Here is a 114,623-nt window from a genome sequence, read left to right on the forward strand (position 1 = left end):
GAGGCAGCCCAAGACCGTAATTGTCACAGGAGAACGCTGCAGCACGGTGAGCAGCTTCAGCACCAGTGTCAACGAAGGGGACGCTGCTGTCCTTTCCAAGTTGGGGAGAAAGGACCTTATTGCAGCTGGTGAGGCCTATCCATGCCCTTTGCGAAGGTCATTGCCAATCTTTCTGCTTCCAGGTCACGCTTCTGACTTTCCACTTCCTGGTCTCTCCCCGTGTCCCCTCGTCTGGGAGCCCGAACAAAAAGTTGAAGATCAGAGGTGAGTGTCCGGATCCCGTCCCTGCTGGAGCACAAGCTGTGCTTGGGCCTGGCAGCTGTTCAGGCTCCTCTCCCCACCTCCCCTGGGAGGAGGCCGCCCGAGCAGAACAGTTTGTTCCCTTCTTGTGGTCTCTGTGTTGGTCCGTCCTCAGAGCAGGATGGTGAGAGGCTGGCGATGGCAGGGCTGGCTCTACCTCTCTTGCAGTGGTGAGACAGCGGGTCCGCAGGTTACCAAACCAAGCAGCATCTGCTGAGCGGGAAACCACGGTGGAGGAGCACAACCAGGAGCAACACAACCCCGCTGCTGGGCAGCCTCAATTAACCACAGAAAGAGGAGCAGAGTCCACCCAACCCGGATCCCAGGATTTCTCATCCTCTGACCCTTCTGTGGCAGTGGGCTCACAGCTGGGCCGGGACACCCTCAGTAGAAGTGCTCCCAAAGCAACCCTTTGCAGGTAGCTTGGAATGCTGGGAGGCAGGAGTGGGCTGGAACACATTGTCATCCAGCAGCACCCTGCTGATGAGATGCAAACACCAGAGTCTCCTGTGTTTTGAGGTGACATGGGACACCCTGCCAGGCAGGGCCACACACAGCTACGTTAACACACAGTCTATCATAGCAGATTTTTTTAAACTTCCATTGTCCTGTCCCCTTATTCTTGCAGTATTGCCGTATTCCTAGGTGTGAGGCAGGAAGCTAACCCTCAGTAACTCCCTTACAGGGAGTTACTCCTACCATTGTGACTGACTCTGTGTGTCACCGGCTCCTGTTACCTTTTGAGCTGTGCGCACAGCTCCTGGCCAGGCTGGAGAAGGTAATGTTGGAGTCCTTCCCAAGCCATGCGCAGTTTCCCATCCGTGGGGCCTGAGCCCTTCATCTGCCACAGCCCTGGGAGTGAGGTTTCTGGGTCTCAGGTAGAAAGTGTGCCTTAAACCATGCTGCTGAGGAGGCGTGGAGCTACTTGTTCTTCTGAAACCTTTCCTGGCCACAGGACACTACACAAGCCATAAGCTGTTCCTGTGTCTTTCCTAGAGTGCAGCATAGTGGTACCTATTGAACATCTCTCTACATCCTACTTCAGCGTGTTTCGTAGAGTTGTGTAAAATAGTCGGAGAGAACCTTTAAAGGTCATGTAGTCTGCAACGAGCAGATACATCTGTATTAGGATAATAATTACTAATTTCCTTATTAATAACAAGAATAAATACTGACGGTGTGCGACCATTGTCCTCGGTAGTTGTTTTGGTGAGGGGAACCCCGGCGGGGGGGGGGGGAGGCTGGGAGGCGGCCACCCTTTCGCAGCCTGGTGAAGGGGGACGTGAGCTGCCTGTCCTTCCCGTGGCTGCGGCTCTGCAGAGGGGGGGCGGTGAGGCGCTGCACACGCTTGCCGTGCGGTTGCTCTGCCTCTCACTCCCCGCGGCGAGGGTGCAAAAACCCTCTCAAACCTCCTTCGGCGCTCGAGGGGATGGTGCGAGCACCCAGCGCCCGCCGGCGACCAGCGCAGGGCCCGGGCGCTGCGGAAGCCAGCAGCTTCCCCGGTAAGGAAGCACGAGGAGCCGGTGTCTGCCCGCACCGCTGCTTTCGTAACGCGGAGCTGCACAATCGCAGGAAGCCGAGCAAAAGCAGGGTGGTGCAACGGCCCCGTCCCCTTTGCCAGCGGCCGCACAGAGGGCCCTGCCCGCGGGGTGGATGCTGGGGGTTGGTTGGGGTCGCGGGGTCCATCCGTGGGAAGTGCTGGCAGACCCTGAGATCAGGCTGTGGAGCCCATCAGGGTGTTTGTGGGGGGTGGCGGGCGGGGTGGGGGGGGGGGAAGGGGATGTTTGGTAGCAGCCCAGCGAGGTGATGGGGTGCAGGCGGTGCTGTGCTTGCAACCCACCGGAGAGTAAAGGGCGCTTGTGCTGGTGAGGGAGGTACAAAGCTGAGCAGTGTGTGGTGGGGTGTCTCACCCAGGGGCCCTGCCTCAGCACAAGCGGCAGGACGCCAGTGACAGGGTCAGCCCAGAGCTCTGCCCCGGGGAACCACCGGATCTTCTTCCCCAGGAGCTGTGGGTGGTGGCAGGAAGGTCAGGGACTCCATCCTCACTTTCATTTCATCTTTTTTTTTTTCAGTTCAAGGGCAGAGTGTGCAGGGCTACTGATGTCACTTGGTGGAGTCCCTGGCCTGGGGCTGATCAGAATGAAACTGGGTGGTGTTGCCAGCAAAGCAAGGAGCAGTTGCTGGAGAGCGTTTATTTTTCCAGGGGCAATGTGGTCAGTCAGCCCCATACTCCACAGTGGTCTGGCTTGCTTGGCCGAGCATCAGGAGCAGAGGTATCTCTGAGACAGTGGGCAGGGAGCAAGGTGAGCACAGCAGGGTCCAGATCAAAGGCAGCCACGCGCATGCTCCTGCTGCCAGGCGCTGCCTGCAGCAGCCAGGATGGATCCTGGGTGCAGAAAGCTTGTGGCAGAGGCTGGGATATGTCAGAGCCCAGAGCTGGTCCCAGTGCCATGCTGGGGATCTGTCTGTGCTGGGAGGTTTGCAGTCTCACAGCCTGAGATAGCCTGTGCTGACCCAAGGCTGCTGTTTTCATCACTTTCTGTGTTCTTGTGTCACCCCCCACAGCAAGCAGCTCTGAGATGGTGAGAGGCAGGAAGCCCAGCTTGGGCCTCACACCTGAGCTGAAGGGTGGCAACGATAAAAGGATAAAAATGCCGTTGGCCACACAGGCTCGCATCTTGTTTGCATCAGGCAAGGGAAAAAGAGGAGCCTGGCATTTCGGCCACCTTCCTCCTCCTCCTCACCCACCTCATGAACGCTATGCAGGAGTTGCTGAACAAAACCAATCCCTTTTATGTTGGGTGTAGCACGTACTGAGAGTCTTGACAGTGTGAGAGACTCTCTCTCTCTCCCAGGAGAGCCTGAGATCTGTGGCTGGTACCTAGCACCTCCTGCTCACAGCTTTAAAAGAACCAGGTTTTTTCCGTGGGTTTTTTTTTTGTTGTTTGTTTGTTTTCTTGTTTGTAGGTGGGGGTTTTTTTAAGGAATAGGGGATTTTTCGGTGCGGTGGGAATTTCAGTCAGTAGCAGAAATAAGGCATGCCCCCCCCCCTTTCAAGGAAAGCCCAAGATCTGCGTCAGCATCCAGCCTATCTTTATCCGCCAGCACCATCTGCTGGTTATTGGTGGAACTGGACAAACTAGCAAAAAATCTCAGTCCCCGGTTGAAAAAGCTGCCGGAGGTAGATGGAGCCACCACCTTCCCCTAACTCCTGCGACCAGGCGCCTAAGCCCCAGAGCTGCTGACCCCCACCCCTCACCATCCCTCCTTCCCCCCCGCCCCGCTCCCCCTCAAGGGAGCCAGTCGTGTGGGGACTGCTTTGGCAAGGCATCTGGGGCGGAAAGCAATGAGACTGGACTGCCCCAAAAAAATCCCCAGCTGGTGCCAGAGGTGTTCTTCCCTTCACCCCTGTCCTTGGCTGTGGGCCATGGCTTGGCTGGAGCCTCCCCCCCCCCACGTATGTGCTGCTTGGGGGACAAGGCAGCGCCGAGGGGTCTCTCTCTTAGGACAGGCTGTTTGGGAGCTTTCCCCACCCCTGGGGCAGCTGGCAGCCAGCACCCCGGTGCATCCGCCGGGGCTGGGAACAGGAGGCTGCTGGCTCTGCAAAAGCCATTTGCAGCGCCCCCCCCTCCATGCATTCAGGCGCCTGAGAAGCTTCCTCTGCTCTGCTCACACGGGGAAGGCTCAGCCTGGAGCCTGCTTCCCAGCCCTGGGACATGCTGCCCGTGGCGTCCCACCGAGCCTGTGCCACATCCCACCGCCTGCACAAAGCCCATGTGGCACTGCACCCCTGGGGACATTTGGGAGGGACCCTGAGGCTCACATTACCCTCAGCGCAGTGGGGGATTTGCATGCAAAGCGCTGCTGGGGAGGGGATGTGCCAGCTCCCATGGCCAGGGACCCTGCTGCCTCTGGTGAGGCTGCATGAAGACTCCCCGTGAGAGGGTGGCTGTGGGTCAGGACAGACTGGGCAGGTTTGATGCGGGCCAGAAACCAGAGCCAAGTCCTGCACCCCCACAGAAACCCTTTATTTTTGACCTGGTGCCCATCCCCCATGCTGGACTGAACTTTCCTGGAAAAGCCTGGATCTGTGGAGTGAGAGCTGCTGAAATGCTGTGCATCAGCATGGGCAGTCTGGCTGAGGGAAGCATCATCGCCTTCCAGTCCTGGGCGTCCTGGATTTCCCCACTTGCTGTTACTTTATCCGGGTGAAAATGCTGGTCCCAATCCTGCAGGAAAACCCACCTCACTCAGTTCACCCAGCCACGGTCACGTCTGCTATGGTGGAGGGTTCAGAAGGGAAACACGATAGGGTGCCCTGTGCTCCCCCACCACCTCGCTGGGTGCTGAGTGGGATGCTCTGGCCTCCAACACCCCGTAGTGGAGGCTGCACCATGCCAGCTGGGCTCAGACCCTGCCCTGGGATCACCCACCTACCCTCCCTGGAGCACATCCGGGATGCAGGGACTGTCCAGATCACGAGGATACTCCTCAGCCTGCTCCTGCCACCAGTGACAAACCCATGCCACCCTCCCCATCCTGCCATGCCTCATCCCCAGGGATTTGTCCCTTCTTGCAGTGCAGTGTGCCGGGTGGCTTGTCACAGTGGTGGCCAGGGCCTGGCACTCACCGTGTGGCTTTCCAGTCCTCGGTGGGGCTGTCGGCCGCCTCTCGCAGCAGCCACAGGGCATGCAGTGTCTCATCCCCGTCGTCACTCACGTAGCACTGGCCAAGGAAGGCAGTCATCTGAGCTGTCTCTGAGTCTGGAAGGGTCCAACCTGGCATGAATTCGGGTGGCAAGGCACAAAGCCACCCCCCTGGGACCCGCTGGCATCCCTACTGCAGGGTGACAGCCCCTCTCCTGCCTACCTTGGTGCTGCCAGCGCACAGTGAAGGAGAAGGTGGGCTGCTGGACCAGCCCAGCATCCTGCTGGAACCCCTCCAGTGGCGAGGTGCGGATTTCGGGGTCGTTGGCCACTGGCCCCGGCAGGTAAGAACCGGAGAATCTGCCATCCTTGCCGAGGACAGACACGACCATCCGGCAGCCAGTGTTACTCCGCCAGGACCCGGAGAGGACGCACTGCAAGGCCAGCTCTGTGGCTTGGGGTGCCCAGACAGGGAGGCAGGGGGAGCATCCTGCTCCCTCCCCACCATCCCAGCCCTGCCCAGGGGTGGCTGCAGCACTGGGGGTGCCCTGAGTGAAACTGGTGCCACCAGCAAACTCACCTTGGCACAGGTGTCGCAGCCACAGCATGGATTGCCCTCAGCCCTGCTGCTGCTCCAGGCTATTTCCTCCCACCACCCAGGGGACTGAGGGTCTTCCCCGTGCTAAAGCAGAGGGTCCACTGCTTCCCCTTGCTTGGTGGGAAGGGGTTTGTCTGGGGCATGGTTCTGCTTGCCTGTCTCTCGATGGGTTCCCACTGTGAGGAGCACCCTTGCAGGAGTGATCCCTCCCTCCCAGCCTCTCCGCAGCTCCCCCCAGCACTGCACAGCGCTGGTCCCACCAGCGCCAGCATCCCACTGCATCCCTGCCGAGCACCAGAGCCCCCCCAACCCCAACCTTTGGTGCCTAGCAGGATGCCTCCTGTCCCCATACCTTCCTCTCTGCAGGGCTGGCACACACTGCCAGGGCCAGGGTGAGGAACAGGGTGAAAGCGCCGCTCCACATGGCCATGGGGCTGCTAAGTGCCCAGCACTGCTCCCTCCCGGCCCCACACACCGACCCCCTTTATAGGGCTGTAACCAGAGCCCCACGGGCACTGAGGGCGTTGGGCTGTCAGCCACAGGATGGGTGGCAGGGTGGCAGGGTGCCCGGGATGGGACAGGTGAGGCGAGGAGGTCTGCATGACCTGGGCAGCGCCGGAGGAATGTGGGACGGAGCATGACTGGGCAGACAGGCAGGGGTGCAGGCTTTTTTTAAGGTGCTTCTATCCATCTGGAGAACACCAACTACCTTCCATGGGAATCTGCCTCCTGTGCTTGCAGTCTGGACATGGCTGCCTGTTTGAGGACTTGATTGGGGGCTCCCTGCTCTCCTGACACTGCTGTCAGAACAGGGTGTTGCCCAGGGGGTGTCAGGCATCCATCCCTGGCTCAGCACTGCACGGCTGGAAAGGCTCTCCCTGCCTTCTCCTTCAGCTCCAGCAACTTTTCCCCAGCATCGTCAGGATTTCAGCTGTTGATTCTGCTGCTTTTACAGGATTTGGAGGAAGAAGTGGCCACAGAGGGGCACTGGGGGCCGAGGGAGCGGGTTTGCTGAGCACACCCAGCATGCTGACCAGCTTCACATTGACACCTCTTCCTTGTACCGGCTGCTAAGGGCTTTGGATGTACAAAACGGGACAGGCGTGGGGCCACTGCAAGTTAAGGCAGGGTTCAGCTGCATAAACACATGCCGTCCTCAGGGCTGCCGTTTCTGGGGCACAGGATGGTGGCAGGGCTGCAGTGTGCGTGCTGCAGGCTGGTGGAGTCCCACCCTGGGGCTGTATGGCTCGATGCCCACCAATGAGCCCCTGCACACCCTGGGACCCCACTGCTGCTGCTGCTGCTGCTGGTGCTGGTGGTGGAGGTGCTGCTGCTGCTGGTGTTGCTCAGCACTTCCCTTTCTGGCCCAGATGGCCCCCAAGGTTTGTGTGATTTGAAGCCACCACCTCTCTCCTAACACAGCACTTCTTGTCACCTTATACAGTCCCAAACTCTCAGGCTTATCACGAGGTGGGGGGGGAGGGCAGGGGGGTGGGGGCTGAGAAATCCCCCCCAGGGTATCTCTTGCTTTTGCCCTGGATGCCTCGCTCTACCTCGCTCTGCCTGACACGAGCTCCTGTCTTTCCATGCTGTTTGGCAGGGACAAAATGACCTGGCTGAGGTGCCAGGGAGGTGGCAGCCACCACTCCACGTCACGGCAGCATGGACCAGCCTTGCTGGGGCCGGGCCAGGCCTGACAGACTATCCAGCACTGGCATCCCCGGGGCTGGGTTATATTTATAGTGCTTCAGTGAGAGGATTCATCTTCACCAATGGGCCTGCCAAAAACGTTGTGTTGAAATCTCTGACTAATTTTGGCTGGTGTCCATGGTGGCAGACAGAGTGGCCCTGCTGAAATGCAGTGGCAGGGAAGGGTAGAATCACAGAATCACAGAATCGTAGGGGTTGGAAGGGACCTCAAGAGATCATCGGGTCCAACCCCCCTGCCAAAGCAGCTCCCTAGGACGTATCACTCAGATAGGCATCCAGACGGGTCTTGAATATCTCCAGAGGAGACTCCACACACCCCTGGGCAGCCTGTGCCAGGGCTCTGTCACCCTCACTGTGTAAAAGTTCTTCCGCATGTTGGTGTGGAACTTCCTGTGCTCCAGTTTGCAGCCATTGCCCCTTGTCCCTGTCTCCACAGAGCACTGAAAAGGGGCTGGCTGATTCCCCCTGCATCCCCTGCTTCAGATAGTTATAGACTTTAATTAGGTCCCCCCTTAGCCTTCTCAAGACTGAACAGCCCCAGCTCACTCAGCCTTTCCTCATAGGGGAGATGCTTCAGGCCCTTAATCATCTTTGTGGCCCTTCTCTGGACTCTCTCCAGGAGATCCCTGTCCTTTTTATACCAGGGAGCCTAGAACTGGACACAATATTCCAGGTGGGGCCTGATCAGGGCAGAGTAGAGGGGGAGGATCACCTCCTTTTACCTGCTGGCTACACTCCTCCGGATGCTCCTCCCTGGTAGGGTGGGATATGGCGGGATGGGGGCTTTCCCTGTGCACAGTGTCATTCCAGTACTGTGCAGCACTAAGGAAGAACTTTACTGAGACCTCACACCCAGTGATACCTTTACCTTCACCACCCAACCCTGCAGGGAGTCCTGGGGCTGGAAGGGCGCCTGTCAGGGATGGGTACGAAGTCACTGCTAGGAAGGCAGCTGGATTCAGGATGCCACCAGCAAGCAGGCAGGGAGTGACAGTGCAGGGTGGAAGTTTGGGCTAGGATGAGATGGGAAACGAGTCCAGGAAGCTGGGTGGTGGGTGCTGGAGAGGGAATGTTCCATGGGAAGGGCAGTGCTGAGCCCTGGCTTCTGCAGGGCTACCCTACTCATGGGGACAGAAGCTGCCTCAGAGGGAGAGCAACCACAGTTTTGAAAGAGACAACCACAACTCATGTAACTTTGAATTTTATTTTTTTTTAATGTGAAAGGCTGATTTTTCTTCCTTTGGGGGTCCAGGCTGCAGCTGGAGCATGCCATCATGGAGCAGGTGAAGCTTCATCCTCACAGGATGGGGATAAGCTCAGCAGGATATTTTCTTTCTGGGTGCGTTTACGTGTGAAGACGTTTCTGCCCACCCTGCAGGAAGCAGAGTTCCTATGGCTCTACCCACAGGCACCACCCACTCAGGGGTGTCCCCAAATGCCCCCCACCTTGCCCCAGGCAGCTGATGGATGCCTTTGGCCAGAGCAAGCCCCTAGCCAGAAGGCAGTGGCATCTCCTCTGCAAACCCATGCTGGGGTGTTCCCAGAGGTGGTCCCCTTTCCCAGTGCCATACTTGTCCCCAGGGGCCCTCAGGCCTCAGGGGTCCTCGGGAGTGACCCTTCAAATAGGGGGGGGCAATCATCATACCCCAAATCTCCCCACTACCTCGTAGCTTTCCAGTCCTCCTCGAGGGAGCCGACGGCTTCACGCAGCAGCCACGTGGTGATCAGCGTCTCCTTCCCCCCTGTGTCCACGAAGCACTGTCCCGTGAAGGCGGTGGTGGCATCTGGGGACAGCACCCATGCTTGCTGGCTGCTTCCCCTTCCCTGAGGCCCACCCACCCACAGCCGTGCTTCCACCCCGACGGCCATGCGCCCACCCGATCCCCTCTGGGTGGGCCTGTCTTTCCCCAGGGGCTCCTTTGGGCAAGCCCAAGTCTGCAGCACCACATCCCCCATGCACTAACGGGCTCCGGACTCACCACGGGCACCTGGGGCTGCCCAGCTGGGAGAGGTGCAGAGACCCTGGGTGAGGAGAGGCTGCCCCACACAAGCCCGGTGTTGCCTATTAGCCCCACGCCAGGCAGGCACCGCTGCCTCCCTCTGCACCGCCGTATCCCACAGCAGACTTCCCAGCAGAGGGAAAGCCCTGTGTGGCTGCCAGTGGCCCCGCGGTGCCGATTTTGGGTGTCCCAGCACTTACTGGAGAACCTGTCCCAGCGCACGGTGAAGGCGAAGGTGGGCCACCCCCCCTCGCCCGGCTGCTGCTGGGCACCCTTCAGGGGGGAGACACGGGCGCAGCCGCCGGCAAGGGTGACCCGTGTGAGGTATTTCCCCTGGAAGTCCCCGTTGTCCCTCACCACCGAAATCTCCATCAGCGAGTCCTGTTCATTCCTCCAGAGCCCGTCGAGCTGGCACTGAAATGACACAGCCATGGGCCCTCTGCCCCCAGGCATAGCACAGAGGAGGGGAGGGGGGGCTGATTCCTCCCACTGCCCCACAGCTAGATCTGTGAGTCCTGCTGTGGGTGCGACTGCCCCCAGTTTGGGGTAACGCTCCCCTAGGTGCTGCCAGCCACTGAGCAGATGGTTCCAGCCCGGCTGGCTTGTCCCAGCCCAGCAGCGTTCATGGTGCCCCCCGGGCACAGGACCTTTGGGAGGGGATGCTCCATGCAGTGTCCCCAGGCAGAGGCCCCGTGGGAAGGGATGCCCCAAGCAGGCAGCCCTGAGCACAGAGCCTGTGGGAGGGATGCTCTGTGCATGGTGCAAAGCTTCATGGAGAGGGTGGCCAGGAGATGCCCTGTGCAAAGCTCCCTTGCTTGCCCCAGCCTAAAATGGCATTTAAGAGAGGACCTCCCCTCTGCCGTGCTGCACACCAGTGTCTGCCACATCCCCGTCACCACCGGTCCCCGTACCTTCCTCTCTGCAGGGGTGACACATCCTGCCAGGGCCAGGGCGAGGAGCAGAGCGAAAGCCCCGCTCCCCATGGCTCCGGGAATGGGGAGTGCCTGGCACCGCTCCCTGCCGGCCCTGAGCCCCAGCCCCCTTTATAGGGCTGTAACCGGAGCTCTGCAGGCACTGGGCTGGCAGCTGTGGGGTGGGCGGCTGGGTGGCAGGGTGCCCAGGTGAGGTGGGGAGGTCTGCGTGACCTGGGCACGGCCGAAGGAACACAGGGATGAGCACAGCTGTGGAGGGAGGGAGGAAGGGAGAAGAGTTGGGATGGTTTGTGCTGTCCAAGAAGCTCTGCCAGCTCGTTCCTTACTCCGTGACAGAGTTCTTGGTATGGGTACAGCTTGGCACTGCCCCACTGCCATCAGGACACAGCGCTGCAGCAAGCTCAGCCCAGACAGCCCTTCGCTGCTGCACTGAAGGCTGCTGTGGCTGCCCATGGGGGTTCTTCTTCACTGAAGTCCTCTGCCCTTACAACTTTCTGTTGCTGTTTCTAGGCTGATTTTCTCCTGGCTGTGATGGGTTTTCCCTGGGTCTGGGAGTGGGGACTGTCACTGCAGCAGGAGCTCTTGAGCACCTTGGAGTTATTCCAGAGTGCAGAAGGGCTTTCCTGACAGATACGTAGATACCAAAATTCTCTTGCCCCCATTGGGAGGATGCACAATGCTTCCATGCACAGACCCCGTGGGTGGCGATACCCTGTGCGTGGTGCTTTGAGGCTGGGCAGGGTACAGCTCCATGTCAGGGTCCTGCCTGAGCCCTCCCAAAGGGTCCCTGATGGTGCAGCACTGTACCAAGGACAGGGGGGTGGGCAGGGGTCCTTGGCCTGTCTGGCTCTTGCACAGGGGCATGGCACAGCCACCTTGTCCAAAATACCTCTCCAACCAGGTGAATGTGTTGCTTCTGATGCTGGATGGACAGAGCTGACACCTGGCTGTGTCCAGTTCATGGGGGATCTCTGGCCCCTGCCCTCTGTCCTGCTTTGAGCATCCTCTGGAGAAGCATCTGCCCCCGGCTTGAAGGCACTAGGAGGGCCACCCTCCTCTTTCCCGGGCACAGAATGTGCTCCAACCCATGTCCAAATTGCACTTTGTTTTTAATTAGAAAGTTATAGTAGCTGCCTTCAGCTCCATTCCAGGGACTGGCTTCAGAAACCCTCGGGGTCCCAGTACCACCGTCCCTTGCTTGCTGCACAGGTGCCTCCCAGCACCCACCTCCTAGGCTCAGCGCTCTCCCTGGGGTCTCCATGTTGCACCAGTGTGTCTCTGCAGCCAGGTGACAGGAGATGGGACAAGGGGAAATGGCACAAAGCTGTCCCAGGGCAGGGTCAGATTAGATGTCAGGAAAAATTTTTTTACTGAAAGAGTTGTCAGGGTCTGGAACAGGCTGCCCAGGGAGGGGGCTGAGTCACCACCTCTGGGTGTGTTTATAAAAAAGGGTGGACAAGGTACTTAGGGATCTGGTTGGACTTGATGATCTTTAAAGGTCTTTTCCAACCTTGTGATTCTGTGATTCTGTGAAGGAGACAAATCATGCTGGGTGTACAGCCAAAGAGAGGAAGAGCAGGTACAAGGGGCATGACCAGCACTGCGAGCGGGTCTCACAGCTGGCTGGAACCCGGTGACGATGAACGCCCAGAGCCCGTGGGGGAAGCACACCCATCCACAGCCTGCCCCGGGCACAGCATGCCTCCCTGGCACACCTGCCACCCCCAAACCGAGACGCTGGGCGCGTGGCAGCCATGCTGGGTGCCCAGATGCAGGGACTGGCCTGGCAGGCAGCTCTGCCAGCCCATACCCGCTGCGTCTCTCACCGTGGCTGCCCGTGGGGGTTGGCAGGCTGCTCAGCCTGCCATCAGCACTGCTGCCTTGCAGGAGCGCTCGAGGGCTGCTGCACAGCCACCCAGGAGCCCTGCCCCACAGAAGTGTTGGCACGAAGGCAAGAATAAAGTTTGGAGGATCCATGAGTAAGTCTGACCCCACGGATCTGGGGGAAGAGCTGAGTCTCATGGTTCCTCTCGCCACCCTCTTTCCTAACTCTTCTGTCCCTCTAAAGCAGGTAAAAGGCTGGACAGACTAAAGGACACCATAGCAGAGGGCTGACATCAAGGCATTCTGCTCAGAAAGGCTGTAAAGGAGCTGAGAAAGCTGGGGAAATTCCAGGAAGGCACTGGACAGAAAACAGCAGCATTTTTCCAGAGGCAGCAAACGGACCTACGGGAGAAAAACATGAAGAGCAAACCACATGTGAGTCTGCAACAGGGCAGGAGAAAGCACGGATCGGGTGGCAAACTTGCTGAAGCCCTGGATGCTGTCAGCACGCCATTCGTGGCAGGAAAACCAGGTGGGAGACCCTCCAGCCCACTCCTGCTTTTAGGTTAGTCAGATGCCAAGCAGGCTGTCAGCATGAGACACCCAGCTCTTTCTGGAGTTATTTTGGGACTGGACAGGCCATGGACCAAGTTTCATATTCAGGCCTGGTACTGAATTTCCTGGAAATCTTTCTCTTCAGCCTGGAGGGGTGACTCAAGCAGCACCAGCACTGCCCATTATGGTAAGTCACAGAGCCTGATAGGGAAGGAACTGGATTGCTGTATGCCTGCTTTCAGTAAATCATGCAGGATTACAGAGTTGCAGCAGGGTGGTAGGGGTTGGAAGATAGCTGTCTGGTCTCACACCTTGCTAGAGCAGGATCACTGGGAGCAGGTTGCACAGGTTTTGAATCTCTCCAGAGAAGGACACTCCACAGCCTCTCTGGGCAGCCTGCCCCAGAGCTCTGTCACCCTGTCATGTAGAAGTTTTTCCCCATATGCAGCTAGAACATCCTGTGTTCCAGTTTGTGCCCACTGCCCTTCATCCTGTTGCTGGCACCACCGAGAAGAGTCTGGCCCCATCCTCCTGACACCCACCCGTTAGATATCTATAAGCATTAATCAGATCCCCCCTCAGTCTTCTCTTCTCCAGGCTGAACAGCCCCAGGTCCTCAGCCTTTCCTCATGAGAGAGATGCCCCAGTCCCCTCATCATCTCTGTAGCCCTCCCCTGGATTCTCTCCAGCAGTTCCCAGTCTGTCTTGAACTGGGGAGCCCAGAGCTGGACACAGCACTCCAGGTGTGGCCTCAGCAGGGCAGAGCAGAGGGGGAGGACAAGCTCCCTTTACCTGCTGGCCACACTCTTCCTTATGCACCCCAGGTACCATTGTCCTTCTTGGCCAGGAGGACACACTGCTGGCTCATGGAGAACTCATTGTCCACCGGGACTCCCAGGTCCTTCTCCACAGAGCTGCTTCCCAGCAGGACACCCCCTGACCTGTACCAGTGCCTGGGGTTATTCCTCCCTGGGTGCATGACCCCACACTGGCCCTTGTTGGACTTCACTTGGTTCCTCTCTGTCCATCTTTCCAGATTGTCTGGGCCTCCCGGAATGGCAGCACAGCCTGCTGGTGTGTCAGCCACTCCCCCGGTTTGTATCTCCAGCAGGACCACAGTGGGCACACGCTGCCCCCTAGCCCAGGGCACCGATGAGGATGTTGAACAAGACTGGGCCCAGCACTGACCCCCGGGACACCCCGCTCACCACAGGTGCCCAGCTTGACTCTGCCACGCTGAACAAACCCTCTGGGCTCTGCCATTCAGCCAGTTCTCAATCCCCTCCCCGCTCTTTTAGACATGCAAACCACGCTCCATAAGCTTGCCTGTGAGGGTGTCATGGGTGACAGCATCAAAAGCCTTGCTGAAGTCATGGTAGGCAACACCCACTGCTCTCCCCTCATCCAAACAGCTGGTCAGGGCATCACAGAATGCTATCGGACTGGTCAGGCGCGATTTCTCCTTGAGGAATTCATGTTGACCACTCCTGATAATCTTTTCCTCCACATTTAGAGGTGACATGCAAAATGATCTGAATTCTTTCCTCTAGGAAGAGTTTTGGGGCTGGATGTGCTGCAGCTACCAGCACTGTGCTGCTGGTACAGAGCATCCTTTGTCACTAGCCAGGAATATGGATGCAGCCAAGATCCTGCACCTGCCTACCCGAGGCCTGCCTTGGAGCCACGGGGCACCTCCAACCAGCTTTTTGGTGTGCAGAAGGGCCCTTCAGGTTACTTTCCAACGTGTTTACCCTACATCAAGCAGGGGAGAGCCAGTGCTGGCCTGCACTTGGTGTCGTGCGGATGCACCAACCCATTCAAGCTGGAAAAGGGGCATTCTTTTGGCCAGCCTATTCCTAGCGTAACAGCGTGAGAGCTTCACCCCACACCCACCGCAGTGCTTTAGCCCAGCTTCCCCAGGACATATCAACAGGCTGGCTTTAAAGAAGGGGAAAAAATATTTATTAACAGAATCATAGTTTTTGACAATTCCAAATGGGTTTGCATTGATGAGAGGTGTCCCTGTCTTTCTGTTCTGTCTCAGTCTGGAAGTTTCTCCCTCCTCCTTTCAGCTCATACGAATGAAGATATTGCGCCCGGTCCTGTAAGGAAGCAGAAGTCCACTGATGCCCAGCCAGCAGAAGGGCAGGGGTCCCAGCCAGGCCGAGCATCCCATGTCTCACCTGGTGGCTTTCCAGTCACTGGGCATGGAGTCGACCTTCTCCCGCAGCAGCCAGGAGGTCTGCAGGACCTCCTTCCCCTCATCCTCAGCAAAGCACTGCCCCACAAAGACAGCTGTGGAGTCTGGGGAAGCAGTGGCTGTTAGCATCCCAGTGGGACCCAGGGAAATGCCCTGTGGCAGAGATGCTGTCAAAGCAACTCTTGATGCCACCTAGCCGAAGTGGTGTTTCAGGTGTCCTGCTGTGTGCAGACACCATCCAGAGTGGGAAGATACCCATGAAGGACAGTCTGGGGACAGGAGAGAGGACAGAGGGATTGCAGTGGGTGCTGGGACCTGCCTGAGCTCCTCTCCCCATCCATCCACCCCATCTGGGCACAGCTGCCATGGCAGCTACTGACCAGAAAACTTCCAGTTGACGGTGAAGCCAAAGGTGCACTGCCCATCCTCGTCCAAATGCTGGGAGCCAACAAGCGGGGAGGGCTCGATGGGTTTCTGGGCACTCGACACAGCAGTGTGGTACTCGCCAGAGAAGGTGCCATCTTCGTTGACCGCAGACACATTCATCATGGAACCCAGATCGTTCTCCCACCAGCCAGTCAGGTCACACTTCTGGAGGACAAGTGCCTGTGACCCTAGGGGCTGCCTGCACACAGCCCCTACCCCTGCCCCACGGGCTGACGCCCCTGACCACACATCCCCGATGCCCACAGGGTGTTGGCACCCACCTTGACATTCCCTGTGGGTCTTTTCTGCTCATGATCTGGCCTGGTTGCCTTCGCCTCCTTCGTGCTGGCCCTTCCTCCCCTGGAGCTCTCGGGTGACTGGCAGAGGAGCTTGGGGAAGAAAGAAAACACAAGTGCAGCAGGGGATCTCCATCCCCCTCAAGTTTTTAACAGAGGTGATTTATAAAGTCACTGGTCTGTGAGCCATGGCAGGAGTGCTGAGAGCCAGGGTAAGCCAAGCAGAAAGGGAGAGGTGAAGAAGTAAAGCCAAAGGCAGGAGCCTCGGGCAGGTGGGAATCTTAGGGGACCCCCACACCAGCCCTGCTAGATGATCCCAGGACACTGTGTGCGCTGGGGATGTGTGCCATGCTTGTCGGGAGTGGGCAGCCCCCAGTGGTGGGCGGAATCACTGAGCTCCCAGTGGGGTCCTGAGTGGCCAAGAAGGCAGCACAGCCATGCAGCATCCCACCTGCAAGGCTCCAGCTCCTGCTTCAAGCCCTGCCTGTCCTCTCCCACACTGCACCTCCCTGGGCAGGGGCAAGCCACCCCCTGGGGCAGGGTCCCTCAGGTTACCAATTCCCCCTGCATGTCCCCGCAGCAGGGGTCCCCACATCCAAGCCCTCCCTGCACCAGGGAAGGGATCCCCATGCACATCCTTTCTGGGGACATAGACAACCCCGGAGCATCCCCCCCCCCGCGGTGCATGCCCCACACATACCCATCCACCCCTTCTCCTCCGCGCACCCCATCCCCCCAAAGGGCTGCAGCTCCCACATCTTCCGGCCACCCCCCCGCCCCGTGATGGATGCTCCCCCCGGGGGTTTCCCCGGCGCGCTTCCCCGCGGGCGCTCCGAGCGCGTCCCCGCTCCCACCTGGGTCCCTGCCGCGGCCGCAGCCAGCGCTGCCCCGGCGGGCAGGGCGAGAGCCGAGAGGAAGCGGCGGCTCATCGCGCTGCCGGCTACGAACCCCCCACCCCGCCGAGCTGCGGCTGCCGGCGCATTTATAGCCCGTCCCGCCCTGATTTCCCGGAAAGAACCAGGTTACAGAAATGGGTGGGATGGGGACAGAGGTGGTTCGGGGTGGGGACAGGGATGAGGATGGAGATGAGGGATGGGGATGGAAGTGGCGACCGGGGCAAGGACAAGGAAGGGGGTGGGTTCCCGCTGGCACGGCTCAGCCTGGGGCTGGCTGGCTGGCCGGCGTCCCGGGGGCTGAGGGATGACCCTGGGCTGCACCCCTGTCCCGCAGGAGCCCCTGCACCCTAAATCAGCTCCCAGCCACCCTACAGAAGGACAGGGAGTCACAAGTGTGTGTGTGTGCTCTCACAGTATCACAAGGTTGGAAAATAACTTTAAGATCATCAGGTCCAGCCATTCCCATCCCATGCAAAACCATATCTCTAAGTACCTCTTCCACCCTTTTTTAAAATACATCCAGGAGTGGTGACTCAATTTAACATCTAATCTTCATGGCACATCCTAATCTTATCCAACTCTCTAGCCAAATGGTCAGGTCTCTCAGACTTTCTTTCCCATGATGGGAGGTGCTCCATCCCTTTGTGGCCCTTTGAGCCTTGCTTGAGTCTGCCTTGGCACAGGGCCATGTTGCCAAGGGCACAGCTGGGTGTCCATCAGGAGCCGTGTGCCTCTTCTGCATGGGCCACAAAGTGTCAGTGGGAAATCCACTGTGCAGCAGCCTTGCCAAAGGTCTCAGAGGGCTCAGTGCAATGCTGTCAGCTGCTACAGAGAGGATGCCTTTTGTGCTTGGGCAGCTGACCTCCCCTACAGTACAAGAGCCGTAGTGACCAGGGCTCCAGTTCCACTACAGCCAGCCTAAAAGGACCTGGTGCTGGCTTGTTGCTTGGGAAAGCATTACTTCCCATGGAAAGCTTGATCAAATGTCTCCTTTTCTTAATTGGTGCCTCTTTACAACCACTGCAACATTCTCCCTTTAGAAAGAGTTTTATTAACACTTTGAAACAAAATAGTTAAAGAAAAGCAGAGTCAACAAAGGGTGATAGAGGCCAGAAAGGGTCCTCTGGGTGCTCAGGTGGGGACGAGAGTCCCTCCTTCCTGCTTAAGGTAGATGGCATAGAGCAGGTTGCTCAGGACCGTGTCGAGGGGGCTTCTGAGGATGTGCCAGGACCAAGAGTCTCCACCAATTCTTGCCTGTGCTGTGCAGGTCGCTGTGCCTGAGGGCCCTGGGGCCACTTCTGCAGAGCTGCTTTGGCACTGCCCAGCTTTGGAGCACAGTGAGCTGGGGTGTGAAGGCAGCAGCATGGGGACCCAGCAGGGATACAATCACCTCCTCAGACCTACTGGCCACACTCTTTCTGAATCAAGCCAAGATGCCATTGGCCTTACTGGCCACCTGGTCACACTGCTGGCTCATATTCAGCCTGCAGTCACCCAACAACCCCAGGTCCTACTCTTCCTGACAGCTCTCCAGCCAATCTCCCCCAAGCCTGTAGCACTGCAGGGGGTTGTTATGTCCCATGTGCAGCACTCTACACTTGATGGTGTTAAACTTCAATCTGTTGGCCTCAGCCCATCGCTGCAGTCGTTCAGGTCTCTCCAGCGGCTCCAGGAATTTGGCAGGTGCAGGAGGTAAACCTGCCCCATTAGCCATAGGAAAACTCAAAGCATTGCTGGCTGGATATGGGCAGCCCTGACTGCACGTACCAGCAGAGAGCAAAAGCCCTGTGGATGTTGGGGCAGGAGCAGAGCAAGAACAAAAGGACACCCAACAGTGAGGCGATATCAGGCTGGTGTCGGCTGTTGCTGAGGGGGGACCTGAAGGATCAAGGATAGTAGATCAAGAGAGGTCCTTCTCCCCCTCAACACTGCACTGGTGAGGCCACATCTGGAATTGTGTGTCCAGTTCTGGGCCCTGAGTTCAAGAAGAACACAGAACTCCTTGAAAGAGCCCAGCTCAGGGCCACTAAGATGATGAAGGGAGTGGAACACCTTCCTTATGAGGAGAAGCTGAGGGAACTGGGCCTCTTTAGCCTGGAGGAGACTGAGGGGTGACCTTAATAATGTTTATAAATATTTAAAGTATGAGAGTCAGTATGATGAAGTCAGGCTGTTCTCAGTGATGGCAGCAATAGGATAAGGGGCAGCGGGTGCAGCTGGAGCAGTGGAAGTTCCATGTGAACATAAGGAGGAACTTTTTCACAGTGAGGGCTGGGACAGGCTGCCCAGAGAGGCTGTGGAGTCACCTCTGGAGACATTCAAACCCACCTGGATGCATTCCTGTGGGATTTAGTCTGCGCGATCCTGCTCTGGCAGGGGGTTGGACGCGATGATCTTTTAAGGTCCCTTCCAACTCCCATTAAAAAAGAAGGCATCCATCCAATGGAGAGATAAGGGGTGGCTGGGACAGCTGGCAAGCATGGCTTTCTAGGGGGGTGGCAGTGATGTGTGCTGGCTTCTGGTAAAGGAGTTGGTTTTGCTTTCTGTTTCTGCTCCCCTGCTAATGCAGCAGGCTGCTTCCATCATCTCCTGTTGAGGACTGTGATTCTTTAACATGCAGAAGAAAATGTAGCAGGCAGAGAATGTGCTGAAAGGACAGAAATGAAGCTTTACTCCCCAGATCCGTGTTTCCTGATGGCACTGTTTCCTTCCATGGGTCCTGCACATGGGTTGGGACAATCCTCATTATCAACTCAGGATGGGGCATTATGTGACAGAGAGCAGCCCTGTGGAAAAGGACTTGGGGGTGCTGGTGGATGAAAAACTGAGCATGAACCAACAGCACTCACAGCACTTGCAGCCCAGAAGGCCAACCAAATCCTGGGCTGCATCAAAAGAACTGTGGCCAGCAGACTGAGACAGGTGATTCTGCCCCTCTGCTCTGCTCTACTGAGACCCCACCTGGAATACAGTGTCCAGCTTTGGAGCCCTCAGCAAAAGAATAACATGGATCTCTTGTAGCAGGTCCAGAGGAGGCCACAAGGATGGTCATAGGGCTGCACCACCTCTCCTACGAAGACAGGCTGAGAGAGTTGGGCTTGTTCAGCCTGCAGGAGAGAAGGCTCTGGGGAGACTTAGAGCGGCCTTCAAGTACCTGAAGAGGCCTACGGAAAGGCTGGGGAATGTTAGAAATGACAAAGGTCCTAAAAACAGGACTTGAGGCAGACACTCTAGTGAAACAGTAATTTATTAAACATTCTTGCAAGAACGGGTGACCTAACAAAGTAGGCACACCTTTGGTCAGAGTTTGTAGCGCTTTTATAGCATATCCTTATTCAAAAATCATTAGGTTACCTCACACACCTATACATATTCATAACCTGTCCCACTTCATATTAAAATGAGTTCCAAGAAGTTACTTCCATCACCTCCTCCCCACTGCGCCTGCGCACTGCTGTTTGGTGGTGGTCGTTGAGGGTCGTGGGGATGAAGTCGGATGGCTCCTCTTCGTCACCGCAAGTAACCTTCTGTCTTGCGCAGACTCAGTTACCCCTTGACTCTGATCCAAACTACAAGTTTGGTTTCAGCAGGTTTTGTCTATCTTCAAGGACAACGGGGAGCTTGAACTAGTTACAATGAAATGCTTTGCCTGTATTTGTGACCAATTAGAGACAAGCAAGGAATTCATTGAACAGATAAGGAGGAGGGGGGCGGTGCTGGAACTTGTCAAAGAAGTCATTTTCTATCCACAGAGCACATAGTCCTTGAGTGTATATTTTACTTAAAATACGGTGTTAGACTCAAACTTATGTCCCAATTGATGTTTCTTCTTTCTCAGTGAGGCAGAGTCGTTCCAGCGAGGCATTGTTTATGGGAGGTCACCACTGTGGCACTTCATCCTGTTAGCAAGCCTTCCTTAACCCTTTACAAGCATCTTAATGCAGTATTTCAGCAATGTTGAAACGTAAGTCCACAGCTTTCCCACCCCATCACCCATTACTTAGCAAATTAAGCTTTAGATGGGTCTCCAGGCCTAGTCAAAACCAGCTAGAGTCATCTTTTTTGTCATGCGCCATCATCATGGCAGAAATACTGGGTTCACTGGATTTACACATGCGTGAGCTTCCTTTTCTAGTACTTTCTGTGGGGAGGTGGTGAGGGAAAACCGCGCCTGCGCGTTTCCCAAAGCACACAGTTAGGTGAACACGCAGTTGAGCAGCAGAGCCGTACAAAATGGCCGGCGTTAGAGAAGACGAGACCTCAAACCCCCTGCCTGAATCATGGGATGCATCTACAACTCCACGTGACGTGCGGAAAATAGACTCTATAACTCGAAAGTTATAAAGTAGGTATGTTTATTCAGCGCTGGGTGGACGGGGGATCTCTCCACCACAAGCGTGCACCCCTACACAGCAAGCCGTTCGTGTATTTATACAATCTAATAATGAATATTCATTTTACGCCTATACATATTAATTACCTGTACCCGCCTACCCTCGCCTCGTATGCTAATTAGTTTATCATCTTTCGCGCTTGCGCAGATCCTTCAAAAAATGAGGGGCCTGGGTCTCTGGTGGTCCGTGGGATGAAGGCCCCGAGTCTTCCTCACGATGTACTTTTCAACTTTCTTGCCTGGAACGCAAGAATCTTGCCAACCTGCAGTGTTCTTATCTGTTTGGACCAATTTATGTTCCTACAGGGAGACCTACGGATGTATTCCAGCTATCTGTTCCCTCATTAGCAAAGAGATAATTGTCATCTCTGTGATGGATGTTATCCTGTTCCCATTCTGCCTCCTGAAATTTTCCTACAGCTGTTCCCTACAAAATCTACCTCCTTGCAAGCCAGTTCCTGTGGGCCTCCTTATCTGTTTCTTCAAGCTACATAATTACATGACTTAAGTCTTGTGAGCTATTCTTTCTATTTCTATATGCCCCCCCCCACATCACACAAGTGGTAAATTTTCCTTTCTACAGCACTATAGCCAGGCAGCAGGGGCAATGTCCTTGCTATGGCTATAGTGGTATATTGTTCCCTTGCCATTAGACTTTCTGGTTGTCGCCTTCCGAACGAGTGCGATTCTACCCACCAGAACAACCAGACAGGTGGGTATTACTGAGACTAAAAGGTCTCTTCAAGCTCAGATAATTTAGAAAGAATCAAGATTTTCTTTTTCTGTTAATTGTTTTAATTCCAGGCAGACGACCCAGGCTTCTGCTGAAAATGATGTGGACATTTGGGAGCGGCGCTTTAAAATTCAATGTTATCTGTTGTCCGGACTTATTATTATTTTGATTATTTTTCTTATTGTGGCTGGTTTCTATTGTTGTTATAGTTGTGTACACCAATAAAGTTCAGTTTTGTTCAATCAACTGTGAGTTTCTATATATCCTAAATTCTTCTACAGAGAATACAATAACCCTTTTCAATTTGTAAAAGCAACATTTCCTAGCATTTTCCACAATTCCCCCCTTCTTTTCTTTATACTCACTGTTGCCTTTTGCATTTATTTTTTTTTTTTAAATCCTATTTTACATGAAGCTTCTTACCTGGCCAGCATTGCTTCATATTCTTTTTTTTTTTTTCTTGAGATTCTCTATTATCTGCTTCTTGCTCTTCTAGGAGAAGCATATTACAAGGTGATGGTCCCAGGGACATTTTCTTAGTTATTGCAGTTTCTATTAATCTCTGTATTAAACCCCTAACACAAGGGATTATACAACACCCTAATGCCCACTAATATTCCTACTACCACTGTCAGAGAAGTGAATATTGGTATCTGTAGCATTGGCAGTTTTGTTCAAAATTATTTCCAAACCTGCTTGCAAGCGAATTATGCAGTTCAGGTTGTAAATTGGTTCCCATGCCCCTTTTATCAATTCATTAGGATTCCATGTGGCCAGCCTGTAATGCTTTATTCTTTTAGGAGGCCACTCATTTTTTTTTTTTTTTCCCAATTTTGTGTTCCACCTATTTCAATCTCAACAGATCTTTTCTCTCATGCAACACCTTTATTTTCTTTAACAACACCTGACATTGACTTTCTTTGACCCCTTTTAAGCTTCCTTTTACACCTACTCTATACAAACATCGACATACTTTTGCCACCCAAATTAGGGGACGTGTGTAATGTCCATTTGCCAAACTTCTAGTGGGCCTGTGCCACGAGGACTCGCGCCAGGGACAAGGCCGCTAGCAAACTGTCGACAGTCCAGGCATGACTGTACAATCCAGCCACAGTTCCTTAAAAAAATTCCTTATATAATCTCTTATCTAAAATTCACTTTGATAATGCTCGTTTCACTCGGGTAACTACTCCTACCACATACAATTAATCACATACTATGTCTTTTCACTTTGCAAACACTTTTACATCCGCCTGTAACTCCAGCTGCTGAGTTGAGGCTCGTATTTCCTCTAATACCAATTCCTGTTATTTTCCATTTTCTTTGCTATGTAACCAGCCTTGTTCTCTGTTGGCTAAATCCGAGAATGCTGCAAACCAACCCATCAGACAAGCGACATTGCAAGATGTGAGTTGCTACATTTGACTCACCAAAAAAAAAAAGAATGATTCAAAACCTGCAGTAATCTGATTTCTAGCCTTAAATTCGTCAGGAACCTCTCAAGGAACTCCAATTGAGTCTATATATATATATTCTGTCATCAAAGGAGGTTACCAATATGCTCCTTTTGGCCCTGATCTCTTTTTCTCTAGAAGCCTTATCTTCTCAGAATGCCAGTGTGAATGGGATGGCCAATTGTACAATAGCACAAGTGCCTCTCCAGTTGGATGGGAGAATATTCCTCAGAACTTTTCCTCCACAATACCACCACAAGTCAGCTCTCGGAACCTGTAATGGTGAATAGTTCCCACCTTTATCATTTGTCACATTCAACGTTTTCTTATATCCTGAGGACTCCCCTCCAAATTGTGTAGCCACTCCGCCCTGTCGTGAGAGACAAGCCGTGTGGTTTCCAACTACACCTTTGAGAACAGGGGGTGTTTGAATGTCCTTCTTCAGCAAGGCTGGGAACAGCAGCGAAAGTGTTTTATAAGTATCATTTCCCCAGGCTGTTCTCTCCTGGTACAGTGCAATAATGCACTTCATTCCTGTGTGATCATTAGGCCATCCTAGGGGAAAAGGTACAACTTGTGGTTTAGGTCGACCTGAGGCACATGCATGGCAGTCACTCTTGTTTAAACTCTTTACAGTGTATTTTATCCATTCCACTCAGGCATTCATGTCTCCATATCCTGTTTCTACTTCAAATGTCTGTCTTAAATCCTCAATTCTAACTGCTTTCACTATTGTAGAATCATTGACAAGTCTTACTACCTTTGTCTTAGGTTTTTGTGTACTTTTCCACTCTTCATCTTTCTTTGAACTCCTATTTTCAAATTTTTCTACCATTATTCTGAATCTCCCTAATGGATCTTTCCCTGTGACCTCTATCCCTAGTCCATAGGATAGAGTGATAGTACCAATAGCATTACTGATAGTAATTATTATAGTATTACATGCCTTTTCTTGGCAATTGTGGGTAGCGTGTCCTTTAGAGATTGTAATTATCTCTTTTAGGTGTCCCCAATACAAACTTGTTCAATTTACATCTGCTGTCCATCCATTAACCTTAGTAGTTCACCAAACATTGCTCCAAGAGCGGCAAGGACCTATCCCATAAAGTGTCCAACCTTATACTGGTACAGGACACACATACTTTTCTGTACTGCTCAGTGCATTTTGGTTCTCTAGACACCCACAATTCAAAATCTGGCAAGCGTCAAACATGATACTCTGAAGTCTGGTCCCCTCTGGAATGCTGCATTATAAGTTCATTTGATTATTAAGGGGTTTTCTAGCATGAGCCAACACTCCTATTTTCATTATTGTGAAGTATAAGCACCATATTAACATTATTGTGAACATTTTCAACCCTTTTACCCCTCCCCAAACACAATAGGTAAATACTAGTATAATAAAAACTAAACAAAATCTCTACTTCAAAAACAATATTTCAAACAGTCTTTAAATTACTGTTTCTTCAGTTTGATGAGCAGAGGATTCTTGGTGGGCTGTATATACCAACGTTTGTCCTCAGAGGGGTGTTCTACCTGTCCTCTGAGCCAGATGTAATGAGTCCAACCCTTCCCAGGAGTTCTCACGGCAGTTTCTGTTGTCAGTAGAACCTGAAATGGGCCTTCCCATTCAGGCTGCAGCTTGGATTCTTTCCATGACTTGATCAGAACCCATTGTCCAGGTTGGATAGTACGGACTGCAAATCCCAATGGTGGAGTTTGTGCAAGGAGTCCTTTATTCCTGAGAAAGGATAAAGAAGAGGATATCCCCAGTATATAGTTCTTAAGAAAAGTGTTTGGTTTCAAACCTTGGGATTTTTCTTAAGCCTTTTGATATGCCTCCACCCATCTTGTTAGATGGTCAACCAATACCAGGAGATATTTCAACTTCCCGATGGGTGGCAATTCCATGAAATCTACTTGGATACTTTGAAAAGGTTTTCACCATTTCCCCATGTACCAGCTCCTTTCCTTTATTGCTAATTAACCCTCTTTCATCCCATATTTTTCCAAATGTTTGAATGACCCTAAAAGCACACCTTGAATCAGTATAAATCGTCCCTTCTGTCCCATTTAACAATTGTGATGCTTGATTTAAATCACATAATTCACATGTCTGGGCAGACCAATTGTTAAGTAATCTCCCCAAATTATTGACTGATTCTGGTTCCAGAGCCAATCTAAATTTTTACTCATGTCCACAGAGAGACCTGTTATAGCGATCCCTTGAGTAGGGGTATGTGGTAAAGGCAATCAGGTAATCACATGAGAAAAGTTAAGCATACGAGCAAAACCTTGTATCATTTCATAGATCAGACTGTCTGGTTCAGTGTGATTTCTAATCAGAGAACCATCAACATGTTCAAAAGCTCGAGGCTGTATATTCCATATACTAGATTTTTTTTTACAGCGATAGCCATGATGTAGCACTTCTTATTAAAACTTGAGTTACAAACAATCATTCCTATTGAAACAGACAGACAGACAGACAAAACTAAGACCAGAAAACCAAAACTCCCAGTCTGTGCTTCAGGTTTCAGTATTTCTTCAATTTCTTCCAGGTATGGTTCATATTTCAGACTATGAGGTCTCCACCCCATGTCTTCTCAGCTGTCCCTTTTCTTTCTCTTACTGGAGCAGTCCTGTGATTAAAAGAGAAGAGAACTGCACGAACATACATATGCTCGACAGTGAATTGGTTAGAAATCTGGTGTCATTCACCTTTTAGGAGATCATTTTTCTTCAATATTCTTGCCAGTGCACTATGGGCAATGGCAGGGGAGTGTTTGCATCCTTGATGAAGTTGGTTGAAGGTATATTGTACTCCCTCCCAAGTGAACACAGATTGATGTCTACCCTCCTCTCAAAGAGGAATTACCATGTTTAGCTTGCGTTTGGCCGACTGGCTCAGCAGTGTCAGCACCAGCAGCCGAGCGGCACCGTGTCACTGTTTGACTCCCTGCAGGCTGCTGCCACTGTCAGTAGTACCCTCCTGTCTGTTGTGCATACTGACCACACTGGAGCCTTATAGGGTGACTTGGCTCTGGCTGCAGTATCACAGGTTTCCAAATCTTTGATCACCTCTGTGATCCCCTCCTTAGCAGCAGATGGTAAAGGATATTGATTAACATTCCTTATTCTAGAAGGAGGTGACTTTAACAGCTTCCTTAAGTACTGGAACCTCACACAGTGGAGTTCCAAAGATCCACACTATTCCATTAGGTAGTTTCCAGACTTTGCTAGGACATCAAATTCTAGTATATTATTTCAGTACGGACCAATGACAACCTTTATCTTAGATATTGGGCTTTCCCCTGGAAACCAAACACACAGCACTAATTGGTCTGGTTTCAGGGACTCCAGTTACTCCTATTACATTTATTTATTTATTTATTTTCCTGGGTAGCAGTCAGTCCTAACCTTTTGGGTGATAACACTTATCTGAGCTCCCATATCAATTGTGAAATTTACAGGTCTGTGCTTGGGAGCAGCGACTAGCATAACATGTGGGTCAGTGTGCTGGTCAGGTCATTCTAAGGTGGATATTACACGAGTGGGTCAGCCTGAAATTCCACTCCCCCTTTCTTCCCTCCGTGCTCTCTAGTTTAAATCCATCAGGTCCTTCCTCAAGTCTAAGTAAGGACTGACTGACAGGCACAGGAGACTTTCCCCTCCTTTGTTTAGGTGGTATCAAAAAATTCTATAAACTTGCTAACTGGCCGCTCCACCAAATTTGCCAAAGTATGAACAATCTGTGAATTGCCTATTTAGGGCTGGGCGAGGTACACTTCATGCTAATGCCTTTCTCCACAGATCCTTGTGCTGAGGATTGGTTTGTCGAGGGGGGTGTGGATCCTTCTAAAAAAAAAGTGCCTGGCAAACCCAGCGCTGTGAATTTAAACCTTCCGCTAAACATCCCATCTTTGTGCCACCAATAACAATTTCTTGTAATAGTTCTCCCCCATGTTAAAAGAGGCTGTTGCTGCTGGTGGGGGTAGCGAGTGTTACGATCAATTGTTCGCAGAATCTTTTGCTTTGCACATAAATTTTCAAGGCTTCAGGGAGACCCCTAATCAGTGGTTTAAGGTGGACCGGATCTCCCGGAGCGGCAAGGGGAATGCCCTGCCTCCATGGCTCATACATGCTTGAATACACACAGCCTTTTTGCACTGATTCAGCCAGCTCAGATAATTCAGTGGAACCAGCAGTTTTTCACCCAATCCTGTCCCTGGGGTGAGGGACGAGACCAGTGCATCTTAAGAATATACATAACTTATATATATAAATATAACTTATCTATCCCCTCGACCAGGGAAGAGACATGAGTATAGATATTGGCTGCCTTAGGAGCAGCCATCCTATAATTACGCAGTTTACCTACAGACTTCACAGGGACAATACATACTGAGAGGGACACGCCTTAGTATCCAAATTTTCCCTGTTCACTCTCAGGAGGTCACATCGTAGTTACACAGTTTACGTTACGAAACTCAAAGGGCAACATCATACACAAACCACACTGTTCACAAAACAGGCAAAGACCCTTTCCTGCCCCTGATCAGGAGACCCGAAAGCTCTCAAACAGTCCTCCCATACACCACTGATTTTTCACTTTTCAAATCTCCACACACCACTCACTCAAGCTGTCCAGAACAAAAAAAAATTTCATCCCAATCAGACTGATCTTCCTCCCATTCATCACAGCAGAGATTGCTTCCAAATTGCACCACAACCTCCTGCTTACATACAGAACACACAAATAACGGTTTACACACACACACAGAAAAATCCTTTGATCCTTATACAGAGCACCAGAAAACGACTGGTTCAAAACTCATTTCACTTACACAAACAGTTTAAATCTGCCATTCACTTTGTCTCCAGCTGCTCTCCCTCCTTATGGAGACACAGCACTCGTCCCGCAGTCAGACTGCGTCTTGTTCACTGAAAAACTCTCACTCAAACCTCTCCTACAATACACGGTACCGGGCACAAAAACTTATTGCATGCACAAAGCCTAACAATGGTTATGAAAATCCCAATTATAACCATAACCACAACACTGTAAATTTCAATTCCCATGGACTGCAGAATGTTATAAGTGATAGCTATGCCACATTGCTTCTGCTAGCCCAAATAGCAAGAAGCCCAGACCACAAAAAGGGTCTCACGTATGCGCACAAACCTCCTTTACCAGATTCGAATCCACCCGTGGGGCGAGCACCAATGCTCTTTACCTCGCGTAGAACATCTCCTCCCGACTTACAGGTATCCCCAACAAGACATGTCTTTCCATCCTCCCTAAGGGACTGTATGGAGGAAGGTTTCCCAGGGGTTCTCTCCCCAACCCCTATTTTCTTTTAAAGCCGGCTATCCTTACTTCCCATTCGGTCCCTTGGAGACGTTAACAACAAATCTGCCTTTTTATTTGACCTTCTCTGGCCACTTCCCTCACAAAAAGGCAGAACCGCGGGTCCAGGCCCCGCATTCACTTTGTACTTAACTGTGTGTCTCACACACACACACACGTCTCCCCGAATGTCCCGACCACCAAGGTAATACTTTACGTCCGATTTTCTTACCTTGGTCCGTGCACGGAGTTACCTGGTCATTGCAGCGGTGCCTACTATACTCCCCACTGGTTCACTAGGTCTACCTTTAAAATTGATCTCGGGATCAAGTCAGTCCACCGCTGGAACTCCCGTCGACGATATACGAGACCATTGAAATCAATGGGACGCGTCTCCCCGTCCTTCGGCGCCAGGAGCTCCACACGGCGATGATGTTGATCCCGGACGAACCCCCAAATTGTTAGAAATGACAAAGATCCTAAAAACAGGACTTGAGGCAGACACTCTAGTGAAACAGTAATTTATTAAACATTCTTGCAAGAACGGGTGACCTAACAAAGTAGGCACACCTTTGGTCAGAGTTTGTAGCGCTTTTATAGCATATCCTTATTCAAAAATCATTAGGTTACCTCACACACCTATACATATTCATAACCTGTCCCACTTCATATTAAAATGAGTTCCAAGAAGTTACTTCCATCACCTCCTCCCCACTGCGCCTGCGCACTGCTGTTTGGTGGTGGTCGTTGAGGGTCGTGGGGATGAAGTCGGATGGCTCCTCTTCGTCACCGCAAGTAACCTTCTGTCTTGCGCAGACTCAGTTACCCCTTGACTCTGATCCAAACTACAAGTTTGGTTTCAGCAGGTTTTGTCTATCTTCAAGGAAACGGGGAGCTTGAACTAGTTACAATGAAATGCTTTGCCTGTATTTGTGACCAATTAGAGACAAGCAAGGAATTCATTGAACAGATAAGGAGGAGGAGGGGCGGTGCTGGAACTTGTCAAAGAAGTCATTTTCTATCCACAGAGCACATAGTCCTCGAGTGTGTATTTTACTTAAAATACGGTGTTAGACTCAAACTTATGTCCCAATTGATGTTTCTTCTTTATCAGTGAGGCAGAGTCCTTCAAGCGAGGCATTGTTTATGGGAGGTCACCACTGTGGCACTTCATCCTGTTAGCAAGTCTTCCTTAACCCTTTACAAGCATCTTAATGCAGTATTTCAGCAATGTTGAAACATAAGTCCACAGCTTTCCCACCCCATCACCCATTACTTAGCAAATTAAGCTTTAGATGGGTCTCCAGGCCTAGTCAAAACCGGCTGGAGTCATCTTTTTTGTCATGCGCCATCATCATGGCAGAAATACTGGGTTCACTGGATTTACACATGCGTGAGCTTCCTTTTCTAGTACTTTCTGTGGGGAGGTGGTGAGGGAAAACCGCGCCTGCGCGTTTCCCAAAGCACACAGTTAGGTGAACACGCAGTTGAGCAGCAGAGCCGTACAAAATGGCCGGCGTTAGAGAAGACGAGACCTCAAACCCCCTGCCTGAATCCCGGGATGCGTCTACAACTCCACGAGTGGTAAATTTTCCTTGCTACAGCACTATAGCCAGGCAGCAGGGGCAATGTCCTTGCTATGGCTATAGTGGTATATTGTTCCCTTGCCATTAGACTTTCTGGTTGTCGCCTTCCGAATGAGTGCGATTCTACCCACCAGAACAACCAGACAGGTGGGTATTACTGAGACTAAAAGGTCTCTTCAAGCTCAGATAATTTAGAAAGAATCAAGATTTTCTTTTTCTGTTAATTGTTTTAATTCCAGGCAGACGACCCAGGCTTCTGCTGAAAATGATGTGGACATTTGGGAGCGGCGCTTTAAAATTCAATGTTATCTGTTGTCCGGACTTATTATTATTTTGATTATTTTTCTTATTGTGGCTGGTTTCTATTGTTGTTATAGTTGTGTACACCAATAAAGTTCAGTTTTGTTCAATCAACTGTGAGTTTCTATATATCCTAAATTCTTCTACAGAGAATACAATAACCCTTTTCAATTTGTAAAAGCAACATTTCCTAGCATTTTCCACAGGAAGGACTGTCTGTAAGGGCATGGAGAGATATGATGAGGGGCACTGGTTTTAAACTAGAGCAGGGCAGGTTTAGATTAGACATTAGGAAGTTCTTCACTCTGAGGGTTGTGAGACACTGGTACGGTTCCTTAGAGAGGTGGTGGAGGCCCTGAGAAGGTCCCTGATGCATCCAGGTCTGAGAGTGTCATGTTGGAGCCCAGCTCGTTTCTCCACAGGCCTTGCAGGTCACACTGGGCACCAGGAGTTATTCTGGTGACACGAGCAGTGCTCAGCCCTGAACAAAACCTCCCACCCCGTATCTCCCCCAACTCCCCCCTTCCCAACTCCTCCCACATGCATGGGCAGTGGGACACATGCCCCATGTGTTTGGGGATGGCACGGCCCCTCCACATGGCAGCTGGGACCGGTGGCATGGGCACCGGCTGGATCAGCCCCTCAAGCCTCCATGGCAGGGCCGTGCAGAGCTGGGAGTGCTGGGTGCACACAGCATGGCGTGACACAGTGAAAGCCCAGGCAAATGTGAGGAGAGAGGGGGCACACACTGCATTTTGGGGACAGTGACAGCAGAGCCCATGGGATGCTAGACCACAGCTCTGAGCCACAACACAACAGGAGCCAAGAAGAAGTTTGCAGAAAGAATTCAAAACTTTATTGAGAGAAGCAGGTGGTGGGACAGGAGGCGGGGGCAGCGCCCTGGCCAGGACCCCTGTGTTTCACCCTCACTGCTTCTGTGAGCGCAGGCGTTTGAATTCATTGGTGCCGACCCTGCAGGGACACAGAGGGAGGAGATGTAAGGGTAGGAAAAGGACTCGTGCACACGGCAAGTGCACCCTCCCACTCCCCAGCAGCACCCCACTCCCCAGCAGCATTTGCACCTTGGTGGGACCCCTGGGGAACCATGCACAAGTACCCCCACCCTCAGTCACCCCCACACTGGCAGCAGCTCTGCTGGGCACTGAGCACCACAGGGTGCAAGAGCCCTGACCCTCGGGGATGCACAGGGGACTCATGCAGGGCAGGGGCAGGGTGCTCACATGGTGGCTTTCCAGTCATCCTGGATGTCGCCCACAAATGACCGCAGGAGCCACATGGTTTTCAGAACTTCTTCTCCATTGCTGTTCACAAAGCACTGGCCCGTGAAGACGGTGATGGAATCTGGGGATGGGCAGGAGGTGGAGGTGAGTGTGGCCGGGGCTGACAGGTCAGCACCAACCTGTGACCCTACAGCCAGCACCAGCGCAGGGGGACATTAGATCTGTGCTGTCCCTGCCCTTTGGGGACAGCCACAATGGGGGAAGCAGGCACGAGCTGTCAGGGGGCTGCGGGGGAGGCTGGGGGCGGGGGCTGGGGGGGTGGGGCATGTATCACATGGAGGTGAACAGAAAATAGCGGGTTTCAGCCCCCAGTGCATCCTCTGTGCCCTGGGACTGAGAGGTGACACCTGCCTGGGGTCAAGGATGGGGAAGCATCAGAGACACCGCAGGGGATGGTGGGGGAGTGCTGGGGACCAGGGAGCACCAGGGATGATGCAGGGGAAGGCAGGGGGTCATGAGGGATACTGTGGGGAAGGGCAGGAGAGCATCAGGGGCACCACAGGGAGGGCAGGGGAGCTCTGGGGACACTGCTGGGAGGACAGCGGAACTCTGGAGACACTGCAGGGAGCCTGGAAAAGGAGAAGCACCTGAAAAGCTCCAGTTGACGGTGAAACCAAAGGTGGGCTGTCTCTTCTGGTTCGTGCGGTGCTGGGAGCCCTGCAGTGGTGACTTCTTGATCTCGTTGTTGGTGGCAGTCACGGCTGTGTGATAGGAGCCAGAGAATTCGCCATTCCCGTTCACCTCCCCAATGGTCATGTTGGAGCCCAGGTCGTTGGTCCAGCGCCCGGTCAGCACACACTGGAGCAAAGGGGACTCAGAGTTGGTGCCACAGCACAGCCCAGGCGTGGGCAGGGTGGCAGGAGCAGGTACCCCCAGGAGCTGCAGCCCCTCTGCCCTAAGCATCCCAACCCTGCAGTTACCTTTCTTGCAGTGAGGCTGGAAGCCACCGCAGCCAGGCTGAGCACCAGGAGGAAAGTAGCCGCTTGCACCATCTCTGCAGCAGGCAGGCAGCTGGTGTACCCAGGGATGTGCTCCTTGCAGGACTCCTGACTGGGCGCTTTCTCTCTTGCCTTTTTATTGCTGCCCAGGCTGTGGGTGGCAGGTCTGGCCAGAGCATTAAGCAATCTTGGTGTTTCCGATTCTGAAGTTTCTGGGTGGTTACAGTCAGATATTCCCAGAAATGCTTGACAGAACTCTTCCTCCTTGCACATATTTACCTGGCACCTCACGGGGACACCCTGGCTCCTGCAGGTCAGTGACTATCAGGATGGATGTTTAGCCAGGGGAAGCTCTCCTCAGGGCCCTGTTATCCTTTCTGACACCCTTTTGGCACCCCCCTGCTGTGCCTGGGCGTACAGAGGTGCCAATCAGTCTCAACTCCAGTGTAGCCCAGGATCAAGTGCAGCACACAGCACCACTCCTTACCAAATTCCTCCTGTAAACCCACCCATCACTGGGGTCTTTTTGCAGCTTCACTGGATCCCTGCCCCTCCACCACTCCCCCCTGCCCCTCCCCAAGCATCGCTGAAGCAGCCACCAATCCCACTAACAAAGCACCTTGCCTAGGGCGACCGTGAAGGTCTGCTGCTGTTTTTACAGACTAGCTTTTGTTGGAAGGAAATCAATTTTTTTATGAATAACAAACATTCCCCAAATATCTTGCATGTCATGTTTTAGTGCAGACAAAAATCTGTATTTATGCAGGGATTCTTAAGTAACTTCAAGTATGACCTTATGTAATTCCCCTTACGTTATGGTTGTTGCTGGATGGGGAGGCTGAAGGGGATCAGTTCACAATATCTTTTCTCATTGATTCCTCAATGATTTTCAATGCAGCCTTCAAAAACATGTCTTGTTTAATTCCCCTTGTCTTCACAGCAAGAGTTGATGGAGCTGTTTCCCAGAAAACACTGATTTTCTTGAAATGGAGACAAGGCAGCTCTCTGCAACTTCTCTGAGATATTTCCAAATTTTTGTTTTCCCTTTAATCTCACATTTGTGCCCTGCTTTCTCCCCACAGTAAAATTCATTCCTACCCACGGTGGAGAACATTGTGGTTCTGCAGTCAGCCTCTCAACACCTCCCTCTCCTCTCTGCAGGAGCCCTCTGCACCCCTGCCAGCAAGAGCTCCGCTGCCCTTGGGAAATTCCCGGCCCGGTGTTTGTTTCCCACTTAGAAATTGTCCGCACAAAGAGGTATGCTCTCACACACAGCTACTGTTTGTTTTGGCTGGGGTTTTTTTTGGCAGGAGGGTGCCTCCTGGAGCGTGGCTGAGCTCGGTTGGTCTAGGTTAGCTGCAGGGGGCAGTAGTGGCAGCCGTCACCCCCTTGATGTCACCCCCTTGCTGTCACCCCCGTGCTGTCACCCCCTTGCTGTCACCCCCTTGCTGTCACCCCTTGAGGGAGGTCGTGCAGGGAGCCCATGGTCAGTAGGGTGCACAGGGGTGGGGGTGCGGTTCAGCTCCAGACGGCAGCTCAGCAGCACGTGTCTGCTGGCTCACTTGCCTTCCCCTGGTGCCGTGGGGTGGAGGATGCAGAGACAAAGGCAAAGCTCCTGGTTTGGGATTGGGACACTTTGCTGGGACAGCCAAGGAAGGGGGAAACAACCACAACAGGACCTATAACATGCAAAGTGAGTGATACACAGTGCAGTCTGCTCAGCCAGGGACCAACCAGACACCCAGCCCATGCAGGAGCTACACTGTCTCTCCCTGACTAACCCCTTTCCATGGTGAGCGTGATGTGGTATGGCATGGAGCGAGTACCCCCTTTGGCTAGTTTGGGTCACCTGGCTGTGCCCCCTCCCAGCTTCTGGTGAGAATTAATTCTATCCCAGCCAAACCCAGGATGTTATCCCTTATTGTATACCATCTGTGTCGTGCCCAGATGGTACAGAAAGTTCCAATTAATTGCCACCATTTTCCCTGGTTTTGAGATACCGTTCCCTTAGTCTGTGGGACATCCCTCAGAACTGAGTTCATGTGGTCTGGGACTTTGGGCTCTCTCTGTCACAACAGCCACCCAGGGCAGAGAGGACCTCTCCCAGATCAAGAGAGGTCCTTCCCCACCTTGACACTGCCCTGGTGAGGCCACACCTGGAACAGTGTTTCCAGTTCTGGGCCCTGAGTTCAAGAACACAGAACTCCTTGAAAGTGCCCATCACAGGGCCACTAAGATGATGAAGGGAGTGGAACACCTTCCTTATGAGGAGAAGCTGAGGGAGCTGGGTCTCTTTAGCCTGGAGGAGACTGAGGGGTGACCTTACTAATGTTTATAAATATGTAAAGGACAAGAGTCAGGAGGATGGAGCCAGGCTCATCTCAGTGATGGCAGCAATAGGATAAGGGGCAGCGGGTGCAGCTGGAGCAGAGGAAGTTCCATGTGAACATAAGGAGGAACTTCTTCACAGTGAGGGCTGGGACAGGCTGCCCAGAGAGGCTGTGGAGTCACCTCTGGAGACATTCAAACCCACCTGGATGCATTCCTGTGGGATTTAGTCTGCGTGATCCTGCTCTGGCAGGGGGTTGGATGCGATGATCTTTCAAGGTCCCTTCCAACTCCCATTAAAAAAGAAGGCATCCATCCAATGGAGAGATAAGGGGTGGCTGGGACAGCTGGCAAGCACGGCTTCTAGGGGGGTGGCAGTGATGTGTGCTGGCTTCTGGTAAAGGTGTTGGTTTTGCTTTCTGTTTCTGCTCCCCTGCTAATGCAGCAGGCTGCTTCCATCATCTCCTGTTGAGGACTGTGATTCTTTAACATGCAGAAGAAAATGTAGCAGGCAGAGAATGTGCTGAAAGGACAGAAATGAAGCTTTACTCCCCAGATCCATGTTTCCTGATGGCACTGTTTCCTTCAGTGGGCTTATCCTACCAGGGCTCCCAGCCTCATCCTCCCACTCCCACTTTAAGACTCTAGGCTCACTGTCCATTTGGAGAAGGGTTTGGTGCTGGTGACAGCCACAGCGGGCTGTCACAGTTTGGGGAGGGTGACCATGAGAATGAGTGCCGGGTGCTCAGAGCATTGCTGAGGATGCAAGTGTGCATCCAGTGCCAAGGATGCAGTTGGCATGGGGCTGAACTGAGGGGCTGCGTGTGCAAGTCAGGAGTGAGGATAAGGATGCAGGAGTTCATGATGAGGATGCCCGTGTAAGGATGAGGTTGCAGAGGTGAGGATGAGGATGCAGAGATAAGGACAGAGATGTGGGGAAGGCACTTCTGTGCCTGGGAGGACTATGGAACAGGTCATCCTAGGACAGGGAGGACAGGGAGGTGATTTGTGACAGCCAGCATGACTTCACCAGTCCTGTCTGACCAACCCAATGGCTTTCTACAATGGAGTGCCTGCATCAGTTGACAAAGGAAGAGCAATGGATGTCGTATGTCTGGACTTTTGCAAGGCCTTTGACACAGTCCCCCACAACATCCTTCTCTCCACGTTGAAGAAATACGGATTTGATGGGTGGACTATCCAGTGAGTAAGAAATTGTCTGGATGGTCACATCCAGAGGGTGGTGGTCAACAGCATGATGTCCAGATGGAGAGGAGTGACAAGTGGTATCCCTCAGCAGCCCATACTGGGACCAGTGTTGTTTAATATCTTCATCAATGAAGACAGTGGGATTGAGAGCACCCTCAGACCATAGCAGATGACACCAAGCTGAGTGGTGTGGTTGACACACCAGAGGGATGGGATGTGCTCCAAAGGGACCTAGACCAGTTAGAGAGGTGGGCCTGGGCAAACATCAATGAAGTCAACAAGAACAAGTGCAAGGTCCTGCACATGGGTTGGGACAATCCTCATTATCAACTCAGGATGGGGCATTATGTGACAGAGAGCAGCCCTGTGGAAAAGGACTTGGGGGTGCTGGTGGATGAAAAACTGGGCATGAACCAACAGCACTCACAGTACTCGTAGCCCAGAAGGCCAACCAAATCCTGGGCTGCATCAAAAGAACTGTGGCCAGCAGACTGAGACAGGTGATTCTGCCCCTCTGCTCTGCTCTACTGAGACCTCACCTGGAATACAGTGTCCAGCTTTGGAGCTCTCAGCACAAGAATAACATGGATCTCTTGTAGCAGGTCCAGAGGAGGCCACAAGGATGGTCATAGGGCTGCACCACCTCTCCTACGAAGACAGGCTGAGAGAGTTGGGCTTGTTCAGCCTGCAGGAGAGAAGACTCTGGGGAGACTTAGAGCGGCCTTCAAGTACCTGAAGAGGCCTACGGAAAGGCTGGGGAAGGACTGTCTGTAAGGGCATGGAGAGATATGATGAGGGGCACTGGTTTTAAACTAGAGCAGGGCAGGTTTAGATGAGACATTAGGAAGTTCTTCACTCTGAGGGTTGTGAGACATGGGTACAGTTGCTTAGAGAGGTGGTGGAGGCCCTGAGAAGGTCCCTGATGCATCCAGGTCTGAGAGTGTCATGTTGGAGCACAGCTCGTTTCTCCACAGGCCTTGCAGGTCACACTGGGCACCAGGAGTTATTCTGGTGACACGAGCAGTGCTCAGCCCTGAACAAAACCTCCCACCCCGTATCTCCCCCAACTCCCCCCTTCCCAACTCCTCCCACATGCATGGGCAGTGGGACACATGCCCCATGTGTTTGGGGATGGCACGGCCCCTCCACATGGCAGCTGGGACCGGTGGCATGGGCACCGGCTGGATCAGCCCCTCAAGCCTCCATGGCAGGGCCGTGCAGAGCTGGGAGTGCTGGGTGCCACACAGCATGGCGTGACACAGTGAAAGCCCAGGCAAATGTGGGGAGAGAGGGGGCACACACTGCATTTTGGGGACAGTGGCAGCAGAGCCCATGGGATGCCGGGCCACAGCTCTGAGCCACAACACAACAGGAGCCAAGAAGAAGTTTGCAGAAAGAATTCAAAACTTTATTGAGAGAAGCAGGTGGTGGGACAGGAGGCGGGGGCAGCGCCCTGGCCAGGACCCCTGTGTTTCACCCTCACTCCCTCTGTGAGCGCAGGCGTTTGAATTCATTGGTGCCGACCCTGCAGGGACACAGAGGGAGGAGATGTAAGGGTAGGAAAAGGACTCGTGCACACGGCAAGTGCACCCTCCCACTCCCCAGCAGCACCCCACTCCCCAGCAGCATTTGCACCTTGGTGGGACCCCTGGGGAACCATGCACAAGTACCCCCACCCTCAGTCACCCCCACACTGGCAGCAGCTCTGCTGGGCACTGAGCACCACAGGGTGCAAGAGCCCTGACCCTCGGAGATGCACAGGGGACTCATGCAGGGCAGGGGCAGGGTGCTCACATGGTGGCTTTCCAGTCATCCTGGATGTCGCCCACAAATGACCGCAGGAGCCACATGGTTTTCAGAACTTCTTCTCCATTGCTGTTCACAAAGCACTGGCCCGTGAAGACGGTGATGGAATCTGGGGATGGGCAGGAGGTGGAGGTGAGTGTGGCCGGGGCTGACAGGTCAGCACCAACCCGTGGCCCTACAGCCAGCACCAGCGCAGGGGGACAGTAGATCTGTGCTGTCCCTGCCCGTTGGGGACAGCTACAATGGGGGAAGCAGGCACGAGGTGTCAGGGGGCTGGGGGGGGGGAGCGTATTACATGGAGGTGAACAGAAAATAGCAGGTTTCAGCCCCCAGTGCATCCTCTGTGCCCTGGGACTGAGAGGTGACACCTGCCTGGGGTCAAGGATGGGGAAGCGTCAGAGACACCGCAGGGGATGGTGGGGGAGTGCTGGGGACCAGGGAGCACCAGGGACGCTGCAGGGGAAGGCAGGGGGTCATGAGGGATACTGCGGGGAAGGGCAGGAGAGCATCAGGGGCACCACAGGGAGGGCAGGGGAGCTCTGGGGACACTGCTGGGAGGACAGCGGAACTCCTGGGACACTGCAGGGAGCATGGAAAAGGAGAAGCACCTGAAAAGCTCCAGTTGACGGTGAAGCCGAAGGTGGGCTGTCTCTTCTGGTTCGTGCGGTGCTGGGAGCCCTGCAGTGGTGACTTCTTGATCTCGTTGTTGGTGGCAGTCACGGCTGTGTGATAGGAGCCAGAGAATTCGCCATTCCCGTTCACCTCCCCAATGGTCATGTTGGAGCCCAGGTCGTTGGTCCAGCGCCCGGTCAGCACACACTGGAGCAAAGGGGACTCAGAGTTGGTGCCACAGCACAGCCCAGGCGTGGGCAGGGGGACAGGAGCAGGTACCCCCAGGAGCTGCAGCCCCTCTGCCCTAAGCATCCCAACCCTGCAGTTACCTTTCTTGCAGTGAGGCTGGAAGCCACCGCAGCCAGGCTGAGCACCAGGAGGAAAGCAGCCACTCGCACCATCTCTGCAGCAGGCAGGCAGCTGGTGTACCCAGGGATGTGCTCCTTGCAGGACTCCTGACTGGGCGCTTTCTCTCTTGCCTTTTTATTGCTGCCCAGGCTGTGGGTGGCAGGTCTGGCCAGAGCATTAAGCAATCTGGGTGTTTCCGATTCTGAAGTTTCTGGGTGGTTACAGTCAGATATTCCCAGAAATGCTTGACAGAACTCTTCCTCCTTGCACATATTTACCTGGCACCTCACGGGGACACCCTGGCTCCTGCAGGTCAGTGACTATCAGGATGGATGTTTAGCCAGGGGAAACTCTCCTCAGGGGCCTGTTATCCTTTCTGACACCCTTTTGGCACCCCCTTGCTGTGCCTGGGTGTACAGAGGTGCCAGTCAGTCTCAACTCCAGTGTAGCCCAGGATCAAGTGCAGCACACAGCACCACTCCTTACCAAATTCCTCCTGTAAACCCACCCATCACTGGGGTCTTTTTGCAGCTTCGCTGTATCCCTGCCCCTCCACCACTCCCCCCTGCCCCTCCCCAAGCATCGCTGAAGCAGCCACCGATCCCACTAACAAAGCACCTTGCCTAGGGCGACCGTGAAGGTCTGCTGCTGTTTTTACAGACTAGCTTTTGTTGGAAGGAAATTAATTTTTTTATGAATAACAAACATTCCCCAAATATCTTGCATGTCATGTTTTAGTGCAGACAAAAATCTGTATTTATGCAGGGATTCTTAAGTAACTTCAAGTATGACCTTATGTAATTCCCCTTACGTTATGGTTGTTGCTGGATGGGGAGGCTGAAGGGGATCAGTTCACAATATCTTTTCTCATTGATTCCTCAATGATTTTCAATGCAGCCTTCAAAAACATGTCTTGTTTAATTCCCCTTGTCTTCACAGCAAGAGTTGATGGAGCTGTTTCCCAGAAAACACTGATTTTCTTGAAATGGAGACAAGGCAGCTCTCTGCAACTTCTCTGAGATATTTCCAAATTTTTGTTTTCCCTTTAATCTCACATTTGTGCCCTGCTTTCTCCCCACAGTAAAATTCATTCCTACCCACGGTGGAGAACATTGTGGTTCTGCGGTCAGCCTCTCAACACCTCCCTCTCCTCTCTGCAGGAGCCCTCTGCACCCCTGCCAGCAAGAGCTCCGCTGCCCTTGGGAAATTCCCGGCCCGGTGTTTGTTTCCCACTTAGAAATTGTCCGCACAAAGAGGTATGCTCTCACACACAGCTACTGTTTGTTTTGGCTGGGGTTTTTTTTGGCAGGAGGGTGCCTCCTGGAGCGTGGCTGAGCTCGGTTGGTCTAGGTTAGCTGCAGGGGGCAGTAGTGGCAGCCGTCACCCCCTTGATGTCACCCCCATGCTGTCACCCCCTTGCTGTCACCCCCTTGCTGTCACCCCTTGAGGGAGGTCGTGCAGGGAGCCCATGGTCACTCGTGTGCACAGGGGTGGGGGTGCGGTTCAGCTCCAGACGGCGGCTCAGCAGCACGTGTCTGCTGGCTCACTTGCCTTCCCCTGGTGCCGTGGGGTGGAGGATGCAGAGACAAAGGCAAAGCTCCTGGTTTGGGATTGGGACACTTTGCTGGGACAGCCAAGGAAGGGGGAAACAACCACAACAGGACCTATAACATGCAAAGTGAGTGATACACAGTGCAGTCTGCTCAGCCAGGGACCAACCAGACACCCAGCCCATGCGGGAGCTACACTGTCTCTCCCTGACTAGCCCCTTTCCATGGTGAGCGTGATGTGGTATGGCATGGAGTGAGTACCCCCTCTGGCTAGTTTGGGTCACCTGGCTGTGCCCCCTCCCAGCTTCTGGTGAGAATTAATTCTATCCCAGACAAACCCAGGATGTTATCCATCCCTTATTATATACCATCTGTGTTGTGCCCAGATGGTACAGAAACTTCCAATTAATTGCCACCATTTTCCCTGGTTTTGAGATACCGTTCCCTTAGTCTGTGGGACATCCCTCAGAACTGAGTTCATGTGGTCTGGGACTTTGGGCTCTCTCTGTCACAACAGCCACCCAGGGCAGAGAGGACCTCTCCCAGATCAAGAGAGGTCCTTCCCCACCTCGACTCTGCCCTGGTGAGGCCACACCTGGAACAGTGTATCCAGTTCTGGACCCTGAGTTCAAGAAGAACACAGATCTCCTTGAAAGAGCCCAGCTCAGGGCCACTAAGATGATGAAGGGAGTGGAACACCTTCCTTATGAGGAGAAGCTGAGGGAGCTGGGTCTCTTTAGCCTGGAGGAGACTGAGGGGTGACCTCACTAATGTTTATAAATATATAAAGGACGAGAGTCAGGAGGATGGAGCCAGGCTGTTCTCAGTGATGGCAGCAATAGGATAAGGGGCAGTGGGTGCAAGCTGGAGCAGAGGAAGTTCCATGTGAACATAAGGAGGAACTTTTTCACAGTGAGGGCTGGGACAGGCTGCCCAGAGAGGCTGTGGAGTCACCTCTGGAGACATTCAAACCCACCTGGATGCATTCCTGTGGGATTTAGTCTGCGTGATCCTGCTCTGGCAGAGGGTTGGATGCGATGATCTTTCAAGGTCCCTTCCAACTCCCATTAAAAAAGAAGGCATCCATCCAATGGAGAGATAAGGGGTGGCTGGGACAGCTGGCAAGCACGGCTTCTAGGGGGGTGGCAGTGATGTGTGCTGGCTTCTGGTAAAGGTGTTGGGTTTGCTTTCTGTTTCTGCTCCCCTGCTAATGCAGCAGGCTGCTTCCATCATCTCCTGTTGAGGACTGCGATTCTTTAACGTGCAGAAGAAAATGTAACAGGCAGAGAATGTGCTGAAAGGACAGAAATGAAGCTTTACTCCCCAGATCCATGTTTCCTGATGGCACTGTTTCCTTCAGTGGGCTTATCCTACCAGGGCTCCCAGCCTCATCCTCCCACTCCCACTTTAAGACTCTAGGCTCACTGTCCATTTGGAGAAGGGTTTGGTGCTGGTGACAGCCACAGCGGGCTGTCACAGTTTGGGGAGGGTGATCATGAGAATGAGTGCCGGGTGCTCAGAGCATTGCTGAGGATGCAAGTGTGCATCCAGTGCCAAGGATGCAGTTGGCATGGGGCTGAACTGAGGGGCTGCGTGTGCAAGTCAGGAGTGAGGATAAGGATGCAGGAGTTCATGATGAGGATGCCCGTGTAAGGATGAGGTTGCAGAGGTGAGGATGAGGATGCAGAGATAAGGACAGAGATGTGGGGAAGGCACTTCTGTGCCTGGGAGGACTATGGAACAGGTCATCCTAGGACAGGAAGGACAGGGAGGTGATTTGTGACAGCCAGCATGACTTCACCGGTCCTGTCTGACCAACCCAATGGCTTTCTACAATGGAGTGCCTGCATCAGTTGACAAAGGAAGAGCAATGGATGTCGTATGTCTGGACTTTTGCAAGGCCTTTGACACAGTCCCCCACAACATCCTTCTCTCCACGTTGAAGAAATACGGATTTGATGGGTGGACTATCCAGTGAGTAAGAAATTGTCTGGATGGTCACATCCAGAGGGTGGTGGTCAACAGCATGATGTCCAGATGGAGAGGAGTGACAAGTGGTATCCCTCAGCAGCCCATACTGGGACCAGTGTTGTTTAATATCTTCATCAATGAAGACAGTGGGATTGAGAGCACCCTCAGACCATCGCAGATGACACCAAGCTGAGCGGTGTGGTTGACACACCAGAGAGATGGGATGTGCTCCAGAGGGACCTAGACCAGGTAGAGAGGTGGGCCTGGGCAAACATCAATGAAGTCAACAAGGACAAGTGCAAGGTCCTGCACATGGGTTGGGACAATCCTCATTATCAACTCAGGATGGGGCATTATGTGACAGAGAGCAGCCCTGTGGAAAAGGACTTGGGGGTGCTGGTGGATGAAAAACTGGGCATGAACCAACAGCACTCGCAGCACTTGCAGCCCAGAAGGCCAACCAAATCCTGGGCTGCATCAAAAGAACTGTGGCCAGCAGACTGAGACAGGTGATTCTGCCCCTCTGCTCTGCTGAGACCCCACCTGGAATACAGTGTCCAGCTTTGGAGCTCTCAGCACAAGAATAACATGGATCTCTTGTAGCAGGTCCAGAGGAGGCCACAAGGATGGTCATAGGGCTGCACCACCTCTCCTACGAAGACAGGCTGAGAGAGTTGGGCTTGTTCAGCCTGCAGGAGAGAAGACTCTGGGGAGACTTAGAGCGGCCTTCAAGTACCTGAAGAGGCCTACGGAAAGGCTGGGGAAGGACTGTCTGTAAGGGCATGGAGAGATATGATGAGGGGCAGTGGTTTTAAACTAGAGCAGGGCAGGTTTAGATTAGACATTAGGAAGTTCTTCATTCTGAGGGTGATGAGACATGGGTACAGGTTGCTCAGAGAGGTGGCATAGGCCCCATCCCTGGAGGCATTCAGGGTCAGAGTGGAGCAGGGGCACACACTGCATTTGGGGGACAGTGGCAGCAGAGCCCATGGGATGCCGGGCCACAGCTCTGAGCCACAACACAACAGGAGCCAAGAAGAAGTTTGCAGAAAGAATTCAAAACTTTATTGAGAGAAGCAGGTGGTGGGACAGGAGGCGGGGGCAGCGCCCTGGCCAGGACCCCTGCGTTTCACCCTCACTCCTTCCGTGAGCGCAGGCGTTTGAATTCATTGGTGCCGACCCTGCAGGGACACAGAGGGAGGAGATGTAAGGGTAGGAAAAGGACTCGTGCACACGGCAAGTGCACCCTCCCACTCCCCAGCAGCACCCCACTCCCCAGCAGCATTTGCACCTTGGTGGGACCCCTGGGGAGCCATGCACAAGTACCCCGACCCTCAGTCACCCCCACACTGGCAGCAGCTCTGCTGGGCACTGAGCACCACAGGGTGCAAGAGCCCTGACCCTCGGGGATGCACAGGGGACTCATGCAGGGCAGGGGCAGGGTGCTCACGTGGTGGCGTTCCAGTTGTTCTCGATCTTGTCCGCGTGTAACCGCAGGAGCCACATGGTTTTCAGAACTTCTTCTCCAGTGCTGTTCACAAAGCACTGGCCCGTGAAGACACTGGTGGTCTCTGGGGATGGGCAGGAGGTGGAGGTGAGTGTGGCCGGGGCTGACAGGTCAGCACCAACCCGTGGCCCTACAGCCAACACCAGCGCAGGGGGACAGTAGATCTGTGCTGTCCCTGCCCTTTGGGGACAGCCACAATGGGGGAAGCAGGCACGAGGTGTCAGGGGGCTGGGGGGCCGTGTATCACGTGGAGGTGAACAGAAAGTAGCAGGTTTCAGCCCCCAGTGCATCCTCTGTGCCCTGGGACTGAGAGGTGACACCTGCCAAGGAGCCCTGGGGTCAAGGATGGGGAAGCATCAGAGACACCGCAGGGGATGGTGGGGGAGTGCTGGGGACCAGGGAGCACCAGGGACGCTGCAGGGGAAGGCAGGGGGTCATGAGGGATACTGCGGGGAAGGGCAGGAGAGCATCAGGGGCACCACAGGGAGGGCAGGGGAGCTCTGGGGACACTGCTGGGAGGAGAAGAAGCACCTGTAAAGCTCCAGTTGACAGTGAAGCCGAAGGTGGGCTGTGTGTTTGTCTTCTCCTTGACGAGGTGCTGGGAGCCCTGCAGCGGTGACTTCTTGATCTTCTCCGTGCTGGATGACACGGCTGTGAAATAGGTGCCGGAGAATTCGCCATTCCCGTTCACCTCCCCAATGGTCATGTTGGAGCCCAGGTCGTTGGTCCAGTTCCCAGTCAGCACACACTGGAGCAAAGGGGACTCAGAGTTGGTGCCACAGCACAGCCCAGGCGTGGGAGGGTGGCAGGAGCAGGTACCCCCAGGAGCTGCAGCCCCTCTGCCCTAAGCATCCCAACCCTGCAGTTACCTTGCTTGCAGCGAGGCTGGAAGCCACCAGAGCCAGGCTGAGCACCAGGAGGAAAGTAGCCGCTCGCACCATCTCTGCAGCAGGCAGGCAGCGGGTGTACCCAGGGATGTGGTCCTTGCAGGACTCCTGACTGGGCGCCTTATCTCTCGCCTTTTTATTGCTGCCCAGGCTGTGGGTGGCAGGTCTGGGCAGACCATTAAGCAATGTGGGTGTTTCTGAATTTGAGGTTCCTGAGTAGTTACAGTCAGACATAACCAGAAATGCATGCCAGAACTCTTCCTCTTTGCCCGTATTTCCCTGCCACGCCACGGGATACCCTGGCTCCTGCAGGTCAGTGACTATCAGGATGGATGTTTAGCCAGAGGAAACTCCTCTCAAGGAGATGTCGTGCATTCTGACATCCATTCGGCACCCCGTTGCTGTGCCTGGGGTACACAGAGGTGCCAGTCAGTCTCAACCCCAGTGTACCCCAGAATCAGCTGCAACATACAACATCACTCCCCACCAGGTTTCCTCATGTAAACCCACCCAGCACTGGGGTCTTTATGATTTGCTGCATCCCTGTCCTTCCCCCACTCCCCCACTCCCCAACCAGCACTGAAGCAGCTGCTGGATTGTTGATTTCTGCATCCAGGGCTCATGGCTGGTGCATCTGGCGTGGTGCATGCCCACGGTCTGCCAGCTGAAGATGCTGTTTTCAAGGAAGTTGCTGGGCACTGCTTGCTCAAGTCAGTTCTAGTTCTACCACTGCTGCATTTTGCTTGGTTTCATCAAAGTTCATCATTCATTACTTCGTGTGATTCCTGCTGTAATACCCTTCATACAGCATATCTCAGTTGTGGTAGTGCTAACATAGGATGGCAGAGTTATTTTGCAATTAACATCATACAATTTGATTTAATTGCTATTCTCACCTAAAATCAGATGCCTTTGAGGTACACATCAGAGTCCCCCACCCTTCCACATCACCCATCAGGTGCACACAGGTCCTTGAGCAAAAGCAGTCCCGGAGATGGGTTTGCCTTTGCCCAAGGCAGGAGTAACCCAGACTGTCTTCCCCAACATACTCTTGATACCCACTGTGGGGACTCTATTTCCTTCTGTGGTGCGTGGAAGTTTTGACTGGGCAGCACCATCTCGATTGGCAGATCTCCAAGTTTTGACTATCCAGGTGGCCCTTGCTAAATACATATACCAATGTTTGAGGGTCCCACCAGCCGTTGTTCTCAGAGTAGTCTTTTAACAGCCCATTGTACCATCCGATTTTCCAGTATGCTAGTGCATGACAGGAATGTGATACATGCACTCAGTGCCATGCTCTGTCACCACAGGACTTGCTCTTCAAGGCCCAGGATCATGTTCCAGGCAGTGGCATGGGGCACAGACGAAGCCTTGAAAAGTTGGAATAAAAACTCAATAGCCTTGGTGACTATTAAGCAGGTAACTATTACTCTTGGTGACTATTAATCACAGGATGTGTTTTCAGCCATCCGGTGGTTGCTTCCACCACTGTAAGTACCTGGTGCTCACCTTGGCAGGTGAGTGGGAGTATGATGTAATCAATCTGCCAGGCCCCCCATATTCACGTTTCAGTCATCGTCCTCCATAGCAGAGAGGCTTTACCCACTTGGCTTGCTTGACTGCCGTACGTTCTCACATGCATGGATAACCTATGCAAAAGCATCCATGGTCAAGCCCACCCTTCAATCAAGAGCTGGTCTATATGTTGCATCTCTTCCTCGATGGCCAGAGGTGTCATGGGCCAGCCCAGAGAGCCATATATAATTCACCCTTATGTTGCCAGTCCAGACCTGTCCGAGCCTGGCCCACCTGTTGATTGTTCTGATGCTCTTGGTGGCCCAGCTCTTGGTACATGGGCATCTACATGACTTACTTTTACAACCAGCTTCTCCAGTCAGGCAGCAGTATCTTACCACACTGGGGCTGCCCAGATGGGTTTGCCCCTGTGCTGCCAGTTGCTCGGCTGCCATTGCTGTAACCATCCTCAGGTCCCCACCACAGCTTGGGGGCTTTGTGAGTGCTCCAGCCCCTGTCTGCTGTGCCTTACACTCCTGTGGATCTGATGTGCCAGGCCACAGGATGTATGGAGGCCAATAAACCCAGCTGTCCTTTGTGCTGTTTTTGCTCTGGCTAGAGGTGAGACACCCACCAAAGCTGCTTCATCACTGCCATTTTCAGCTGGACAGGGAAGAAAATATCTATTGAAAGGCTTAGGAGTGGAGATAAGGACAGGGAGAGATCATTCCACAATCAGTGTCACAGGCAGAACAGACTCAGCACAGAATAAAGGAAAGAAAACTCTCTAATTGATGACACTGCCCTGCACCCCCAGTGACACCAGAGTCAGGTGATGAGAAGTGCAGACAAGTCGTAAAGCACCTCCCCCACCCCTCCCTTTTTAGCAGACCGCACTGTAGTCATGGTTTTGTGCCCTTATTCACCCCATTGTGGCACAGGGAGGGGCAGGGACTGGGGGAATGGGGGTTTCCATCAATTCCGCCTCATTCGTTTTCCTTCTTAGCCAGGGCTGGGCAGGGCAAGGGGGTGGGGAGGCATTCCTCACAGCCTTCCTCTGCTGCGCTGTGGGGTCTCACCCACAGGAGACAGTCCTCCACTAACATTTCCATGAGTTCTTTCTGTCAGGGCATCATCTCACCGATTGCCTCAGCAGGGCTCCCTTCCGTGGGGTGCTGACCTTCAGGCCCAGACTGCTCCGGCCTGGTCCCTCACAGAGACAAGTCCCCCAGGAAACCTGCTCCTGTGTGGGTATCTCTTTCTACAGGCTGCTCTGAGTGACCTGACCTAGTGAAGATGTCCCTGCTCACTGCAGGGGGTTGGACTGCATGGCCTTTCTGCGTCCCTGCAAACCCAACGCGTTCTGTGATTCCGTGAGTCTAAGATGAGGTTGCAGGGGTGACAATGAGTAGGCAGGCATGGCTTCTGATGAAGCACCGGTCACATCAGCCAGCTGGGCTCAGTCGATAGAGAGAGACTCTGGACAGGCTCCGGTCTGTGCACTCTCCAGGATCAGGAAATGCTGAGAGCAGCCCCAGAGCCCAGCAGGGAAGGAGGGAGAGGAGCTGAGGAAGGCTGGGGGACGGTGGGCACAATGTAAGAGGAAGAGGATGCTGGACAGCCCTGCTATCTTCCTGGGGCACTGTTTGCTTGCTGCTCCAAAGTCTCTGCCCCATCTGACAGTCGCTTCCTCTGGCAGCCCTTCAGCCCACCAGCAGCACCCTCCCTCGAGCCCTTCACACCTCTCCTTGCCCACACAGCTTCTCCTATGGGTGCTCAGGGCGGGGAGTTGGGAGCTGTGCATTACGGATTAGGGAACTTGGGAGTTAGAAACTTCATGGGCTGCTGAAGTGACGAGTTAGTGAGTTCGTGTGTCAGATGGATCCACGCAGAGGGCACTGGGCCCTGCCTTGGTGTGTGTATTTGTTTTCTCTCCTAATTGGCTGATCAAATGAAATGTACTAGTGATGCCCTATGAATTTGGGCACCCAAAAGAAGCTGTATACTGTTCCACCCTCCAGCTGATAGGGTGACAGCCAGTCCGTGGAGAATATGTTCATAGGTACATGTGTAAATGAGGAATCCCTCCAGTATCTGACCTTAGCCACCCAGTCCACCCAGTAGCTGCCTCTGCAGCCCCAAGTCCCTCCCCTGCTCCGTCCAGTATCCAACCTGGACTTTGAGTCTCCCCAACAGCCCAGGCTTCTGGCTCATGGCCATGGTTCCCTCTATGGGGGCTGGCACCCATGTGTGCACCCAGGACCAAACCCCAGCAGGAAGTGAAGTTTAATGAAAAGATGTGGCAGACTGGGGAGCAGAGATGAGGCCATGAGCAGGGGCAGCAAGCTTTGGGAAGGGGGAACGCACCAGCAGACTACTGGGAGGCACTGGGAGGAAGTGGGCAGGGTGAGGTTGTGTTTCCCAGCAGTGATCCTGGGAGCAGACAGGGGCGCAGCACAGGACCAGGGTGGCAGATGTCCTCACAGATGCAGGTGGGATGGTGGGATGCAGGCAGCCCTGGTCTCTGTCTCCATCACCCCATGCAACTTGATGCATCCCCATCACTTGACGCGGGTGAAGGTGGAGCTGCCGACCCTGTGGAGTAGCTGTGTCAGCAAGAGGGCAGGCAGGGCTGTGGGGTGGGAGGGCAGGGGCAGGGCTCACCTCGTGGCTTTCCAGGCATCCCTGGGGGACAGAACCTCTTCCCGCAGGAGCCATGTGGTCTCCAGCGTCTCCTTCCCGTGGGAATTCACAAAGCACTGTCCCACAAAGACGGTCGTGGAGTCTGGTGGTGTTCAAGTGGAGCAGAGGGAGATCAGAGAGGCCGGGGAACCCAGACCACCTGGTCCTGGCAGACAAACAGACACCCCCCACCACGCGCCCTGGACAAACGGATGTACTTCCCTGCCACATTGCCCAGATGGATCGCTTCCACTTCCCCGGGGCAGAAAGATGGGCACCACCCCTGACTTGTCCCCTGAACAGGTGGGCACCCCCACCACCTCTCCCAGACAGACGGACACCCCTTCCCCTCACCCGCCACATCCCATGGAAGGGGTGAGTGCACTGGGGCGGTCTGTGGCCACAGCCAGTGTTTCTCTGGCTGTCACAGGCAGTGGGGAGGAGCAGCCATGGGGCACCCTGCTCCCAGCACGGGCTGGGGGCTGCTGGCTGCCACGAGATGCTGTGCTGGGTACCGCTCTACCTGCAAACTGCCACTGCACGGTAAAGCCGAAGGTGTGCTGCCCCTTGGCACCGGGGTGCTGCTGGGCCCCTTGCAGGGGTGACACCAGGATCTGCTTGTTGGTGGCTGCCACTGCGGTGTGGTAGGAGCCCGAGAAGGTCCCTGATGCGTCCAGGGCTGAGAGTGTCATGTTGGAGCCCAGCTCGTTTCTCCACAGGCCTTGCAGGTCACACTGGGGACCAGGAGTTATTCTGGTGACATGGGCAGTACACAGCCATGGACAACAACCCCCCAACATCCCTCCCAACTCCCCCCTTGACAACTCCTCCCACATGCATGGGCAGTAGGACACATGCTCCATGTGTTTGGGGATGGCACGGCCCCTCCACATGGCAGCTGGGACCAGTGGCATGGGCACCGGGTGGACCAGCTCCTCTCCCTCCCCTGGCAGGACAGTGCAGAGCTGGGAGTGCTGGGTGCCACACAGCATGGCGTGACACAGTGAAAGCATGTGACCCCCTCGCCCATGTTCTCACAACGCAGTAGAGCATGGCATAGCATGGCACGGCACAGCATGGGATGGCATGGCATGGCACGGCATGGCACGGCATGGCACAGCATAGCACAGTATAGCATGGCATGGCACAGCATGGGATGGCACGTCACAGCACTGCACAGCATGTCACTGCACAGCATGGCATGGCACGGCAGGACATAGCACAGCATGGAATGGCACAGAATAACGTGTCATGGCAGGACACAGCACAGCATGGCACGGCACAGCACTGCACAGCATGGTACAGCACGCTGGAGCAAAGAGCAGCGTGGCACAGCTCAGCCTGGCATGGCACAGGTGGCACCGGGCAGCACAGCACAGCAAAAGCCTGCAGCCCCTTGGCCACTCATGCTGCACCCCAGCAATGGCACGGCATGGCCAGGGCATGCAGAACCCCATCAGTCACCCTGCACCCTGGGCACGGCAGGAGCAGGGGACTCCCCAGTGGGGAAGTGCCCCCGGGCTGCCCTTACCTTCCTGGCAGCAGCGGTGCCAGGGCTGAGCAGGAGGCAGACGAGCAGGAGGCAGACACCGAGGGTCCCCATGGTGGCAGCAGCGGTGGCCGTGCGCAGCGCCCGGGCTCTGCCTGGTGCTTCCCGGCGCCAGCTCAGCCCCTTTTATACCGGAGGAGCTCAGGCCGGGCAGCGGCTGCCTGTGCTGGGCCTCCGGCCAAGGGCCACACCAGTGGGAGAGTGAGCTGGGTCCTGCTCCTGCAGGCGAGGTGGGGGTCCTGAGGGGGGTATTGCAAGGTCGTGGGACTGCAACAGAGCAGGGGGAGCAGGGGCACACACTGCATTCGGGAGACAGTGACAGCAGAGCCCATGGGATGCCAGGCCACAGCTCCGAGCCACAACACAACAGGAGCCAAGAAGTTGTTTGCAGAAAGAATTCAAAACTTTATTGAGAGAAGCAGGTGGTGGGACAGGAGGCGGGGGCAGCGCCCTGGCCAGGACCCCTGCGTTTCACCCTCACTCCTTCCGTGAGCGCAGGCGTTTGAATTCATTGGTGCCGACCCTGCAGGGACACAGAGGGAGGAGATGTAAGGGTAGGAAAAGGACTCGTGCACACGGCAAGTGTACCCTCCCACTCCCCAGCAGCACCCCACTCCCCAGCAGCATTTGCACCTTGGTGGGACCCCTGGGGAGCCATGCACAAGTACCCCGACCCTCAGTCACCCCCACACTGGCAGCAGCTCTGCTGGGCACTGAGCACCACAGGGTGCAAGAGCCCTGACCCTCGGGGATGCACAGGGGACTCATGCAGGGCAGGGGCAGGGTGCTCACGTGGTGGCTTTCCAGTTATCCTTGATGTCGCCCACAAATGACCGCAGGAGCCACATGGTTTTCAGAACTTCTTCTCCAGTGCTGTTCACAAAGCACTGGCCCGTGAAGACACTGGTGGTCTCTGGGGATGGGCAGGAGGTGTAGGTGAGTGTGGCCGGGGCTGACAGGTCAGCACCAACCCGTGGCCCTACAGCCAGCACCAGCGCAGGGGGACAGTAGATCTGCGCTGTCCCTGCCCTTTGGGGACAGCTACAATGGGGGAAGCAGGCACGAGGTGTCAGGGGGCTGGGGGCCGTGTATCACGTGGAGATGAACAGAAAGTAGCAGGTTTCAGCCCCCAGTGTTTGTCTTCTCCTTGACGAGGTGCTGGGAGCCCAGCAGCGGAGACACCTTGATCTTCTCCGTGCTGGATGACACGGCTGTGAAATAGGTGCCGGAGAATTCGCCTTTCTCGTTCACCTCCCCAGTGGTCATGTTGGAGCCCAGGTCGTTGGTCCAGTGCCCGGTCAGCACACACTGGAGCAAAGGAGACTCAGAGTTGGTGCCACAGCACAGCCCAGGCGTGGGCAGGGTGGCAGGAGCAGGTACCCCCAGGAGCTGCAGCCCCTCTGCCCTAAGCATCCCAACCCTGCAGTTACCTTGCTTGCAGCGAGGCTGGAAGCCACCAGAGCCAGGCTGAGCACCAGGAGGAAAGTAGCCGCTCGCACCATCTCTGCAGCAGGCAGGCAGCGGGTGTACCCAGGGATGTGGTCCTTGCAGGACTCCTGACTGGGTGCCTTATCTCTCGCCTTTTTATTGCTGCCCAGGCTGTGGGTGGCAGGTCTGGCCAGAGCACTAAGCAATCTGGGTGTTTCTGAATCTGATGTTCCTGAGTGGTTACAGTCAGATATTCCCAGAAATGCTTGACAGAACTGTTCCTCTTTGCCCGTATTTCCCTGCCACGTCATGGGACACCCTGGCTCCTGCAGGTCAGTGACTACCAGGATGGATGTTTAGCGAGAGGAAACTCCTCTCAAGGGGATGTCATCCTTTTTGACACCCTTTTGGCACCCCCCTGCTGTGCCTGGGGTGCGTAGAGGTGCCAATCAGCCAATCAGTAGATGGGATGTCTGCTCCCTGTCATCTTCCATGGTCTGTGGGTGAAACCCCACTCCACCATGGGTTTCTCCAGGGGCTGTAGGGACATCTTTCTCTTGGCACCTGGGGTACCTCCTCCCTCCCCTTCCCTGGCCTTGGTGCCTGCAGAGTTTGTTACATCTTCTCATTCCCTTCTCTGGGGGCAAAAAGCAGCTGCTTGGGGTTCCTTCTCCTAAATGTGATTCTCAGAGGTGCTGTGACCATCTCTGATGGGCTCGGCCTTGGTCAGTGGCAGGTCCAGCCTTGAGCCGGCTGCTGTTTGCTCTGTGGGGCCTGCAGAAAGCTTCTGGCTCCTTCTTGCAGAAGTGAGGTGGTTTGGCCCCGGCTAGAGGCCAAATGCCCACCAAAGGTCCTCCATCGCTCCCCTTTCAGATGAAGAGGGGAGAAAATATATGCTGATAGGCTTAGGATTCAACTCTATGTTTATCATATTGTGTATGTTTATCATATTTTATATCAACAATATATGTTGATAGGCTTAGGATTCAACTGAGTTTTAGGATTAGGCTTAGGATTCAACTACCTGAAGGGAGGTTGTAGAGAGGTGGGCGATGGTCTCTTCAGCCAGGTGACAGAAGATAGAACAAGGGGAAATGGCATGAAGCTGTGCCAGGGCAGGTTTAGATTGGATATTAGAAAAAAAAAAAAATACTGAAAGAGTTGTCAGGGCCTGGAACAGGCTGCCCAGGGAGGTGGTTGAGTCACCTTCCCTGGATGTGTTCAAAAAAAGGGTAGATGAAGTACTTAGGGATATGGTTTAGCATATGATGGGAATGTTTGGACTCGATGATCTTCAAAGGTCTCTTCCAAGCTTGTGATTCTGTGATTCTGTGATAAGGACAGAGGGGGATCACTCTCCAGTTAGTGTCATGGGCAGAACAGACTCAACACAAAATAAACTAATTTTTTACACTACACTCCACCCCCAGTGACACCAGAGTCGGGTAATGAGAAGTGCGTCCAGGTCTTAAAGCACCTTCCCCCCACCCCTCCCTTCTTAGCATACTTAACTTTAGTCATGATTTTGCTCTTCTTCCCCCCCAACTGTAGCACAGGGATGGGGAGGGAATAGGGAATGAGGGTTTTCAGTCAGTTCCTCATCAAGATGGCAGTCCACTTGCCTGGGTTACATACAACATCTTCACTGAAGGGATACCTTTCCCTCGCATGTGCCAGAAGTCACCTCCAGAGGCTTGTGTCTTTTTTCCAATTGCCTTGTCCATGCCCCCATCCCTAGACAGGGATCCCAGCTGCTTGGCCTCCCTACCCTCTAATTCCAGGCTACCAGCTCTGTTATCCCAGAATCGGAGCAGCCAGGTAATGATGTGCTTACATGGAAAGCAGCTGAAACATTTCCACACACCTTGCAGCTCTCTCAGGGACAGGGATCGGGTGATGACCTCTGGTTCTGCCTCTTCCCCGTTTCATGATGGCCCTGGTTCATCGTCATCCCTTACTGATTTTTTTACACTGCTTCTTTCTGTGTATTTCTTCCTGTGTACTGGGGTGACCGATACCAGCATGGGTTGGTTTTTGGGTGCAACTGCAGCGCCTACAGTGTTTGAGTAGCGTTGGTGGCCATCACCAGTAGTCGCAGTGCCTGTTGCTCTGTGTTCCCTTCTCCTCCCTGCAAGGGTGCTGCCTAACACACAGCCATGTTTGGCAGATACCGGCCAGGCCCCAGCACTGAGCAGCAAGCAGTGCCACAGCACAGCCAGACCCCTCTCCCAGAGGTGATAAATAGAGCCGCAGGGAATACATACAGCGAGCACGGGCTTGCATCCCGCAGCCTCATTAACGAATGCAACCCTGTTGTGAGCAGTGGCTGCTCACCTAACATCATAAACAATCAAAACAGCTTTGTGTTGTCATGTGTAGTGTGGTCAGACCTGTTGTTGCCTTGACACCCTGTGCCCCATGTTTGACACCAAAGGGGAGTTCTTGTGGCTCAGGCCCGGCTGGCAGCTGAGCACCAAGGGGACGCTCGCTCACTCCTCCCATGGTGAGACAGGGAGGAGAATTACTTCTTTACAGTGAGGGTGACAGAGCCCTGGGACAGGCTGCCCAGGGGGGTGTGGAGTCTCCTTTTCTGAAGATATTCAAGACCCATCTGGACGCCTCCCTGTGTGACCTGTGCTGAGGAACCTGCTTTGGCAGGGGAGTTGGACTTGATCTCTGGAGGTCTCTTCCAACCCCTACAGCTCTGTGACCCTGTGATCAGAAGAAAAAGGCAGACCTCGGGGGGTGGAATAAGGACAGTTTACTGGGACAGCAAGGGAACAGTAACAAGAACAGTACTTGTAACATGTACTACCCCTCCTTGACAAGCCCCCTTTTGTGCTGACTAAGCACGAGTGCGAAACCAGAACAGATGGGCCGCACAAGGTCTCCAACGCTGGCACTGCTGCTTGCTGATGGCAACCCCACAGCTCATTTGCAGAAGTAGGCTTATTTTAGCATCGCACAAAGGGTGTTGGTGCTGTCTGACCACAACCTTCATTTCTTTCCTGTACGTAACAATCTCGTACCAGCAGCCTATCTTGCAGGGAGGCGCAGGGATCCCCTCAGCGCTCCAGGCATTAGATTTCTTGACCATCTTCACCCGAGCCAAAAAAAATGAAATAACCTAAGCGCTGGGGGTACCTCCAAGGGGTTTGCCCTCTCCAAAGGGCAGCCAGTGAAGTGGCTCAGGGCTGGCAATCATTACCACGGCTAAATCCTGCGATGCCATGCCTGAGGCCTAGTGCGGCCTGGAGTGGGCAAAGGAGAGTGGGCAGCCAGGGAAGGAGTCCAAAGCAAAAGTGCTGAAGCACCTAAAAAAGTGTCAGGGCTGTGGTTTAAACCCATGTATGCCTGGGTTCAAGAAAGCTTAATGAGTAGTAACAGGAAGGGGTTAATGAATGATAAGAGGCAAGGTTTAATGAATAAACTTGCTGCTCAACTTGGGATCGAGTCAGCCTTGGAATGTTACGGAAAGGATGTGTCTCTACCCATGCATTATCCTCCCAGCCCACAGCCATCCCCATGCAGAAGCTGATAAAAGCTGAACTTTATCTGATAAAAGTTTTATTGAGGTAATAAGAGTCTAAAAAGAAGGAAAGAGCAGAAATATCCCGATACAAGGTCACCCTGTGAAGTCCCAACCATTGCAGGAAAGTTTGCACGCAGTCTGGGGTTAAGGAGCAGTGCTGAGGGATCATAGCAAAAAAACCCAAACCAGCCCAGCCTGGCCAGAAGCTGTGCTGGCTTTGGTACCTGCATTTATTCCTTGCCAGCTGGATCAGGATGTCATGTCCCTGGCAACTGCCAACACGTGAAACCACAACAACAAGACAAATGGATGTGGGCAGGCCAGGTGAGCCCCACTGGTGTCCCTGCACCCCTCCCATTCCCTTCCAGCCTCTCCCCAGTGACAGCATCTTGGTCCCTCTCCACTAGCTCTGGGCTCTGCTGTGGGATGATGAGAGCAGCTGGCATGAGGAAGCCGCATCCGGGACAACTTGTCCTTCCCGGATAACATTGTTTCTCTGCTCAGGCAGACACAGGAACACTCTCCCAGGGAGTAAAGAAAAGGCCATTTATCACACACTGGCAGCATGGGCCACTGCAGCGATTCCCTGCCAGCACTGGCTCCCAGGGCAGGCACAGGCTGAAGGGGGACTGGCTACTTCCCACTCACCCCTCAAGAGCACCTGCAGATTAAGGGACGGCATTAGAGCAAAAAAGGTCTCAAGGGTGCCAAAAGTGCATGTAGCCGAAGCTGGGGGCGCAGCTCCATCTCACCCAAAGTGGGCAGGCACAGCCTTCAAAAAGCTGCACTGGCAGATAAAGGAGGAAAAGAAAGCAAGGCACCAAGGAAGCCCCAGGCAGGAGGAGACATGGTTGAGGCAAAGGTCAGTACTGAAGCAGCGCTGCTCCTCACAGAAGTATTTACAGAAAGAATGCTTGCATTCCAGGCATGAGAGGAAGGGGCAGGATGCACTAGTGAGCACCTTGACTGGGGAGTGGGGGTGTTGGGGAAGCAGTGCCCTCTCCCCCCTTAGCAGAGCAGAGCAAGAGCCAGCCCAGCATCGGGGCTTGCCCCGCCCCTTCAGCCCTCCAGGCCAGGAAGAAAAGGGGGAACAACAAGAACTCGGACCTTCAGTTTGTGCACGTGGCAAAGACGACACAGAAAATGGAGAAAGTACAGCTGGACAAATTTATTAAGAACTTAAAGTGATTTATCCCCTTAAATGCGCTCTGCTGCCCACCCCCAGCACCAGCAGGGAGGGGTGCCACAGCACCAGAACAGGACCTGCTGCTTGGGCTCCGATTGTCACCAGTGAGGAGCCAGGGCTCCTCTTGGGATTGTATCTGCCACAGGCTCTCCTGAGGCTGGTGCCCTGGGGCAGAGCTAGTCAGTTCGCAGTGTCACATAATGGAGGGACAGCTACAGCATCCATGTGCCTGTGTGCACCAGTCCCATGTTCTCACACACACACACACACAGAGTTTTATTATTTTTGCCTTGCAGGCCCCCTCTCACCTTACCCAGCCCACTGATTAAAGTATAAAGGTCTCCTATGCTCCTGGGCAAGGTACAAGCTCTGGTGGAGGATGACTGGGGGGCCAGTAAGCTACTGGAGCCCTGAGTGATGGGGAAGGGGCACAGGGTCCAGCAGTGCCACCACATCCCACCGCTCTCTCCTCTAAGAAGACATCACCTGCATCTCTGGTCCCCTCCTCGTGCTCACCATCAGTGGCTGGAAGCCCCCCCAGATGAAGGGCATGTAGTGGAGGTAGGGAAGGAAAACAGCAATGTGAGTATTATCAGAGGTGGGGCGGGGGGAGGGGGGAAGGGTCCCTGCCCACCACGTGAGGCCCCTCTCAGCCCCACAATGCACCGGCTCCGGGGTGGATGGGGACCTAGTGTGGATGTGTGGGTGCTAGTGTCTGGCCAGCTCTACGCTCCAGGGCCAGCTGCATGCTCCAGATGCTAAGGGGACGCATGTAAGCCAGGGACCGGTAGACTTTCTTCTCCCGATAGGCTTCCGGCGTCTGGAAAGCCATTCCCAGCCGCTCCCACACCGTCCGGTAGCAGCCTTCTGCTGTGTGAAAGGCCTCCTCCACCAGCCCCTGCAGCAGAGGGAACACTGCCATCAGCGAGCTCAGAGTGCAAGGAGGCAGCGTGTGCCAAGGGGTGCACATCAGCACTCACCTCCTGGATCATGGTAGCAGCCAAGGCATAGACCACACCAATCCACACCTCATTGGACTGCACGCTGGAGGTGTCAGGCACCCCATCAGGCCTCATGCCATTCACTGCTCCCATGGTGCCACCAGCAAAGCTCATGACGTTCTTCTCAAAGATAGTCTTGAGCGCACTGACAACATGACTTTTGGGGAAGACCTGTGTGGAGAGAGCGGGGGCAGGGGGGGGGTTCAGCTCAGCACACAGGCAGATCCCGCAGTCTGGGACTCCGGGTCTGCATGAGGAAGAAGTCAGTGCTGCTCACTGCAGGTTGCAAACTCAGGAAAATAACAAGAGGAAGCTAAAAAGCCTCTTTCCCTGAAGAGACCAGACAAAAAATAGCACTTGCTCAACAGAAGATCTGCTGAACTTCATTTCACCTTCCTCCTGGGGAAGCTGATAGCTCAGTCCAACTAGTGTGTCTCCATAAACAGCCTCCCACCTTCCCCTCACATTGCTTTTGAGACCTGGCCAACCACACCATCCTCAACTTGTTTTATGGTTACCAATGCTCCTTTCTGAGGCTAGTTACTCTGAGGCACGTTCTTTTTTCCCCTGTTAAGACCACTGTGCTCTTTTCTCAGCCCATCTGCAAGAGGCATTGCAATGTCTCCTCCAGATGGGACACGGACCAGAGGTGGCTGAAGCATGGTCTGAGATCAGCAAGGCTGGAGAGGGAAGATGAGTGAGGTTGCCAGAGAGAAAGATTATGGAAAAGCCAGTTTGATGACATCAGACTGCATCTTGCAGCTGCAAAGTGAATACTGTGGATACTGGTAAGCTTGTTTGGGTAAATGCTGGGAATCTTGAGGGAAAAACCCACCCAAAATTCAGCTCAGGGGGAAAGAACACAAACAGGATTTAAGTTTACACAACTTCAAAAGTACTTTGCCCCCTTACATTTTGTAACTGGTGGTGATGCAACAGCTTGTTGCCTGGACCAAGAGGAGCTTGAGGGGAGAGAAGGGGCAGCCTGAGGATGAAGGGCTGAGGCACACAGGGCACCCAATGTTTTCCTGAATCTGTCAGCAGAGCCTCAGAAACTTTTCTCTCAAGTGAAAGTGAAATACTCACAGGATGCAAACAGTGCTTGCTTAGATAAACAGCTGCTGGAGGGAGGAGGAAGTAAAAACCTTTCCCCTCAAAAAGCAAGCAAAGAAAAAAACCAAAAGCAGCTGTTTAACAAATTATGTCCAAGAGCACAGAACAGTTATGAGAAGGGACTGAGGTATCCTGCTGAGAAAGGTCTTGCCAAAAGGAGAAAAAAAAAAAAAGGAAACCCAGCAAGCAACAAAAAAACAACCCTGAACTACCAACCCCACCTAAGCACGAAAACACCTGCCAGCCCAGACAAAAAGCAGCAGGGCAGTGAGGACTGTGTTAAGGTGGAAAGCCTCTGCAGAGAGCCGGGAGCAAACAAAGCTGCTGCACTGCCATTGTTATCGGCGGTAACAATGGGAAGGGTCCGCGCGGCAGGAATCCTGCCCCGGTGATCCAGCCGAGCCCAAAACCTGGTGATGCTGCAAAGGGTGAGCTGGATCCTCTCCATCCCACACCCACCCAACTGCAAGGAAGGCGTAACAAGAGCTTGGCAGGGTGACCGCGATCGGGAGCGATGTCATGAAGCAACGGTGACATCTACCTGCAAGACAGGGAACGGCCAGGCTGCGCCGGGCTCATCAGCGCCACCCAAGGACGTGCCTGGTTCCCACCAGGGGACACTGGGACAGGCTGCCCGGGGTAGTGTGGAGTCTCCTTCTCCGAAGAGATTCAAGACCCGTCTGCGACCTGTCCTGGGGAACCTGCTTTGGCAGGGGGGTTGGACCCGATGGGCTCTGGAGGTCCCTTCCAACCCCGACAGTTCTGTGACTCTGACACCAGGGATGACACCAGCCAGGAGCCTGCCAAGGGTGGCTGGGCAGCCCAGCCCAGCAGCTCTCACAGGCTCAGAGGAGAAACAGCACGTTATTTTTATGGATGCTAAAGCCAAGCTTCCACGAGCACACAGCCATCTGCCCTGTGTGGGGCCAGAGAGAAGCCCAAGTGGGCAGCAGAGGGGTGGTGTGGAGCAGCCATCGCTGGCTGAAGGTTTTGGGGCACAGGGTGTTCAGGGCTGGGGTCACAGGGTTTTCTTACTTTGTATGTAACAAGGTTACAGACAGGAGTGCTGCCAGCCAGGGAAGGGATCAGAACACCCCAGGAATAAAACCCAACCAACCTCGCCAGGCACAGAAACAGAAAGCAAAAAAGCTCACCAGTCCCATCTCCACTCAGCAAAAAGCTCAGACAGCAGAGACAAGAGATGTGACCTTCAGCAACAAAAGCTTGAGGCCACAGAAAAGTGAGAGATGCATTTGGGCTGTACCAGGTTTCCATTTTCCCCAAAAAGGGATGTTTGGGTACTGCTGCCAGGCCAGATCCTGCCTGGAGCCTCAGGAACAGCCCCAGTCCCAGCCCTAGGGACCCACACGGGGAGAAAAGCAGGAGGGCACAACCAAGCACACATTCTTTATTAAACCTCACAGTGCTGAGCACAAGCTGCTTCCTGGAAAGGTCGCTTCAAGCTCCCCTCTGGTACCAACAGCATGCAACAGGTCCATCACCCTCACGCAACCAAGAACCACTCCCCCTCCTTCAGTCAGGCAAAGTGTTTGCCTTTCCATCACCAGCACAGACAGCTTTGTTCTGACACTTGTCTACAGGTCATAACCAACCCATACAGCAGCTCCCCACTGTCCAGCTCTCTTCCAGGTGGTACAGCAACAGCAGCTCCACTCACCACCCCATCAGATAAGAGTCTGCAGCCAACTAATTATCTTGCAACTGAGAAGCAACAGACTTCAGGGCCCCAAATAAACCTTAGTCCCTTAAAATATTCCTTTAGGACTTTAAACTGGACAGCAAGTGCATGGAAAATTTCACACACATTTTTCCTATTGTTTTTGTATAGCACTTTGCTGAGAGCAAACTCTGGTAGGACCTTCCAGGAACAGACATTGATCTGAGACAGGTTGCACTGACCTGCATCCAGCAGACTCCACCCAAGCACAGTGGCCTGGAGACCCACACCAGCCCGTAACACTTAACCCATGCCACACACCAGCCCTGCTGCTCTCCCTCTGCCACAGGTCCCAGCCTGCACTGGGCTGTCCCTTCTCTTACCTCAAACTCCCCTTGGTCCAGGTCACAAGCCCCAAGAAACCACTGTCCAGCACACTGGTCTGACATGATGCTGCTGGAGGTGTCACTCCCACTGCTGTCATAGTTGTAGTACTTTCCTGGGTAAGAAAAAAAACCAAAAAAACAAAAAACCCCACAAACCCAGGAAAGTTTAAATTTGATAGTTTAGGATCCTGGCTGATGCATGCCACCCCGACATTTCTCCCCACAAGGCTGGAGCCATTTTCCAGAATGGCTCTTCTTCCTCTCCCAGACCTCCAAACCTTTTCTCTTCCCCCCAGTACCTGCTCTTTCCCCTCCACTTGGAGGGCCGGCATCTCCCCTCCCTCCCTTGTTCCCAGCTCCCCAACAAGGCTCCAAGACCCAAAGAGGAACCATCCCCTTCCCAAGGGGCAGGTGGCCAGGCGAGGGTGGTACCCACCATTCCACAGCATCCTTTCAAACGCCTCCTTGCCCCTGCTCAGGATGTCAGTGTATTTCTGCTGGACCTCTGTGTCCCCAAGCACCTCTGCCATCTTGCACATCATGCAGACAGCTGCCAGCCACAGCCCGCCGCAGTAGGCGCTGCCAGAGGGAAAGGAGAGCAGCGTTGGTGATACAGGACACCCCACAGATAGGGACCACCACCCCTAGCTCTGATCTACCTCTCCACACTGCACCCCCCCACCTGCCTCTCTTGCTCACCTGGCCCCATTCACCACCCAGGCATCGTATGTCTGGTCAGCAAAGCCACCATTTTCGATGAGTCCATCGTTATCCGTGTCAAACTTCAGCTCCGACTCCATCACAGCCTGGGGGAGAGGCAGGAGACGGTCACTCAGCAGCCTGGCAGCTTTCTGCTGCCCCTTGCACTCTGCTTGGGAGCGTACACCCTTTGGGGATGTCACACAGCTCCCAGGGAAAGGGAATGAATGACCCACGGTCTGACCTCCTCCCAGTACCTTGCAGACTGGCCACATGTCCTGCAGGTACAGGAAGTCATGTGTCAGGTAGTAGTCACGGTACACCTGCAGCACAAACTTCAGGTTGAGGTCCTTCCAGTCGGCTGTGTCGTGCATCAGGTAGGCATTGACACGCTGCCACGGCTCGTCACCTAAGCAAGGACAGAGCAGATGCAGCAGGGCAGCAAGCAATGAACATCCATCTCCCTTGTACAACCTCCATGCAGCGTGGTCTTCACTGACACCCCAAACAACCCAAGCTTTCCATTCCCAGAATGTACTCCACACATCATACCTCTTTCCCACAGCTGGGGAGTTAACTACCCTGAGAAGTTGTGTGAGCAGCCCTGCAACCCCCTCTGCCCCCCAGAAGACCCAGTCAAACCCCTCACCTGGGTCCCCAATGTCATGCGGCACCACGTTCTTCAGCTTCACCTGGGCTGTCTGACCACACATCAAGTACTGCCGGGGCTCGATATCCTCGTTCATCACTGTGACAGCTGGAGAGGACACAGAGCAACAGACATCAGACAGGCAGCAAGCACTGCAGCAGCAAACTCCAGGCACAGGCAGGGCCACAGGCACCAGCTCACCAGGCTGCCCTTTGGAGCTCTGGCTGCAGGAACACATCCCTCTGCGAAGGGCTGAGGAGACACCAGCCTGCTCCCAGTCTCCCCTTGGCAGGGCATGTGCAGCTGTCACCACTCCCACAAGCAAAGCGGTGGAGCACCCGGGGCCAGAGGAACCCTAGTGGGCTCAGCCCTCCCACATCCCATCCTGGGCTGTGCTCCACCACTGGCCGGGCCACCAACTGAGCAGCTTTCAAGCCCACTCAAAGCACTGGGGTCTGCAAACAGCTCCATGCTTCTCCTCTGCAAGGGGAGAGAGAGGAGAGACAGCTCATCAAAACCAGGGACTCCCCCAGGGCAGAGTCAGCTGCGCACCCCCCTGCAGCATGAGGGCATCCCCCAGTGCTGGGCAGAAGGATGCTGAGCAGCAGCAGTGTCTGCAAGGCCTGGGCCCAGCTGGAGAGGAATTCCAATTGCAGAGGAATGCTGGCTCCATGACACAGCTCTGTATGGCAGACACTGTTCTAAACCCCCCATCTCCTCCCGAGGTGAAGACATCAGCAGGTCGGGGCCTCCTCGGTCACTCACCAATGTCATACTGCAGGCTGATCTGCAGCTTGGGCCACAGCATGACGAGCGCGAAGGAGGCGTAGAAGTGGACATCATAGGTGTTGTACATCCGGTACTCCTGGCCTGGAAGGACCGGGGAGGCAGTGAGGGATGGAAGACATGCCACAGGGAGGGGAAAGGAGGGGCAGTTCTCTCTCCCTCATGGCCCAGGAGGGCTCTTTGCCAGCACAGGGAGAGGGTCCCATTAGAGGCAAGTTTTATTCTACATATATAGGATCCCGGGGTCTGGAGAAGACTTCATGTCATACCCTACAGGGCCTGGGTCCAGCAAGGGGGTTTGCTGGGAATAGCAGTGCTCCCTACCCATCAGGCTGCAAAAAGCATCCCCACAGCAGGCTAAAAGCACCCGGTGACAGTGACAGGGAAGGGCTGAGTTGGGACCATCCGTCCCATCCCTGCAAGTTACCTTCCAAGTAAGCAAACCTTCCGTACTCCCGCAGGACAGGGAGGAGGTGGGAGAGGCCAGACCCCGCCGGCCCCTGCAGGTCCTCAGTGCAGCAGTCTGGGGGCAGCTCCACCCAGATGGTCCCCCCATCTGTCACAAAGTACAGCTCGTTGAAGAGGGCCGACTTGTACCACGACGGCAGCTGGCTGCAGGCAAGGGAGAAACTCAGCCACAGGGGTAGATGGAGGTGGTGATGCTCCTCCTCTGACCAGCCCCAGGAGGCCACTGGGAAGGTGTTTCCATCTACCCTACCTGTTCTCCAGGACAGGCTTCTGCCATGCTTCGATCTTCTTCTCCCACTCCTTATAGTGTGTCAGGGCGTGATGTGACAGGGCAGGAGCAGCATCGCCTCCGCTGCCAAAAAACCGGGTGTACCGCCTGCCAAGCAGGGGTTTGGTGAGTATGCTGCAGGCTCAGGCTGGGGAGCCCACCCAGCCACAGGAGAGGGGCTGGACTACAGTGGGCACCAGGACAACAAGACTGTGTGTGGAGGAGCAGGTGCTGGGACAAAGTCCCCTCCCCAGGCTGTGAGTGTGGGACAAGGCTCCCCAGGCAGCACTCGATCCCAGAGGCAGGGAGAATGGAGCTTTGGGGGACTCAAGCTAAGTCCTGCTGGACACAACCCACCCACCTGAGGTGCAGCTTCTCCTTGGAGCCAAAGTGAATACGTGGCATGTCCCAAGCCAGGGCCATCTCCAGTGTCCTGTGACCCTTGGCAGGCACCCTGCAGCTGGCACACACTGCTGCTGCTGTCACCTCCCCCTTCACCGTTGGGCTGCTTTTACCTACCAGGAAAAAAAAGTATTCACAAATTAACATGGAAGCCCTTTGGGGGGGTGTGACTGATGCTCCCAGGCACCTCAAGGAGGGGTATGAGTCTACTTGGGTATGCCCCAGCTCCCTTGCAGCCTGGAGGGGACATCCTCAGGGTTTTAAGGGATGACATTACCGCACGTGAGTAACTGCTTCTTGCAAGCAGGAAAAAAATACCTGCCGTGGGTGGAGAGGTTGAAAAAGGAGTAAGTCATCAAAGCAGGGGAACAAATCAGGCAGGAAAAGCCATCGGGCATGAGTGGAAAAGACAGAGCACCCCATGACTTGGTAACTGCACCGCACTCAGAGACACTATGACTTTCTAGGGACAGTCATCGTTTCCAGCTTTCTGGAAGGTGCTGAACTGCGCCCATATTTCAGAGAAGCACGGAGGTGGCTGGGTAATTACAGGCTGGTCCTGACATGTGTCCTGGCAAAGTCATTAAAGCAACAATTTTGACAGAAGCACAGATCTTGACTACGATAATGCCTGACACGCACAGAGGAAAACCACATCCCAATAGCCTGGAGATCTGAGCATATTTAGGCAGGAAACTCAGTTTTCCGGAAATATTTATGTAAACGCTTTATTTACATAATCTGGGCTTCAAGAAACCTTGCACAGGCCCAGTGCCAACATCACTAGTTTGTCAGCATCACCCTTGTTCAAGAGCCAGCAGAGACATCGGGCAAATGGTGACCTATCACAGTAAGAGGGTAGCAGTGAGGGCCAGGAGATACCACCCTGCTTCAAGGCTTCTGCCAAGGGAGCGAGCAGAGTACGATGTACAAGTATCAAGGGAATACCAGAGGCCTTCAGGGAACTGATAGGGTCACAGAATCATAGAATCTTAGGGTTTGGAAAGGACCTCGAGAGATCATCAAGTCCAACCCCCCTGTCAAAGCAGCTCCCCTGCTCACACTGCACAGATAGGCGTCCAGATGGGTCTTGAATCTCTCCAGAGAAGGAGACTCCACACCCCCCTGGGCAGCCTGTCCCAGGGCTCTGTCACCCTCACTGTGTAAAAGTTTTTCCACATGTTGGTGTGGAACTTCCTATGCTCCAACTTGCAGCCATTGCCCCTTGTCCTGTCTCCACAGAGGACTGCAAAGGGGCTGACCATTTACCCCTGTGTCCCATACTGAAGATATTTATAAACATTAATAAGGTCCCCCCTTAGTCTTTTCTCTAGGCTGAACAGCCCCAGCTCACTCAGCCTTTCCTCACAGAGGAGATGCTCCAGGGCCTTAATCATCTTCGTAGCCCTCCTTTGGACTCTCTCCAGGAGATCCTTGTCTTTTTTATACCAGGACAACAGGACAGCCACTGGTGGCAGCATCAAACTACAAGGACTGCCAAATGCCTGCTGGAAAGAGTCTGATGGGGCCCAGCTCGCAGACTTGACAGTGGGGATACCTAGAAAGCATAAGTTCCCAGTTCACAGGGACAGTGTTTGGGTTAGTCCTCAGGCACTGTTTAATTGGGATCAAATGTACAGCCCTGCTTTGCTAAGAAGTAGTCTTGAATAGGAGCTGATAAGGACTGATAAGGGGGAGACCTCCTGCCCCAGGAGATGCCAGAGCTGGGACACTGCCAGAGAGGTCTGAGGTTCCCCAGTAACTGGGGGAAAGGGAAAGGTGGCAGGGGGAGTTCAGACCACCCACCCAATTAAAGGACTGTACAAATGACCCCCCACACACCCTAAAGGAGCACACATGCAAACTGGAATGCACTCGACCAATAGTAGATGATGCAGCAATTACCAACCCACTAGTGTAAATTTAGGGGGGGTCTAATCCTGTGACAGGAGGAGTGCAGAATTAGCACCCAGCACCCCTCTGTGCAGGCAGAGACAATGCAGCACCTCTGCTCTGCGTGTGCACGGGCACCCTGCACACCGAGTACCAGCCCCACTCTTGGGACAACAGTGGGAATTTGGGGAAGGTGGTTGGGCATCATCCCAGCATCTCAATCTGGTGTGCATCCCTACACAGGCTAAACACCAGCATGTGCAATTAATATAGAGCTGAGCTGGAAGGGACACATAAGGATCTCCAAACCCAACTCCTGCCTCCACACAGGACCAGCCAAGTCAGAGTGTGGGACTGAGCACATCGTCCAAATGCCTCTTGAACCCAGCCAAGCTCAGTGCTGTGGCCCCTTTCCTGGGGAGCCTGTGCTAGTGCCTGCCCCCCTCTCAGTAAAGAGCCACTTCTCAATATCCAAACTAAACCTCCTGTCTCAGCTTCCTGCTGTTCCCTCAGGTTCCATCCCTGGTCACCAAAGAGGAGATGAGCACCTGTCCCTTTGCTCTCCCTTGTCAGGAAGCCACAGACCACGATGAGATCTCCCCTCAGCCTCCTCTTCTCCAGGCTGAACAAATCAAGGGACTTCAGCCTCTCCTTGTAAGACTTCCCCTCCAGACTCCATCCTCGTTACCCTCCCCTGGACTCTCTCTAGTATAGTTGAGGACAGCCCCAGAGTGGAGCTAACAGCTTTTGGAGTATTGCAACAAGGACAGTGTGACAAGTAACAGGAAATTTGGATACACCCTAAGCCTAGGAATGAGCCACAGCACCACCAACAGACCAAGGTGGCTGGAGGAAGGGAAATACACCCTCGTCTGGGTGCCCTGCAGCCAGCATGGCCACCCATTGCCCCTGCTCCCCCTCCACCCACCCCACAGAGGACAGAAGGACTCACCAGCGGGGCAATCCAGCCTGCCATCCCACAGGAGGTCCTGCCACACCTCGCTACCCGATCCCGCGGGATTGAACGCCGTGAGGTGGGTGACTCCTGTGTCCGTCTGGAAAGGAAGAGCATCATCAAGGGCTGGTACTTCTAAGGTGCAGATGCAGCCTCTCCCCACACCCACCCCAACAGCTCCAGGACCCCAAACTCACTCTTTGCACGCTGCTGACTCCAAGGCTACTCACTTGCTAGCCTGTAAGTTTCACCTGCAGCTTCTCTCCTGGCACCCCCTCCCAAAGAAGGTGCCCTCAGCGAAGTCACATCCCCAACTCCTGCTCCAGCAGTGAGGCAAGTGCTGAGCACCAGTGCTGACCCCAAACTGTTGCACACACACCCTTTACCAGCTGCCTGGAAGCACAATCCCATCTCCCCCCATCCCCCATTCAGCAGGGCTGTACAACCCCCCCCACCAGTAGAAGCCACACCACTCGTGCCAGCCCCTTTACCTTCTCCCGGGCAGAGATGGCCAGGGTGAAGGGGTTCACATGTGTGCAGTGATGCAGCAGGACTCCAGCCACACGCTCACCCTCCTTCTCAAAAGTGAAGGGCTCGTTCCAGTGCCCTCCTCCCTTGTCCTCCTTGGTTCCCATGCCATTCTGCATGCTGAACATGATGGAGACGTCCACATCCTCATCCCTCCCGTTCTCCACCTCCCAGATGAACACTGCCACAGGCAGGCTGGAGTCCTGGCAGAGAGAGATAACAGTGCATGTAGGGCTGGTGCTCCCCAGCTGACTGTCAGAGCATCGCTTCTCCTGCTGCTGGGGAGACCACGCAGGACACAGCAGGAGCAAGAGCACCAGGAACAATTCAGCCTTGGAGCCTGTTGCCAAGCTGGGGAGCAGCAGCAGAGGAATTTAGGACACAGGCAATGCAGAAATTCCTATCACAAACCCTGGGCTAGCAAGCCCCACACCGGGCAAGGCACAGAAGGCAAGCAGTGATTAAGGCTCAGACAGGTGTCTCACCACTCGTCTGCTCAACAGGTTGATACAGGCTCACGTGCTTCGCTGGGGTAAGAGGAAGGTCAGGCATGTCAGCAGCACAGCCAGCCTGCCGCCCTCGCCTGGGGCTGGGAGTGAGCAGGAGCAGCAGCAGGAGTGGAGAGGCATCCCCTGCTGCTGTCCAGAGCTTCCGCATTGCTCAGGGGTTCCTCCTGCCTGGGAGCACTGCTGAGCAGAGACAGGGGAAAATGTTGGGAAAGCCCAGCTGGGAAAGCCCAGCTCACAAGCAGCTCTTCCCTCGGGGACGGCAGGCAGAAGCCAGCTAAAACACTCTCAGGAACGCCCAGCCAACAAACCAGCCGGGGAGAACCTGCTGGAGGCTTCCCAAAGCACTACTGCTGGAACCTCTGGCCAGCAAGGCCACAGCTCTGGACCTCCTATGCTGGGTGGATGGGAGCTGGCATGGTCACAGGACAAAGCCAAAGGCAGGGAACAAGCAGTACAGAGTCAAAGCACAGGTCAGAGGGGGAAGGAGCAGCTGCCAGAGCTAAGCACAAGGGAAAAGGGATAACCCTTCCAGCACCAACTGTCCCAGGACAGGCAAAGCCTTCCAGGGTCCTCCTGCCACACATCTGGCACTAGGGACAGGGTCTTAGGACAGAACAGACTGGGTTGGGAGGGAACATGAACGAGGTGGGAAGCCTGGCTGTGCCTCCAAGCAGCACTGATCTGGGCAGGAGGGAGAAGGAACTCCTCCAGCACAGCACCCCCGGGTGCACAGGCAGTGCTCAGAGGTCAGAAACTCGCCAGCTCCAAGGCTCTGCCACCAAAATGGGGCCCATCAAGCACCACACAGTACAGCCCTGTCTCTGCTATGCCAATCTTGCCCTCCTGCACCCCACACCCCAGTCCCGGCAGGCAGCTCTGCTGCACGCCTGCCAACTTGCCCCATAGGAGCCAGGCTGCTGCAGTGTGGTCCAGCCCAGTGATCCCATGGGACAAGCTGCAACCAGTGTGAAGCCATCCCCTCCTTACCTTGTAGTCATGGGGGATGACAGGAGAGACCTGGCGACAAGTGAGCACCACGTTTTGCCCTGGGAGATCGTAGACCATCCAGGCACGGGGGTACAGGGCATGGTAGAAGGCATAGTGGCCACAGTAACCCCAGTTCCAGCCCTGAAGCGTGCTGGGTCTCTCCACAGACAAGACCTGCTGGTAGACTGTCTGACCCTTGCAACGCAGGCACACCGTGAACTGGGGAGGAGAGGAGCACATGGAACAAGTGAGACGAGCCCGAAAGCAGGTGCCTCAACCCCACAGGTCTGCTGCAGCACCATGTGCACCCCTCGCAGACCCCACTGCACCTACCTGGTCAGCGATGACTGTTTCGTAGTGATAAATGCCAGGGTTCAGCTGCCAGCGGCAGAACTCGCCACGCCAGCCACGGGTGATAGTGCCTCCCCCGATCCCACCCAGCGGGCACCCTGGCAAAGACACCAGAAATTAGCACCCCTCGCAGTGGGGCCTGGCCCAAGGAACCTCCCTGCAGCTCTGGGAGCCCCATGGCACTGCCCGCACCCCAGCAGTTCCTTGACCTGCTCCCCTTCCTCTAGCCCCTCGATGAGCCCACGTGAATCCCTGCCCATGCAGCACACTGGGCACTGCACCACCCCAGTGCCCAAACCAGAGGCTGACCATAGATCTGCTGCAGAGGAACGGCACACAAGAGGTCAATGAAGGCAGACTTCTTCTCAATGCGGGTCTTCTTGTACCACCACCTGAAGTATCTGCAAGGGAAGGACACATGAAAGAGGATGAGAGCAGGCGCCACTGGGCAGGAGGTGACCAGCAGCTGCCCCTCTCGCAGGGGTCTGCAGCAGGAACCGGTGTCCCAGGGCACGTGGCAGAGCAGCCCCTGCCATCCATCTGCAGCATGCTTCAGTCAGCAGGCTGGGCTCAGGTAGCTATGGCTGCCTGCAAGGGCACAGCACAAAGAGTGCCCTGGTACCCAAAAGCAGGGCTCCTGCCTTCTGCCAGCAGCTTTCTCAGATGCCCACAGAGAACTGGGAACATGCATAAGGATCACCACCACCTCCACGACTGACAGGGCACGTCCTGCTATGGAAGGCCTGCGAGCAAAGGCACAGCCCAGAGAAGACATAGGCTGCTCCAGGGACATGAGTCTTGCTCCTCCACATCACTCACCACTGTCACACACAACCCTCTGCATCCCAGTGCCACATCCCGGGGGCAGACAGCACGGCACAGCGCTGCCCTGAAAGGGGTGATGTCTGCTGCCTGCAGCTGGCAGGATCCCAGGGATAGGGACTCACCTCCGCTCCCACACCGGCACTGCACTCCAGGTAGTATCCCACCCAAAAGCCTGGGAACCAAGAGACACCCAAACAGGGGCACAGCTGCACCTGGGTGCGCCAGCACCACTCCGGGCAAGAGGAGCAGGGCTGGGCTCTGAGTCAGCTCTCATAAAGGGCTGGCTTTTGCTAACGAGCTGCCCCAAGTTAAATCTCCCATATAGAGGCAATTAGCTTACGGAAACCAGCTGCCTGTCCAGAAGAAGCTGCTGGACTTCCCCAGGGAAGCAGACAGGCTGCTCCACAGCCTCAGGTGCGGGGTGGGCAGTGGGGGCATGGTAGCCCCCATGATGGGTGACGTCCCTGAGCTACTTGCAGGCACTGATGCTGTACTGCTGAGAGGAGAAAGCTGCCTCACCCCAGCCCGAAGCACACAGCCTGTCCCAACTGGGTGGGTCACAGGATGCAGAGCCCAGGTGAAGGGCAATAGGTAAGCACTAATTCCTCCTGGGACATGTAACCCACCCCCCCCAGGAGCAAGGGCAAAACGCTCTCCCATGACAAGCCCTACTCTCACACACTTCCCCAGAAAAACCAACCCATGCTTGCCTCTTTGGCTGCATGGCCTCTGGACATTCACCCTTATCCACTGACATCTAAAGGTCCCCAAATCCCTCTGAAGGTGATCTTCCAGGCTGCAATCTCACAGGACCTGACTGCAGCCGGCTCCCATTCCTACAGACTCACTCTGCATTTGACTGTTTAAGGATATTTTGCCTGCAGAGGTCCAGGGCACCACAAGAACCAGCCTGTCCTGCACGACCGCCCCAGATCAATCAGGGCCTGCTGTTATCTTCAAGCTACATCTGCTGCAACTGCTCTTCTCCCAGCTGAGACAGTCCTGGCTTCACCCTGCCAAGACAAGGTTTTGGCAGCATGCTAGCTCTCTCTCTCAAGGAAATGACTTTTTTTATTAGCCCAGCATCAGAGAACCAACCCAGCTGCTTCCCCAGCAGGTTTCTGGTGATGGGAAATGAGGTGCCCTGGCAGAGCAGCTGCAACATGGCCTGGTGTGACACCCTGGCTCCTTGGAAAGGAGGTGACACAGGGATTTCACAAAATAGATTTTCCAGGAGCATGCAGCAGGAGTGGTTTGGGATTTACAGCCCACCACTGCCCAGTTGAGCTGTTTGCCATCTCAATTGCAAACTGCTCCCCTCCTAGCCTTTCCCTGCAGTGTCAGCCTGGAGAAGAGGAGGCTGAGGGGAGACCTTATCACCGCCTACCATGACCTGACAGGAGGTTGTAGAGAGGTGGGCGATGGTCATTCAGCCAGGTGACAGGACAAGGGGAAATGGCACAAAGCTGCCCCAGGGCAGGGTCAGATTAGATGTTAGGAAAAAAATTTTTACTGAAAGAGCTGTCAGGGCCTGGAGCAGGCTGCCCAGGGAGGGGGCTGAGTCACCACCCCTGGATGTGTTTAAAAAAAGGGCAGAACAGGTACTTAGGGATATGGTTTAGCATAGGACAGGAACAGTTGGACTTGGTGATCTTAAAGGTCTTTTCCAACCTTGTGACTCTGTTGAGAAGGTGCTTGATGCCCAATTACTGGATTTCAGCAGCTCTCCCACAGCTGCAGCACCAAAAAGGCCTGCCAGGGCCAGGGGGTATTTATTTCCCTTAGAGTTGGCAGCCGAATTAGAACCTGTCCAGACAACTCCCAGCCATTCTGGATTTCTGCTGTGACCCCCCTTTCCAGGACAACCAGCATCCACTGCAGTTGTATTTGCTGCTGTGTGTGTCCCAATGAAGGAGTTACCCCAATGAGCCCCAATTAAGGAAAATTCCACCCCAGGGCTGTCAACACTCCTGGCCATACCACTGGCAGCAGGGGCTGCAGGGAAGGACACCCATCAGCCAGAGGTTTAACATCACGACAGGTCAAACCAGGACACAGTGGCTTCTCTGCCAGGCCCCAGGCTGCAGCAGCTGAGGACACACAGAATCCCAAGGTACTCCCCAGCCATCTCAGCTGAACACCTGTACCAGGTGACTTTGCACCTGATGCTCCAAGCCATGCCACATTCCCAGCATCCCTATCATGGGTGCCCAAGAGAGAAAAGAGTGGGTGTGAGGGGTGCTGCTCATCACAGGTCATTTGGGGGAGGACACGCCAACCTGCAAGGTTCCAGAGGTTCACATCCAGGCTGAGAGAGCTGGGGTTTTTCAGCTTGGAGAAGGCTCCAGGGAGATCTTTCAGCAGCCTTCCAGCACCACTACAAAAAAGCTGGGGAGGGACTTTTTAGAAGGGTGTGTAGCGATAGGACAAGGGGGAATGGTTTTAAATTGGAAAGGGGTAGATTTAGATTGGGTATTAGGAAGAAATTCTTCCCTATGAGGGGGGTGAGGCCCTGGCACAGGATGCCCAGAGCAGCTGTGACTGGCCCATCCCTGGCAGGGTTCAAGCCCAGGCTGGACGGGGCTCTGGGCAACCTGGTCTGGTGAGAGGTGTCCCTGCCCATGGCAGGTGGATTGGCCCGTGGTGATCTTTTAGATCCCTTCCAACCCAAACCATGCTATGATCCCCAAACCATGCTATGATCCACATGCCAAACCATGGGACTAAGCTCCAGGCTTCCCTGCAGCACCAGCAGCTGGCTGCCTCCGCTGGGCAGACAGGCAGGTGCCCACCAACACCGGGAGCACGCAGCTTCCCACACATCCCTGGATTCCTGCATTTGGTGCCCTTCACCAGCCAGCACCATCACTCTCAGCTTTTAGTTTAAACCCAAGCAGGTATTTCTGGCCGCTCCAGCCCTTCCTCTCCTTTTCTCCATCAGCTGGAGTCTCCTTTGCAACAAAGCTTTGCCACACACAAAGCTGCCTGCTAAACTTTACATGGGGAAGACGCAGTGGTTTGACTACCAGCTTCCTGATGAAAAGCCCTTAAAACCCTTTTCTAGGGCTGTGAAACAAGCCGCTTCCATCACAAGACCCCAGTGAGAGGAGGCCAGGAATGCCCCCCCTCTGACACTCCCCAACAAGCATGGAGCTGACCACCAGCACCCCACGCTCAACTCAACCCCAACCTGCCACAGTGGCTTCTCCTGCAGCCTTCATCTGCCACGGGCAACCCGTGCTCACCCTCCCCTTGCACTGGGGAGGGATGCTGCACCGAGGGGACGCCGCACCGGGGGTGAGGGGTGGGGGAACGACACTGATGTCTCGGGTCAGACCAGTAAGCTTTGCACCACGGAGCAGTCCACTATCTGCCCCATCATCAGGCCTCGCAGGAACTGGCTTGGCAAGCAGCAGCCTCCCAGGACACCGTGCAGGAAAAGGCTCGGGAAATGGAGGCGAGAAGATGTAACAGCGGCACGAGGAAACGAGTCTCGCCGCCATCGGCTCCAAGGTTCAGCCCGACAGGTCCACAGGCACGGCCAGCACCCGGGCAGCGGTGTAAAGGTCGGAGCAGCAGCAGCGCCTCCCAGGCACCCTTGTCCTGGGGACTTGCAGCTCTCCCCAGCGCACAGACGGGAGAAGTCCCGGTTCCCAAGCCCAGCCCGCAGCATTTCAAAGCCCCTCCCAGCTAAGCCAGAGTTTACCCTCCATCTGCCCAAAGGTGCCTTATGCAAGGGGCCGGCGCCGGCCAGGCCAGACGCAGCGGTGACGGGCGCCGGCAGCGCGGCTCGGGGACGGGGGAGGTGCAGGCGGGTGCGCTCCCCTCACCGCCACCCCCCTCGCCACCAGCCCCCCGCCCTGAGCCTTCCCAGCTCCTTCTGCTACGCCAGCGCTCCCGGCGCCAAGGGAGCGGAGCCGCTGCCTGCAGCTTCCGCCACCCGCCGGGCTCTGCCCCTCCGCTCACCGGCGCTGCCCGGCGCCAGCCGCCCAGAGCACCGGGGGTCCGAGTGCGGCGCGGCGCTCCCACGCCCCTTCCCCCCCGCCCCGCCACGTTCCCGGTTACCGTTCGCCTACCCCCCCCGTCCCCTCCTCCCCCGTACCGTAAGGCGAGGCCGACATGCCGCAGGACGTCGCGGAGCGGCACGTCTGCGGCGCCGTAGGGCTGCCGCAGCTCCTCGAAGCGGTGCGCCAGGCAGACGCGCCAGCCAGCCGCCGCCACGCCGCGGCCCCTCGCCGCCCCCTCATACCGCTGCACCAGCGGCCCCGCCGCCGCCTCCTCCTCCTCTTTCTCCTTCGCCGCCGCCATCACCGCGCCCCCTCCCCGCCCCGCGCGCGCCCTCTTCACGGCGCGCGCCGCCACGCCCCGCCACGCCCCGCCCGCGCCCCCGGGGCACGGTGCCCCGCGCGCCGGCGCGACCTGCGATCCCCGGGGTGGCCGGGCGAGTGCTGCCGAGCGGGCTCCGAGAGCTCCCGAACGAGTCCCGAACGTCATCAAGCGCCGCCCGAGCGGCCGGCGAGAATTACCGAGCGCTGCCGAGCCGAGCCCGAGCGTTGCCGAACGACGCCCGAGCGCTGCCGAGCCGAGCCCGAGCGCTGCCGAGCCAGTCCCGAGAGTTGCCGAGCCGAGCCCGAGCGTAGCCGAGCGGTGCCCGAGAGTTGCCGAGCGATCCCCGAGCCTCGCCGAGCTTGTCGGGAGAGCCGCCGAGCGCGGGGAAGCCGGACTCGGAGCGGCGCCGGGCGGCGAGCGGGGCCTGCGCGGCCGGTGAGTGGGGCCGGGGCGGCCGGGGGGCTGCGGGCAGCGTGCGGTCGCCGTGCGGTCCCGTCTGGTGTCTGCCGCGTGTGTGCGGTCGGGCCGCCGCTGAGCTCGGCGGGTTGCGGGCGGCAGGGCTGTCCCTCGCCCCGCGTCCCGTGTGCCGAGCGCTACGGCCGTGAGGGGCCGAGGGGGCCTTGTGCGCCTGTGGTCAGGGCTGGGCCTGCTTCCCTGGCTGGGGGAGGCCCTGCTCCCCCGCGCTGTGTATCCCTGTGTGTCCCGTCCGTCCCTGGCAGTCCCTGGCCCCTGTGGCTGTGTCCCGGGGCTCCCCCTCGCCTCCCCGCCCCGTAGGCGTGTGCCTGGCCGGGCTGTGGCCGTTCCCGGCCGGCCGCAGCACGCAGCCCTCTCTCCACGGCCGACTGCCTTTTGGGTTTGCTTTGGCTCTCTTGGCAGGTGTGCAGCAGGGCTGTCCAGCCATGATCGAGGTGCTGGCCAAGCTGGGCCGTGGGCCCGTCTTCCTGGCAGGAGAGATGCTGGAGTGCGTGATCACCTTCACCAACCCATTATCGGCCTCGTCGACCTCCGCCAGCAGGTATGGCAGCCTGCACCGCTGGGCCCTTCTCTGCATGGTGGCAGGCCGGCCTCGGCCCTCCAGAGAGAATGGCCCTGCCTCCTGAGCAGCTCAATGTCGTCATGGCTGGGTTGTGGGGCAAGGGTGCCAGCTCAGCTGCTGGTGACTTCCCGGCCTGAGGTACTCCCTTAAGGTGCTCTGCATCATCACTATGTCAGGGCTGCAACTTTAGGTAATTAGTTTGGTTCTCTGCCCCCAAGAAAGGGACTAGGGAAGAAGTATGCAGGTAGAGATGCTCTAGCCTCCCCTCAGGTGAGCCCTCAGTGACAGGGCTACTGCCAGAAAATGAAGCCAAACTGGCTGTGGAAGCAGGATATCTCGTTACACCAGAGTGACAGCCTCAAAGGGCAACATCCAGACGACATCGCTGTTTCCTACATGTACGGAAGCAGCTCTCTCTGGCAGTGTGCTGTGTGATCCCAGCCTCCAGAGCTGGCAGGCAAAGGGCTGCGCACTGCCTAGAGCGAGGAAGAGGCAGCCTTCTGTGGCAGCATTTTCTGTGGCTCAGCCTTTGAGCACTGCCTCTTCCCTTATCATTATTGCAGCCAAAACAAGTGCTGAGGAAATACAAAAGGACAGGAGCTTCCTTTCTTGGCTCACAGGGGGTGACTCCACATCACAAGTCGTCGCCCAGAGCCTTCATGTCCGCTGAGTGTGTGGCTTTGTCTGATTCTCCAGGGGTGGAGAGTGCTTTCTCATCCTCACTTGTGTCCCCATCATCATGGGATACAAGGGGGAAGTGGCCAGCCCCTTTCAATGGTCTCTGGGGACAGGACAAGGGGTGATGGCCCTTGGAGTTGGAGCACAGGAAGTTCCACACCAATATGCAGAAGAACTTCCTGGTGAGGGTGACAGAGCCCTGGGACAGGCTGCCCAGGGGGGTGTGGAGTCTCCTTCTCTGGAGAGATTTAAGACCCGTCTGGACACCTCCCTGTGCGACCTGTCCTGGGGAACCTGCTTTGGCAGGGGGGTTGGACTCAATGATCTCTGGAGGTCCCTTCCAACCCCTACAGCTCTGTGAATCTTGAGTCCTTCCTGGCAAGTGTCTGTTTCCAGTCCTGTCAGGTTCAGCATCTTCACACACGATTGTCTTGGAGGACCCACTTCTAGTGCTCTCAGTCTCAGCAGCAGCAAAGCAGTCTCTTGAATTCCCGCTGTAGGGGTTCTCTTATTTATTGCTTTCCTTCGCTTCCCATCTTTTCTTCCTGGTTCCTTCTGCCTGCCAAGCTTTCAAATGCAGCTGTGTCAGCAGCATTAAGTTTTGCCTGGTGACAGTGCCGTTTTCCCTGGCTCTGAAACGCCAGGGGCTGCAAAGGTACCAGGTGGAGCCGCTCTGGAGCTTTGCAGCGCAGTTACTGGAGCTTCATTTGGGAACTTCAGGTGTGTCATGGTCTGCAGCAAACTGCCTCTTGGAAAAAAGGAAAGGTTTTTTAAATTAAAAAAAAAAAAAGCAGGTGGCCAAACTGGCAAGACCTGGTGAAGTCATACGAGTGGCAACACCAAAGAGATGGGTGGTTTGGGAATTCAAGCCGTGGGTTGCGCAAAGGCAGGAGCCAGATCAAAGCCCAGCCCCTGCAGCTGGCAGGTAGGCTGTCAGGGGCTGGAAGCTTTCGGGGCTGGCTGAGGCACATGCATTTCAAGCGCAGGGATGGAACCCAAAGACAGTAAATGACTGGCAGAGTTCATTTGATTGTCCCCTACAAGGCATACAGGAAACAGAGCTCTTCTGCCCAAAGGTTGCCTGGAGCGTGGTCCCTGCAGGCTACAGGAATTGTAAGGGGGGGAGGTGAGAGAGGAAGGAAGTGACCTCAGCACCAGTACAGGGTCCCTCTGTGCCCTGCCAGCTGGGCAAGCCAGGTCTGCTGGTCAGAAGGCGCTGCTTTGGGTGTAAAAAGAAAAAGAAACCAGTGCAGTGGGATGTTGCTGGGCAGTGCTGAAAATAAGCAGAGAATCGTAGAATGTTGTAGGTTGGAAGGCACCTTTAGAGGTCATGTAGGATTCAAAACGTGGTGCTCGATGGTTCTGCAATTGTTTGTGTAAAAGTAGCAGTAAACGTTGTCTCTTAAGCAAGAGCGTTTCTCTATTCCCATATAGCAGATAGCTCATGACAGAAAACCTTGTGGCTGCCCTTAGTGAGAAGCCACGCTGGTGCTTGTGAGGATGCAGCATTGCAGCTGCAGGGATAGAGGGAACTGGGTAGACTAAGCAACGCGTGCTCAGGTGCAGGCAGCACACACAGAAGATCAAATAGCGCAGCATTAGTCAGCTGGGATGAATGCTGCACACCTCTTTCTCTGGTTTGCCTAGACATTTAACTGCTCTGATGTGTCACATCAGGAGATAGCTGTGTGCCACAAAAAAACCCCAACCCTGTGCCACCTGAAACTGGTGTCACTGCTTACTAATCCGATCACGATCTGAGAAAACGCCAGAGGAGCTGGTTAAATTAACGAGACCGCTGCTGAAATAAAAACAGAGGAGTGTTTTGAAAAATGAAAAGTGTCAGTAATGCCATGGGAAGTGCCCTGTGGAATGGCTGAGGTCATAGCAGAGCCCAAACCACGAGGCTGTTCTTCATGCTGGATGGATGCAGCCAGTTCTGCTGGCTGCATACAGAGGGGCCAGAACAACACCTTCACCACCACCACCACTCCCCCCCCATAGCTGTCAGTGAATCCTCTCAGTCGTAAGGACAAAACAGGTCCTTATGGAGGTCCCAGAAGTGTCCTCCTCTGGTCTGGCACAACCAGAAGGTGATGTTCCTCAGCAGGAGGGTGCTGTGAGCAGGGAGCATGTCTGTCGTGCTCGCCCTGAGGAGTGTTGAGTGTGGGGCAGGGACCGCTGTGGGTGCTGTGGGCAGGGACAGCTCAAGCCAGACTGAGGATGTTTGTTGCTGTGGGGTTTGCCCACTTCCCTGGTGGCTGTGTGGTCACCAGAGGTGCCTTGCACTGTGCTATGTGTGTCACTTCGTGCCTGCAGTCCGCGTGTCACTCGCAGACATGGCTGTTGCTCTCTTTGCTCTCAGTGAGATGCTGGCGTGGGCCAGCGCCCAGATCCACTGCCAGTTCCACGCCAGCGAGAACCGGGTGGCGCTCCCTCCCTCTGACGGCAGCAAGCACGACGTGCAGGCAGAGAACGAGACGGTCTTTGTCCCCAACAGAGGTGAGTGCTACTCCTGACCCTGGGTGAGGACAGGGAGAGCACAGCAAGGAGTCAGGCGGGCTGTAACGTGCGTCTTGAGAGCAGCACACGGAGAAGCCAGCAGGAAGTCCATGTTGCTTTAGCTGTGGGGTGACTCCGTAGTGGTGGCTGCGGCAGGACTCGGTTAGCACAGAGATCAGTGAGGCAGTAGTTCAGGGGGAAGTGTGAGGGTTGTCTGTCCAGCTGTTCAGGGTATGTCTCATCATCTGACTGGGGCAAGATAGATTTAATCTTCAACCCCTTCTCCACCCTGTTCTTCCCCAGGATGCTGAAGCTTAGCTGGCTGGGCACAGTGAGTTGTTCCCTCCAGTGCACACTGGCCTGGGCCCAGAGGCTGGGCAGCATTCACGTGGTTCTTCTTCTCTTCCAGGAGAGCGAGGTCAGTGTATCCTGTCCACTCCACCAAAGATTCTCTTCTGTGACCTGAGACTGGATCCTGGGGAGTCCAAGTCCTGTGAGTCGTGTCTTACCTTCCCCTGGCCTCGGGAAGCCCTGCCCTCCAGGCTGGTTCTGCCGACCTGAGTCCTGAGTGTGGGAGACCCTGGTGCTGGGGGAAGGCGAGCTGCTTCGCTGGAAGCACGAGCACTGAGGGACAGCTATGTCACCCAGAGTCTTTTCTCCAGCACAGGTGGGGTGTGTGCTGCAGTGCAGACAAGTTTTCATCATTTTCACAAGGAATCTGCAGCAACTGCTTTCCGCTGTTCCAGGCAGCTTCTTCTACCTGATGGGACAGCTGTGAAAATAGGAGTGTGTGCTGCTGCCTCTGGGTCGGTGCCTGTGTCACCCAGCCTGTCAGTGGGTGCCACATCTCCCTTGGGTTGCAGCTGCCCATGGTCCAGCAGCAGTGTGACATGAAAGCATCGCTGGCTGCGTGTGGGCAGCTTCCTCGGGTTGTCCCAGGGATCTGCTGGGAACGGTCGACAGAGACCTCTCAGGCTGCAGAGCAGAGGCAGTGGAGAGGCAGTGCCTGTGGTGGGGATGCACTGTGCTGGCGCACTGAGCTCTGGGGAGGCAAGAGCAGAGCTGCAAGTGAGACCAAGGGATGTGACATGCTGGTTTAGGAGCTGGGCTCTGTGTTTTTAGGCTTGGACGGGCCTGGCTGGAGGGACAAGTGGGCAGGGTGAAACCGACGTGTCTTGGCTGTGTGGTTGGCAGGACAGAACAGCACTGCCTGGGGCTGCAAAGCCTATTGTCTGGGCACACTGAATTCTTAACTTCTTGTTCTGCAGCTGCATACAGGGGACGGGAGCTGGCACTGCTGCCTTGGAGCCCAGGTCCCCTCTGAAAGGAGCAGTGCCAGGGAGGAGGAGGCAGAAATCTCAGCTGGGTTAGGGCTCACCTGGATTCTCCTGGCAGCTCTGAGGCTATAGCACCTGTTTCCCGGGAGCAGGGGGCTACCCTGTTTCCTGGAGCATCTTAGGCGTGCTCTGCAGTCTTTGGGAGAGGAGATCAATGACTACAGCCCATCTTCCAGGTGGCTGGGATGGATTGGGAGGATTTCCTCATGCACTGGCTTTGCAGGCAGAAGCTGTCCAGCCCCCCAGCTAAGCTACCAACAGTCTGTCCTTCCAGTGTTGTGTGTGTCACTCTCTTGTCTGCGGCTGTCACCAGCAGAAGCAGCTTGGTAGCAGCTCCACAGGAAGGACACAAACGCTTTGACACTTCCATGAAGTTCCACGTCCTTCCCCTTAGTTGTGTGATTATGCCCACTGCATGTGTGGCGTGCCATGCTGCTGCAGGTGCCACTGCACGTGTCACTGCCATGCCACTGCACGTGTCACTGCACTGCTGCTCCGTGTGTCACTGCACTGCTGCAGTGTGTGTCACTGCACTGCTGCTGCGTGCCACTGCACTGCTGCTGCGTGTGTCACTGCACTGCTGCTGTGTGTGTCACTGCACTGCTGCTGCGTGTGTCACTGCACTGCTGCTGCGTGTGTCACTGCACTGCTGCAGTGTGTGTCACTGCACTGCTGCTGCGTGTGTCACTGCACTGCTGCTGCGTGTCACTGCACTGCTGCAGTGTGTGTCACAGCCATGCTGCTGTGTGTGTCACTGCACTGCTGCAGTATGTGTCACTGCACTGCTGCAGTTTGTGTCACTGCACTGCTGTGTGTGTCACTGCACTGCTGCTGCGTGTGTCACTGCACTGCACTGTGTGTCACTGCACTGCTGGAGTGTGTGTCACTGCACTGCTGCAGTGTGTCACTGCACTGCTGCTGCGTGTGTCACTGCACTGCTGCTGCGTGTGTCACTGCACTGCTGCTGCGTGTCACTGCACTGCTGCAGTGTGTCACAGCCATGCAGCAGTGTGTGTCACTGCACTGCTGCTGCGTGTGTCACTGCACTGCTGCAGTGAGTGTCACTGCACTGCTGCTGCGTGTGTCACTGCACTGCTGCTGCGTGTGTCACTGCACTGCTGCTGCATGTCACTGCACTGCTGCAGTGTGTGTCACTGCACTGCTGCAGTGTGTGTCACAGACATGCAGCACTGTGTGTCACTGCGCTGCTGCTGCCTGTGTCACTGCACGGCTGCTGCGTGTCACTGCACGGCTGCTGCGTGTCACTGCACTGCTGCAGTGTGTCACTGCACGGCTGCTGCGTGTGTCACTGCACTGCTGCTGCGTGTGTCACTGCACTGCTGCAGTGTGTGTCACTGCACTGCTGCTGCGTGTGTCACTGCACGGCTGCTGCATGTGTCACTGCACTGCTGCTGCGTGTCACTGCACTGCTGCAGTGCGTGTCACTGCACTGCTGCAGTGTGTGTCACAGCCATGCAGCAGTGTGTGTCACTGCACGGCTGCTGCCTGTGTCACTGCACGGCTGCTGCGTGTCACTGCACTGCTGCTGCCTGTGTCACTGCACTGCTGCAGTGTGTGTCACTGCACTGCTGCTGCGTGTCACCGCGCTGCTGCTGTGTGTGTCACTGCACTGCTGCAGTTTGTGTCACTGCACTGCTGTGTGTGTCACTGCACTGCTGCTGCGTGTGTCACTGCACTGCACTGTGTGTCACTGCACTGCTGCTGCGTGTCACTGCACTGCTGCTGCGTGTGTCACTGCACTGCACTGTGTGTCACTGCACTGCTGCTGCGTGTCACTGCACTGCTGCTGCGTGTGTCACTGCACTGCTGCAGCGTGTGTCACTGCACTGCTGCTGCGTGTGTCACTGCACTGCTGCTGCGTGTGTCACTGCACTGCTGCAGTGTGTGTCACTGCACTGGTGCTGCATGTCACTGCACTGCTGCAGTGCGTGTCACTGCACTGCTGCTGCGTGTCACTGCACTGCTGCTGCGTGTGTCGCTGCACTGCTGCAGTGCGTGTCACTGCACTGCTGCTGCGTGTGTCACTGCACTGCTGCTGCATGTCACTGCACTGCTGCAGTGTGTGTCACTGCACTGCTGCAGTGTGTGTCACAGACATGCAGCACTGTGTGTCACTGCGCTGCTGCTGCCTGTGTCACTGCACGGCTGCTGCGTGTCACTGCACTGCTGTGTGTGTCACTGCACTGCTGCTGCGTGTGTCACTGCACTGCACTGTGTGTCACTGCACTGCTGCTGCGTGTCACTGCACTGCTGCTGCGTGTGTCACTGCACTGCACTGTGTGTCACTGCACTGCTGCTGCGTGTCACTGCACTGCTGCTGCGTGTGTCACTGCACTGCTGCAGCGTGTGTCACTGCACTGCTGCTGCGTGTGTCACTGCACTGCTGCTGCGTGTGTCACTGCACTGCTGCAGTGCGTGTCACTGCACTGCTGCAGTGTGTGTCACAGACATGCAGCAGTGTGTGTCACTGCACTGCTGCTGCCTGTGTCACTGCACGGCTAGTGCGTGTCACTGCACTGCTGCTGCGTGTCACTGCACTGCTGCTGCGTGTGTCGCTGCACTGCTGCAATGCGTGTCACTGCACTGCTGCTGCGTGTGTCACTGCACTGCTGCTGCGTGTGTCACTGCACTGCTGCAGTGCGTGTCACTGCACTGCTGCAGTGTGTGTCACTGCACTGCTGCTGCGTGTCACTGCACTGCTGCAGTTTGTGTCACTGCACTGCTGCTGCGTGTCACTGCTATGCTGCTGTGCATGTTACTGCGATGCCGCTGCGCATGTCAGTGCCATGCTGCTGTGTGTCACTGCCATGCTGCTCTGTGTCACTGTCCTGCTGCTGCATGTCACTGCCATGCCGAAGTACATGTTACTGCGATGCCACTGCGTGTGTCACTGCCATGCAGCAGTGCATGTCACTGCCATGCTGCTGTGCATCACTGCACTGCTGCTGTGCATGTCACTGCCATGCTGCTGTGTGCCACTGCGCTGCTGCTGCGTGTCACTGCACTGCTGCTGCACATCACTGCCATGCTGCTGCACATCACTGCCATGCCGCTGCGTGTCACTGCACGTGTCACCACTGAAGCTCCCCTGTCGCAGCCCCAGCTCTGCCAGGCTGCTCTCGCCGACCCTGTCAGCTTGCAGTGCAGCTCCTCGCACATGAGACCGGAGCTGGCACGCTCGCAGATCATTCCTGGGGGCTCCTGCCAGCTCCGCGGAGGCAGAGTTAAGGCTGTGTGGGTGTCTCTCTTAATTCTTCATTTCCTGTTTTTCAGAAGTTTTGACTTTCACTGCACAGTTTGGAAAGGCAAAAAAACGAAAAAAAGGAAAAGCCCCAAACCCCAAGAAATCTTAATTCTTCTTCAGCAAAGTACCGTGTTATTAAACTGTAGCCAGCGCTGGCCTACGCAGCCGAGGTGGTGTCAGGCTGTCACTTGATAAAAGGCCTTGTTTCCAGTTGCTGACATCTGATTCCCCGGCATCTTCCCCTTGTTTTGGTGCCTGTATGTTGAAGTTGACTCACCCCCCACCCCTTTGGCACGCTGCCCAGGCGGAGCTCTTTAAATTTGTCACCGTCAAACATTTTCTCGAGCCCTCAAGTAATTTCTGTGGCTGCCTCTGCCTCCTCTCCTGTTTTGTAAGACCTTTAAATATGCGGTAGATCACAGGGAGGGGGAGGAAATGGAAGCGCCTGGACACGGGCTGGGAGCCCAGCCGGAGGGTACAGCGGCTGGGGAAGGAAGGCATCTGTACCACCAGGAATGTGCTTCCTTCTGGGATGTGCACGGAAGCTGGGAATTCCCGAGTCTCAGCATTCCTGTGCCAGGTAGCAAACAGCCCATCCTCTTCCTCAGACAGAGAGTGGGTGGTCTCTGCCCAGACGAAGCTCACTGGGCATGAGGGTCCTTGTGAATGCTATTGTTAGACCTGGTTCCAGGGGGTTTCAGCAGTCCGCTTCCTTCCTTGGAAACACACCGTTTCCTTCCCTGTCAGGAGAGTTCTCAGCTTTATCTGAGGAGTGTTGCTTGACTGCAGACTGAACATGAGCCAGCAGTGTGCCCATGTGGCCAGGAAAAGCAACGGCATCTGGGGTTGTATCATAAACACTGTGGCCAGTAGGTGTGGGGAGGTGATTGTGCCCCTGTGCTGGGCATTGGTGAGGCTGCACCTCGAGTACTGTGTCCAGTTCTGGGTCCTCACCATCAGAAGGACATTGAGGTCCTGGAGCGAGTCCAGAGAAGGGCAACCAGGCTGGGGAAGGGGCTGGAGGGCAAATCTTATGAGGAGCAGCTGAGGGAGCTGGGGACGTTTAGTTTGTAGAAGAGGAGGCTGAGGTGAGACCTTATGACCACTTTAAATTATCTGAAAGGAGGTTGTAGAAAGGTGGGTGATGGTCTCTGCAGCCAGGTGACAGGAGATAGGACATGGGGAAATGGCACAAAGCTGCCCCAGGGCAGGGTCAGATCAGATGTTAGGAAAATTTTTTTTGCTGAAAGAGCTGTCAGGGCCTGGAACAGGCTGCCCAGGGAGGGGGCTGAGTCACCACCCCTGGGTGTGTTTAAAAAAAAGGGTGGACAAGGTACAGCTTGGGATGGGAATGGTTGAACTTGATGATCTTAAAGGTCTTTTCTAGCCTTGAGATTCTGTGTGTGATCTGCGCCCCAGCACAGCAGGACAGCCTTGTGTTCTAAGGCGTGACAGCCCGTGGGTACTGCACACTAGCAGAGGCTTTCTCCTTCCTCACCGTTCCGCTATTTTAAACCTGGATGTTCTATTTAAAACACAACCCTGGCTTCTAGTGCAAGCCAGAGGTGGGGAAGGATCTGTGGTTTCAGGACAGCAGGATGCTGCCCTTCCTCCGGCGGGGTGTATCTGCGTCACGGTGGGCGAGCCAGGGAGGAGGAGACTCTCCACGGTTCACTGCTTGCGCCTGCCTGGGAGTAGAGCGTGTGGTTTGGGAATGCTGCTAGAAGCCTTCGTGCTGCCTTGGGCTTTGTGAGGGGGCCAAGGGGCTTCGAGAGGGCTCAGCGTGGTGTCAAGTCAGGTCCTGGCACCTCGGAGGTCACGGAGTCAGAAGCTTTGTGGTCTTAAGTCACCGGTCTGTCGAGGGGAGCATGCCAGAGGTTGTTGTGAAGGTCTCTTGAATTGTTTCTTGGCCACTGAGGCCCAGGGCTTCCGAGAAAAACACAGGAAGAAACTAATTCTTGTTGCTGAGTTTGGGGTTTGTGTAAAGTGAATCTCAAAAAAGGCATGAGGTATTGATCAGCACCTCTCTGCCGTGCGGGGCCGAGCCCCGAGGGGACCTCAGTATGTGACTGCATCGTGCGGAGGGGGCGCGCAGGGGCAAATTCAGGTCGAACTCGTGATGAGTAAGTTTAGGTCTCATGTGTTTGTGCTGCTGGATTTTACATCTCTCGCATTCTTTTGAGGCAGAGTTTGTGTGTGTGGTTGTACAGGCTGGAAGCAGCGACTGGATGACGGCGCCTGTGATGTGGGGAGCAGCACGCTGGTGCAGGGAAGCCAGGGATGTGCTTGGCTTGCTGTGGGGAAAGAAGAAACAGCAGGAAGCACCAGGCACTGTCCCTGGATCAGCCCCGCTGCTGTTCCTAACCCCAGGCAGGGACCTTGCACACAGCAGCTCCAGGAGCTTCCTTTCTGTGCTCCTTGCAGATTCATACTGTGAGACCCTGCCCATAGACGGGCCTCCCTCCTTCCGGGGACAGTCGGTGAAGTACGTGTACAAGCTGACCATCGGCTGCCAGCGCGTCAACTCCCCCATCAAGCTCCTGCGCGTTCCCTTCCGTGTCCTGGTGCTGCACGGTAAGCCCACGTGCTGCCCTCCCTGCAGGCACAGGGCTGGCTGCACCCTGCTCCACTGATCCCCTCGCCTCCTGCCCAGGGCTCAAGGATTACCAGTTCCCCCAGGATGAGGCCGTTGCACCCTCGAACCCCTTCCTGGAGGAGGAGGAGGGCTTGAAGAAGGACTCTCGCCTGGCAGACCTGGCGACAGAGCTGCTGATGGTGGCCACCTCTCGGCGCAGCCTGCGTAGGTCCTTTCCCCTGCTTGAACCCACCGTCCTAACCTGGGTGTGCAGCACAGCTGAGGGCTCACTGCACAAATCTCTCTGACTGGGTCTGAGGAGCAGCTCTGTCAGGGCCTGCTCAGCTCACAGTTTCCCATGGGTTCCTCACTGCCAGTCTCAGGCTCCTCAGCCAGAGAAATCCTCTCCCCAGCATATTGCATCCAGTGTGTGCCTCTCCGTTGTACTCACTGTATCCATTTCCCAAAGGGAATGCCACCTCCATGGCCTGTCGTTCACACCCAGGCAGTGGACGTGGGGGTCACATCTGCTGGGCACTCTATGGGGCCCAACCTCATCTTGCTGCAGCCCTTTCCCCGCCTTTTCTTGCTTCACAGACCTGTACAACATCAGCAACACTCGGGGCAAGGTGGGTACATTCTGCATCTTTAAAACCGTTTATAAGATTGGGGAGGATGTCATTGGGACCTTTAACTTCTCGGAAGGAGACATCCCCTGTCTGCAGGTCAGTGCTGGCTCTGGGGTCACTGCAGGGAGGGGCAAGGGTTTTGGGTGGGGGTGAGGGAGAAGGGTTTGTGGGGCATCTAATGGGACCCAGCTGTGTTCCCCTTGGGGTGTGAGGTAGGTTTCTGAGCTCCTTTGGGAAATAGAGGTCCCCAGTGCTTGGTGCCAGTGCTGTGTTGAGGCTGTGCGAGTGAGCACCCTGTTGATTGCCTGGCAGTTCTCTGTGAGCCTGCAGACAGAGGAGAGCATCCAGGAGGAATTCCAGCGCCGGCGGGGACAGCCAGTGTCCTTCAGCACCCACGCCCGGCATCAGGAGGCCTGCCTGCACACGGCCCAGAGCAGCTTCAGCCTGCCCATCCCGCTCAGCTCAACCCCAGGCTTCACCACCACCATTGGTGAGTGGCAGCCAGAGAAGGGACGCTCCCCTCCTTGCCTCTGTGGGAGGGCTTCCCTGTCCCCAGCCCTGCAGGGCCGTGTCCTGTGGGACAGAGCTGGCCTGCGTGAGTGGCCTTATTTACATGTCCCCTTGCCAGGACAGCCAGCGCTGAGACAGCCGCTGCCACTGTCCCTGGTGGTGTTGGCTGCTGACAACCCCCTTCTCACCCACAGTGTCCCTCAAGTGGAGGCTGCATTTTGAGTTTGTGACCTCTGGGGAGTCAGCAGACACTTGCCTGGTCCGTGGGAGCCAGTCCCAGGCCGTCACCTGGACTGGGGTGGAGCACATCGAAGTGGACACTTTCAGCTGGGACTTGCCCATCAAAGTCCTTCCCACCAACCCCATTCTGGCTTCCTACGTGTCCCAGTTCTCCAGCACAAACTCCATCACCATCTGAAGCAGCGAGAGCTGGCAGGGGCCTGCGGTGCTGCAGGTGTGTGGGAAGGGCAGGCAGGCCTGTCACCAGCATGCTGGGGGACACAGACCCCGACATCCCCGCAGGTTCATCCCCAGCACCCAGTGGGCACCGGGCAAGGCTGTCCCACCCGTGGGTGCCGTGCTTGCTGCACTGCCTCGTGCTGCAGCCCTCAGCTGGGAGCCAGACCCTTCTGCCTGGGTGAAGGTACGAGTCCCAGCACTCACCACCACGAAATCTGCCTTCCTAGGGAGTGTGCCTTTACCCCATGAGGGGCTTCCTAGAGGAAAAGGCCTAGCTTGGGGAAAGAAGAGGATCCCTCTTCCAGGGAAACACCGTACCAGCCTTGGGTGAAGGTTGTGCCCCTACAGAGAGACCCCACAAGCTGAGGTCTGGTGTCCAGGTGGCCACCTGGGCTGGGTGGGAGCCTGCCCACCTTCCCTGCCACGCATCATGCCTCTTGTGAGGGGTGTCCCATGCAGTGTCCCCGTTAGCCTCCCCCCGTGGGGACCGTCCCTGCTGCTGTCCTGGATGCGCCACCTGCTGCCACAGCACCGTAGTGATGGCCAGGAACTGAAGCACTGGGGGCCTGGGCTGCTTTCTGCCTGTGCCTCTGGGTGCAAAGGCATCCCGCTGGTCTCGGGATCCTGGGGAGCTGGAGGGAATGCGCGCTGTGTGTTCAGGAGCTGGGGGGAAGGGCCCCCTGCTCAACAGCCAGCTCCCCATTTCTACCAAACCTTTCAAGGAGTTTTTCCTTTTGCTTGGAAATCTGAAAAAACATCTGAAGACGCAAAATTTGGTCTCCTGAGGTTCTTTTTGTCCCAGGCTTTATTGCCACACTGTGCCTGGCGTTGGGGACAGCCCACCTTACAGAACAGTCACAGGCTGGAGACCTCTTTGTTCAATATCTTTATTGCAAGAACAGAAACATCTACACAAGGCTCTGCACAAGCACAGCACGGCACCAGCTGGGGTAGGCTGTCAGGGCCACCGGCTCCACCCTGGCACATGCAGATTGCTTCAGCTCCCCAAAGCCTAGCGGGGCACCCAGCTCCCCTCCCTGCTCCCCTTGCAGCTGGGATGGGGGTCCTCCCCTGGGAACATCTTTAGTGGTTTCCCCTGCTCTGGGGGGAAGATCTGCCAGAAGGATCTCTCAGCCATGAACACAACATCACCAGAGCAGCACATTACCAGGTGTCTGGATGAGATGCAAGTAGCAGAGATGTCATCTTCCAGCAAACCTCTGGTCCCTGAGTGCCCCATCTGTGGGAAGCACTTCCAGACCCTGCAGAGCCGAGTCAGCCACTTGAAACGCTGCGCGGCCGAGATGGATGTTCCTCCCAACCTGCTTCTTGAGGCAGTGCAGTTGCAGGCATCCACACTTGGTGATGCAGCTCTGCAGTGTCCCAGCAATCAACTCAGCAGGCCAAAGAGAAAAGACTCCCCCAAAGAGGACTCAAGGAAAATGCAGAAGAGGGCCAAAATGGAGAGTAAGGATGAACCCTTTTCCTGGGGACTTCCAGCTCTCCCCAATGCAGAGACAGGAGAAGTCCCGGTTCCGCAGGAATGCCCCCCCTCTGACACTCCCCAACAAGCACGGAGCTGACCACCAGCACCCCACACTCAACCCCAACCTACCACAGTGGCTTCTCCTGCAGCCTTCATCTGCCACGGGCAACCCGTGCTCACCCTCCCCTTGCACCGGGGAGGGATGCTGCACCGAGGGGACGCCGCACCGGGGGCGAGGGGTGGGGGGGGGGAACGACACTGATGTCTCGGGTCAGACCAGTAAGCTTTGCACCACGGAGCAGTCCACTATCTGCCCCATCATCAGGCCTCGCAGGAACTGGCTTGGCAAGCAGCAGCCTCCCAGGACACCGTGCAGGAAAAGGCTCGGGAAATGGAGGCGAGAAGATGTAACACCGGCACGAGGAAACGAGTCTCGCCGCCATCGGCTCCAAGGTTCAGCCCGACAGGTCCACAGGCACGGCCAGCACCCGGGCAGCGGTGTAAAGGTCGGAGCATGAGCAGCGCCTCCCAGGCACCCTTGTCCTGGGGACTTGCAGCTCTCCCCAGCGCACAGACGGGAGAAGTCCCGGTTCCCAAGCCCAGCCCGCAGCATTTCAAAGCCCCTCCCAGCTAAGCCAGAGTTTACCCTCCATCTGCCCAAAGGTGCCTTATGCAAGGGGCCGGCGCCGGCCAGGCCAGACGCAGCGGTGACGGGCGCCGGCAGCGCGGCTCGGGGACGGGGGAAGTGCAGGCGGGTGCGCTCCCCTCACCGCCACCCCCCTCGCCACCAGCCCCCCGCCCTGAGCCTTCCCAGCTCCTTCTGCTACGCCAGCGCTCCCGGCGCCAAGGGAGCGGAGCCGCTGCCTGCAGCTTCCGCCACCCGCCGGGCTCTGCCCCTCCGCTCACCGGCGCTGCCCGGCGCCAGCCGCCCAGAGCACCGGGGGTCCGAGTGCGGCGCGGCGCTCCCACGCCCCTTCCCCCCCGCCCCGCCACGTTCCCGGTTACCGTTCGCCTACCCCCCCCCTCCCCTCCTCCCCCGTACCGTAAGGCGAGGCCGACATGCCGCAGGACGTCGCGGAGCGGCACGTCTGCGGCGCCGTAGGGCTGCCGCAGCTCCTCGAAGCGGTGCGCCAGGCAGACGCGCCAGCCAGCCGCCGCCACGCCGCGGCCCCTCGCCGCCCCCTCATACCGCTGCACCAGCGGCCCCGCCGCCGCCTCCTCCTCCTCTTTCTCCTTCGCCGCCGCCATCACCGCGCCCCCTCCCCGCCCCGCGCGCGCCCTCTTCACGGCGCGCGCCGCCACGCCCCGCCCCGCCCCGCCCCGCCCCGCCCGCGCCCCCGGGGCACGGTGCCCCGCGCGCCGGCGCGACCTGCGATCCCCGGGGTGGCCGGGCGAGTGCTGCCGAGCGGGCTCCGAGAGCTCCCGAACGAGTCCCGAACGTCATCAAGCGCCGCCCGAGCGGCCAGCGAGAATTACCGAGCGCTGCCGAGCCGAGCCCGAGCGTTGCCGAACGACGCCCGAGCGCTGCCGAGCCGAGCCCGAGCGCTGCCGAGCCAGCCCCGAGAGTTGCCGAGCCGAGCCCGAGCGCAGCCGAGCGGTGCCCGAGAGTTGCCGAGCGATCCCCGACCCTCGCCGAGCTTGTCGGGAGAGCCGCCGAGCGCGGGGAAGCCGGACTCGGAGCGGCGCCGGGCGGCGAGCGGGGCCTGCGCGGCCGGTGAGTGGGGCCGGGGCGGCCGGGGGGCTGCGGGCAGCGTGCGGTCGCCGTGCGGTCCCGTCTGGTGTCTGCTGCGTGTGTGCGGTCGGGCCGCCGCTGAGCTCGGCGGGTTGCGGGCGGCAGGGCTGTCCCTCGCCCCGCGTCCCGTGTGCCGAGCGCTACGGCCGTGAGGGGCCGAGGGGGCCCTGCGCGCCTGTGGTCAGGGCTGGGCCTGCTTCCCTGGCTGGGGGAGGCCCTGCTCCCCCGCGCTGTGTATCCCTGTGTGTCCCATCCGTCCCTGGCAGTCCCTGGCCCCTGTGGCTGTGTCCCGGGGCTCCCCCTCGCCTCCCCGCCCCGTAGGCGTGTGCCTGGCCGGGCTGTGGCCGTTCCCGGCCGGCCGCAGCACGCAGCCCTCTCTCCACGCCCGACTGCCTTTTGGGTTTGCTTTGGCTCTCTTGGCAGGTGTGCAGCAGGGCTGTCCAGCCATGATCGAGGTGCTGGCCAAGCTGGGCCGTGGGCCCGTCTTCCTGGCAGGAGAGATGCTGGAGTGCGTGATCACCTTCACCAACCCATTATCGGCCTCGTCGACCTCCGCCAGCAGGTATGGCAGCCTGCACCGCTGGGCCCTTCTCTGCATGGTGGCAGGCCGGCCTCGGCCCTCCAGAGAGAATGGCCCTGCCTCCTGAGCAGCTCAATGTCGTCATGGCTGGGTTGTGGGGCAAGGGTGCCAGCTCAGCTGCTGGTGACTTCCCGGCCTGAGGTACTCCCTCAAGGTGCTCTGCATCATCACTATGTCAGGGCGGCAACTTTAGGTAATTATTTTGGTTCTCTGCCCCCAAGAAAGGGACTAGGGAAGAAGTATGCAGGTAGAGATGCTCTAGCCTCCCCTCAGGTGAGCCCTCAGTGACAGGGCTACTGCCAGAAAATGAAGCCAAACTGGCTGTTGAAGCAGGATATCTCGTTACACCAGAGTGACAGCCTCAAAGGGCAACATCCAGACGACATCGCTGTTTCCTACATGTACGGAAGCAGCTCTCTCTGGCAGTGTGCTGTGTGATCCCAGCCTCCAGAGCTGGCAGGCAAAGGGCTGCGCACTGCCTAGAGCGAGGAAGAGGCAGCCTTCTGTGGCAGCATTTTCTGTGGCTCAGCCTTTGAGCACTGCCTCTTCCCTTATCATTATTGCAGCCAAAACAAGTGCTGAGGAAATACAAAAGGACAGGAGCTTCCTTTCTTGGCTCACAGGGGGTGACTCCACATCACAAGTCGTCGCCCAGAGCCTTCATGTCCGCTGAGTGTGTGGCTTTGTCTGATTCTCCAGGGGTGGAGAGTGCTTTCTCATCCTCACTTGTGTCCCCATCATCATGGGATACAAGGGGGAAGTGGCCAGCCCCTTTCAATGGTCTCTGGGGACAGGACAAGGGGTGATGGCCCTTGGAGTTGGAGCACAGGAAGTTCCACACCAATATGCAGAAGAACTTCCTGGTGAGGGTGACAGAGCCCTGGGACAGGCTGCCCAGGGGGGTGTGGAGTCTCCTTCTCTGGAGAGATTTAAGACCCGTCTGGACACCTCCCTGTGCGACCTGTCCTGGGGAACCTGCTTTGGCAGGGGGGTTGGACTCAATGATCTCTGGAGGTCCCTTCCAACCCCTACAGCTCTGTGAATCTTGAGTCCTTCCTGGCAAGTGTCTGTTTCCAGTCCTGTCAGGTTCAGCATCTTCACACACGATTGTCTTGGAGGACCCACTTCTAGTGCTCTCAGTCTCAGCAGCAGCAAAGCAGTCTCTTGAATTACCGCTGTAGGGGTTCTCTTATTTATTGCTTTCCTTCGCTTCCCATCTTTTCTTCCTGGTTCCTTCTGCCTGCCAAGCTTTCAAATGCAGCTGTGTCAGCAGCATTAAGTTTTGCCTGGTGACAGTGCCGTTTTCCCTGGCTCTGAAACGCCAGGGGCTGCAAAGGTACCAGGTGGAGCTGCTCTGGAGCTTTGCAGCGCAGTTACTGGAGCTTCATTTGGGAACTTCAGGTGTGTCATGGTCTGCAGCAAACTGCCTCTTGGAAAAAAGGAAAGGTTTTTTAAATTAAAAAAAAAAAAGCAGGTGGCCAAACTGGCAAGACCTGGTGAAGTCATACGAGTGGCAACACCAAAGAGATGGGTGGTTTGGGAATTCAAGCCGTGGGTTGCGCAAAGGCAGGAGCCAGATCAAAGCCCAGCCCCTGCAGCTGGCAGGTAGGCTGTCAGGGGCTGGAAGCTTTCGGGGCTGGCTGAGGCACATGCATTTCAAGCGCAGGGATGGAACCCAAAGACAGTAAATGACTGGCAGAGTTCATTTGATTGTCCCCTACAAGGCATACAGGAAACAGAGCTCTTCTGCCCAAAGGTTGCCTGGAGCGTGGTCCCTGCAGGCTACAGGAATTGTAAGTGGGGGAGGTGAGAGAGGAAGGAAGTGACCTCAGCACCAGTACAGGGTCCCTCTGTGCCCTGCCAGCTGGGCAAGCCAGGTCTGCTGGTCAGAAGGCGCTGCTTTGGGTGTAAAAAGAAAAAGAAACCAGTGCAGTGGGATGTTGCTGGGCAGTGCTGAAAATAAGCAGAGAATCGTAGAATGTTGTAGGTTGGAAGGCACCTTTAGAGGTCATGTAGGATTCAAAACGTGGTGCTCGATGGTTCTGCAATTGTTTGTGTAAAAGTAGCAGTAAAGGTTGTCTCTTAAGCAAGAGCGTTTCTCTATTCCCATATAGCAGATAGCTCATGACAGAAAACCTTGTGGCTGCCCTTAGTGAGAAGCCACGCTGGTGCTTGTGAGGATGCAGCATTGCAGCTGCAGGGATAGAGGGAACTGGGTAGACTAAGCAACGCGTGCTCAGGTGCAGGCAGCACACACAGAAGATCAAATAGCGCAGCATTAGTCAGCTGGGATGAATGCTGCACACCTCTTTCTCTGGTTTGCCTAGACATTTAACTGCTCTGATGTGTCACATCAGGAGATAGCTGTGTGCCACAAAAAAACCCCAACCCTGTGCCACCTGAAACTGGTGTCACTGCTTACTAATCCGATCACGATCTGAGAAAACGCCAGAGGAGCTGGTTAAATTAACGAGACCGCTGCTGAAATAAAAACAGATGAGTGTTTTGAAAAATGAAAAGTGTCAGTAATGCCATGGGAAGTGCCCTGTGGAATGGCTGAGGTCATAGCAGAGCCCAAACCACGAGGCTGTTCTTCATGCTGGATGGATGCAGCCAGTTCTGCTGGCTGCATACAGAGGGGCCAGAACAACACCTTCGCCACCATCCACCCCCCCATAGCTGTCAGTGAATCCTCTCAGTCGTAAGGACAAAACAGGTCCTTATGGAGGACCCAGAAGTGTCCTCCTCTGGTCTGGCACAACCAGAAGGTGATGTTCCTCAGCAGGAGGGTGCTGTGAGCAGGGAGCATGTCTGTCGTGCTCGCCCTGAGGAGTGTTGAGTGTGGGGCAGGGACCGCTGTGGGTGCTGTGGGCAGGGACAGCTCAAGCCAGACTGAGGATGTTTGTTGCTGTGGGGTCTGCCCACTTCCCTGGTGGCTGCGTGGTCACCAGAGGTGCCTTGCACTGTGCTCTGTGTGTCACTTCGTGCCTGCAGTCCGGGTGTCACTCGCAGACATGGCTGTTGCTCTCTTTGCTCTCAGTGAGATGCTGGCGTGGGCCAGCGCCCAGATCCACTGCCAGTTCCACGCCAGCGAGAACCGGGTGGCGCTCCCTCCCTCTGACGGCAGCAAGCACGACGTGCAGGCAGAGAACGAGACGGTCTTTGTCCCCAACAGAGGTGAGTGCTACTCCTGACCCTGGGTGAGGACAGGGAGAGCACAGCAAGGAGTCAGGCGGGCTGTAACGTGCGTCTTGAGAGCAGCACACGGAGAAGGCAGCAGGAAGTCCATGTTGCTTTAGCTGTGGGGTGACTCCGTAGTGGTGGCTGCGGCAGGACTCGGTTAGCACAGAGATCAGTGAGGCACTAGTGTAGGGGGAAATGTGAGGGTTGTCTGTCCAGCTGTTCAGGGTATGTCTCATCATCTGACTGGGGCAAGATAGATTTAATCTTCAACCCCTTCTCCACCCTGTTCTTCCCCAGGATGCTGAAGCTTAGCTGGCTGGGCACAGTGAGTTGTTCCCTCCAGTGCACACTGGCCTGGGCCCAGAGGCTGGGCAGCATTCACGTGGTTCTTCTTCTCTTCCAGGAGAGCGAGGTCAGTGTATCCTGTCCACTCCACCAAAGATTCTCTTCTGTGACCTGAGACTGGATCCTGGGGAGTCCAAGTCCTGTGAGTCGTGTCTTACCTTCCCCTGGCCTCGGGAAGCCCTGCCCTCCAGGCTGGTTCTGCCGACCTGAGTCCTGAGTGTGGGAGACCCTGGTGCTGGGGGAAGGCGAGCTGCTTCGCTGGAAGCACGAGCACTGAGGGACAGCTATGTCACCCCGAGTCTTTTCTCCAGCACAGGTGGGGTGTGTGCTGCAGTGCAGACAAGTTTTCATCATTTTCACAAGGAATCTGCAGCAACTGCTTTCCGCTGTTCCAGGCAGCTTCTTCTACCTGATGGGACAGCTGTGAAAATAGGAGTGTGTGCTGCTGCCTCTGGGTCGGTGCCTGTGTCACCCAGCCTGTCAGTGGGTGCCACATCTCCCTTGGGTTGCAGCTGCCCACGGTCCAGCAGCAGTGTGACATGAAAGCATCGCTGGCTGCGTGTGGGCAGCTTCCTCGGGTTGTCCCAGGGATCTGCTGGGAACGGTCGACAGAGACCTCTCAGGCTGCAGAGCAGAGGCAGTGGAGAGGCAGTGCCTGTGGTGGGGATGCACTGTGCTGGCACACTGAGCTCTGGGGAGGCAAGAGCAGAGCTGCAATGAGACCAAGGGATGTGACATGCTGGTTTAGGAGCTGGGCTCTGTGTTTTTAGGCTTGGACGGGCCTGGCTGGAGGGACGAGTGGGCAGGGTGAAACGGACGTGTCTTGGCTGTGTGGTTGGCAGGACAGAACAGCACTGCCTGGGGCTGCAAAGCCTATTGTCTGGGCACACTGAATTCTTAACTTCTTGTTCTGCAGCTGCATACAGGGGACGGGAGCTGGCACTGCTGCCTTGGAGCCCAGGTCCCCTCTGAAAGGAGCAGTGCCAGGGAGGAGGAGGCAGAAATCTCAGCTGGGTTAGGGCTCACCTGGATTCTCCTGGCAGCTCTGAGGCTATAGCACCTGTTTCCCGGGAGCAGGGGGCTACCCTGTTTCCTGGAGCATCTTAGGCGTGCTCTGCAGTCTTTGGGAGAGGAGATCAATGACTACAGCCCATCTTCCAGGTGGCTGGGATGGATTGGGAGGATTTCCTCATGCACTGGCTTTGCAGGCAGAAGCTGTCCAGCCCCCCAGCTAAGCTACCAACAGTCTGTCCTTCCAGTGTTGTGTGTGTCACTCTCTTGTCTGCGGCTGTCACCAGCAGAAGCAGCTTGGTAGCAGCTCCACAGGAAGGACACAAACGCTTTGACACTTCCATGAAGTTCCACGTCCTTCCCCTTAGTTGTGTGATTATGCCCACTGCATGTGTGGCGTGCCATGCTGCTGCAGGTGCCACTGCGCGTGTCACTGCCATGCCACTGCACGTGTCACTGCACTGCTGCTGTGTGTGTCACTGCACTGCTGCTCCGTGTGTCACTGCACTGCTGCAGTGTGTGTCACTGCACTGCTGCTGCGTGCCACTGCACTGCTGCTGCGTGTGTCACTGCACTGCTGCTGCGTGTGTCACTGCACTGCTGCAGTGTGTGTCACTGCACTGCTGCTGCGTGTGTCACTGCACTGCTGCTGCGTGTCACTGCACTGCTGCAGTGTGTGTCACAGCCATGCTGCTGTGTGTGTCACTGCAGTGCTGCAGTATGTGTCACTGCACTGCTGCAGTTTGTGTCACTGCACTGCTGTGTGTGTCACTGCACTGCTGCTGCGTGTGGCACTGCACTGCACTGTGTGTCACTGCACTGCTGGAGTGTGTGTCACTGCACTGCTGCAGTGTGTCACTGCACTGCTGCAGCGTGTGTCACTGCACTGCTGCTGCGTGTGTCACTGCACTGCTGCTGCGTGTCACTGCACTGCTGCAGTGTGTGTCACAGCCATGCAGCAGTGTGTGTCACTGCACTGCTGCTGCGTGTGTCACTGCACTGCTGCAGTGAGTGTCACTGCACTGCTGCAGTGTGTGTCACTGCACTGCTGCTGCGTGTGTCACTGCACTGCTGCTGCATGTCACTGCACTGCTGCAGTGTGTGTCACTGCACTGCTGCAGTGTGTGTCACAGACATGCAGCACTGTGTGTCACTGCGCTGCTGCTGCCTGTGTCACTGCACGGCTGCTGCGTGTCACTGCACGGCTGCTGCGTGTCACTGCACTGCTGCAGTGTGTCACTGCACGGCTGCTGCGTGTGTCACTGCACTGCTGCAGTGTGTGTCACTGCACTGCTGCTGCGTGTGTCACTGCACGGCTGCTGCATGTGTCACTGCACTGCTGCTGCGTGTCACTGCACTGCTGCAGTGCGTGTCACTGCACTGCTGCAGTGTGTGTCACAGCCATGCAGCAGTGTGTGTCACTGCACGGCTGCTGCCTGTGTCACTGCACGGCTGCTGCGTGTCACTGCACTGCTGCTGCCTGTGTCACTGCACTGCTGCTGCCTGTGTCACTGCACTGCTGCAGTGTGTGTCACTGCACTGCTGCTGCGTGTCACCGCGCTGCTGCTGTGTGTGTCACTGCACTGCTGCAGTTTGTGTCACTGCACTGCTGTGTGTGTCACTGCACTGCTGCTGCGTGTGTCACTGCACTGCACTGTGTGTCACTGCACTGCTGCTGCGTGTCACTGCACTGCTGCTGCGTGTGTCACTGCACTGCTGCAGCGTGTGTCACTGCACTGCTGCTGCGTGTGTCACTGCACTGCTGCTGCGTGTGTCACTGCACTGCTGCAGTGTGTGTCACTGCACTGGTGCTGCGTGTCACTGCACTGCTGCTGCGTGTCACTGCACTGCTGCTGCGTGTGTCGCTGCACTGCTGCAGTGCGTGTCACTGCACTGCTGCTGCGTGTGTCACTGCACTGCTGCTGCGTGTGTCACTGCACTGCTGCAGTGCGTGTCACTGCACTGCTGCAGTGTGTGTCACAGACATGCAGCAGTGTGTGTCACTGCACTGCTGCTGCCTGTGTCACTGCACGGCTAGTGCGTGTCACTGCACTGCTGCAGTGCGTGTCACTGCACTGCTGCAGTGTGTGTCACAGCCATGCAGCAGTGTGTGTCACTGCACTGCTGCAGTGTGTGTCACTGCACTGCTGCTGCGTGTCACTGCACTGCTGCTGCGTGTGTCACTGCACTGCTGCGTGTCACTGTGCTGCAGCTGCGTGTGTCACTGCACTGCTGCAGTGTGTGTCACTGCACTGCTGCTGCGTGTCACTGCACTGCTGCTGCGTGTCACTGCACTGCTGCTGCGTGTGTCACTGCACGGCTGCTGCGTGTGTCACTGCACGGCTGCTGCGTGTGTCACTGCACTGCTGCTGCGTGTCACTGCACTGCTGCAGTGCGTGTCACAGCCATGCAGCAGTGTGTCACTGCACTGCTGCAGTGTGTGTAACTGCACTGCTGCTGCGTGTCACTGCACTGCTGCAGTGTGTGTCACTGCACTGCTGCTGTGTGTCACTGCACTGCTGCTGCGTGTCACTGCACTGCTGCAGTTTGTGTCACTACACTGCTGCTGCATGTCACTGCTATGCTGCTGTGCATGTTACTGCGATGCCGCTGCGCATGTCAGTGCCATGCTGCTGTGTGTCACTGCCATGCTGCTCTGTGTCACTGTCCTGCTGCTGCATGTCACTGCCATGCCGAAGTACATGTTACTGCGATGCCACTGCGTGTGTCACTGCCATGCAGCAGTGCATGTCACTGCCATGCTGCTGTGCATCACTGCACTGCTGCTGTGCATGTCACTGCCATGCTGCTGTGTGCCACTGCGCTGCTGCTGCGTGTCACTGCACTGCTGCTGCACATCACTGCCATGCTGCTGCACATCACTGCCATGCCGCTGCGTGTCACTGCACGTGTCACCACTGAAGCTCCCCTGTCGCAGCCCCAGCTCTGCCAGGCTGCTCTCGCCGACCCTGTCAGCTTGCAGTGCAGCTCCTCGCACATGAGACCGGAGCTGGCACGCTCGCAGATCATTCCTGGGGGCTCCTGCCAGCTCCGCGGAGGCAGAGTTAAGGCTGTGTGGGTGTCTCTCTTAATTCTTCATTTCCTGTTTTTCAGAAGTTTTGACTTTCACTGCACAGTTTGGAAAGGCAAAAAAACAAAAAAAAGGAAAAGCCCCAAACCCCAAGAAATCTTAATTCTTCTTCAGCAAAGTACCGTGTTATTAAACTGTAGCCAGCGCTGGCCTACGCAGCCGAGGTGGTGTCAGGCTGTCACTTGATAAAAGGCCTTGTTTCCAGTTGCTGACATCTGATTCCCCGGCATCTTCCCCTTGTTTTGGTGCCTGTATGTTGAAGTTGACTCACCCCCCACCCCTTTGGCACGCTGCCCAGGCGGAGCTCTTTAAATTTGTCACCGTCAAACATTTTCTCGAGCCCTCAAGTAATTTCTGTGGCTGCCTCTGCCTCCTCTCCTGTTTTGTAAGACCTTTAAATATGCGGTAGATCACAGGGAGGGGGAGGAAATGGAAGCGCCTGGACATGGGCTGGGAGCCCAGCCGGAGGGTACAGCGGCTGGGGAAGGAAGGCATCTGTACCACCAGGAATGTGCTTCCTTCTGGGATGTGCACGGAAGCTGGGAATTCCCGAGTCTCAGCATTCCTGTGCCAGGTAGCAAACAGCCCATCCTCTTCCTCAGACAGAGAGTGGGTGGTCTCTGCCCAGACGAAGCTCACTGGGCATGAAGGTCCTTGTCAATGCTATTGTTAGACCTGGTACAGGGGGTCGCAGCAGTCCGCTTCCTTCCTTGGAAACACACCGTTTCCTTCCCTGTCAGGAGAGTTCTCAGCTTTATCTGAGGAGTGTTGCTTGACTGCAGACTGAACATGAGCCAGCAGTGTGCCCATGTGGCCAGGGAAACCAATGGCATCTGGGGTTGTATCATAAACACTGTGGCCAGTAGGTGTGGGGAGGTGATTGTGCCCCCGTACTGGGCATTGGTGAGGCTGCACCTCGAGTACTGTGTCCAGTTCTGGGTCCTCACCATAAGAAGGACGTTGAGGTCCTGGAGCGAGTCCAGAGAAGGGCAACCAGGCTGGTGAAGGGGCTGGAGGGCAAATCTTATGAGGAGCAGCTGAGGGAGCTGGGGACGTTTAGTTTGTAGAAGAGGAGGCTGAGGTGAGACCTTATCACCACTTTAAATTATCTGAAAGGAGGTTGTAGAAAGGTGGGTGATGGTCTCTGCAGCCAGGTGACAGGAGATAGGACATGGGGAAATGGCACAAAGCTGCCCCAGGGCAGGGTCAGATCAGATGTTAGGAAAATTTTTTTTGCTGAAAGAGCTGTCAGGGCCTGGAACAGGCTGCCCAGGGAGGGGGCTGAGTCACCACCCCTGGGTGTGTTTAAAAAAAAGGGTGGACAAGGTACTTAGGGATCTGGTTTAGCTTGGGATGGGAATGGTTGAACTTGATGATCTTAAAGGTCTTTTCTAGCCTTGTGATTCTGTGTGTGATCTGCGCCCCAGCACAGCAGGACAGCCTTGTGTTCTAAGGCGTGACAGCCCGTGGGTACTGCACACTAGCACAGGCTTTCTCCTTCCTCACCGTTCCGCTATTTTAAACCTGGATGTTCTATTTAAAACACAACCCTGGCTTCTAGTGCGAGCCAGAGGTGGGGAAGGATCTGTGGTTTCAGGACAGCAGGATGCTGCCCTTCCTCCGGCGGGGTGTATCTGCGTCACGGTGGGCGAGCCAGGGAGGAGGAGACTCTCCACGGTTCACTGCTTGCGCCTGCCTGGGAGTAGAGCGTGTGGTTTGGGAATGCTGCTAGAAGCCTTCGTGCTGCCTTGGGCTTTGTGAGGGGGCCAAGGGGCTTCGAGAGGGCTCAGCGTGGTGTCAAGTCAGGTCCTGGCACCTCGGAGGTCACGGAGTCAGAAGCTTTGTGGTCTTAAGTCACCGGTCTGTCGAGGGGAGCATGCCAGAGGTTGTTGTGAAGGTCTCTTGAATTGTTTCTTGGCCACTGAGGCCCAGGGCTTCCGAGAAAAACACAGGAAGAAACTAATTCTTGTTGCTGAGTTTGGGGTTTGTGTAAAGTGAATCTCAAAAAAGGCATGAGGTATTGATCAGCACCTCTCTGCCGTGCAGGGCCGAGCCCCAAGGGGACCTCAGTATGTGACTGCATGGTGCGGAGGGGGCGCGCAGGGGCAAATTCAGGTCGAACTCGTGATGAGTAAGTTTAGGTCTCATGTGTTTGTGCTGCTGGATTTTACATCTCTCGCATTCTTTTGAGGCAGAGTTTGTGTGTGTGGTTGTACAGGCTGGAAGCAGCGACTGGATGACGGCGCCTGTGATGTGGGGAGCAGCACGCTGGTGCAGGGAAGCCAGGGATGTGCTTGGCTTGCTGTGGGGAAAGAAGAAACAGCAGGAAGCACCAGGCACTGTCCCTGGATCAGCCCCGCTGCTGTTCCTAACCCCAGGCAGGGACCTTGCACACAGCAGCTCCAGGAGCTTCCTTTCTGTGCTCCTTGCAGATTCATACTGTGAGACCCTGCCCATAGACGGGCCTCCCTCCTTCCGGGGACAGTCGGTGAAGTACGTGTACAAGCTGACCATCGGCTGCCAGCGCGTCAACTCCCCCATCAAGCTCCTGCGCGTTCCCTTCCGTGTCCTGGTGCTGCACGGTAAGCCCACGTGCTGCCCTCCCTGCAGGCACAGGGCTGGCTGCACCCTGCTCCACTGATCCCCTCGCCTCCTGCCCAGGGCTCAAGGATTACCAGTTCCCCCAGGATGAGGCCGTTGCACCCTCGAACCCCTTCCTGGAGGAGGAGGAGGGCTTGAAGAAGGACTCTCGCCTGGCAGACCTGGCGACAGAGCTGCTGATGGTGGCCACCTCTCGGCGCAGCCTGCGTAGGTCCTTTCCCCTGCTTGAACCCACCGTCCTAACCTGGGTGTGCAGCACAGCTGAGGGCTCACTGCACAAATCTCTCTGGGTCTGAGGAGCAGCTCTGTCAGGGCCTGCTCAGCTCACAGTTTCCCATGGGTTCCTCACTGCCAGTCTCAGGCTCTTCAGCCAGAGAAATCCTCTCCCCAGCATATTGCATCCAGTGTGTGCCTCTCTGTTGTACTCACTGTATCCATTTCCCAAAGGGAATGCCACCTCCATGGCCTGTCGTTCACACCCAGGCAGTGAACGTGGGGGTCACATCTGCTGGGCACTCTATGGGGCCCAACCTCATCTTGCTGTAGCATTTTCCCCGCCTTTTCTTGCTTCACAGACCTGTACAACATCAGCAACACTCGGGGCAAGGTGGGTACATTCTGCATCTTTAAAACCGTTTATAAGATCGGGGAGGATGTCATTGGGACCTTTAACTTCTCGGAAGGAGACATCCCCTGTCTGCAGGTCAGTGCTGGCTCTGGGGTCACTGCAGGGAGGGGCAAGGGTTTTGGGTGGGGGTGAGGGAGAAGGGTTTGTGGGGCATCTAATGGGACCCAGCTGTGTTCCCCTTGGGGTGTGAGGTAGGTTTCTGAGCTCCTTTGGGAAATAGAGGTCCCCAGTGCTTGGTGCCAGTGCTGTGTTGAGGCTGTGCGAGTGAGCACCCTGTTGATTGCCTGGCAGTTCTCTGTGAGCCTGCAGACAGAGGAGAGCATCCAGGAGGAATTCCAGCGCCGGCGGGGACAGCCAGTGTCCTTCAGCACCCACGCCCGGCATCAGGAGGCCTGCCTGCACACGGCCCAGAGCAGCTTCAGCCTGCCCATCCCGCTCAGCTCAACCCCAGGCTTCACCACCACCATTGGTGAGTGGCAGCCAGAGAAGGGACGCTCCCCTCCTTGCCTCTGTGGGAGGGCTTCCCTGTCCCCAGCCCTGCAGGGCCGTGTCCTGTGGGACAGAGCTGGCCTGCGTGAGTGGCCTTATTTACATGTCCCCTTGCCAGGACAGCCAGCGCTGAGACAGCCGCTGCCACTGTCCCTGGTGGTGTTGGCTGCTGACAACCCCCTTCTCGCCCACAGTGTCCCTCAAGTGGAGGCTGCATTTTGAGTTTGTGACCTCTGGGGAGTCAGCAGACACTTGCCTGGTCCGTGGGAGCCAGTCCCAGGCCGTCACCTGGACTGGGGTGGAGCACATCGAAGTGGACACTTTCAGCTGGGACTTGCCCATCAAAGTCCTTCCCACCAACCCCATTCTGGCTTCCTACGTGTCCCAGTTCTCCAGCACAAACTCCATCACCATCTGAAGCAGCGAGAGCTGGCAGGGGCCTGCGGTGCTGCAGGTGTGTGGGAAGGGCAGGCAGGCCTGTCACCAGCATGCTGGGGGACACAGACCCCGACATCCCCTCAGGTTCATCCCCAGCACCCAGTGGGCACCGGGCAAGGCTGTCCCACCCGTGGGTGCCGTGCTTGCTGCAGTGCCTCGTGCTGCAGCCCTCAGCTGGGAGCCAGACCCTTCTGCCTGGGTGAAGGTATGAGTCCCAGCACTCACCACCACGAAATCTGCGTTCTTGGGAGTGTGCCTTTACCCCATGAGGGGCTTCCTAGAGGAAAAGGCCTAGCTTGGGGAAAGAAGAGGATCCCTCTTCCAGGGAAACACCGTACCAGCCTTGGGTGAAGATTGTGCCCCTACAGAGAGACCCCACAAGCTGAGGTCTGGTGTCCAGGTGGCCACCTGGGCTGGGTGGGAGCCTGCCCACCTGCCCTGCCACGCATCATGCCTCTTGTGAGGGGTGTCCCATGCAGTGTCCCTGTTAGCCTCCCCCGGTGGGGACCGTCCCTGCTGGTGTCCTGGATGCGCCACCTGCTGCCACAGCACCGTAGTGATGGCCAGGAACTGAAGCACTGGGGGCCTGGGCTGCTTTCTGCCTGTGCCTCTGGGTGCAAAGGCATCCTGCTGGTCTCGGGATCCTGGGGAGCTGGAGGGAATGCGCGCTGTGTGTTCAGGAGCTGGGGGGAAGGGCCCCCTGCTCAACAGCCAGCTCCCCATTTCTACCAAACCTTTCAAGGAGTTTTTCTTTTTGCTTGGAAATCTGATAAAACATCTGAAGACGCAAAATTTGGTCTTCTGAAGTTCTTTTTTTCCCAGGCTTTATTCCCACACTGTGCCTGGTGTTGGGGACAGCCCACCTTACAGAACAGTCACAGGCTGGAGACCTCTTTGTTCAATATCTTTATTGCAAGAACAAAAACATCTACACAAGGCTCTGCACAAGCACAGCATGGCACCAGCTGGGGTAGGCTGTCAGGGCCACCGGCTCCACCCTGGCACATGCAGATTGCTTCAGCTCCCCAAACCCTAGCGGGGCACCCAGCTCCCCTCCCTGCTCCCCTTGCAGCTGGGATGGGGGTCCTCCCCTGGGAACATCTTCTAGTGGTTTCCCCTGCTCTGCCACCCACCCCAGGCTGGCTCCGTTGCAGTGTTGCCCAGGACTGGGTCGTAGGGCCAGGGACCCCCCTCTGGCCCCAGGGGCTGCAGGGGTTTAGTGGTTCCAGAGGTGGGTTGTGCCCCTCATGCAGAGAAGGGGCTGCCCAGGGTGCGTGGGTGCTGTACGGAGGCCCATGGTGCTCCCCAGTGGGCTCCCAGCAGGCTGGTGGGGGGATCAGAGGGAGGTGGGAGCTGCTCAGCTTGAGCCTGGATGCAGTAGTACAAGACCACTGACCGATTTGGTCCTGTACCCTTTACTTTAGGTTTCCTACCCACCTGGGAAGAGATCTGCCTTCCACAGGGTGCAGGGCTTCTTGTGGGGAGGGGGCCCCGGCTTGGTTCAGGAGGCTGAAGGTGGGAGCAAAGCTGTACTGTGGCAGCACTACGGCGTCATCAACGTTAACTCAGAACCATAGTGTGTGGATAGTGGTTTCCCTTGAAGGTGGCAGCAGTGATGTCTCTACGGGATGGGGCAGGTCTGGAGCATGCAGGACGTGTGCTCTGGAGGAGGGAGGAGGATGCTGGGTGGGCCGTGGGGTGCTGCTGAGCCTCTATCTGCTCAGCCCCGCGCCCAGCACCTTGTTGTTCAGTGGCTCGGGAGTGCCGGCCGAGCCCCACTCGTGCTCCAGGCTCTTCACACAGGGCAGGCTGGGGTTGGCCTTCTGCACCACTGAGATCTGGCAGGTCTGAGAGTCGTAATGGGCCTCGCACCAGTCGGGGAAGTCGATGGGGTGCTGAGTGCTGCAGGAGAGGGCACGGCACTGTCAGGTCCCCCTGCTCGGTGCCAGGGGGGCTGCTGGCAGGGCCAGGCAGCTTCCCCAGCTGCTACCCACTCTGGCTGGGGTGTTTCCCAGGCCAGCTCGAGCTGGCTGGGCCACAGCTTCTGGCATCTCACCATGCTAGGACACCCCTGCCCCCTGCTTCTGTCCACCCAATTCACCCCACCACCTTCCACATGCTGGTGAGCTTCTGCCCACCTCTGCCCCTTGTGCCCCTGTGCCCCCCCGGGGCTCTGACAGCGGCTGTGCTGTGCTTGCAGCCACCAGACCCAGAGGGCCTCCTCCCCACACCGCTGAGGGCAGCCCACCCCCGGTGCCCCTCAGCCCCTCACTCACGTCTCACAGCAGCCCACGCCAATGGGGTGCAGGCAGGTGCAGAGCAGGCAGTTGGTGCTCAGCCACGATTCCCCAAGGGAGAACTGCTTCCCCTCGTACTCACAGGGAGCTGCAAAGGAAACAGTGCCAATGAACACCTGTGGGTCTGCGCTGGGGCACGTGGGAGCCTCTTCAGCACCCCTCTGCTCTCAAACTGGGGTGTCACAACCTCCCACCTGCCCCACAGTACAGAAGATAGTTGGTGGTCTCCCGTCCACACTACAGATACAGGATGCCCAGGCATCTACCAAGGGCGATGCTTCCATCCACCCTCTTCTGGCTGTGCCCTGTGGATCTTCCCACTGCCCCAGGGACCTGGGCCAGAGGCAAGCAGCTCTTGCTTCCCTGGACAGGGTATGTTCAGCACCCCTTAGGGTTTGAACATCTCTGCAGCCCTGGAAGGAGGCAGCAGATGAAAGATGGGCAGCCCTCCTCCCTTTGGTGCCTAGTCCTGCACACTCAGCCCCAGCCGGGCTCCTGCCAGGAGCTCTCCACGGCCCAGCGAGCTGTTTCTCAGCCAGAGCCCTGGGGAGCTGTTCAGGGTTTATAGACTGCTCCTTCCATTCATCACTGGCCCATGACCGTGCTCCTGAGCTCAGCACGGTCCCTTCTGTACTTTGCAGGCACACAGGGCCGGGCCTCACTGACCCTGGGGAAAGCCGAGACCTCCTCTTCCCATCAGCGCCTTCCCATCTCACCTCCCCACTTACCTTTAGCCTGGAAGTAGCATTTGGCCTGGGAGCCTGGCAGCTGGAGGAGGAGGGAGAGCAGCAGGCAAAGCCTGGCCCAAGCATTCCCCATCTTCTGCACTCGCATGGCCATAGCTGGTGTTGAGCTGGGCTTCTTCACCGTCCTGCTGAGGTTGCCTTGCTTATCTATTGCCTTTGCTCCTTTCCCTTCTCTCTCTCTCTCTCTCTCTCTCTCTCCCTGCCTTATGCTCTTCCCCTGATCCCAACAAGAGATATTTATAAAGTTCAGCTTTACGACCCTGGCCACCAGCTGTGCCCCACTGGAAAAGTTGTAAAACTCATTTCCTGATTTGAAAGGCATGAAAACAAGAGGTAGGATCAAGATTTTTAACAAGCTGTGAAAAGCTGATTCATGCCCTCCAGAAATGTCTCCAGTTGGAAGCCCCGGTGGGTGCAAGGCTCCGCGGCGAGGGGGGATCCAAGGGACCCCAACAGGGTTGCCCTCAGCAGGGTGGTGACCATGCAAGCGGCGAGCGTGGGAGCCCCTGGCCCCTGACCAAGATTGCTCCAGGCTCTCCTCTGGTCACACTGAGCCTTCTCTGACCCTTCACAACGGCCAAGGTTTTGGGATCACCCCATCTCCCAGGGTCTGGAGCAGCACAGGCGTCCTGCTAACAGGCAGTGTGGGATGCGATGGCACCATCATCAGCAGGGATGGACATCCTTGCACCCAGGTACAGCAGTTTCACCCCAGCCTGGACTGTGGCTGTCCCAGGCTCATGGCTGTGAGTGGGCAGGGGGTGATGGCAAACTTTTTGGCACAAAGCAGGCAGTATGGTGATTGCCACTGATGCAGAGTGGGTGAGGAAGGCTCTGTGTGAGGCATAACCCAGGGCTCACCCCAGCAGTGCCCACGTCAGCAGGGCTGTGGCTGTGTCCCTGCAGCACTTTGAGATGCCAGAGCTGAGCAGCCCCTCTCAGAGGCTGGAGACCGGCCCCAGCAGGAACAGGGAAGAGGATGGGTGAAGTCAGGAGGTGAAGGTGCGTTTGGACAGCAAGTGACCTGGGAGGGAAATAAGGGGCTTGGCCAGAAGCAAGAAGGCATGAAAAGATGCCACACCACCCAGGGACATCCGCACAGACCCTTACCCAGAGGGGCTGCCCGTGAGTGGAAGTGATAAAGTCTTGTTATCAGCTGGCAAAGCGAGGGGGTGGGTGAGACGGAGGAGGCCAGGGCCCTGCGAGCCACACAGCCCTGAGGACCTACAAGTGAGGGGCTGAATTGCCAAGAGACATTCACAGCCCTTGTCAGAGGCGCTGCCAGCAGCAGGAAACGGGGCTGCGGGCACAGGGTCCGGCCGGTGGCTCGGCCAGCGCGGAGCCGGGCCGGCAGTGGCAGCGGTAGCATATGTGTGTCATCTGCCCCTGTGTTAAGCTCCCTACTTTCTGAGAGTTTGGGATAGGTTTACACCCTGACGCGTGAGGCTTAATATCCCTTCCAGAATTTGTGTTGGCATCCGCTGTTATAGCTGGGTATGCTTTTTATCCCCATAAATGCCCAATCCCTCCTTGAATCCCGCTAAATTTTGGCCCGAGCATTTTCCTGTAGCAGCTTAATTAAGCATGGAATGAAAAAAAAAGAAGAAGAAGAAAAAGAAAATCCTGCTTCCTTTTATCCGCTTCGGATTCACCACCTTCAGATTCAAAGGTAGAGTCCCTTCCTGCTGCCATTCCCGGCCTCCTCACTGTCCTGACCCTCCATCTCCTGTCATCACGGCTCTGCATCCTCTCTCCCAGTGCCCTGGGTGATGCTGTGCCCCTCTGCACAGGGTGGCTGGATGGCAGCGGGGGTGGGATCAGTTGGAAAAGGCTGATAATAAAGCCAGAGCAGCTCCTTGCACCCATGTATAACCTGCTGACCACAGGGCCACGAGCCAGGGTGGTGAAGTGTATCGGTGACAAATGGAACTCGCCCTTTGGTGCAGAGTTATTACTATATAAGGAGGATAAAAGCGTTCCTTCTCGGAGCAGTAAATGAATATTTCTATTGTGTGTTTGGAAAAGGAGGCCTGGCTCCAGTGAAATAATCCATCATCATTTCATCACCGAGCGCAGCGAACGCTAAACAAAAGCGGCGGGTCTCACCCGGCGGCCTGCGTGAGTTGGCCAGGCTTCCAGAAGTGTGCCAAAAATCTGGGGCTGGAGCATCCCTCAGGCATGTGGAGGGTCAGTGACCCTGCTCTACCGGGGACATGAAGAGGCATTCCTGGGATTTCTGTAGCTTGGCCGTTCCGGTTTCCCAAAGAGAGGGGCAAAACCACCAGCCACCTGTGGTCTTCAGGCATTTCATGGAAGCAGTTCCATGGCTAAGCACAGAGGAGGAGGAAGGGGAGTCAGGACACCCCCCACCCACCCCCCACTGCCTTGCGAGGTGCTCAAGCACTCTCCATGCCATGGCTGTGCATCAGGGGATGGGGCCGTTGGCTCCCCACAGCCTGATCACCCTGCTCTTCCCCCTCCAAACTATTCTCTATCCATCCCACCTTTCACACATGCCCAGGCACTGGGCTGGACCCAACACACACCCTGGTGGGGGAGTCCGGAGTGTTTGGGTCTGGCTTGTGCCAGGGGTGCTTGTCATTTGGGAAGCTGCGGCTGGAGATGGACTCGATGCTGGGGACCTTCAGCTCCGACCCCCACGGGATGCTCTGGCTGGCGGGGGCTGACACCCTTGGCCAGCTGCGCTACCTGAGGTGGCTTTGCCTCAGCGGAGGGTGAAAGGAGGCAGAGGGTTTTGGTGCTCACATCTCCAGGGCACATCTGAGACCCAGGGAAGAGCCACAGAAGGAGCACAGGGGCTGGAAGAAGTGCCCTGCTCCAAGTTCAGCTGCTTTATGATTCATCAGGCAGCAGCCTTCAGCAGAGACTGAATAGTCCTGGAGTGTGGGTGAGCAGCAGCCACCACCCCTGAGCATCACGGGACCCCACAGAAGGTCACTCCTGAGCATCAGCATCCCCTCCATAGGACCCAGCTGCTCCTTCGTGACCTGGTGCTTGGACTGTGGCTGTGCCTGAGAAGAGCTGGGTGCTCCATCCGAAGGATGGTCCCCCCCTCCAAGCAAGGACTGGGAGCCCTCTCTGTAAAGCTGCTGTTCCAGCATTTGGGGCCAGGGGCCAGGACCCTGTGGATGGGCAGGGGTGAGCACCCGAGCCGGTGGGTGCTGAGATGAGGTGACACCAGCCCACCCCAGCCCCACAGGAGGTGCGGGGATTATAAACGATGCTGGACAAGTTGCCATCGGCAGGATCCAGGAGTGTTATAAAACCTGAATCTCCTGAGCCTTCAGCTGGGACTGCAGCTGCAGAGCAGGAAGCAAACAGGATCCCGGCTGGCATTGTGAAAGCAAACACCATAAATCCGAGGAAGTGCTGCGATTGCTGTTTTAGGCACTGGGGAGCTTGGCTCCTGCTCCCCACAAGCAATTTATTTTCTCTCTAAACAGCAAAAAAACCCAACAAACCCCAACTTATCACTGCTCCGGTGCTGCTTCTGTCCCTGGGCTGGCTGTGGGACTTGGTCATCTCTCCTTGCTCAGTGTCTTGACGATGTTTCAGCTCCAAAGCCCCCAGAGCACCAGGGCTGGGTGCAAGCAGCTACCAACCGTGTCCACTCACCTGAACACTCACTCAATGGTCTCCAAAGCAGCTGGACCCCAGGAAGGCCTGATCAGGGCAACCAGGAGCACAGAAGGGGTACAGGAGGGACTACCCAGGGAATGACAGCCAGCTCACCCCATCCTTCTTTCCGCAGGTGGTGAGCCCAACAGGGTAGCTCCCTGAGGCTGGAACTATAGATGGGATCAGAGCTGACCCCACCAGGACTAAAGCAGTGAGGTCGCTGCTCCAGAAAGGGGATGAAGTGGAGGGGACAGGATGAAAACTTTGATGTCCCCTCACTCTGTGTGCTGGCTGCCCGCTGGATGGTGTCCAGTGCCACTGGAGAAGTGTGGGCTGGGAAGCACGTTGGTGTGCCCCATGCGTCCTGTGGATGTCCCTGGCCTTGGCACACCCCAGCCCTTCTCCCAGGGGAAAGCTGTTCCCACCCCATGGGTTGGGCACAGTGTTTTGCAGGTTCTCTACAAACCAGGCTTGGATGGTGTCTGTTCATCTGTCATGGGATGGGGTCTGTTATGGGATGGGGTCTGTGCGTCCCCAGCCATGGGATGGGGTCTGTCATAGGATGGGGTCTGTCATAGGATGGGGTCTGTGCGTCCCCAGCTGTGGGATGGGGTCTGTCATGGGATGGGGTCTGTTATGGGATGGGGTCTGTGCGTCCCCAGCTGTGGGATGGAGCCTGTCATGGGATGGCGTCTGTGCGTCCCCAGCTGTGGGATGGGGTCTGTCATGGGATGGGGTCTGTCATGTTATGGGGTCTGCATCCCCAGCTGTAGGAGGGGGTCTGTCCACCTCAGCCTGGGTCCCTCCTGCCCCGCAGCTATGGTAGGCAGGGCTCCACACACCATCACTGCCTCTGGCTCCCTTGCCCTCTGGCCCTCCCTTGCATGGTCTCCTCCTCCCTCCGTCACCTCCATGTTCCATCCCTGTCCATCATCATTCAACACTCTCCCAGACCACTCATCCCAGCTCTAACTGCTCTGTGCCAGACCAGGTTCTGACATGAGTGGGCGCATCCCCACTGCCCTCAGCCCTGGCAGGGTGCTGGCACCCACCCCAGCACCCCAGCACCCCTGGTACCCAGCACCTTAGGTGTGCTGCTGCCCCATGGCTCTAACCCAGGCTCCCCTTGAGGAAAACGTGCCGGGAGGACCTGGGGTGTTTAAGTAAACAGGCCTTGGCACTTGCTGGCCATCCCAGGAAAATACAAACATCCGGGCGGGCAGCGCGCAGCGAGTGCGAGAGGCCGGCACCCCATAAATCCCCTGGATCAGGTGCTTTGTAGTCGGCACAAGGAAATGAGCACATTATTCAGCTCGGCTTATACTCCGAAACGTTTCCTGTCCTGTGAGTCAGAAATAACCCTGGGAGATCATTCCTGGGCCGTGCAGGAGCGGCGCTGGCCAAAAAAATGCCACGGCGCCTGTTGGGCCTGGGGACCCGCCAGAGAGGTGAGGGGTCCAGGCACCTTGTGATGGAGAAGCCATCCAGGGCAGCTCCCCAGTGGAGGGTGCTTGGCTGTGGCAGAACCGTGCCACTGAAGTCAGCATGGAGCTGCCCTGGGATGTGCTGGGGGGACCCTGGGGGCTCCCAGACCTGTCCTGGGCACCATGCTTCAGTGGGACGCAGCGATAGGCAGAGCCCCAGAAGAAAATGAGCCTTTCTGGGTCCTAGATGGATCTTGCAAATCTTCTCTAGCCTCTCTGGGAGCAGAAAGGCAGAACCTTTGCTCTAGCTGTAAGCCCCTCCTGCACCCTGCATTGCCCCAGTGCATCACAAGCTGTTGGCTGGCACCCACAGGGGCACTCTGGGGTGCTACCCTGCTTTAGGGACACCCTACAGAAAAAGCCACAGGTGGCTGGTGGCTTCATGGTAGAAGAGACCACCTGGGCACAGGACCAGGAGCCCTCATAAGCAGCCTGGGTGTCCCAGAGCAGATGGAGGGGAAAAAAGTGCAGCAGGTGCCCCAAGCTTGACACAGGCAGTGCCCACCTGAGGAGGGACATGGGTGACATGTCGTGTCCCAGTGCCCTGCAAGAACAGTCGTAGGGTGCCACCATGGGTATGGGCCGTGGAGATATGCAGGTGCTGGAGCCTCTCCCCAAGGACACATCTGGACAATCCCTGTCCTGAACCAGGGAAGTGACACATCTGCTGTGTTACCCACATTTTTTTCTTTAAAATATTTCCCTCTGCCCCTTTTTTTTCTGCTATTGTCACACAAACCCCAAACCTAACCAAGGAGTCCTTCAGGTTTCCTAGGCAGCAGGAGGACAGGAAGCCCCTAAGTGCAAAGGTCACCTCACATGCTTGTGTCTGTCCCTGTGCCCACCTGCACAAAGCCACCCCAACCTTTTGGAGATGTTCCTTTCTCATTTGGGATGGGGTGGCTCCTCCAGCACCGGGAATGGAGAGCCCAGTGCAGCCCTGGCTTGGATAGAGATGGGAATCCTAGGTAGTGCCTTCTCCATCCCTGCCCACTTCCCATGCCCCCTCTTCACACCCCCACGTACAGCCCCCAGCCTTCAGCAGGAGGGTGCTCCTGCCCATTCGTGCCCCTGTGACCCAGCGCGATCCACGCCCTGGCACAGCTCCTTCACCCGGCCCCAGCAGAGCTGGCATGTGGCTGTCACCCACTTGTGGTTCCTGCTGTGCTCTTTACAGCCCTCTCCCGAGGCTGACAGGTTCCTGGCCCTGCTCTAGGTGCAGAGGTGAAGGCCCTTGGCAGGGCCCTGCAGCCTGCTCACTCGTGTGGCTGCACCCCAGGAGGTGGAAAAACACTTCTCAGCAATTAAACTGTCAGCAGCTTTTAGGACTCAGGGCTGGGTTTGGCCTGCTGGGAACATAGAAAACAATATAGGAACGTCATGGGCATGAGCTCCGGGGGCAAGAGGGCATGCTGTGCTCTTGGTCCCCACCATGTTCTGGTACAGTGCAAGGACCATCATGGACTACAAGGGGTCACTGTTATAGACTGCCACAGACCTCCACAGACCACAAGGGTCCATCACAGACCACTACAAACTGCCACAGGCCACCACAGACTGGCAGGGACCACCACAGGCCACCACAGGCTGCCATGGACGCCCACAGGCCACCACAGGGTGCCACAGACCACCACAGACCACTACAAACTGGCACAGACCACCACAGGCCACCAGAGACTGCCATGGACCACCACAGACCACCCAGACCAGGGTGCTGAGCACAGATTTGTCAGCTCCCAGGCGTGGGCTGCTGAGCACAGCACGAGTGAAGCTCGGTGTGAGACGGGACGAGGGGGGTGAGGTGGAGTTACAGAGACCCTGAAGCATGGCGAGCCCCACCCCCACGTGCCCCGGGGAGCAGGCTGAGGGGACAGCGGGCTGTGCCCACCCCTCCTCACCACGCGTGTGTGTGGGATGCCCTGGTCCCACAGAGGGCACAGAGCCGGGGCGTTCCCTCCGCGGGCCGCGTGGGTACCGAGCGGTACCGAGCGGTACCGAGCGCAGCCGGCAGCTGGTACCCGCTGCTGGACCCGCTGCCCCCGGGCGTGGGGCTGCGGAGCGCGGGCCGCGGTGTCCGGGCCCCCTCTGCTGGCACGGACATGCAAACACGGGGGGGTGGGGGAGCGGTCGGGGTGGGGGGGGGGAGAGCGTGTTCTTCTGGTGGGGTTTTCGTTGGGTTGTTTCGTTTGCCGCGGTCCTTGCCTCTGCTGGCTGCACCCTGCCCCGGGCAGGTCCTGGGGGAGCATCGTCACCTCCTCCCAGATAAGAGACTCGCTGCCCTGCCCCCTGCCCACCGCCGGCAGCGAGAGGACGGGGGCTGGTGACGGCTTTTCCTACCCAGGACGCTGACAGACCCTCTCCCCCACCCCAAAGTCCCCCATCGCCCCGGGCACCCTGGTCTGTGCCTCCGAGTGAGCCCAGCCCGAGGCTCGGAGGTGCCACCGTGGCTCAGGGGACAAGCCCCGGGGATGGGGATGGGGGGGGGGGGGCGCACACGGGGGACACAGGACTCGGCACAGCCGTCTCCCCGTGGGACCCCGGCAGCGGAGGTGATTTTTGGCGGAGGCTCTGGTCCCCGGAGAGACCCCCACCGCCCCCAGCCTCGCACCGCCTGGGGAAGCCACTCCATCCTTCCCAGGGTCCCCTCTCTCTCTCTCCCGGTTGGGTTTCACGGCGCTTCGGCTCAGGCACCGCGCTGCCGGCTCCGTGGCGCGGCCGGACCGGGGTATTTATAGACGGCAACCCAATCCCCCCGGCTCGGGTGAGCCGAGCCCCGCCACCCTGCCGCGGGAAGGACGCGTCCCTCACGGCGGGGACACCTGCAATGGCACCGGCCGTGGCGCCTGACATCCGCGGAGAGCGTCCGGTGCCGGGGCACCCTGGGGTGCCGTGCCTGCAGCGCTGCTCTGCTGGCCTGCCCCGAATCCCAGGGGGGGACAGGGGACCCCCCCCCTGCTCGCCCCTCGCCACGGCACCCCTCACGCATCCAGTCCCCGCGGGACCGGCCAGACCTGCGGGGTCCCCGTCCAGCCACGGGACTCCCCTGCTTCCCCCCGCCCGTGCCCCACACACGCGTAGCTTTGAGCCGTGGCGCAGGGGCTGGAACCCCCCCACCCCCGCCCCCGCCTCCCACCCGCCCGATGGGAGCAGGCAGCAGGCTGGGAATGCAAGGAATGCATCGCAGGCATGCTGCCCCCGCCGAGCCCCCCCTGCCCCACCGAGGCTTTCCTTGCAAACACAGGGCGCCTCTGTGTCCCCCCCCAGGCTGGGGCAGCCCCCCATGGCAGCAGGGGCTGGCATCAAATCGAATCCTTCCCACATGCCCCCCGCGGAGAACCGGCAGCCCCACTCCTGCCGGGTTGTGTCAGCCCCACGGCGTCCTGGGAAGGTGTGCGGGGGTGCGGGGGTGGTATCACACAGGGCTCCCTGCCCCATAGCCAGCCCTTGTCCTCAGGATGCTCCCCTGTGCTCCATGGGGTGTCTCCACGGCCTCTCCAGCAGCCC

The 114,623-nt window shown here is 56.2% G+C and overlaps 11 protein-coding genes across 13 annotated transcripts; 2 read left to right on the forward strand and 9 right to left on the reverse strand.

Annotated features, from left to right (window-relative positions):
* Positions 1-8,276: 8,276 nt before the first annotated feature.
* LOC311203328 (avidin-like) lies at positions 8,277-10,259 on the reverse strand. Its single transcript, XM_084277989.1, has 4 exons — positions 10,166-10,259; positions 9,455-9,668; positions 8,918-9,038; positions 8,277-8,626 (listed from the first exon to the last, which is right to left on the reverse strand). The coding sequence occupies exons 1-4, from the start codon at positions 10,235-10,237 to the stop codon at positions 8,527-8,529; spliced, it is 507 nt and encodes a 168-aa protein (XP_084134115.1). The 5' UTR covers positions 10,238-10,259; the 3' UTR covers positions 8,277-8,526.
* Positions 10,260-14,633: 4,374 nt separating this feature from the next.
* Positions 14,634-16,416, reverse strand: LOC311203764 (avidin-like; the record flags this gene model as incomplete). The annotated part of the gene is made up of 5 exons (XM_084278522.1): positions 14,634-14,667; positions 14,749-14,869; positions 15,146-15,356; positions 15,473-15,580; positions 16,342-16,416. The coding sequence occupies 5 exons, from the start codon at positions 16,414-16,416 to the stop codon at positions 14,634-14,636; spliced, it is 549 nt and encodes a 182-aa protein (XP_084134648.1).
* Positions 16,417-31,032: 14,616 nt separating this feature from the next.
* On the reverse strand, positions 31,033-32,538 carry LOC311203331 (avidin-like). Its single transcript, XM_084277992.1, has 4 exons — positions 32,421-32,538; positions 32,088-32,298; positions 31,441-31,561; positions 31,033-31,171 (listed from the first exon to the last, which is right to left on the reverse strand). Exons 1-4 carry the CDS (start codon positions 32,490-32,492, stop codon positions 31,126-31,128), a joined length of 450 nt encoding a protein of 149 aa, XP_084134118.1. The 5' UTR covers positions 32,493-32,538; the 3' UTR covers positions 31,033-31,125.
* Positions 32,539-37,361: 4,823 nt separating this feature from the next.
* Positions 37,362-38,861, reverse strand: LOC311203330 (avidin-like). The gene is made up of 4 exons (XM_084277991.1): positions 38,723-38,861; positions 38,390-38,600; positions 37,770-37,890; positions 37,362-37,500 (listed from the first exon to the last, which is right to left on the reverse strand). Exons 1-4 carry the CDS (start codon positions 38,792-38,794, stop codon positions 37,455-37,457), a joined length of 450 nt encoding a protein of 149 aa, XP_084134117.1. The 5' UTR covers positions 38,795-38,861; the 3' UTR covers positions 37,362-37,454.
* A 4,470-nt stretch (positions 38,862-43,331) lies between these two features.
* Positions 43,332-44,752, reverse strand: LOC311203329 (avidin-like). Its single transcript, XM_084277990.1, has 4 exons — positions 44,639-44,752; positions 44,301-44,517; positions 43,713-43,833; positions 43,332-43,443 (listed from the first exon to the last, which is right to left on the reverse strand). Exons 1-4 carry the CDS (start codon positions 44,708-44,710, stop codon positions 43,398-43,400), a joined length of 456 nt encoding a protein of 151 aa, XP_084134116.1. The 5' UTR covers positions 44,711-44,752; the 3' UTR covers positions 43,332-43,397.
* Positions 44,753-48,735: 3,983 nt separating this feature from the next.
* Positions 48,736-50,459, reverse strand: LOC311203765 (avidin-like; the record flags this gene model as incomplete). Its single annotated transcript, XM_084278523.1, has 4 exons — positions 48,736-48,769; positions 48,839-48,959; positions 49,380-49,590; positions 50,388-50,459. 4 exons carry the CDS (start codon positions 50,457-50,459, stop codon positions 48,736-48,738), a joined length of 438 nt encoding a protein of 145 aa, XP_084134649.1.
* A 423-nt stretch (positions 50,460-50,882) lies between these two features.
* Positions 50,883-51,907, reverse strand: LOC311203766 (avidin-like; the record flags this gene model as incomplete). The annotated part of the gene is made up of 4 exons (XM_084278524.1): positions 50,883-50,928; positions 51,198-51,446; positions 51,586-51,713; positions 51,836-51,907. The coding sequence occupies 4 exons, from the start codon at positions 51,905-51,907 to the stop codon at positions 50,883-50,885; spliced, it is 495 nt and encodes a 164-aa protein (XP_084134650.1).
* A 5,293-nt stretch (positions 51,908-57,200) lies between these two features.
* On the reverse strand, positions 57,201-74,543 carry GBA2 (glucosylceramidase beta 2; the record flags this gene model as incomplete). The annotated part of the gene is given in 18 exon segments (XM_084278525.1): positions 57,201-57,239; positions 57,243-57,449; positions 57,532-57,723; positions 60,727-60,842; positions 61,166-61,308; positions 61,429-61,535; positions 61,686-61,837; positions 62,078-62,185; positions 62,843-62,947; positions 63,291-63,475; positions 63,582-63,707; positions 63,961-64,114; positions 66,847-66,949; positions 67,341-67,580; positions 68,874-69,092; positions 69,207-69,322; positions 69,534-69,625; positions 74,152-74,543. Coding segments are annotated over 18 exon segments (2,796 nt in total).
* A 205-nt stretch (positions 74,544-74,748) lies between these two features.
* LOC311203885 (RAB6A-GEF complex partner protein 2-like) lies at positions 74,749-88,135 on the forward strand. 2 transcript variants are annotated; one of them, XM_084278674.1, is made up of 9 exons: positions 74,749-74,813; positions 75,255-75,393; positions 78,458-78,594; positions 79,004-79,087; positions 85,621-85,770; positions 85,850-85,996; positions 86,369-86,496; positions 86,713-86,890; positions 87,105-88,135. In XM_084278674.1, exons 2-9 carry the CDS (start codon positions 75,278-75,280, stop codon positions 87,326-87,328), a joined length of 1,164 nt encoding a protein of 387 aa, XP_084134800.1. In that variant the 5' UTR covers positions 74,749-74,813; positions 75,255-75,277; the 3' UTR covers positions 87,329-88,135. The 2 variants fall into 2 exon arrangements, with proteins under 2 accessions (XP_084134800.1, XP_084134801.1); XM_084278675.1 differs by having other exon boundaries at positions 86,369-86,400.
* A 2,274-nt stretch (positions 88,136-90,409) lies between these two features.
* Positions 90,410-103,745, forward strand: LOC311203337 (RAB6A-GEF complex partner protein 2-like). 2 transcript variants are annotated; one of them, XM_084278001.1, is made up of 9 exons: positions 90,410-90,569; positions 91,011-91,149; positions 94,208-94,344; positions 94,754-94,837; positions 101,230-101,379; positions 101,459-101,605; positions 101,974-102,101; positions 102,318-102,495; positions 102,710-103,745. In XM_084278001.1, exons 2-9 carry the CDS (start codon positions 91,034-91,036, stop codon positions 102,931-102,933), a joined length of 1,164 nt encoding a protein of 387 aa, XP_084134127.1. In that variant the 5' UTR covers positions 90,410-90,569; positions 91,011-91,033; the 3' UTR covers positions 102,934-103,745. The 2 variants fall into 2 exon arrangements, with proteins under 2 accessions (XP_084134127.1, XP_084134128.1); XM_084278002.1 differs by having other exon boundaries at positions 101,974-102,005.
* A 920-nt stretch (positions 103,746-104,665) lies between these two features.
* On the reverse strand, positions 104,666-106,090 carry MSMP (microseminoprotein, prostate associated; the record flags this gene model as incomplete). The annotated part of the gene is made up of 3 exons (XM_084278526.1): positions 104,666-104,855; positions 105,230-105,338; positions 105,979-106,090. 3 exons carry the CDS (start codon positions 106,088-106,090, stop codon positions 104,666-104,668), a joined length of 411 nt encoding a protein of 136 aa, XP_084134652.1.
* Positions 106,091-114,623: the final 8,533 nt, after the last annotated feature.

This window comes from Gallinula chloropus, assembly GCF_964237585.1.
Source record: "Gallinula chloropus genome assembly, chromosome: Z".
Lineage (NCBI taxonomy): Eukaryota > Metazoa > Chordata > Aves > Gruiformes > Rallidae > Gallinula > Gallinula chloropus.

What these genes read in the sequence shown, in the direction of transcription:
- LOC311203331 (XM_084277992.1), bottom strand. Translation starts at nt 32,492, where the DNA reads ATGGTGCAAGCGGCTACTTTCCTCCTGGTGCTCAGCCTGGCTGCGGTG. An exon ending in CCAGCCTCACTGCAAGAAAG is followed by an intron (nt 32,299 to 32,420) that starts GTAACTGCAGGG and finishes CCTTTGCTCCAG; the next exon opens with TGTGTGCTGACCGGGCGCTG. An exon ending in GATGACTGGAAAGCCACCAT is followed by an intron (nt 31,172 to 31,440) that starts GTGAGCACCCTG and finishes GTGTCCCTGCAG; the next exon opens with GGTCGGCACCAATGAATTCA.
- LOC311203330 (XM_084277991.1), bottom strand. Translation starts at nt 38,794, where the DNA reads ATGGTGCGAGTGGCTGCTTTCCTCCTGGTGCTCAGCCTGGCTGCGGTG. An exon ending in CCAGCCTCACTGCAAGAAAG is followed by an intron (nt 38,601 to 38,722) that starts GTAACTGCAGGG and finishes CCTTTGCTCCAG; the next exon opens with TGTGTGCTGACCGGGCGCTG. An exon ending in CGTCAACTGGAGCTTTTCAG is followed by an intron (nt 37,891 to 38,389) that starts GTGCTTCTCCTT and finishes GCCCATCCCCAG; the next exon opens with ATTCCATCACCGTCTTCACG.
- LOC311203329 (XM_084277990.1), bottom strand. Translation starts at nt 44,710, where the DNA reads ATGGTGCGAGCGGCTACTTTCCTCCTGGTGCTCAGCCTGGCTCTGGTG. An exon ending in TGTCAACTGGAGCTTTACAG is followed by an intron (nt 43,834 to 44,300) that starts GTGCTTCTTCTC and finishes GCCCATCCCCAG; the next exon opens with AGACCACCAGTGTCTTCACG. An exon ending in AACAACTGGAACGCCACCAC is followed by an intron (nt 43,444 to 43,712) that starts GTGAGCACCCTG and finishes GTGTCCCTGCAG; the next exon opens with GGTCGGCACCAATGAATTCA.
- LOC311203337 (XM_084278001.1), top strand. Translation starts at nt 91,034, where the DNA reads ATGATCGAGGTGCTGGCCAAGCTGGGCCGTGGGCCCGTCTTCCTGGCA. An exon ending in TCGTCGACCTCCGCCAGCAG is followed by an intron (nt 91,150 to 94,207) that starts GTATGGCAGCCT and finishes CTTTGCTCTCAG; the next exon opens with TGAGATGCTGGCGTGGGCCA. An exon ending in CCGTGTCCTGGTGCTGCACG is followed by an intron (nt 101,380 to 101,458) that starts GTAAGCCCACGT and finishes CCTCCTGCCCAG; the next exon opens with GGCTCAAGGATTACCAGTTC.
- LOC311203885 (XM_084278674.1), top strand. Translation starts at nt 75,278, where the DNA reads ATGATCGAGGTGCTGGCCAAGCTGGGCCGTGGGCCCGTCTTCCTGGCA. An exon ending in CCGTGTCCTGGTGCTGCACG is followed by an intron (nt 85,771 to 85,849) that starts GTAAGCCCACGT and finishes CCTCCTGCCCAG; the next exon opens with GGCTCAAGGATTACCAGTTC. An exon ending in GAGACATCCCCTGTCTGCAG is followed by an intron (nt 86,497 to 86,712) that starts GTCAGTGCTGGC and finishes ATTGCCTGGCAG; the next exon opens with TTCTCTGTGAGCCTGCAGAC.
- LOC311203328 (XM_084277989.1), bottom strand. Translation starts at nt 10,237, where the DNA reads ATGGGGAGCGGGGCTTTCGCTCTGCTCCTCGCCCTGGCCCTGGCAGGA. An exon ending in TCACCCCTGCAGAGAGGAAG is followed by an intron (nt 9,669 to 10,165) that starts GTACGGGGACCG and finishes GTGTCATTTCAG; the next exon opens with TGCCAGCTCGACGGGCTCTG. An exon ending in GCGCTGGGACAGGTTCTCCA is followed by an intron (nt 9,039 to 9,454) that starts GTAAGTGCTGGG and finishes TGCTGTCCCCAG; the next exon opens with ATGCCACCACCGCCTTCACG.